The sequence below is a fragment of the Lepisma saccharinum genome, unplaced genomic scaffold, assembly GCF_977018435.1.
Source record: "Lepisma saccharinum unplaced genomic scaffold, izLepSacc3.1 HAP1_SCAFFOLD_222, whole genome shotgun sequence".
NCBI lineage: Eukaryota > Metazoa > Arthropoda > Insecta > Zygentoma > Lepismatidae > Lepisma > Lepisma saccharinum.
Genome location: NW_028143003.1, coordinates 296,242 through 440,420, shown reverse-complemented (window position 1 = coordinate 440,420; position 144,179 = coordinate 296,242).

Below are 144,179 nucleotides of genomic sequence, written 5' to 3'. Positions count from 1 at the left end.
TAACCTAACCTAACCTACTCAAACCTAACCTAACCTAACCTAACCTAACCTACTTTAACCTAACCTAACCTAACCTACTCAAACCTAACCTAACCTAACCTAACCTAACCTAACCTAACCTACTCTAACCTAACCTAACCTAACCTACTCAAACCTAACCTAACCTAACCTAACCTACTCTAACCTAACCTAACCTAACCTACTCAAACCTAACCTAACCTAACCTAACCTACTCAAACCTAACCTAACCTAACCTAACCTAACCTAACCTAACCTACTCAAACCTAACCTAACCTAACCTAACCTAACCTACTCTAACCTAACCTACTCTAACCTAACCTAACCTAACCTAACCTAACCTAACCTAACCTACTCTAACCTAACCTAACCTAACCTAACCTAACCTACTTTAACCTAACCTAACCTAACCTACTCAAACCTAACCTAACCTAACCTACTCAAACCTAACCTAACCTAACCTAACCTAACCTACTCTAACCTAACCTAACCTAACCTAACCTAACCCACCCTAACCTAACCTAGCCTAAAGCAAGGAGCTAATTGTACAACAATTTGTACCTAATTGTACAATACTTGTACCTAATTGAGAGAGCCTTCTCGTAACTTACTTCATGCACAATTTATATGATTTTACAACTGTGAAAAGAAAGCATATGTGTTCTGTATGCACACATTCATTCTTATTTTTCGAAGTTGAATGGAAGCACGTGTTTTTTACGCTCTCGTAATACTGACCTTGCCCCAGTGATTTTAAATTGCTTCCATCCGGTTTTTTTTTTCTGTGCTATTTCCGCGTGCACGCAACATTCGCTTTCAATAGTTTAATGAAATACAGAAGGAGTGTTAGTTTAGCAGGCTCCGAGTTTTACAATTTATTAAATTAAACAATAATTTATGTAAGAATATACTTGTACTTACCGAACACAAAATAATAAAAGCACATGTGAATCTTTGCGTGCGTTCATGTTATATGACGACTGAGTAAAAAAATAATGTTGACTCCCCGAAAGATAAAAGTTCCTGGTTCGACATCAGATGCATGCAAATTTTATGTTTTGCTCTCCAAAATCTTGATTTCTATGTTTGTGCTATTTGCCATACAGCAGAGGAGAAGAGGGGAGAGGGGAGGGGAGGGGGTACTATTAGCGCCATCTATTAGCAAACAATAGAAATAAAAAGTAGGGTCAAACTTTTTCAACACCCAAAAATTTTAAACGTCCTCGTTTAGTAATACGATCAGCAGAAGACGTTTGAAAGAGTACTCTTAGTCGAGAAAGCTAATTGCTAGGGCCCATATATTGCTAAAATGTTCTTTGATTTGCATATTTCTCATACCGCCATATGTTGTTCTAGTTGACTTCTTCCAAAAAAATGCTAATTAGCGAGAGTTAATTAAGCAAGGCAAGTAAAAGAAGCAAATAGGACAATATGTGGCGGCGTGGAAATATGTAAAAATTCGACTCGATTCGAATTAAAATTGGAGGATATTTTGCATTTTTTTCCTATAATGTACAAAACATTTACCGTACATAATCTTTTCTATTTACAACAGTATAAAATAAGAGGAGTGTGTGACAATATCCATATTAATTAGGAAGGTATGTTGTATGCTAGGTTAGCTAATTGTGTCTTCACTGTCTAGAGGAAAGATGGAAAAAGAGAGCTCTACAAAAACTAACGCTCTTAACAATATTGAACGCCCCGTGAAAATTATATATAAATAAGGCATAAGCGTATTATCTGCTTTCATGTCAGATTTTCCCGACCTGTGAGCTGTAGTGTTTAGGCGACAAGCGACGTGCTCTAATATGATACCGTTGACAATATTGAACGCCCCGAGAAAATTATATATAAATAAGGCATAAGCGCATTATCTGCTTTCATGTCAGATTTTCCCGACCTGTGAGCTGTAGTGTTTAGGCGACAAGCGACGTGCTCTAATATGATACCGTTGACAATATTGTACGCCCCGAGAAAATTATATATAAATAAGGCATAAGCGCATTATCTGCTTTCATGTCAGATTTTCCCGACCTGTGAGCTGTAGTGTTTAGGCGACAAGCGACGTGCTCTAATATGATACCGTTGACAATATTGAACGCCCCGAGAAAATTCTATATAAAATAACATAGCTGAAAATTATATTCACAGTAGATTTATTTTTTGAGTTTTGTAATTACCCCAAGAAATTCTATATAAAATAACATACCTGAAAATTGTATTTACAGTAGATTGAATTTTTGAGTTTTTGTATTCGCACACAAGAAATTCTATATAAATAACATACCTGAAATTCTATTTACAGTAGATTGAATTTTTGAGTTTTGTAATCACTCCAAGAAATTTTATATAAAATAACATACCTGAAAATTGTGTCGCTATATACTAGACTTTTTGATTTCTGTGATTTTGGAGAAAACAATGGCATCCACCACCAGTTTCAATCGTAAAAATGATAAAACTGAATGTGTTACTTGTGGGAAACTAATCTCAAGGAACAATTTATCGGTACACAGGGCAAGATGTAGCGAAACAGGTTCGAGAATTAATCGTTCGTTACCTTCTAAGCCATGTGCTCGATGCGGAAAAATAATCAGCATTACAAATTTAAGTAAACATCTCAAAATTTGCAAACCATCGACCGAACAAGGAACATCGAAAAGGAAAATCGATAATTCAGAAACGGAAGCTTCCACTTCCAAGCAAATTAAATTATCTAATGAACGCAAACCAATTAGATCTGCATTTAACGACCAACTCCAGGATTTTTCAATTAAGTCAGAACCAGGTCGTGACATCCTTAGTTTCTTGGATGAAACGAAAACATCTGTACTAAATATCTTAAAAGATAAACTTGAAAACAACTCTATAAAAGTATACGTTGTTCTGTTTTCTGAATACAAGAAAGTTGATGGCACAACGAGTATTTTTTATCATCGTACAAAAAACCAGACTCTTTATTTGGCGGACGTCGAAAATTTGGACAACTTCTATTATAAAGTTTCCAACGAGCTGGTTAAGAAACATGACGATTTCGAGGCTAAAGGGTCGGGATGGTCTCTATGTGGAAGTCCTCACACGTTAACTGTTTACGTGAACCGATTCTCGCCTCTTCGAGCTTCCAGCTACGTTCCTCTTCCACCGAACATTCAACACAAGAGGGCTGTGCTAAATATACAGAACAGCGATAACAAGTGTTTTCTCTGGTGTGTGTTGGCTGCACTGCATCCTGTTCATTGCAAAAATAATCCACAGTGGGTTGGACATTACAAACAATACGAGACCGACTTTCAAAGTGTAATGTCTGACATTGAATACCCGGTGACATTGTCGGATATAACAAAGTTCGAAAATCGTACAGGAAAACGCATCGCTATTAATGTGTATTCCTTCACGTCAGATAAATATCTCGTGCACCCTGTCAGGATAAGCGATATCGACGATGACGATGCCTGTGTAATAAATCTCCTTCTAATTTCCAACGAGGATGTTCATCACTATACGCTAATTCGTTCACTATCACGTTTGGTCAGAAGTCAATCAACCAAGCATGCAAACAACATCGAAGTTTGCCCGAGATGCCTAACCACGTTCGACGATCAAAAACAACTCGATTATCGAAAATACACCGGACGTCAAATTACTATCGAGAAACTTGCCGAACATAAAATTTACTGCGGCGACAACAGACCGGCTAGAATGTTGATGCCCGAAACGAACGAAGTCGAAGAATTCAAAATGCACAAGGCATTGTTGGAACATCCCGCAATCATCGTCGCAGATTTCGAGGCGTTCCTCAAACCACTCTCCTACTGCGAACCGGATCCCGAAATTTCCTCCACAACGCCGTACCAGCTTCATCAACCTAATAGTTTCGGCTATGTTGTTGTGCGACGTGATAAAATAAATGAAGCATATATATATCGCGGGCCAAATGTAATCGAACACTTCCTAGAAAAAATGGTGGAGGAGGTTGAGGTAATTGGTAGCGTACTGCTTACATCAAAACCGATGGCACCTTTAACTGAAAATGAACTTCAAAATTACAATTCCACTGAGGTGTGTCCGGTATGTGATCAAAGTTTCACTGATGAGAACAAAAAAATATTCCACCACGATCATTTCAGCGGAAACTACATAGGTGGAATTTGCAACACGTGCAATCTTAAAATCCAGAAACCTAAATTCATCCCCATATTCTTTCACAACGGAAGCGGATATGATTTTCACCACCTGGTGAGACATCTTGGCTACGATCCGAAACGTATAGGTGTCTTGGCCGAGAATGAAGAACGTTACATTAGTCTCAGCAAGCAAGTGTCGATTCCGGGAACGAAAAATACAATCGAGATGCGCTTCCTGGATTCGTATAGATTTCTCTCTGCAAGTCTGGATGCTTTAGCGAACAAACTCACCGACGATCAATTTAAAATAACTAGAGCTAGTTTTCCCAACGTAGACATAGAACTCGTTAGACGTAAAGGGGTTTATCCTTACGAATATGTTAGTGATGGTTCTAAATTTAACGACGACGCTCTTCCACTTCCAAGAGAATTTTACAGCAGACTCAGAGAGAAAGGAATCACGGACGAAGAATACCAACACGCGCAACTCATGTGGGAGAAATTAGAATGTAGGACACTCGGAGACTACCACGACGCATACTTAAAATTAGACGTGACGATACTCGCGGATGTTTTTCAAGCGTTCAGGAAAACGGCAACGAATATTTACAAATTAGATCCAGCGTATTTCTACAGTCTACCGGGATTAGCGTGGTCGGCAATGTTATTCCAGGCAAAGGTCAAGCTGGAACTGATATCGGACGTTGACATGTTGCTATTCATCGAAAGAGGGATACGAGGTGGAATGGTGCAATGCGTACAGAGACATGCAAAAGCTAATAACGTACACATGAAAGAAGATTACGATTCAAATCAAGCATCGAATTACATCTTCTACGCCGACGTTAATAATCTCTACGGACATGCCATGGTTCAGAAACTTCCTTACGGGGGATTCGAATGGTTAGATCCCACTTCGATAGATATTATTCATTTCGACGATAGCGAGTGTGGTTTCTTCGCAGAGGTAGATCTCCAATTCTCCGACCACCTGCACGACACGTTTTCGGATTTGCCTCCGACCCCCGAAATCAAATGTCCACCCGACTCGGTTCAAGACAAGCTTTTGTTAACATTGAACCCTAAACAGAGATACGTTGTCCACTACAAGAATCTCCGGTTTTTGATTGCGAAGGGTGTTCAGATAGTGAATGTTAGACGAATACTAAAGTTTAAACATTCCACGTGGTTAAGACCTTACATAGAAATTAACACACAACATAGAACAGCTGCCACTTCCGATTTAGACAAGGACTTCTTTAAATTAATGAACAATGCGGTGTACGGAAAGACCATGGAGAATGTTAGAAAGCACGTAGACGTGAAATTAATTTCCGATAAGAATAAATGTCGGAAGTGGATAGCCGATCCTAGATTCAAGTCGAGAAAAATTTACAACGAGAATTTAGCACTTTTCAATCTACATATAAAATTGATGAAATTCAGAAAACCAATTTACGTTGGCGCAACGGTTCTCGACTTGTCGAAACTTTACATGTTCGAATTTCATTATGACGTGATGAAACCCTTCTACAATGATAAAATATCACTTTTGTACACGGACACCGACAGCTTCATTTACAGCATACAAACACCTAACCTCTATGAAGACATAAAAAATCCTTCCATGCTTGAGTATTTCGATACTTCTGCGTATCCTCAACCCAACAGATTTGGGATTCCTTCCCTCAACAAAAAAGTCCTAGGTAAGCTGAAAGATGAATGTAACGGTGATATTATTGTCGAGTTCGCGGGTTTGCGTTCGAAGATGTATGCCATAAAAACAGAGAGTAGTGTTACGAAGAAAGCAAAAGGTGTGGGCAAAAATACGGTGGAGAACAAACTCACCTTCCACGATTACATCGATTGCCTCAAGACCAGGTCGTCGGTTCTAAGAGAAGAACAAAGAATCCAGAGCGTCAACCATATCATCACAACAAACGAAGTTAGGAAGGTAGCATTAGATCCGCACGACGATAAAAGATGTATTTTGTCTTGTGGAATCCACACGTTGCCTTGGGGACACTATCGTTTAGAAAATAGTAAAAATTGTAGGCAATGCAATTGAAAAAAAATGAACTTAAATAACTATAACTAAAATAAAAAAAAACTTTGACTGTCTCAAATTATCACATACACAATAAAGAACTAGCAAGGACAATGAATCTCTTTGGTTTTCGAAAGCAAACAATGGAGACTGTACACCGCAAGGCAGATCATGAATTTCTACCTTCCATGTTATCTAAACTCAACGGCCTGTTGATCAATCAATTTTCAAAACGTTGCTCTTCTTGCTGGAACAGTGACGATTTCGGATTCGCGACGATCGACGTGACGAGGAAACCCAACGATGGAAAATACAGAAACAAAATCAACGACTTTCTAAACGTTGCAACGTTGTGAGAATAAATAACCAGCATGCCTATGAATTTGTTCGGTTTCAAAAAACAGATCATTATGGAAACCATACCAGATCATGAAGTCTTACCTTCCGTGTTACCTAAACTCAACGGTCTGTTGATCATTCACCTCAACAGCATTTGGACGAAACTGAATGACGATGTGGGCAAGATGTTTTATGTTTTTAATAACAATTTAGATTTCTACGAAATTCCGATCGACGGGAAACTTCAAATCACCGTGAATCCGGAAAACGCAGGCGAAATCAAAATTTCTACCGGCAAGAACATTTTTCGAATCAAGCACGACAAGATGCTTTCTAACATTACGTACGATGTTTCCGCAGGAGATTACCTGTACGTGGAACTCCTCGGAGATTACGACAAACTCATTCCTCTCTTCGTAGAATTACGAATCGTCTATCCTATTATAAATAACCGTTAACCAAAAATGCCTAACGATATTTTCGGCAACACCAAGCGTGTGGACCACGCAGAAGAGATTCTCATGTTGGACATTCGAGTTAAGAAGTTGAGGACCGATTTGATCGCTTTGCAGGAAACCTTAAACAAAAGTTTAGAGTCGGAAATCGCTACGCTCCAAACGCAATGTCTCGACCCCATTCTGAAAATCGATTCCGAACTGAAAACGCTCATAAAAAATTATGTCGACGTACCTTCTTACGACAACGTTCAAAATATACAGTTGAGCGTGGATTCGCTTCAAAATGATTTGGCCAAATTACAGCAATTTCAATCGAAAAATGAAGATTTGGAAAAATTGAAACTCGAAATCGAAGAACGAACTTCCGCAATAGAAAAAAATTTCTCTGAACTTCAAACCGTCGTGAACGATATTGATGTAGAACGCTTGCATGTCGTTGTTTCCAAATTACAAGAAGAATTCACCAGCACGTTGGAAGAAATTAAATCCAAGTTGCAGACTTTGGAAGATACCATGACGAACCTACCATCGTCGGACGAACTGCAGGTCATCGGTAAAAGCGTCGCGAACATAAAAATTCAATTGGAGGCCTATCGAGATTTCGAACACATTCAAACCACCATCGCTACGCTTCAGGCGTCCTTGGAATTGATCAACGAAGAAATTAAAAATATTCACGCTGAAGCGAGAGCGTTGACGAGCATTCAAGACACGTTGAGCACGGTTCAGCAGAAGATCGAATATTTAGAAAATTTGAACGTCGAAACGAATCTCGCTCATTTTCATCACGTACTCGACAACATACAGGGTGACTTGGAATCGTTACGGACGAGCGTGCCTTCGAGCGAAGATTTGGAAAAATTGAAAACGGCGGTGACGGCACTATCCGATTCGGGCGACATCAAAAGTTCATTGAGCGATCTCGAGAGTAAAGTGGCCAATCTCCCCACCTCCAAAGAATTGCACGCTTTGAAAAGAAACATATCTCGAATGCTGAAACGACTAGAAACAGAAACGGCGAACGTGGAACAGATTCGAGACGAAATTAGTTCGCTGGTGTCGACGCTGCCCACTTCGCAGAGCGTCGCCGACCTTCACACGCAGTTTACAGAGATGCGAAGCATCGTGAACGATCTTACCGAGAAGAGCTCGAAATTGAATCAAGTCGAGAACCTTCAGAGCATCGTCGTCAACATCAGAGATCAAGTTGGAGTGCTGGAATCCACGCAGGAATCGACGCAGGCCTCTTTCGGTGCCAAGTTGCAAGAACTCAACGAAAACTACAAGCAGTTGAACGTGGAAGTGAAAATCAAACCGTCGTTTTCTGCCGTAACGGATACCATAGTCGAGCATTTGCTGCCCATCGAAAATAAACTCGGACAAGTTCACAGTAACCTCGTTAGCGTCGACACTAAATTCGCTAAACTGCATTCTCTGCAAGCCATCGAAATCAACAGCGTACCCAATCAACAAAGAATCTCCACGTTCGTCGAAGGTAACAAACTGTACATGTTGCATCCTTATCATCCGTACTACAAGTTTCTCCTCGATGGCACGATTCAGGTAAACGAATTTTCGTACTGGTCTCACGGCAGAAAAGCTAGCGTCCCCACCATGACGTTGATATTGAATCGTGGTGTCCAGAAAGCAGGAAACATTCCTCTGGCACGTTGGAACGAAACGCGCAACATATATGAAATACACGAAGACGAAGATCTTACCGTTTTCGACGTGAGTGCCGGCGATAAGCTGATCATTCAAAACACGAGCGAGGTGCCACCCTCTTTGAATCCCATCACGCTCGTGCTTCTCTTCAAACGTAATCTCTAAAAAAAAATGTCTAGGCAAGCCATCGTCGAAGAATTACATAAACCTGCACGCCGCAACTACGAACGTTTAGCGGTGGTAACCAAGGGAATCGATGACCTCTGGGAAAGTGACCTCGTGGAGATGAGTAGCGGCAATTTGAAAAACGTACATAAATTGAACAAGGGCAACAAGTACCTCCTCACCGTCATAGACACGTTTTCGAAATTCGCATGGGCTCTACCTTTGAAGGCGAAAACGGGAACGTGCGTCACGGAAGCATTCAAATTAATTTTTCGCAAAAGCGGTGGCAGACGACCACGGTTTCTGCAAACGGACAACGGTAAAGAATTTTACAACGCCGTATTCCAAAAGTTTATTCAAAAACATGGCATTCGACATTATTCGACCTTCAGTCACATCAAAGCCAGCATCGTGGAAAGATTCAATCGAACCTTGAAAACACACATGTGGAAACGATTCACGCTTCGGGGAAATTACAAATGGGTCGACATCCTGCCGGAACTCGTCGACACCTATAATGATACGGTACACAGAACGATAGGCATGAAGCCAGTTGACGTTACCAAGTCTGACGAGCAGCATTTAATTTCTACCGTTTACTGTCCAAAGTACACACCCACGACAAAAAAAGCTAAATACAAAATTGGAGACCGGGTGAGGATCAGCAAATTCAAACGCACCTTCGAGAAGGGGTTCACAAAAAATTGGAGCACGGAACTTTTTACGGTGGTTCGAGTTTTACCTGGAAACCGATACACGTATATAATAAAAGATAGTGGCGGCGAGATTTTGAAAGGAAGATTTTACGAAGAGGAACTCTCTAAAACAAAACACCCCGACACGTACCTCATCGAGAAAGTATTGCGTAGGAAAGGTGACAAACTGTTTGTCAAATGGCTGGGACTTCCGGAAAAGAGTTGGATCGACGCGGACGAAGTGATCTTGTGAGTACGTGGAACGTGGTGAAGCGTCTACCGGATCCGGAAAGTCAAACGAAGAAAAAGAACGGCGAGTTGCTTCCCGACAGCATCCGCTGTCTGATCGTAGGTCCTTCGGGGTGTGGGAAAACGACACTGCTCGTGGACAATTTTCTCCTCGCACCGAATTGGTTAGATTGGAAGAACAGGCACCTGTACGTGTTCTCGAAAAGTTTAGAGCAATCCAAATACCAGCAACTGATGAAACTGTACGATGGTCTGGACATTGCAACGTTTGCCTCGGAAATAAAACCACTCGACGATTGTCGTGAAAATTCAGTTGTTGTGTTCGACGACGCCATCCTGGAAAATCAAAATGAAATTCGCAACTTTTTCACGCAAGGTCGTCACAAAGGAATGGATTGCTTCTACCTAGCTCAAACGTTTTCCAAAATTCCAAAACAGTTAGTACGCGACAACGCTAATTTCATATGTTTGTTTCGTCAAGATCACACCAACCTCAAGCACGCGTACGATGACTACGTAGGCGGAGACATGAACTACAATCAATTTTCGGAACGCTGCTGCTCTACTTGCTGGAACGGTGACGATTTCGGATTCGCGACGATCGACATGACGAGGAAACCCAACGATGGAAAATACAGAAACAAAATCAACGACTTTCTAAACGTTGCAACGTTGTGAGAAACGACGTGTATAAATAACGTCATGACGAAACGAAAAATCGAAGACGAAAATCTCAAGCTTCGCGATTACCTCGCGAAACGCTTCAAAGGTTGGAAATCCGAGAATCGCGGATTCTACGAAGAGAAGAAACGTCAGGATCAACCCGTGATCGATGCCATCAGCGGTCTAGGTAAAGAAATTAAAAGTGTCACGGAACAAAATAAAAATTTGATTAATGAACTCGTACCGCTCGCAGCTAAAAGTTACGCCGTACCCACGCCCATTTCGAGCATTCCTTCGACGCCGTTCGAACTGAAGGATGCACCGGCACGACGTCGAGCTATTGGTAGCACGTCCTCGTCTTCGGATAAAATTGAGTTGGGGCCTTTGGCACGAGACTACCTGAGTACGGGGAAATTCGACAAGGATGAAGTGTTCGGATTGTATCCCAGCATGGAAACCAGCGAGGGTGGTGGTGTGGTGTGGAAGATTGGGAAATCGAAGGTGACCTTCGAAGGCAACGACATTAAAGTCAATTTAGGCGACAAGGATAGTTGGAACAGGTATCCGGGTACGGTGGGACTGTGGGAACTCGTCGCCAAAAAGCAGCCAAAAGATTACACCGACGAAGATTACCAAAGTTACAAGGAAATTCTGATCATGACGGATGCCTTGTACCAGAACAACGACGCCTCGCAGAATAGGGTGAAATCGAGCAGCGGCGAGAAGTACAGGAATCTCATCAAACCGATTTGGAACCAGGTCAAAACAGGCAGCGGCGTCAAACGCTACAACACGTTACCCAAAGAATTTGTTTGGGTGGACGACGTTAGGAAACTCGTGGATCGATTGTTGGTGATAGCCGGCGAAGAGAATGCAGGTAACCGTAATTTCTACAACGAGAAGGTTGGCATCGTGGACATGATCAGCACGAAACTTTCCAACTTCATCGTGAACGACGACAAGGGCATAGGTTACCTGATCAAAATCATCAACACGCTGCCTCCGAAATTCTGGAACGTGGCCGAAGGAAAAGGACTCGTGAACGACATCATCAACAAGTTACCTTTCGAGATGCATCTACCTGGCTACCAGTACTGCGGACCGGGTACCAAACTCGAGAAAAGATTGGAGAGAGGAGACAAGGGTGTGAATCCGTTGGACGCGGCATGCAAAGATCACGACATCGCCTACAACACCACGCAGACGGATCTGGACGCACGTCACGAAGCAGACAGAAAGTTAGAGCACGCAGCTTTCGAAAGGTTCGTGAGCAGAGACGCATCGCTGGGTGAACGGGTCGCCGCACTAGGTACAACCATCGCCATGAACACAAAACAAAAATTGGGGTGGGGTATATAAATAACATCCAGTAAAAAAAAAACTTGATATATAAATAACACACATCGTGAAAAAAAAATAATCTTCGGTATATATAAATAACACACATTGTGAAAAACAATTAAATTTCTCTCTAACACTTTGAAATTTTTCTTGATATGACGACCGAAAAAATAAGTGATCTCCAAGCATTAAAACAAATGCTAAATTTGTCAGTCGAGTATGTAAAAATTCAGGAATTGGAAGTCGACAAACCTTACACGATAACTTCCGGTTCAATTGTTTCTACCCAGTATGGTCCCAAGGTACGCCTGTTGCTCAACGCACAATACAGTCTATTTTTACCAGATCGATACGCTAACATGTTATCCGACGAGAAGCTATCTATTTTAATCGAGAACAAAACTCGAATCGTGTACAAGGGGACAAAGGAACTTCTTGGCAAGAAAACGAAGCACGTAATAGAATTTGTGTAACGACAGCGAGGCCTTGAAAATATATAAATAACATACCGTAAAAAACTACACAAGAAAAAATCTCAGAATATATATATAAATAACATACCGTGAAAATAACACATAGAGCATCAACATGAAGCCCAAGGGTGTTGTGTACCAGATACCATACTCCAATCTAAAAAATCTAGGTGCTCTCGATGGGTTACTCACCAAGAAACAACGCGAGAAGAAACGTTCTTGCTTGAGCAAAGGACATGGAATGAAATTGCTGCTCAGCACACCTCAATTGAAAAGATTGCAGCGTTCGCGGAAACAGCAAAAGGTCGGAGGTTTCATATTCAGCATCCCGGCCATCCTGGCAGCATTGGGGGCCGTTGGAAGTTTAGCCGGCGGAAGTGCCGCCATCGCAAAAACCGTCATCGACTCGAAGAAGAACAAGGCGGAATTGGAAGAACAGAAACGTCACAATCTGGCCATGGAGAAGAAGGGGAAGGGCGTGATGAAAAAGTTTAAAAAAAAGAAACAGAAGCACTCACCAACCGAGACATTGAATCTCTGATCGAACCGTTACAAATCAAACACTTCAGAGGAGTTTTCATGTCCGACTCGTTACCTTCAACCGTGAAAAAAAAAGAATGCGGAGTAGTCAACTTGGACGGTCAAGAAAATCCAGGCACGCATTGGATATGTTACCACAAAAATGATGATAAAGCATTCGTTTTCGATTCTTTCGGAGGTGTTCCACCTGCAAATTTAGTCTATTATCTGAAAACGAACAAAACCTCCATATACTACAACGACGAACGCATTCAAGATTTCGGAGACGTGAACTGCGGTCATCTCTGCCTCTCCGTGCTCGCGTTTCTCTCTAAAATAAATAACCCTACGATCGAGGATTTCCAGAAAGCATTGTGGAACCTCAAACAGCATCACTAGAATGGGCGTGTTCCATCTCACGAGCGAATCTTCAATCTTGAAACTCACGCTGCACGACGACATCGTCTATCCTAAATCCGTGGCTCTGCGTGCATTCTACAGCATGTACCTCATACCTAACGTCACCCAGCACAACAACAAAATTAGCGTCGGAAGCGAACACATCGTCGTCACGCCAGGCCAATACAATCTTTCCACTTTGCAAGCTCAATTACCCAAAGGCACATACCTTTCTCAAAATTCGGTCACGCACAGAGTGGAAATCCTATCCGCGACGGAGACCGTGGACCTGGGCACCATAGGAGAACTTTTAGGTTTCGAGAACAACACCAAACTCGAAGCTGGCATCAAGCACGTAGCAACCAACATTCCTAAATTCTTGGCCATAGAGACTCTGAACGTACACTGCAACGTGGCCGAAGGTATGATCACGAAATCTTCGGACGGATTGTTAGGAAGTCACAAGCAGACGGGAATCATAGCCACTTTCAAACCAAGTTCCGAGTTCATGGAACCGATCATCTACACGCCCTCTTCGCCGATCTATTTTCCAGTATGTCGCAACCGCATAGACGACATAGAGTTGGTGGTGACGAACGAGAAAGGAGACGTGGTGGATTTCGCAGGTGCCACTACGACGGCCATCGTGGAGATCAACGTATAATAAATAACCATACATGTAAAATGGAGCAAATCGAAAGTTACGAATTGCAATCTTTCCCTCCCAACCGTCGCACGTTCGCCAATCTGAACGAGGCGAACAGGGAGATCGAATACGACGTGGACGTAGGCGACGGGTTCATTCATCCTCACAGAGCAGACCTCTACCTTCAATTCGACGTGGTGAAGAAGGAAAGCGGAGACGCGTTTCCCGCAGCAGCAAACTTGATACTCGTGGACAACTTCGTGCCTCACCTGTTCTCGCAGGTGGAGGTGAGGAAACACAACACCGTCATCGACAGAATAGATTATCCAGGCATCACGTCGACGGCGGTGGGAACTTTGAAATTATCCAAAACGGACGCAGCGTACTACCAGGCCGGGGGATTCGAAGCCGGAACCAAAATATCGACGAGAAGTCACACGGTGCTCTTTCCCATGCGTCTGCTGCCTGGTTTCTTCTCGGACTACAAGGAGATCATGTGGAAGGGAGGACTGAGGGTCACGTTTCGAAGAGCGCCCAACGACAACGACGCACTGATGCGATACGCTACTTTGGGTCCGGACGGCACCACGCCGATAGCCAACACTTTACCCGAAGCAGCAAAATGCATCATCCGGAGCATGGAATTGAGAATGCCGGTGGTGGAATACGAAACAAACTACGCCCTCAAGTACAAAGCGGAGATCTTAAAAAGTCCGCAGGTGTTGATTCACTTTCACGGTTACCAGTGCGTGCAGAAAATGGCGTCGGGAAGTCACATGGAATTCGACGTGACGACGCAGTTCAACAACATACAGTTCGACATGCCAGATTTCGTCGTAGTGCTTTTTCAGACCGGGAGGGACAAGAATCAGGAAAAAGATTCCAGCAAGTTCGACGACTGCAAGATCAAGAACGTTTATCTGAAGAACGGACGCAACGAAGTGTTCCCGCGCGAGAATTACAACCTCGACGTGACCAAAAACGATTACCTCAAACTTTACGAAGCGTTCTCGGCTTACAAACGCGTGACCGAGGGAAGCGTGGACATGTACTACACGCCCAGCGAGTTCAAAGCACGGAGACCCATGACCGTCATCAACACATCTAAGAGAAAGAAGGTTGTGGTCAACGATCGAACCAACATCAAGGTCGTCTGCGAGTTCCACGACGCCTTACCCGAGGATACCCTATGCAGTGTCATCCTGATTGCAGAGAAGTCCTTCGCCTACGACGTGAAGAACGAGAGGGTCACGGAGCAGTTTTAAATTCATAAAAAATTGCCACATACTAAAAATCAACATCCAACACATTTTAGGTTATATAAAATTTGTGAAAACCTTATAATACTGAAATATTAAAACAAACGGAGTCCCCCTTGTAGGTTAGTTCGGTGCGTAAATAAAAAAAATGATAGGTTAAGTTATATCACTTAGGATCGTAAGAAAATTAAAAAAAATCGTAAAAAAAAAAATAGGTTAAGTTATATCACGTAACATCGTGATATACCTACCAAGTACGAGTGGGGGAAAAATGAGTATAGTGAAAATTTGTACTAAAACATCGCTAAACGCTATAACATCGACAAAAAATTGTCAAAATATGTCAAAAACTTATATTCGATTAATAAAAAAAAAATACCTACAAAATATGATCCTCAAATAATAACGTTCAAACAGTACCTAAATAAAAAAAATGATAGGTTAAGTTATATCACTTAGGATCGTAAAAAAATTAAATAATCGTAAAAAAAGGATAGGTTAAGTTGTATCACGTAACATCATGATATACCTACCAAGTACGAGTGGGGGAAAAATGAGTATAGTGAAAATTTGTACTAAAACATCGCTAAACGCTAAAACATCGACAAAAAATTGTCAAAATATGTCAAAAAGTGATATTCAATTGGTAAAAAAAGACCATACCTACTAAGTACTATTTTGAAACAACTAACTTACACTACTCGTCTCCTGCATAGACTTGTACCAATCATCAGTATACTGTCTTCTTCCCTGCCTTGCCTCGTACAGTTCGTCCGACCTATCGTTTAATTTCTGCCCTGCAGCCGAAAGCAGAATGTTGAGATCACCGCACCTCAGGCCACTGATCTCCCGAAGATGGTCCTTGAGAACCATTTCACAAGGGATGCGAAATTCCGGCATTGTTCTTGCTATGATTACAAGTTTATTAACATCTCCGTTAACTACCTTTTTGAATATTTTAGATAGTAGTTCGTGCGGCAAATCAGTTATGCAAGGCATGTTGTTTTTTTTTACTGTATGTTATTTATATACCCCACCCCAATTTTTGTTTCGTGTTCATGGCAATGGTGGTACCCAGTGCGGCGACCCGTTCACCCAGCGATGCGTCTCTGCTCACGAATCTTTCGAAAGCTGCGTGCTCTAACTTTCTGTCTGCTTCGTGACGTGCATCCAGATCGGTCTGCGTGGTGTTGTAGGCGATGTCGTGATCTTTGCATGCGGCGTCCAATGGATTCACACCCTTGTCTCCTCTCTCCAATCTTTTCTCGAGTTTGGTACCCGGTCCGCAGTACTGGTAGCCAGGTAGATGCATCTCGAAAGGTAACTTGTTGATGATGTCGTTCACAAGCCCCTTTCCTTCGGCCACGTTCCAAAATTTCGGAGGCAGCGTGTTGATGATTTTGATCAGGTAACCTATGCCCTTGTCGTCGTTCACGATGAAGTTGGAAAGTTTCGTGCTGATCATGTCCACGATGCCAACCTTCTCGTTGTAGAAATTACGGTTGCCTGCATTCTCTTCGCCGGCTATCACCAACAATCGGTCCACGAGTTTCCTAACGTCGTCCACCCAAACGAATTCTTTGGGTAACGTGTTGTAGCGTTTGACGCCGCTGCCTGTTTTCACCTGGTTCCAAATCGGTTTGATGAGATTCCTGTACTTCTCGCCGCTGCTCGATTTCACCCTATTCTGCGAGGCGTCGTTGTTCTGGTACAAGGCATCCGTCATGATCAGAATTTCCTTGTAACTCTGGTAATCTTCGTCGGTGTAATCTTTCGGCTGCTTTTTGGCGACGAGTTCCCACAGTCCCACCGTACCCGGATACCTGTTCCAACTATCCTTGTCGCCTAAATTGACTTTAATGTCGTTGCCTTCGAAGGTCACCTTCGATTTCCCAATCTTCCACACCACACCGCCGCCTTCGCTGGTTTCCATGCTGGGATACAATCCGAACACTTCATCCTTGTCGAATTTCCCCGTGCTCAGGTAGTCTCGTGCCAAAGGTCCCAACTCGATTTTATCCGAAGACGAGGACGTGCTACCTATAGCTCGACGTCGTGCCGGTGCATCCTTCAGTTCGAACGGCGTCGAAGGAATGCTTGAAATAGGCGTGGGTACAGCGTAACTTTTAGCTGCGAGCGGTACGAGTTCATTAATCAAATTTTTATTTTGTTCCGTGACACTTTTAATTTCTTTACCTAGACCGCTGATGGCATCGATCACAGGTTGATCCTGACGTTTCTTCTCTTCGTAGAATCCGCGATTTTCGGATTTCCAACCTTTGAAGCGTTTCGCAAGGTAATCGCGAAGCTTGAGATTTTCGTCTTCGATTTTTCGTTTCGTCATGACGTTATTTATATACGTCGTTTCTCACAACGTTGCAACGTTTAGAAAGTCGTTGATTTTGTTTCTGTATTTTCCGTCGTTGGGTTTCCTCGTCATGTCGATCGTAGCGAATCCGAAATCGTCACCGTTCCAGCAAGTAGAGCAGCAGCCTTCCGAAAATTGATTGTAGTTCATGTCTCCGCCTACGTAGTCATCGTACGCATGCTTGAGGTTGGTGTGATCTTGACGAAACAAACATATGAAATTAGCGTTGTCGCGTACTAACTGTTTTGGAATTTTGGAAAACGTTTGAGCTAGGTAGAAGCAATCCATTCCTTTGTGACGACCTTGCGTGAAAAAGTTGCGAATTTCATTTTGATTTTCCAGGATGGCGTCGTCGAACACAACGACTGAATTTTCACGACAATCGTCGAGTGGTTTTATTTCCGAAGCAAACGTTGCAATGTCCAGGCCATCGTACAGTTTCATCAGTTGCTGGTATTTGGATTGCTCCAAACTTTTCGAGAACACGTACAGGTGCCTGTTCTTCCAATCTAACCAATTCGGTGCGAGGAGAAAATTGTCCACGAGCAGTGTCGTTTTTCCACACCCCGAAGGTCCTACGATCAGACAGCGATGCTGTCGGGAAGCAATTCACCGTTTTTTTTCTTTGTTCCACTTTCCGAATCAGGTAGACGCTTTACCACGTTCCACGTACTCATAGAATCACTTCGTTTGAATCGATCCAACTTGTTTCCGGAAGTCCCAGCCATTTCACCAAAAGTTTGTTGCCTCTCTTGCGCAAAACTTTTTCGATAAGGTACGTGTCGGGGTATTTAGTTTTAGAGAGTTCCTCCTCGTAGAAGCGCCCCAATAAAATTTCACCGCCACTGTCTTTTATTATATACGTGTGACGGTTCCCGGGTAGAACTCGAACCACGGTAAAAAGTTCAGTGCTCCAGTTTCGTGTGAAACCCCTGTCAAACGTTCGCTTCAATTTACTAACCCTCACCTGTTCTCCAATTTTGTATTTAGCTTTTTTTGTCGTGGGCGTGTACTTTGGACAGTAAACGCTAGAAATTAAACGTTGCTCGTCAGACTTGGTAACGTCAGCTGGCTTCATGCCTATCGTTGCATGCCGTGTGTGATTATAGTCGTTAACAAGTTCCGGAAGAATAGTGACCCACTTGTAGCTTCCCTGAAGCGTGAAGCGTGACCACATGCGCGATTTCAGAGTGCGATTGAATCTTTCCACGATGCTGGCCTTGACGTCACTGAAGGTCGAGTAATGTCGAATGCCATGTTTTTGAATAAACTTTTGGAATACGGCGTTGTAAAATTCCTTCCCTTTGTCCGTGTGCAGAAACCGTGGTCGTCTGCCGCCGCTTTCGCGAAAAATTAATTTGAATGCTTCCGTGACGCACGTTCCTGTTTTCGCCTTCAAAGGCAGAGCCCATGCGAATTTTGAAAACGTGTCTATGACGGTGAGGAGGTACTTGTTGCCCTTGTTCAATTTATGTACGTTTTTTAACTTGCCGCTACTCATTTCGACGAGGTCGCTTTCCCAGAGGTCGTCGATGCCCTTGGTTACCACAGCCAAACGTTTGTAGTTGCGGCGTGCAGGTTTATGTAATTCTTGGACGATGGCTTGCCTAGACATTTTTTATTATTTTTAGAGATTACGTTTCAAAAGAAGCACAAGCGTGATGGGATTCAAAGAGGGCGGCACTTCGCTCGTGTTTTGAATGATCAGCTTATCGCCGGCACTCACGTCGAAAACAGTAAGATCTTCGTCTTCGTGTATTTCATATATGTTGCGCGTTTCGTTCCAACGTGCCAGAGGAATGTTTCCTGCTTTCTGGACACCACGATTCGATATCAAAGTCATGGTGGGAACGCTAGCTTTTCTGCCGTGAGACCAGTACGAAAATTCGTTTATCTGAATCGTGCCATCGAGGAGAAACTTGTAGTACGGATGATAAGGATGTAGCATGTACAGTTTGTTACCTTCGACGAAGGTGGAGATTCTCTGTTGATTGGGAATGCTGTTGATTTCGATAGCTTGCAGAGAATGCAGTTTAGCGAATTTAGTATCGATGCTAACGAGGTTGCTGCGAAGCTGACCCAGTGTGTTTTGTACGGGCACCAAATGCTCGACTATGGTATCCGTTACGGTAGAAAATGACGGTTTGATTTTCACTTCCACGTTCAACTGCTTGTAGCTTTCGTTGAGTTCTTGCAACTTGGCACCAAAAGAGGCCAGCGTTGATTCCTGCGTTGATTCCAGCACTCCAACTTGATCTCTGATGTTGACGACAATGTTCTGAAGGTTCTCGATTTGATTCAATTTCGAGCTCTTCTCGGTAAGATCGTTCACGATGATTCGCATCTCTGTAAACTGCGTGTGAAGGTCGGCGACGCTCTGCGAAGTGGGCAGCGTCGACACCAGCGAAGCAAGTTCGTCTCGAATCTGTTCCACGTTCGCCGTTTCCGTTTCCAATCGTTTCAGCATACGTGATATGTTCCTTTTCAAAGCGTGTAATTCTTTGGAGGTGGGGAGATTGGCCACTTTACTCTCGAGATCGCTCAATGAACTTTTGATGTCACTCGAATCGGATAGTGCCGTCACCGCCGTTTTCAATTTTTCCAAATCTTCACTTGAAGGCACGCTCGTTCGTAACGATTCCAAGTCACCCTGTATGTTGTCCAGTACGTGATGAAAATGAGCGAGATTCGTTTAGACGTTCAAATTTTCTAAATATTCGATCTTCTGCTGAACCGTGCTCAACGTGTCTTGAATGCTCGTCAACATACTTGCTTCAGCGTGAATATTTTTAATTTCTTCGTTGATCAATTCCAAGGACGCCTGAAGCGTAGCGATGGTGGTTTGAATGTGTTCGAAATCTTGATAAGCCTCCAGTTGAATTTTTATGTTCGCGACGCTTTTACCGATGACCTGCAGTTCGTCCGACGATGGTAGGTTCGTCATTGTATCTTCCAAAGTCTGCAACTTGGATTTGATTTCTTCCAACGTGCCAGTGAATTCTTCTTGTAATTTAGAAACAACGACCTGCAAGCGTTCTATATCAATATCATTCACGACGGTTTGAAGTTCAGAGAAATTCTTTTCTATTGCGGAAGTTCGCTCTTCGATTTCGAGTTTCAATTTTTCCAAATCTTCATTTTTCGATTGAAATTGCTGTAATTTGGCCAAATCATTTTGAAGCGAATCCATGCTCAACTGTATATTTTGAATGTTGTCGTAAGAAGGTACGTCAACATAATTTTTTATCAGTGTTTTCAGTTCGGAATCGATTTTCAGAATGGGATCGAGACATTGCGTTTGGAGCGTAGCGATCTCAGACTCTAAACTTTTGTTTAAGGTCTCCTGCAAAGCGATCAAATCGGTCCTCAACTTCTTAACTCGAACGTCCAGCATGAGAATCTCTTCTGCATGGTCTACACGCTTAGTGTTGCCGAAAATGTCGTTAGGCATTTTGGTTAACGGTTATTTATAATAGGATAGACGATTCGTAATTCTACGAAGAGAGGAATAAGTTTGTCGTAATCTCCTAGGAGTTCCACGTAAAGATAATCTCCTGCAGACACATCGTACGACATGTTAGAAAGTACCTTGTCGTGCTTCATTCGAAAAATGTTCTTGCCGGTAGAAATTTTGATTTCGCCTGTGTTCTCCGGATTCACGGTGATTTGAAGTTTCCCGTCGATCGGAATTTCATAGAAATGTAAATTGTTATTAAAAACATAAAACATCTTGCCCACATCGTTATTTATTTCCGTCCAAATGCTGTTGAGATGAACAATTAGTAGACCATTGAGTTTAGATAACACGGAAGGTAAGAGGTTATTGGAATTTGGTGATGCAGTGTCCATGTTGCTTTGTTTGCGAAAACCAAAGAGATTCATTGTCCTTGTTAGTTATTTAACACATTGTGCTTTTTTGCTATTCTTCAAAACATACGGAGGAAGAGAATGAAAGAGGGGGCCCTCGGGCGATGAAAAGTTGCAACCTGTTATTATGTTGTTAAGCCCGCTCAAACCGAGGCTCATTAAATTCAACTCTTATTTTTCATCGCCCGAGGGCTCCCTCTTTCATTCTTTTTCTCCGTCTGTTTTTGAAGAAGAATGGCAAAAACACAGCGAACTTCATGACTATGGGGTTACGGTTAACACACGCCACATTTATCGCTTTTATTGTAGTGCCCCCACTCTCGCGTGTGGATTTGACAATCGAGAACACGTAACTTGTTGTCCGTTGCATCCAATGCGACCTTGGTTACGCGCGTCGTGTACAAATCATGCAATTTACTTGCAATGCGATAATCGGTGCTAAGTTGCCTTTTACCATGAAAAAGGCATTCTTTGTAGTCTTGCATGCTAAATTTGCTGGTACTTATTTTTCCCACCCCCTTCGCCTTCTTGATCTCTTTTTCTTCTGTAATCTTTACACAGTACATTTTGGCACGAAGCCCCGCAAATTCCCTGCTGTAATTACCAGCCGCTTCATCTTTGAACTTTCCAATCGTCATTTTGTTTTCTGTCGAATGCAAGTGATGGCCTGATGGTAAGTTGCTAAAATCAAACAGATGCTTCATCTTAGTCAGATCATGTTCGAGGCTTGGTGTTTGGATTAGAAAAATGAAGCTATCCGTATCAATGTAACATATTTGGATGTTATCTCCATAAAAGGGTTGAAACTGATCGTAGTACGATTGGTACATGTGCAATTTTGATAGTTCAAGGACAGTGGCACCTATGGCAATCGGCTTGTTGAGCATCACTTGCTTCTTGTTCCTCTCAACAAATACTAGATTCTCGTCGAAAATAGTGAAGTTTTTGAAGTAGGGTGACGCGACGATCTTCTCAAATTTCTTTTCGTCCGTGACCAACGTTGCGTCGATGTAATTACGCACGTTCTCCATCGTCTTGCCGTAGATGGCGTTATTGAACAGTTTGTACAGATCCTTGTCTGCAGGCGATGTCGATTGCGCTCTGCGGCGCGTGTTCTCGGCTATGTACGGTTCGAGCCACTTGCTCTGTCGGAACTTCAATCCTCTATGAACTTTCTTCAACTGCAAGCCGTGACTTATGTAAAATTGGAGGAGTCGGTAGTGCAGAACGTAATTCCGCTTGTTCTCCATGCTTAGTATGAGTTTTGCCTCCGATCCTCCAGGTGGCTTCTCCTTGGTGGGGGCCAGGGCCAATCCGTGATGTTTCTCGTGAAGCGTTTCGGGATAATCGAGATCCACTTCCAAGAAACAGCCCCATTCATTATCTTCGCTCCAGTTGAGAAAATCTTCGCAGGAGAGTTCCTCTTCGGTCATCCACGCGTAGTCGCTGATGGGAAGACACTGGGACATGGAGTGGCCGTACAGGTTGTTGACATCCCAGTAGACAATATAGGTGTTGGGCTTCGATGCATCGTAACCAGGCGTATGAGGATTGTTTGCTTGAGCATGGCGTCGGGGACATTGGACGATGCCACCCCGTATCGCACTCTCCATGAAAGCATACTGTTCCTTCTCTGCGATGAGGCCCAGTTCCACGTTGGTGTATTTCATCATCGATTCCCAAGTCAATCCCGGCGTGGTGAAGAAATACGCAGGATCCAACTTGTATATCGCGATGCATCTCTTACGAAACGATTCGAAAATATCCATCAGAAGTGTCACGTCCAATTTCAGATAAAGATCGTGATAATCGCGAAAAGTTTGGCAATTGAATGCCGTCCACACACTACGAGCGTGTTCGTAGTCCTCTTCGGAACAGACGTCCTCCGTGAGAGAAGAATAAAATACCTCCCGGGGTGGAAGTTCCGTCTCGTCAAATTTGTCGAAATTGTTGACGTACTCGTAGGGGTAGACACCCTTGCGACGCAACAGATTCAAATTCTCATCTCTCCCCGAAAAACATTTTTGCTTGGTGGCCACAAGATCTTCATCGCCAAGTTGAGATGCAAGGCTTGCGAGGCTGGAGGACAGGAAATTGTAAGAGTCCAGGATTCGCACTTCCACACTTCCTCCTTCTTGGAGAGGGATCCACACTCTCACCACAATATATTTCTCGCTCGTTCTCGGGATGATGCTGATTCGAGAAGTTATGTTGTGGAGCTCTTTGACGAAGAGATGTGTGTCGTACTTCTCCGTGTAGTGCAGAAACACGGCAACAAAATGCGACTCCTTAATTTTAAGATTGCACGAATTACAGATGGTGCTTAGAAATAATCCATTCTGGTGGTTATGGTGGACGACCTTGTAATTTTCGGCGGTGAAAGCCTGGTTACACTCCTCGCATCTTGTCGCCGCGTCATGTCTCTGTTGTTGTTCTGTTGTGAGAGCAGGTGGAGAAATGTAAGAGCCTTTCAGGCTGGGTGCAAGTTCTCTCGCGCATTCCGCTATCTTCTCAACAAAATATTTTGCCGCATCGGGTCCGCAATACAAGATGACATCATTCAATTTTTCTCCGTAGATGGAGAAACTGCAAGGCTCGTGGTGAAAAATTTGGGTCGTACTTGAGGTAGAGGGATCAGGGTCGCAAGACGCCATGGGAACTTGGAAGCTTTCAAAGTCGGCATAAAGGACGACGGGATGGTGGAGAAGAGCCTGGTGTTTCTGAAATTTCATCTTGGTTCCGGGTTCCGGCATGACATCTTCGGGTTCTGCATTCACGGAGCCAAAACACTTGTGCTGTTCTCTCATCTTCTTACCTCCGCGAAAAATTCTCAAACACCGATCGCAAATTTCGATCTTATCGTGATGCTTGCTGATCTGTCTTCCTACTAATCCTGAGAAATTCCGTATCAAAGTGTAACGACCATCTACAAGCAAGAGTCGAATTACATTATTCTGGCTTCTCGCAGGTCTTAACACACGAATGTTGTCGCAATCGTCAACCCCAAACACAGAAATATCGATATCTTTTCCTTTTTCCTCTCTATAGTTTTTTTCAAATTGATTGATCTTATTTAGGGGCACAGGATAGGAAATTCCTCTCATCATATTCTCGTATCTTCCCTCGTATCCTCTGTAATTGGACAGGCGTTGGGGGTCATTATTATTAGCCGGGTGTAATGCGGCGATGACAGACCATAGGAAACTCTTCTGATCATTACTTTGTATGTTCAACACTGCATTTTGCTTTTTTTGTTTTTTTGTTTTTTTTTTAGTGCTGCGTAATGGTTTGAAATTGCAGACTCGAAGTTCTAACATGTGGTTGTGACCGCAAAGACTCCATCCACTTCCTCTACCTTCAAACTCTTCTTGTTTTTGTGTCAAGTGCTCAAATAGCCGTGTCACTATCTCGTCAAGATCCTCGTTATTGTCATCGTGTAAGCTTTCACACCCTACGTAAAAGCTGAAAGTGCTTGACTCGGACGAGACAACTTTCTCATACAGCAGGGTCAAGACGAGATGAATTTTAATTGCAACATTGACGAGGCAATCACGTAATTTATCGACTACCAGAGATTTCACATTGTTGAGGAAGATGCTCGAGTCACACTTTTCATCGCTTCCAGATTTATATGTTATGATGCGTGCACTTTTATTCAAAGCACCGCCTTCATGCTCATCAATGCGAGGTTTTTTTGCCGGGGGGGCGTCATCATGTTCCGGTAGACGACATTTTTTCAAATGCCTAGCAATATTAGGTTTAGAAATCAACTTTCGACAGTTGCGACATGCCACTTTCCCGCAAAGACCGGAGGGACCTGGTTGCGGTTCCATTTTTTTCTCTCTGTTATTTATATATATACAGAGAAATTTTTTGGGGGGGGTTGTGGTGGTGGTAGTGGAAAGCGCACTGAAACAGAAGAAAAAAAATTGAAAAAATACTCGATATTTTTTCCTTCCACATATATATTAGACGCGAACAGTATGTATGTATGTATGTGTGTGTGCACTGTTGTAGGAGGTTAAAAATATGGGACATGTAAGTGTGTGTCAATTTTTTATGACTCCTCTGAATATGTGTGTGTCAGACGCAAAAACAAAAAATATTAATATATCATGAAAATAAAAACTTACCTTTCAACAGAGATGGAGAGAGACTTCAAAATAAAAACTTGTAGCTCACTAAAACTTCCACGATGATATATATGTATACTGCCAGATAAACAATTAAGAATACTGAACTGCCACGATTGACGTTCACCTTTCAAGAGAGATAGAGAGACTTCAAAATAAAACTTGTAGCTCACTAAAACTTCCACGATGATATATATGTATACTGCCAGACAAACAAATTAAAAAATACTGAACTGCCACGATTGACGTTCACTATGATAATGACGTACAAAAAAACTGGTACGTTATATAGGAACTCCTCTCCTTTTTTCTCCTTCTCTCCTTCCTACTCCACGCGACTCTTTTTGGTGAAAACACAATAAGCAAATAAAACCCTTGTTGACTGATTTATTCATGCTATATTTTTTCAACAAAAACTTTTGTGATATGCACAATATCCTGTGGGGGACAAATAACAATAAACAGGACGTTGATAGTTCCACCCATGTATGTATTGTCGATCATTTCCCCTCGGCCTCTATTCCACGCCCCGTCAGGGTGTGGTGCGTGAAACAAACGATTCCCAGTATAAAACTCAAAAAGCGGAAGATGCTGCTGTGTTTGCTTCCGCCACATCCCCCTCTGATTCTATTGTTATCGGGGATGTGATGGATTCTTCATTCAGAACCGTGGGAAAGCTGAAAAAAATAGAATCTCTTCGGGCGAAAGAGGATGCAAGGTGAATGGGTTCGGGGAGGGGTTGCTGTGGATAGTTTGGTTCGTGATGAAAATGTTACATTGAGCGACGAAACACAATTTCTCCACAGGGACAGGAAAAATTCTACCGGGCGTCGCTATCCACGCAAACATTAGAAATTGCCTGAATGCCTTGGGGGGGCTTGGCATAGGATTATCGATTTTCGTTTTTAGAGAATAATCTATGTAAGATTCTAGCATCGAGAATAAACAACATTGATTAAATTTTTGACAACATTCGCAGTACAAATCTAAACTCGTGATGATTTCGCCGTTACCATGTATCCCTGGCGAGGTTATAGGGGCCAGGCATCCTAAAAACAACAATTATTATTTTGTTTGTTTGTTTGTGTTACAATACGGAAATAATAAGAGGCATACGCGTGCGTGTATGTGTGCGTGTGTGTGTGTGTGTGTGTGTGTGTGTGTGTGTGTATGTGTGTGTGTGTGTGTGTATGGTACATCGTTCCCTCCCCGAGAGAAGAGGTTTACGAAGATCACGATATATATAAACATTTGGCCCCGTTGATTCCAGCACTCCAACTTCATCTCTAATGTTGACGACAATATTCTAAAGGTAAAAAGAGAATGAGAGATTGAGAGATTGAGAGATTGAGAGATTGAGAGAATAAGAGGATAAGAGAAGAGGTTTACGTAGGTCACAATATATAAACATTTGGTCCCAAACTTGGAAAATTACGATAAAGTGCACTCATCTTTCAAAAAATAAGAGAATGAGAGAATGAGAGGAGAGGTTTACGTAGGTCACGATATATAAACATTTGGTCCCAGACTTGGAAAATTACGATAAGGTGCACTCATCTTTCAAAAAATAAGAAAATAAGAGAATAAAAAAATGAGAGAATAAAAAAAAGATGAGAGGATGAGAGGAGAATAAAAAGAGAATGAGAGAACAATGAGAAAGATGAGAAAGATGAGAAGGATGAGAGAATGAGAGCTCATCTTTCACTCATCACTGCCTTTTTGCGCCCGTGAAACATCGTCAGCGCACTAAATGAGGCGCGGAACGGGGAGAGAAAGTGAGTTTTTCAACTTTTTGTGGTCGTTTGGTCAAGAAATCAAAGTTGCGGTCAGAAGTACATTTATTATCTACTGGATTGAGCCTTAAATTGACGGCAACTATACAATTATTGTGTATTGCTATTGTCTTAGACAGACTATTGCGGAAATTCTGGTGTGGAGACTGAGAATTAATTTTTTGGATGACAATATCAACAGTAAGTCTAAAATTGGCATGGAAACTTTGGTGAAATCTCAGATTGTCAAGAGATTTCTGTAGTGGAGAGAGAGTTCGAAAATTAAATTTTGGAGACTGCATTTAGCGATATGATATCAACACGTTTTCGAACCCGAACGTGCCAAAGGGGAAGCTGGAAAAGACTAAATATCTCTGGATCTTAAGAAAGTATTAACATTCCATTAAATTAATATTCTTGAAACCCTGCAAAGGAATGGATTTAAAGATTTTCTTGCTCGCTTCGATCGCAATGATATGTTACTAGGATGCGTGTTTGGCGCTTGAATGAGGTGAATGCGAAGTTTATATACTATAGCTGCATTACAAGACAATGTATTCTCGATTATGATGAACGATTTTAGGGATGGTCTTGAGTGATGGGCACCCCTGTTTAGGAAGGAGGGTCAGATCAAGTATAGTGTTCAGTAAAGCTAAGAAAGAAGTTACTTTCAGTAGACATGCTGGCGTAATTAAATACGTTGTGGGGATTACGATGTGGTTTAAGGGCACAAATTATATGATTTGGAGGGGATGCGCCATTGGCCTTGGGGGGCACCCCTCTGTTTAGTTCATTTCAATAAGGGTTGAATTTTACTTGGTCTACTGTATTATATTACGACGGGTATGGGAGGGGAGGGGGCAAGTGCAGGTCACCTGTTCCCCTGTCTGATTTAGCACCGCACGCCACTGTCTGACAGTGAAGTTGCGAGTGTGAAACTTCGATAGCTGCACGAGGCATCCATGTTGCTTCGCAACTTCCAGTTAGGCTGGTAACTGCAAGAAGAAGTACCAGTAAAGATAATCGCCACCAGAGTTCCAGTTACGAGCTAACTGTACATTGAAAAACAGAAATTTTCACTAACTTCCAGTTACGTGCTAACATGAACCTTAACTGAACATTGAAAAACCGGCCCACCAGAATGCCTGATAACCAAGAGCATTTCTTAGCAAAGCTGTATATACACTACGTTGTTTTAATTGACAAAAAAATATATCGATCTTCTAACCTATTACAGACATGTTTGCTTTCTAGACAATGCTGCGGGCTCCTCTCCCCCCCTCCCATTTACTTCTCTATCCTTTTCGTAATGAAAGCTATTGGGTTAAAACGTCTGTCCATCCCTCTGATATAATCAATGCGTATATACGACATGGTATTTTCGATACATACCGTATATATTTTTCACTAAGGGCCCTATAACGTAGAGACCCTATAACGTCTTTGTCACATTGCCACGTTTTGGCACCATGTGATGTTCATTTATGCATGTTTCGTCTAAATAGTACACGACTCTTCGGCAGTCATCAATATGCAAGAAATCGGCGCGCCCTACAATAATATCTGGGATTTCCATCAAAACCTTCCTATTGGATTCAGTTCTTAATAAGGAAAATAAAGATCACGTAAACATTTCCATAATATGACCCCAAATCGAAAATTGATTTTTTCTTGCAACTTCTTTGATAGGGGTAGGTACAGTATTATCCATCAACGTAAGAATCTCTTACAAGCGTTCTAATAGTCCGTTTGCCGGCCTCCGCGGCAGAGTGGTTAGCACAGTCCGCTTCGACGTCAGATGTCCCGGGTTCGAATCCCGGCCTGGCTATGGGTGTTCTTTGTGATTGCCCCTTCACCAGTTTCGTCATATCATCAGTCATCATCATCTTTGCGATTAGCCAAAAGTTGCAGAAAAGCGATGTAAAATCAATCAATGAATTAACAACCCTTTCATCCAAATTGGATTCATTGATTTGTTGATTTTACGTCGCTTTTCTGCTACTTTTGGCTAATCGCGAAGAAGATGATGATGATATTGATGAATAGACACTTGCAAAAAACTACCATCTACAGGCCGGAATTCAAACCCGGGGCTTCTGGCGTCGTGGTGCGCTGTGCTAACCACTCCGCCACGAAGATCGGCGAGTGTAATTGGAAACGAGGTTTGTGCTTCTCCCACATTTCTTTCCTGGCTTCACAACAAAGAAACCTCTTTCGCCGAATTCTGCAAATCTACATCTAAACTGAGTGGCCAGATTGTTTGCATCTGTAGGTGGCAACATTGGAGTTCTGCTTCACCGGCCTGCCTTTTTCTTGACAAAACCCATATGGCCTCCTCCGATTTCCACTTTCCCTAGAGCTCAGTTTGTCTGCTTGAGTCACCTTATCAGGTTTGCCCCGTCTTCCGAACAGATTCTAGAGGCATAAGAGGTGGTGTTTCATTTCAACCCCATATCCACGATCACCCACAGTTAGGTAGAAAAACTATACATAATAACCATAACTAAAAATCAATAACAAGTCAATCAAACAACCCCCCCCCATTATTGTGTGAAGATATAGAGAATTCGTAGCTAAACTACAAAATGTTGTCCCCCCCAAATATTCCCATGACGCAGGCGCGTCATGAACCCCCCCATCCTGTGGGCACCCCTGGGAGGACCCCCAGGTTCACTTGCTCTTCCCAAAGGATGACTAAGTATTATAAGAAGCATTGATAGCATTATATTAAAATAACATAAAATGATCGAGCAGTTCCTTTCCAGATAGTTAAAATGATAAATCAAAGTTTGACGCAAATGCATAAATGGGGAATAGGTTTGTGAGATACCTAAGTAAATTTAATCCGGGACTTGTTGCTTGCAAAGCAATACGTTAACTGATGGACACAAAGCAAGAGAATTCTAGATTGGATATATCCGATGTTATGTCTCTTTCTTTCTGTAATCATTGTTCACACAAATACAACAGAACTTCATCTATTTCACACCTCAATTGATTAATTGAGTTTTAAATCCACTTTTATGTACAGTAATTTAATTGGGACTGTACCTACGGTTTTATGTGAGATACGAACGACTATGTGCCTCCACCGGGTATCGAACCCAAATCCTTCGATTAAAATGCGACGATGAGGGGGGGGGGGGATTTGCTTTGGTGTCGGTGCCGGTATAATGGACACGGTTCTGTTTCAAATGAGACAGTGCACCGAAAAATGTGAGAGAGGCCTCCCCGATGGCGCAGTGTCGTCGCCTCGTAATTAAGGGATCCCGGGTTCGATACCCGTTGGAGGCACATAGTGGTTCGGATCCCACTTTAAGCTGTAGGTCCAGTCCCGATTAGCCTTTCTGTGCCTAAAAGAAAGAAACACTGCCGACGCATGTGATAAAATAGAAAGCAAGACTTATGAAAAGTATATTCAAACAGTTCCTTTCAAATCTTCCTCCACGGACGTTCATTATTCTGGACCAATAGCTGCAAGAATGAACAGCTTCCCACCAAGACATGCATTCTTGTATTGAACAGCACCCGTTGACCACTAACTTTTGTTGCGGCGTGTGCTAAAGCAGACGCTCGATGGAGCTTTCTTCTACCTGCACACCATGCGGCAACACTGTCGCCATAAGCCCCATACTGAACTCTTAAGTTGAAGCATCAGTGGCGTACGTCCGCGGGAGGAGGTTACCCTTGAGCTTATTATGGAATATAAGGGTGGCACAGTATACTGCGCAATCAATATTTTCTTCTCAAAAATATTAGGGGAAGAGGGACAAATATGAAATAGGGGTACAAATATGGAATACCTTTATATCTCGCCTGGTAAGTGCTGCACTCTAGCAAGAACTACGTGAAAAGCTGGGCAGTGTCCCTCACCGCCACAGAAAGCAGTTAGTTTGCATCTCGAGGTTGAACAGGGCGCGTTAGAACGATTGTTGTGGTTCCCGCCCGAAGTGAAAAGTTTGGAGGTATTGTTGCCCACGAGACGAGACGAGACGAGACTTTGGTCTGTCTCGTCCCGTCTCGTGAAAATGCTGTCTCGTCTCGTGTCTCGTCTCGAAAATATTCGTTTGTCCCGTCTCGAAGGGTTCTGTCCCGTCTCGTCTCGTCCTGTCTCGTTTTGTCTCGTCTCGTCTCGTAAAAGTGATCCGGGATATCATGCCAACAAAAGTCAAAAGTAGCAGAAACACAATATTTTTCCGGAAAGTGGGATAAAGCTCCAAATATTTTATTCATTGCGTGGTGAGAATAAATAAGGTTCGTTAATCATGAGGACATTAATATTAAAAATGAAGTTTTTTGGTTCTGATTGCTAGATATCTTATGAAATCTACCTTGTGTTTTTTCTCGCTTCCACACAACTGTCTACCCTTTTGAAGTGTTTTCCGCTGGACTTTCTTTCTATCTGAATGTCGAACTTCCGTGCACTATGAAAATTTACCATTTTTCTTTAAATTATAAGCTTGGCGCTGGGAGGAACAAAAAATATTTTAAATGTGTAGTACGAACACAAGAGACTACTCAAAATTGCAATAAGTTACTTAGTATATTACAAATAGAAAGCATTTATTGTTCTTAATATTGTTAAACATCTCCCTCTATGACATAAAGTGTTTTTTTGTGATATTGTGCTGTTTCTTATTTTCAGCTTATGACGCACATACTTGTTTGTTTTTCCTTTAGCCTCTAGGAACGATACCACCACCGCTTGATAAAATTTATCCTTCGGCAGGCACACATCTAGAAATATATGTCGGGGAGGGTGTCCGAGCCAAGTGTTTCAGAAAAAATAATAATAACATTAACGACAACAATCAAGAAAATGTTTAAATTAAAAAAATTGATATAATTCATAGGTCTATTCACTTGAATATGTAAATTAATTAATTCTATTATTATTATTATTACATGAAATGTTACAAAGACGGTACAAGAATAGTAATATACCAGCACGAATATTAGCTAATATCTAGCTTACGTGTAGTTAAGATCGCCAAAATTTGCATAAAAACAGCTGTCCTGGCTAGAAAATTAATGTCAAAAAAGGTGATGAATTGAATATTTGCTGAATAACAAAAAAGGATGTTAAATCCAGTTGACGAAAGAAAAAGTTCCTAATTAATATTTCTGTACATAAATCTTCATTGATACTGTCATGCAAAGCCGTATGGTCGCAATAGAATCCTTGTTCGGCAGAAATAAGTAACCCTCGATTATGCTAAACAAATATATTTTTTGTTAAACTAGAGCAAGACCCCAGGCGGATGCAAGAAGCCGTTCCTGCAAAAGTGTCTGTTTCACGAAGCGAAGAAACTTGACAAGACCACCACGTATGGAAGGCAAACCTGCATTTATTTTATATCGCACATTTTCAGACCCGTGTCTCCTGAAGTTATAAAAATCCAAACTTCAATTACCTTTTTAGACATGCTATAGTTGAAAAAATATGTGTAGATGCACCAAAAGTGCATCATTATCAGATTATGCATATAATGTGTTATTAGAATCAACCCATTTGTGTAAATTGGGTGCCTCCCCGATGGCGTAATAATAACGTCGAGGTCTTGTAATTAAGGGTCCTCGCGTTCGATGGAGGCACAAAGTGGACCGGATCGCACTTTAACCTGAAGGTCGGTTCGCGATTTAGCCTATTTGTGAATCAAGTGGACTTAAAAAATATACAATATCAACGTAAAGAATTTTAGAATCCACTAATTCACCCGCAGGTAAGTCAAATTTCACATATCCCTCTTTATCCTCGTTCATAGACTTCCTGCAATACTCTTGTGCATGTGTGTTGCATCCCACCAGGTGCGAGAAATGTGAAGAGTTATTCTTTCCCTGTACTGCGTTATTTCTTTTCATAAGAGTAAGGCTAAATTCTCATTTTATCTAAACTTTTAAAAAACGTGCAAAATACTTCTCTATCTTTAAACAACCACCCTTTCTCATGTATGTGTAAAACAATCCCACTCTGTCTCAGAAAACCTCTTCCTGCGATCAAATGACGGAAACAAGTCTCACGTCTCAACAATTATAAATTTATGCTTAAATTTCCTATCATTTATACAAAAAGTAGCACATATCACGTCCTTTGGTGCAACACTGTCAACAGCTAATGTTACTTTACTCGTCCTAATAAATTTACTTCCAACCAGTGACGGCGCCAGGGAAATGTGACGGGGGAGGGGCGGAAGGGGGCAACAAAATATTGTTGGGGGCAGTCACATTAAAACGCCCAAAAACACTACATGTATAACATATATATACATATATAATAATAGTTATAATAATAATAATTATTATTATATTCATGTATGATGTTTTGTGTTTGTCCCTTGTTTAGAGTTGACGTTTACTGCCTAAATTTACTTCTTGATTACGAGTTTATCTCCATATGATTCTATTTAATAAAGGCATTAATTCTTTTTTATTCGTAAGTTGCGTTGTCTGTAGTGGCCTATTTCAGTATTGGAAGACATTCATAATTTTATAATTCATCGTCTTTCATGAGATGAAACTACTGATATAAATATTCAAGTTATAAGATAATAATATAAATGACGAAAAAATGTGCTTCGAAGAGTTTAAGTTTCTTGCAAAATGAACGTGACGTTGGAAGAAATTAATCTTCTTAAGTATTAGAAACAATGAAAGTCACTTAGTGAAGTGCAAATCTTCTGTAGGAGAATTCTGCTCTATTATGTGCTTTGGAGAACACATTGCCCACCTTTGGTACGTACAGGACTTGATATTTCTTCTCAATGCCAAGGATAGCCAAATGAGGCAGTTTGCATCCAGCATCCTGTTTCGAGCAAGCCTTTTCAAAGATTTTAAGGACGAAACGGTTCTTTCACATTCACAATCTGCATTGGAAACTGGAATTGTTACAGAGAATACAACTAGAGTGTGAACCTTGTGAAATGCCAATTAATATTTTCCTAGGATTTCAAAGAAATCCATTAAGTGGAGTACTTCAGTGCCATCTTTGTAACGCAGAAGAATTTTGGGCAAAATTTGTGTTTCGCATTTCAGGGAAATGTTATCACAGGATAAAAATTCTGAAAAAGAAATATTCTGACCCTGGCATTACTTACTCTTGCTCTACCACTCCAACGTATGTCTGTGATACACAATTACAGGCACCTATGGAGTTCGTGAGAAGAAGTTATTCGATTTTGATATGTACGAGAAAGAGCGAACCTGCCCGCGATGTGTTTTGAATCGAATTTTAAGTGTAATTTGCATTTTAAGGTTCAAGTTCAATATATTTCCGAATAATTTCCCCTCATTTTGAAATTTACTTCAAGAGTATCGAAGAAATTCCCTTTGTTAAGGTTCATCATCTCGAAATTCAAGTCCCTGAATAGTAAGAAACCGCGATGAATCCACAACAACTGACATGTAGTGTCGTTTTTTTCTCCGATCACCTTCGGTCCCGGGTTCGATACCCAGTGGAGGCACTTTAAACTGTAGGTCCAGTCCCGATTAGCCATACTGTGCATAAAGTGGACTTACGTAGTAAAACACCAAATCAACCAACCAACCAAATCTTGAATCAACTTTGAATGTATTTTACTAATTAACGTTGTCACTAACGACCCACGATTAGAATAATTTGCCCGTACTACAGATGATGTTTTGTGGTCCTCAAAATATCCGTGATGTTTGACTTGGGACGCCCGTCCCCTGCCCCCCCCCCCCCCCCTTTGGCGTTGTCACTGCTTCCAATCCTCTAATAACTTCACTGCTGATAGCCTCAGCTTCGAAATGGAAGCTTGCCTGTCGGCGAATAATACAAAGAACTTGTTTATCTTACAAGGGGTTCACTGTCCTTCTTTCATTCAAAGTCTGCCGTTTTCCATTTCTCTCAGCTTTTCCTAGCAGCTGAAAAGAATCCTAATTGTCCCTCGTATTATTGTTCCTGCAAAACTTCCTGTCGGCAAGCAAAGCAATTTACAGAACTTTTATTGCCCCTCCCTTGCATCAACGTTCATTCCTAGGTCTGGATTTATGGCACTTACCCGCTACTGCAGGTCAACCTCGCCCCTGAAGCAACGGTGTCCATTGTTCAAAGCGAAACCTCTGTCAGTGGTGAGCGGCGAAAAATAGTCTCGGAATACACTCTGGCCGTAACCAGGCAGGGGAGGGGGTGCGCTGAGCCTCCGCACCCCCCTTCCCCCTGGCATTGCTGTCAGCTTCCCTCTGAAGTTTGGTAAAAACTACTTCGTGAAATTTGTTTGGTAACTAGTGAAAATGTAGACAGTAGATACTACATGTATTTTGCTCAAAAACTTGGTTAAATTCACAGAATAAAAAGAACAGATACAACATTCGTTCATCTGATATACAGAAAGACTAATCGTGAAGTTTAAAGTGGGACCCAAATCACCATGTGCCTTCACCGGGTATCATACCTGGGACCCCTTGATTACAAGGCGACGACGCTATCACTGTACCATCGGGGAGTCCCCTCATTGAACAAAGTTTCCTCCTACGACAATTATACAGAACTTAGTTATCTTCCTTCACTTGAAATCTATTCTACCACCTGTGGAATGCCTGAGGGAAAGAACAAGAATTTTCTCAACATAGACATTTCCGAAATTTCCATAACATTCTAATAATTTTGCAACCCGTGCAAATAATCATGTGTTAAAATCTTGTCATGGTTCCCTGTAAACACTAAAATCACCAAATTAGTTATTTCCATATTTCCCGTATTTTCTCCTCCTCTTTGGCTCTCAGCTGCTCGGAGTGGGATAATACAAGATTATTTGTCCCTAATTATCTCCTCCTCTTAGTCTTGCTAATATCTTGGACTCCCTAATAACTTTCCCGACAATTGCTCATCAATTTGTACTGCCATGTTTCCTACAATACTCGAAGGTACGTAGAATTCTGTGTACGGTGTCAAGTGGATACCGTGACAGAGAAACGAAAATCGGAAGCGGGGGGTAAAGAAAGGATGTGTTCTGTCACCCCTGCTCTTCACTCTCTATATAAATGATATAGTGGCATATATAGAGGGTGAACAAGCCGACACCCCCAAGGTGGAGACGACAAGGGAACCTTCGCTCCTGTTTGCAGATGATGTGGTTCTGATCTCAGAGACAAATGCCGGCTTACAAAGGGCTGTGGACGGGTTGGAAAAATACAGTTGAGAATCCAAACTGCAAGTAAATCTCAGAGAAACAAAAATAATGGTGTTCAAAAACGGATATGTATGTGGAAAAGACGAAAGGTGGACTTTCAGAGGGCAAGAATTAGAAAGAGTAAAAAGAATAAAATACTTGGGATTAGTTCTCACTATGGCATGGACATGGACAAGACATATGCAAACGGTACAAGGAAAGACTGGGGCAATAACAAATGAAACAATGCGGACAGTATGGACATTGGAGAAATACGATATACATTTTGTGGAAAAACTGTATCGTACATTATTAATAGGGTCAATAGGGTACGGGAGGGAGATATGGGGAGCAAAGGGGGGCGATGCACTAAACAGAATCCAATGGACATTTTACAAGAGGGCTTTGCATATCAGCATGGGCACTGCAAACTGCGGCGTACTACGGGAACTTGGATGGTAAGGAAGAAAACGTGGGGTATGTTGAGAAGGGTTAAATACTGGGCGACATTAATATCGAGAAGGGAGAACTCGGTAAAAGGGCAAGCGCTGATGCAACAGGTACAAGGGGAGGAAATGGGAACATGGGCGAAAGAGATCAGAGGAAAACTATACGAAATTGGACTCTGATGGATCTGGGAGGGGGAACACGTCGACCAGGGGACATTGCAATTAGTGAAACAAAGATTAGAGGATATAGATAGGCAGGAAATAATAGCGGAATGTGAAACTAAGAGATCGCTCGAACTCCAAAGAAGGGGACCGCGGGAATGGGGACAAGTAGCGTACGTCAAGAAGGTGAGCATGGTGGCAAGAAAGGGGTTGGCATTGATGAGGCTAGGGGGATGGAGACACAATACAGTAAAAAACGAGGAAGGGAGATATAAATGCGTATTACGCAATGGTGATGATGGGCCAGAACATTTATTCTTATGTCAGGACACGCGCGTTCTGCAGGAGGAGAAAGCTACACAACATAAGCTTGGAAAGAGTGTTCGAATCAATTGTTGTGCAAAGGAGCATGGAAGTATTGGAAAAAGTGGAGGTGTACTTACAAACATTTAGGGGGAAAAGAAGTGCTGTAGGGGTGCAAGGGGTAGTCCTTCCACGTAGTACACCCAAATGTCAACCTCACTTCCACATAGTGCACCCTGGACTAAAGACTAACGAGGCTCTGGCGACTGGCCCCATGGCCAGTATAATTTTGTTTGTATTGTCCTGTTCTCTTGTCCTTATGTGTGCTGAGTGTTCTTTGCAGCCTCGGCTTTTAACAAAAGTCAGCACATTTTAATATTTTATGATTTTAATTAAGCAACGTTAGAGTTGTTATGTGTAAAGATAAGGGGCTGGACCCCGTATAGTGTGACGGGTGCAAAATAGCCTTAGTGCTGACGCACCCAAAATTTTAAAATCAAAATCAAAGAAATGCTGTAAAGAGACTGGATAAGGAAGAGGAACAAGTGCTAATTTACCAGAACTGCTATGTTAACATCTATACGGAATGTAACGGATAGTGTAGTCTGTAGGGAATCATAGTTATGTAATAAGAATAGATGTAGTGCGCACAGCCGGTGGCTCGCACACGAGATGATCAATAAATTCTTATACAATGTTTTTCCTACTTCCTAATAACATTCACTTCTGTACACCCTTTGATGTAAAAATTAAATAATAATAATAATAATAAACCCTATCCGTCGGTCCGTTTATCTTTCCAACCTATAGAGCTGAGACTATGTTTACAAGATAAATCTCGGACTCAGATACTCCACGATGTTTTTGGCCCCTCCTTCCATTTTCTCTACCTGTCCTTTTACTTGCCCTTTTAGTATCTGGAGAGCCATCGTAACATAAAATTATTAATCTGGAATAAATTGAAAAAAAAATGGGCAGTAACGCTGTGTTTCGAAAGAATATTGAAAATAAGTTTAGGTATTCAATGCATTCATTAATCTCTCTAGAATAGTCTTCTTTTGACTTAATACAACGTTTCTAATTGAAATACTTTATTCCAAGGAAACAAGTATTTGCAACTGATTAAATATTTTGCTTTTATTTTTTCGAGACATTGGAGATGAGACGAGACTTTTCAAAAGCCGTCCCGTCTCGTCTCGTCCCGTCTTTAATTTCAAAAGGTTTGTCCCGTGTCCCGTCCCGTGAGCAACACTATTTGGAGGTAAGTACCTTTTTGCCTTGTGCTTCTTATTAGTACACAGAATGAAAATACATGGTATACAGTTTTGTAGCATATCAATCAGGCTTTGTTCTGGTATTTTGCGTATATTGTTGAGGTGAGTTTGAATACACTTTTGGCCCTCGATACTCGAAGGTAACAGTGGCTCAAATATGGAATAGTAGTATTCCATATTTATACCCCATTTTGTACAAATATTATTAAAGTGGACTTGCATCTGGATCCAAACCCGAAGATGGAGCAGGACCTTCTGCTGGAAGTGAAGTGGCCACCTCACCTGTTCCTGCAATTAAGAAGAGGCAAGGGAGTAGGGGAGGAAAGCAGGGACCTCTCATATCCTGACTTCATCACCATATAAGACTTCCATCGAAATGTCCACTGCTGTTAAGAAACAGCCTGTTAAAAACAATTGGAAAGAAGGGAAATCGCCATTACCAAAAGACTGCGAATCATCAGACTCGGACAGCGAAGGGATATTCAGCGTGCGAGATGACTCTTCTGATCTCAGTATGTCAGATGCCAGAACACCAAGTAGTGATGATGCTGAATGTCTCTTCTGTTCTGGACTATTTTCTGATGAAAAGCGTGGAGAAGAATGGGTTAAGTGCGAAATGTGTGATATCTGGGCTCATACTGAATGTGCAGGATATGATAATGGACTTTACATTTGCAATTTTTGTATGTAGGTAAATATAGTGCCCTCGTAATCATAGTGATACAGACATGTACAGTTCAGAAACTTTCTCATATTTGTGACTTTACAGTGTTCATGTATTTCATGTTTTCACTACAATTGTGTTTATAGTGTTTATATGTTCATTTTCTGCACAATGTTGCCAGTATTTCATATTTGTACCCCATTTTCTTTTGGAGCAATCATGTCAACTTTTAGGAAAATGTTATTTGCAAATACTTACTATAATGTTACGTAGTCTAAACCTTATATTCTATTAAAGAACTAATTATGGAAGAAGAGGGTAGTTTCTCACATACATTCTTCAAAAAATGTGCCATTGAATGGTCAAAAACAAAATGGTATTCCATATTTGTCCACTTTCCTCTATAAAATTCAACATTTACTTGTATGTATTTTTCCAAAATATGCATGAAAAGTTTACACCTTAGATGAAGAAAAAGCGTATCGTGGGATCTTCTGAAAGTATTGACACTCCATGACAGTAATATTCATGCAAACCTGCAGAGAATTGGGTGTAAAAAATTTCTTCATCGCTTCGCTCGCAATATTGCAGTACAAAAATGCGTGTATGGCGATTTAATGAGATGATTGTGAAGAATTATACCATAGCTACTTTTCGAATCACACAATATTCTCAGTATATGTAGGTTCATAATATCATTTCTTAAACTATAATGCTGTGTTGGACTACACTTAATTTATAGCAGCTGCTTTAATTTTGATGAAGTAGTTCTATTATCAAAACTTTTGTAGCCTATTATTGATTCCCTGTATGCTGTAACAGTTGTATTATTATTATTATTGGTACGTTTATCTTGGTACTCCCCCTCCCTGCCCCAGACAAAAATTCGTGGTTGCACTTCTGGTATTATATTTTTCCGCAAAATTTTGTCTGACAAATATAATTTGAGTAATTAATTCGGCATAAACGGGGGGGGATGTTCTACATTTTGGGGGTGGGAGTGCGTCATGGGGGGGGGAATGGGCACCCCTGACCCTTAGTAATTAAGTTGCAGTGTAAATGAGAAAAAACACCACTATATCGTCTTGTTGCATAGATAATCTACCTAGGGGTAACCTCCATTCGCCCTCGAGTAAATTGATGAAAAAATTAATATATATATATATATATATATATATATATATATTGATTATATTTGGTGAATTACCTGGGAAAGGGATGAACAAGAACCAAACGGTGATTGGAAATTTTTGTTTAATATTCTAAAATATATTTGTCCTCTTGAAGATCTTCAAATCAAGAACATTTTTTTTCGTATTCGGTACAATAGAAAATTATAAGAATGGAGCAGTACAAAAAGAGCTGGTATCAGAGTTCTGGCGCTGTCAATAGTCTAATTTCTGATAACTTGACGAGCTTTAAATGGTTAAAAAATGGACGATAATGGTGTAGTTTGTAATATTATTTTGTGCTCTCAGCTGGTGCATTGTTCCTCCTATTTGACGGCTGGTCTCTTCATTTCTTCATCATAGTCTCTAAGTAGTTTCTCTGCTTTGGAATAAATTTCATTAAAGTTCTCATCTCAGAACTCTCTCTTAGATTCTTTTTAAAAAATATCTTGACGTTCACAATATTGAACAGTCCACCTTTTGATGTGCCCAAAATAATGTTGCACTACATAAAGCAATTTGGTTTGTTTCAAACTTCCCACAGGTTACACACTATAGAGACTGCTTGCTGAAATGTTTTTTTGAACTGGTAAATTGTAAAGCCTCTAAAGAGCAACAAAGTAGACCTTCAGCCCGTCGCCAAGGCACACAACACGCCGACTCGGTGCCCTCAAAAGACCAAGACCGGGCGTCAAGTCCGCATTTCAGAGTTCGGGTAAAGGTCTGCTTTAGAAAAATAATAATAAAAAAATAATTTATGGTTACTTATCTAAGAACTCTAAAGTAAGGTAACCATCCTTACGCTTAAGCTTCCATCGTGATCGCACCCGCATCCCACTGACCAGTGAGGATACGCATGCGAGTATTACAATAATCAACACTGACATCTTATGGATCGATAAAGTCTCCGCCTCACTGACCAAGGACGGCGGGACACCTCATCAAACCAAAAGGATGCCAGTTCATTTGTACATATGAACCAAATTTACTCTTAAGGAAATACCCATTAATGATTACAGAGTTTATTTACTTCTCAAATTTCCAATAATCATTCCAAAAATTAACATGAGAGAAGATTCTCTGTTTAAACCTTAATCAACGTATTCACAATTCCCAACATAGTTAAATTGAAAGAAAAATATACAAACTTCTGATAAAAAAAACTACGACAATACCAAAATAAAATTTGGATCATAACGACTTCTATAACATAGTCAAAACTTTCTATTGAGTAAACATAAAACCCAGAGAGCACTCTCTTATATAACATGTCCAAATCCCATCATAGATCTAACACAGCTGGTGATAATATATTCAGTAATGGTCGACAATATTATTTGTAATCAAGACAAAAGAAAAATTTGCATAACATCTATCCGTAAATTCCTATTCGTGCTTCTGTCATATTTTCACAACTACATTATGTTCTATAGAACTCGTGAGGTAAACTACCATCTTCAGGGTCAACCTTCAAAAACATCCATAACAAAATATAAGGGGAGCCTTTCTCTACCCAATATCAAAGCCATATCTCGGCCACAAATTACAAATGTCCACGTGGAATTCCTTAACATAATAGGGGAATCTATGTCTATACCCTTTTCAACACCGTTGGTTACTCACATTACAAAAGCAAAACAATAGACTTTTACGTAAATGATTTTTAGAAAAACTTATATTCGACCGGTCACCTATTATAGCTGTTTTAAAATTACATCTAATATAAACCTAAATAAGAGAAACCATAAACCTTCCTCAACTTTCCGGATACTCAGACTTTAAAACGGACAAGTAAACTATATAAGCTATGATATTTAAAAGGCACCCTCTGACCAGAGGTATGCTCTCGGATTAAAGTAATTTAAGAAATAAATTTTAATTTAAATGAACCTCCTGACCACGAGAATTCCGAATGATTTAGAATAAAAATTAACTTGACGAGAAGGATGTATATCTTTGATAAGCCTAATTTATATATCTTGAATTTACATTGGAGTCACACTGACCAGTGCTAACTCCAACAGAATTTACGATTTATGAACGATACCAAATTTTAAATTATTAAGATTAAATATTTATATATGAATCAAATTATTTACATGCTCGCTAAATCCCCTTTAAGGATCATGCTGACCAGCACAAATCCTGAAAGGTGGCTTACGGAAAACCTCGGACATTGTGGAAGGGAGAGCTGACCAGCCACTCCCCACACAAAGCCCGTATTCTCCCAGCCCTGGATCTCGACAAGCGATTTAATCACCTAAAGATTCCGGAATATACTGATCAACTGATTATTTTGCCAGCGAAACTGCTGGTATTAGTCGCGGGATTACGCAATTCTTTTCCCTGAACAAAAGATTTAGACATATGGAAAGTTATTTTTAGCCTCAACAATTACTCCTTCCAAAAGGGCATATCAAGAAACATAATGCAGCAAAATTTACTGACAAAACCGCGCAGCGCCGACCGAAAAAGAACCCAAAAGAATGCGAGCTTCAACTTCCTTTGCGTTCTTTTTCGCTTGGCAGAAACTGCGTTACAATTTTAACAAGGATCGAAATATGCATACAAAAAGATTAGAACTCCTTAAGAACTTATACAAGGGCTGTCTAAAATTAAATTGAAAGTCACGAAAATTTACCAACATTTCTTAATCGTAACAAGTTTCTACATTTCCACAAGTCACGCTATTTAGTATTGATACTTTCCTGCATGGCCGTATTTAGAGGGGGGGTTTCTAGGGTTCAAACCCCCCCGAAACATCTGACATGTTGGATTAATGGAAGTTCAGAAACCAAAATCTGTAACTCTCTTCAAATTTTTTTTTCGAAGCATCACAAAAATACAAGGAGACAATGTTGAAACGATCGATCTAGAATTTTCATACATTTGGAATTCTGAATGTTGAGTGAAACAGGATTTATTCTCAGAATCGCAGCCCACCCGCGACCCCTCCATTATCACTTCTGCTGTCTTCTTTCCAGTTTACTTCCTGAGTCACAAGGAATATAGACTGAAAATTCTCTTATGATTGTCCCAAAATTCCCTTTCCAACTTTTAAATTCCCTGTCCGATAAAGTCGAAAATCCCCCTTTGATAGGAGTTCAAACCTAGAATCTCCAGTTTCTTAGAGCATTACGTTCGCGATTGAGGTTACAATTCATGCACCAGGCTGTTTTTAAAAAGAATAACTGGTTCCACATTTTTCAAAATCCAAAAAATTAAGTCTTAAGGTCAAACAACAAAAACTTTATGACTAAATTTTCCATCTAAATTTTAGAGCTTTTTCTTGAAGGTATCTTAAAATTTAATAACAAAGTATGATAATTGTGCATTTCAGTACACACTGTACGAAACGGGAAAAGAACCAACAAAAAAACAACCTTGTGCTGGATATTCACTCATCTGCTGGATTGCGTAAGCCCCCTTAAGGATATAATAAATAATAATTATTATTTTGGAATAAAATTGTTTTATTATTATGAAATTTTGATTATTATTGTATAATTATTGTTATTATTTCTATTATTCAAATTTCTGGCGACACCCTGGGAACAATTATGAATGAACCCCCCCCCCCCCCCGAAATTTTTTCCTGCCTACGGCCATGCTTTCCTGTTCATCTTGTGTCAAACAACTTGAAAATGTTACGGTGATCCCGTGGTTTTCTTGCACTGCGTTCTAAAAAAACAAAAAATCCCTTTAAGAAGACTCAAGGGGACAAAATTATAACTGATTTGTCGGTTCCAATGCAGTTCCTCATCGCAGAAATTCCGAAACTATCAGGAAATTGCAGACATTTGGTCTGCAGTTCCATCTGGTGTGTGGAATTACGTAATTTCCTTTCCATCCGTATCCCGTCCTACGTCTCTAATTTAGGAGACTAAAAAATGTCCGAAGAAATTTTTATGAACAAACTGATAAAGAAGGTAATGTGGTAATTTTACTGAACCAAAAGGGTAGGGTTTGGACCCTCGAGCCCCCCTCTTAAATACGCCCATGTTTGTAGGGTATGGATGATTTTAGCGTGGCTCTTCTGCCACTTTTGACTAATCGCAATGATGAGAATGAGTGATGATGAAATTGATGAAGGGACTCTCACAAATAACATCCATGTCCAAACCGGGACTCAAACCTGGGAACTTCGCTGACAAGTTACGAAAGTCGACAACTTAACACGCTCGCCCACCAAACGAACATGCATCTACAAACAAGTAAACAAGAATAACAGTTTGCATATAAATCTACATTTATAATATTTGGCAAAACTCTTCTATGGTACTCAGTAGCGTACGTAGGATTTCATGAAAGGGGGGAGCAATTTCTAAAACTTTCGCCAAATTCACATTTCCAGTGTTTTATTATACTTTATTTAATTAATAATACTTATAATTAATTAATTAAATTAATACCAATATTAATACTAATGCTGCTCATGTCACTATTAATACCACTACTTTTATTAAGTAGTAGAAATCTGCATGAAGCAATAGAACGAAATTACTTTCTAGTCATTCGATATTTTGCTTTAGGAGCAAGCAAATATATTAAAGTATATTGAAATAATCAAATTTGGAATTCATGCAAGGAGCCGCGGTGGTCTAGTCGTTAGGGCGTCTGACAACCACGCGAGAGATCCGGGTTCGATTCCCGGGATGGGTTATCTAAGTTTGGAAATTTTCCAGCGCAGTGATGTAATCTAAGTAATCATCGTAGACGACATGGTGCTCGGCGTTCTCCGTGCAAGGCACGCGCATCGTTCTAGAAGCAGCAATCAGAATCAGCAGGTGGACATAGAGAGCGTGAAGTGTTCCACTGTCCAGAAATAAGTGCTTTAAGTATTTATTTACTTTCAACCAATTCACTTTGTATTAATTGAACTGCAAAATGAACTTGTCGCGACATACCAAAAAAAAAATATTAAAAAATGACAAGATTTGTTTGACTTTTGTTTCCACTTTTCACACGTGGAGAAATCTTCTTTAGAGACAGATGCACTTTCCTATGCAGTAATAAGACAAAAAAATATTTCTAGCTTCCCTTTTGTCAGTGTAAAAAATAATGTCAGTTTTCACTCTGGCTGTCATTTGTTTTTCTTCCGGTAGTACCTTTTTCCCTTGTAAGTGAAAATTTGATAACTTTGATTACATCGGATGGTCTTAAGTTTTTTATAGGCCCAGACTATTGACATGTTTGAAGAAAAAAATACTTTCTCTTTCAAAGACCACTTGGATTTCTTTCTCGCCTGTTGTTTGCATTGTCTACGGTAGACTATGTAAACTATAAGTCAATGTATTCTTCGTGTAGATTACGCGTAGACAACGGACGTAGACGTAAACTTATAGTCTACGGCACATCACTGCTTGTGCCTCCAAAGCTCACCCACGATGATGCTGAGGCGCGATGTATAATACATCTTGCTAAATTCCACTGACTGTGAGTCTATTCTTGCGTTCAAAAGTAAGTTTAAAAACATTCTAACGCATTAACCACTTCTAGGCTATTCACAAAGCACTTCATCAACATTATTTAGTGATATGGATCAGCGGCGTATACTCTGGGTTATCGGAGATGACCCAGCTTTTTTTATTTTTTTAAAAAAAAGTGTTTTTATTAATTTCTTCGCAATATTCTTCCGAACCAATATTTGATTCACATATTTCTTTGCTTCCAGCACGCGAATGTTTTCAACCGTTTGCCGCGGAATGTCCGTGAGGCTTTCAGCCAATTTCTCCAGCTGGTGGAATCTGGTGACGTCAGGGAGAGCGGGAGGGAGGGGAAGGAAACACTGCTTCTCAGGCGCGGTGATTCCGTGGCAAGTGTAACCTCCTTCTAGAGAGAGTCCATCGGTCGCACTCTCCACCTCAGAGCCTTTACCGTTCCCTCGGCTGGCACCCTCTTCATTGCAATGCCATTCTTCCCCGATGGCCTTTGTATCGTAGGAGCTGTGTTGTTTACGACAGCGAAATTTCCCAGGAAACAGAGAATACAGAGTTCGAATACCGGCCTGGGAATGGGTGTTCGTTGTAAATGTCCCTTCATCAATTTCATATCACTTGTCGTGATTAGCCAAAAGTGGCAGAAAAGTGACGTCAAATAACAATTTAATCCATCGATTAATGAAGTAATTAAACTATTTATATGCTTACTTTTTTCATTTCTGTATTTTAAAATGCGTGATTACCTTCTCTTTGTAGACTTCAAAACCAGTGAGAGTACTTACTTCTTTCACAGAAATGAATAATTTTCAAAAGGGAAAGCTATCAGAAATAAACACAGTCAAAAAAGTTTTGCATCACCCGAGAAGTGACGAAAATAGCTTCCGCAACATGCCGAAACAGACAAGAAACGATGAAGCAGAGCTCATTGTGCGAAGTAACGTGGTCGACGTGCAATACCGATCACCACAGACGACTACCGGAGTCGGCAAGCGCATGCGTGTGTTCGAGCGTAGCACCACGGTAGTCGGCGAAGGTTAGGTAGGTGTTCCTTGTGTCCAGTTAGCGAAGGCGAGCGAGTGCAGCTGTGTGCAAGGCATGCCTAGGCGTACGATAGTGTAGTTTGATCCAGCCAGGATCATCACGCTACTGCAGACTGGCATGTCACAACGGGCTGTAGCTAGGGCTGTTGGAGTGGCGCAAAGCGATGTCTGTAGGACCTGGAGGCGGTATACAGACACAGGAACAGTAGCAGATCGTCAACGGACAGGTCGTCCACGGGTCACAATACCAGCACATGACCGCTATGTACGACTCTCAGCTTGGCGACAGAATACCATGGCGGCAAGGAACATCACTCATGAGGTGCAGTCTGGCGTTCGGAAAAGTTCGGAACCATTCGTAAACCTCCACGGATGACGTCAGACACAGGACATGTCAAAGACGAGCACAAGCAACGGCATAGGAATTCATATATACTTCTTCCGTGTTTTTGGAAATAAATTTGTCTTAAAAATCGATTGAATGTTCCAGCGTGTGTGTGTAAGTAAATGTATATGTATAGAGCAGACTATATCTAGTAAACTGTGTCGCCGAAGGTTAACTATCAATATAATTAACATGTAATGAAAAGCGGGAAAGCCGGCTCGGGGGTGGAGCAGAGGTCTATTCAGAATTTTCTCTTTTAGGGGTGTAAGTTCGTGTTTATGGGGTGAAAAGGTATACTTAGAGCCAAAATAACCACAAAGTTGTCCTTTTTTAAAAACTGTGTGGAGTGTTAGGGCGAAGTTAGTGAATAAATCACTGGGGCCGAGATATTACAATATCAAAATACCAAAATGTAAATACAAATGAAAGAAAATATACTACCATGCCCAAATTAAAATTAATTGATAAATGTGACTTACCATGTCCAGGAAAGAAGCATTAACAAAACGCCAGGAAATACACAAAAAGCACACACACTGCACTGCGCACATGTAGCAAACATAAATAATCCAAACACTATTGTTATTTCACTTCACACTCTGTTCACGCTTCATTTCAGAGTCTGGATAGATGGCTTTTTATATCCCGTGAAGCGTCAACACACACAAAATATTGAGTACTTGTTTCTCATTTGTTCTCAAAGTCAAATATACATTAATGTAAATTAGATCACAAGTTCCCGCTCCAAAGTTAGTCATGCCTGACTACAGGTTGGCATTAATTAGATAACAACCATTTTTTACCTTTCTTGAGCAGACTTCGATTGTGTTTAATTTTCGAATTTAAATGCCTGATACGAATGTATGTCCGAGTTTTGACAAATAAATCTATAATTTCCTTCTTTATCATAGCAAACCTGAAAAGTAATAATTTCCTCATTGCTTTCATTACTCCACATTCCCTGCTTAAATCACCAGGAGGATTGTATAAACAAAATGCATTTTCCATTTGTTCAATGATTTGGAAAAATTCTTCAGTAGGTTTATACAGTCCACCACGCGACACTATGTCAACCAATTTTTTCTCGTTTTGACGAACGGGAGGAAGACTGTCCGTACGAGAACCCAAATCTTTATCTAAATGCCGACACTTTTGCGCAATGAAACCTGCGATATAATATAAACCTTCCTTGGAACAGTCGTGGGCTTCGTTGTCACTGCACTCTGTTGCAAACTGGAGTTCGCTGCCATCGGTGTTATTCTTCGTCTTTGATTCGCCTTCCTCTTTGTCAAGTAAAAGGTCAGACACCATAGTACTAAAAACACTATTGTATGTCCTACTGTGTAATTCATCATTCTCGCACTGATCCCTGGTTGGCATTTTTAGGGGAAGTTGTCCTATATTCACTCCTAACAACAGCAGCCTAAGGTCGGTTTTTAAATTCTGTAGGGAGAGGGTGATCATAGAAACCTCCCATGCCACGAAGACGCGAGAAAAGATTTTCAATTACATCCTGATTCAACCTTGCAGTCAGTAAAAAATTCATATTGTGTTTCCGTTTCATATCCTGATAGAGCCCAAATAATGCGTTGATAGATTGTATCATTCCTTGCTGAAAAGGCAACAATTTTCCACGTCCTTTCACGCGAACACTTTCGATGACCTGCTTCATTTCATTTAACACCTTGGTTTGATGTCCAAGATGCACTCCAAAAGCACTTTTTAAGTTAACATCAAAATTCTCTTTAACATATGAATTCATTATGTCAAACCAGTTGATAATTAATGCGAAAAATTCTGCACTTTCAACTTCATTTGGGAATAAATAACATATAGCACTGCTTGTCCTTCTAGAAAATAACTGAGCGGCATAGAATACTCTTTGTCTCTCGCGACCTGATACGCAAATGTGTGCATCCGTTATCGATAAAGGCAAATGAAGTTCACTTTCATTTTTATCTAACACTGACTGTATGACTTTTTTTGTTACGACATTCTGCGATGGCAAGACTAAACCTTTATCAATAAAATGGTTTCTTAGCAATTTAAGCATGTGTGGAGTATCTGCAAATACCCAAATATTCCGTCCCTTATCATTCGGATTCACAAACGAAGGATGACTCGAAGCGACACCTAATTCTCGCCAAACCCTTATATTTCCACCTCCCAAGTCGGAAACACACGCAACAACTTCATAGCCCGCACTTTGCACTGCTGATATTACTAATATAAGATCTCCTTAGTCATTTGTGTGTCGAAGTTGTAGTATACAGTTTGTTTCCATGGGGCGTACAACCCGCGAACCAGAATGACCTGTAAAAAAAAAAAAAACTTTCTAAAATCTTGTCATTAAAATGTTGAGTTTCGAGCAATAATTACGGTATTAATACTTGATAATAATCTCATTATGAACTACTAATAAATTTAGTACTTCATCCTGATAACACAGTCTATCGAGATGTGTCTTTCCAAATTTTAATATGTATTTTTCATTCTTAATTATGCTATGTAACACTTTTTTAAGGACTTTAAAGTAGTTTACTTCTATTAGAAAAACTTCAGTCAAAAAATTAACGCTGAGTTTTGGTGAACACACCCTAGCAATTTTATTCATATTTTACCTTATATCTTTTCACATTTCCAACACAGTAAGAATACACACGCGCGCACACGCTAACGCAAGATAGAAAAAGATGAAGGTTGCAGCGGAAAAACTCCGCAGTCAATGATGAATGATTTGGATTGATTTGGTGTTTTATATCCACTTTATGCACAGTAAGGCTAATCGGGACTGGACCTACAGTTTAAAGTGGGATCCTAACCATTATGTGCCTCCACCGGGAATCAAACCAGGGACCACTTGATTGAAAGGTGACGACTCCAGAACTGCGCCATCGGAAAGGCTCTCAATGATGAATGAATGAAAATGATTACTTGCTCATTCGTTATGCTAGAATTTGACTTCTGTTACGTTCTAACATTATATAAATAACTTGTTAATTCTACTTGTAAGTAAAGTAATAAATTATTTACCTGTGCATTCTTGAACGGTCCCATGACAGTGTCACTCTCAGCATCGTACGCAACTTTGGAGTATATATTCATTTCGTCGAAGCATAATACGCAGCACTTTTGGTGTGGTTGAAGTGATTCTCCATAACTCTTCATAACATCAATAACACTTTTCAGAAGGCCTGGTCTACACTTGAAACTTTTTGTCCAGTGACGCAAAGTGGAAATGCTTGGAAGAGGGATTTTCATATTTTTCCTCATGTAGGTGTAAGCTTTTTTTGACACATGCCTAAGTGCTAATGCACTTACAATATCACTTCTCGACCACAGTTTCGGTCTGCTTTTGTGGTTAAGAAGACATTCGATTTGGTTGGAGGAAAACACTGGTCGAAGAATTTCCCTTACTTTCTTAGACACATTGAAAGCAGATTGCTTTGATTTGTGAAGTTTTACTAACTGTTGCCTCAAACTTTTATTGCTAATTTGTAAATTCTTCACTTTATGTAATAAACGATTGCATTATTTCTTTACTTTGTTTACTTTCTTAGCACTTTCATCATGTAGTGTCTGCAGTTTCTTTATTTGTTCTTCAGCACATTTTAATTTCTTTGTCAGCGTTTCGAACTCACTATCTTGTTGCAGATTGGATATATTTCCAGTACTCAAAGTCTCTGAATTATGTGCCATGGAAATTCTTTTGCGAGGAGACAACTCTTCAAGTTTTTCCAATGCTCGCTTTCTAATCTGACGTTTATTGGCACGTCCACTTCGATCAATTATGTCATTTGGCTGTTGCACACTACTACAATTCACCACACAACCAGGCAAATTTAAACTTGGTACAGCGTTTTTATTAAGTTGCGGTCTACAGGCAATGCTCAGCAGTTCTGCTTTTAAGTTCCGTTCGTAATCAGCATCCAGAAAATGCGATGAGCACACTGTCGCTGTTTTGGCGTTAACAGGATCTAACCTCTTACACTTTGAAACCCATATCTTGCACGTAATCGGATCCTTTGGGAACGAAAAGTAGCTTACACCTACAGTATTTCTTGCGTTGTTCGGGCACAAAGCAACAGCACAATTGCACGGCATCTTCCTTAAATGTTATTGTTGTTGCAAAAAAAAAATTCTCCACTATCACACAAGCTACACAAAAAGGAAAAACAAGGCACTTTCACACTCTCTCGCACAAATGCAGATCCTATAACAAGCGGAAAGGTCAGTGACAGAGTCACCCCTGTCCTGTGAGTGACGTCAGGGTTGGGACCGCCCACGATCCTCTTTTTTCAGCTTCGGGAGGGAAGACTGCGCTACTTTCTCAACTATATATATACTTACTTTGCTCTGGCGTGCATGTGTCAAACCAAACTGTCCGTAACAGACTCCGAGAAAGTGGTTTACGTTCCAGAAGACCTCTCCGGCGCCAGTACCTATTGCCACGACATCGGCGCGACCGTGTACATTGGGCCCTTGCACATCGAAATCAGGGACCCGGTCATTGGGCTCATGTGCTCTTCACGATAAAAAAGTATCTACAAGGATAATTTAGGTTTGACATTCCTATGTTATTATATATTAACTTATGAGCATTAGGATTTATTTTCTTATTTACGATAGGGGGATTAACAGGAGGGATGAATGTAGGCTCAGTCTAAGGCCAGATTCACGAAGAGGACGGGTGTGGCGAGGCCCTGGACTTCAGGAGCGGCTTCGTGGTGTCCAGGGGGTTCATCCATACCAAGGAGGAGGAATCAGGGTGTGGGCAGGGATCATGCTCGGACGTAGAACGCCCCTAACGCCCCTAACGCCACACAAACAGCTGTTCGTTATGTCAGGGACATTCTCCAGACGACTGTGGAACAATTTCATCAGGAAATTGGTGACGAATTTGTCTTGGTGGATGACAATACCTGTCCACACCGCGCACAGATGGTACACGATTACCTGCAGGCGGCAAATATCCGTCGCATGCTCTGGCCAGCGCAAAGTCCCGACACGAATTGCATGGAACATGCATGGGCAATGCTAAAAAATGCCATTGCAAACCGTCCTGTGGCTCCCACCAATCTTCGTGAAGTTCTTCTTGCGGCACAGGACGAATGGGATCGCTTACCGCAAGATCACCTTGATCGTCTCATCCTCAGTATGCCACAGCGTGTTCAAGACCTTCTTGCAGCCAAGGGAGGACACACCAGGTGGTAGACAATGTTTCTGGTGGATCCGCTATGACGAACAGTCTTCTTGTGACAGTTCTATGTTTTTTTTCGCCTCCATCATGAATTGTGCCATATTCGTTTTAAACACATTTCAGAGAAAACTGTACGTTTTTTGTTCCCTTTTCATTCAACATGTCTTGTTCTTCATATTTTCTTTTGTATTCCCACTGTTATTGTCAATAAACCTTGTGCTTCATATATCTTTTGTCAATTTTCGTCCTGATGCAAAACTTTTTTGACTGTGTTTAAATTATATATATATATATATATATATTAGTTAATTTAAGTTGATTTAATTGATTAATTAATTTGATTAAATTTAAAATTTTGGGAGCGTCAGCACTTAGGCTATTTTGCTCCCGCCAGCCCCTTATCATTACACATAACAACTCTAACTTCGCTCACTAAAAATCTTAAAATGTTCTGACTTCTGTTAAAAGCTGAGGCTGTAAACGGGCACTCAGCACACACAAGGACAAAAAACAAAACAACACATACAAAATTATACTGGCCATAGTGCCAGTCGCCAGAGCCTGGTTATTTAGTCCAGGGTGCACTACGTGGAAGTGAGGTTGACTTTTGGGCGCCTACGTGGAAGGTACCCCTTACACCCCGTAATTTAAGTTGCTTTTTACCCCTCTTTACATTAATAATAATCATGAAGATAAAAGATGTATGAATGTAAAATATATAAACAAAAAACGCAATGTTTCCATCTTATAGAACCGCGCGCATCGAAGGGAATATAAAGCTGGGAAAGGGGATTCATAGGGAATTTAATTCTAACTCAAGGAGGAAGAAACTACAATAGAATATTGGCGCAGGGAATTGAATGCGTGTTGTTACTATTAGCGATTCGAAAATGTAATATTTGTTTAGCTGTTAGCGGTTTAGTATTCGTGCTAGTGCTGTGTTTACTGAAGTTAAAAGCAATGGATATAATATAATATTAGTGTGTCAAAATATTTGCAACAGGATATTTTCCGGAGAAATTGGAAATAGTTAATGCAGGTAGGGAATGCACGAGTTATTGGGTACTGGGGTGACTTGAATTTTACACTTCAATTAATATTGAGGGTTTCTTTTTATTTCACCACCGCATTCCTTTCATATTCATTGTTACAGGTTTTTCTTATAGGTTTATTATATTTTCTTGTTTTATTATTTGAAATTCTAAATGTAGATTAACTGCAATCGCAACACTTATTCGACAGTGGTCGCAACAATAAGGTAAGATTTTTCACACATATATTCATAAATCCTGTATGGATATTGAGGTAAATTTGCAGGGAGACTTCAGGAGTGGGTGGATGAATCAAGTGTCGGAGATTACCCACTAGTTAAAACCAGCATACGCCACTGAATTATGAATGTAGATTCAGTACTACTACAGAGTTCACAAGGGGATACGAAATCAATACCGGGAAGAACGTTCACAATAACGCCGACACAATGCGACAAGGCAAGGAATTTTCACAATTCTGGCGAGAGTCACTGCGTGACATTTTATTTGGGGGGAGGGGTGCAAAATTGAATTTTTCGGGGGCGGTAGCTTACATGGTTTAGACATATCTAAAGTTCTCAAACGACACTGTAAAGATTTGTGAGAAACCTCCAATACCGCTCTCAAAATCTACCATGCACATGTACAATAAATTACATCTGGATTGTCTCGCTGTTCTTTCCAACAAAATATTTCACAATAGTTAGGCTTATTGTCGTCCGAATTCTGAAATTCAAACGTGCTGTAGTAAACAATAGGATGGCGGACTGGTGAGTGTGTATTCTTGTCGGCATAGCCTTTGGCTTGATTAGCCGCTTACAATGGACCAAGAACTTTCTTTACTTGACGATCATTATTCATAGGAAAGAAAAATACATGTTCGTTGAACATTGTTGCATCAGCAGAAGATACAAAACACACCTTTCTCTTTTTTAATTCATAGTTGCCCTCATATTTTATTTTCAAAGAATTCGTGATTATTTTCAAGGCATTCACTCTTAAATATACGGAATGCTGTGCTTCTCTCCATGCTGCATGGGAATAATAATCCAAATTATTATTATTATTATTATTATTATTGTCGCAGATCTTTGACTGTGATAAACTGACCATATAATTTTTTTGCCACATAATATTCCATTATCTTTTCAAAGCTCAAGAGGGGGTTTAACTCGGTATCCTTCCCTTGCGTACGCCACTGATGTTCCTATTTCTATGCGCCACAGATCATATCCCCTGTATGCGCTTCCACGTAAATACGATATCACAGGAACGCAAGTTCTTCGAGCTTCGACGATGAAGTTACAGAATTTTCAGACCGCGAGGGTTGACAAAAGCCCATTCATTCTCTTTGCAAAAATGGGTTTCTCAACGTATGTCAAGTGGAAATCGCCACATATTAATAAATTATGAAATTATATCTCAGACGTTTGCACATCGTTAGCACATGAAAGCACACTATTTATTTTAATAAGCACATAAATATTAATCAAGATATTAGTGAGTTTATTGTTTCGATTCTGGCTTGATATCAAGATAAAATCTCCACAAATCAAAAAAATATTTTTCAGCAACCAAATTGTACTATCTTTTAGGCATTCGTTAGCACACGAAAGCACACTATTTATTTTAATAAGTACACAAATATTAATGAAGATATTAGTTAGTTTATTGTGGCGATTCTGGCTTGATATCAAATAAAATCGCCACAAATCAAAAAAATATTTTTCAGCAATCAAATTGTACTATCTTTTAGGCATTCGTTAGCACACGAAAGCACACTATTTATTTTAATTAAAACGCAAATATTAACTAAGATATTAATGAACTCTGGTATGATATCAAGATAAAATCGTTAAAATAAAAAATTAAAAATTTTTAGCAACAAAATTGTACTTTCTATTAGACCTTCTTTAGGACACTATTTATTTCAATTGAAACGCAAATATTATCCAAGATATTAATGAACTACCATAATCCTGGCGACTCTGGCTTGATATCAAGATAAAATCGCCACAAATAAAAAAAATTTAAAAAATTTGAGAAGCTAAATTGTATTATCTTTTAGACATTTATCAGTACGCGAAAGCACACTACTTATTTTAATTAAAACGCAAATATTAATAATAATAATAATAATATATCTTTATTGAGCGGGCGAGGTTTAGCGTACGCTGTTCTCCCACCTAACCCTTGTCAGAATACAGTCTACAGTTACAAACGGTATATATATCCAATAAGAAAAAAGAAAACAAAACAAAAATAATAATAATAATAATAATAATAATAATAATAGTAAATAAGTAAGAAAGATGAAAGAAAAACGCACTTAAAATTTGAAATTAAATAAGAACTGTAAAGATACAATTAATGAGTATATGTATACACACAAAACTAAATTCTAAATACAATTTTAAGTATATATATAGGCACACACACACACATGTACACGTAAATGCATATTTGTTAATGTTTGATGGTGCAAGAACAGAAATATTTGACATGAAGTAATATCAAATTCTTACATTGACATTAATACATTGTGGGATGTATTTTTATTCGTGTGTGCTTCTAGATTCAAACTGTTTACATAGTAGATAGTCATTTGCTGTGGATTTAAGAGCATGCAGTGTTGATTGGTTAGTTATTGTTATGGGCAATTTATTCCAGGTTGAAACTGCATTTACCGAGAATGATGATTTGAAGGAGGCGGTACCGTAATGACATGTAAAAAGTTTGTTATGCCCTCGCGTGAAGTGTGAGTGTATTTGAGTGCCTAGTTTAAGTTTTCTAAATAGGGAACTTGCCTGCGGAGCAGAATTGATGACTTCTTGTCAAGCATAGAGGACCAGTCGTCCTGGAGCGAAGGAAGGTTGGGGGAGAGACGAATCCATTGACCATAGTTTGATGTCGTGCGTCAACGATTTCTTTAAAAACAACCCCAAACTCCGTGCTGTGGTTTTTCTGCGTGATGTAGACTTTCTCTTGGTTTGGAGGGACGCATTCAATGGCGTGCCCAGGATTTTCGAAAGGGGTTGCATCTTATTTTTTTAGTAGTTCTGCATTATATTTTGACATCCACCAACACCAAGCCCCCTTCCCCATTGAGCACGCGTCTGGAGCTGGACGCATCTCCTTCGGTCGTGGCAGGTGGTCACCCACCCAGAATCGTGAGGAAATTGAACGAACGAGTAGCGTAACCTGCTCATGAAAACGTACGATGATGACTGGGGTTGGTCGTGCTGACCACACGTCACCCCAAAGTGTAAGGGTGGCCCTTCTACGTAGTACACCGAATTGCCAACCTCACTTTCAAGTAATATATCCTGGACTGCATTTTGCTGACTAACGAGACCGTGGCGTCTAAACCTACAGCCAGTATAAATCCTTGTAGGGCTGTGCGTGTCTTGCCCTGTGTTTTGTCCTTATGTGTGCTGAGAGCTCCTCTACGTAAGAATATTTTAGTCCACTGACATTACAGTATTGTTATGTTAGTTATATTTTATATATGGTAAGGGGCTGGGCTCCGTATACTGTGATAGGTGCAAAATAACCTACAAAAAAATAAGTGCTGACGCACCCAAAATTACGATTTCAATTTCAAGTCACGCCTCACCCCGTAACTGGTTGGATGATATCCAACTGCTGATAGGAGTGAGGCCAGCAGTCGGTTGGTAGGTACGGCACGGGTCAGGCTCGTACCCAGGATTTTCTGGAGGAAGGGGGCAGACCCATAGGTGGAATTTAAAAATGTTATCTAGAGAAAGAAGGACATTATGTACATTAATGGTGTAAATATATTAATCACTATGTATGTACATAACAATATTTTCTAACCTATCAGAGAGCGAAAACATGTAGCCTAGTATGATAGGGATAGAGTATAGGAATCCTGTGCATCGTGAATATCTCTTTAAAAAAATGTGATTTTCTTTTAATGCAAACATGTCAAATAGCCTACGATAACCAACATATGTATGTGCGGTGATAGATGAGGGTTCACTCTAGGGATAGCCAAAATAAAACCGAAATCCGGATTCGGAAAATATACTATCCGGATTTCGGATAAAATTCGGATTTCTGTAATCTGTAATTTTAAGGCAGTATATTGTTTGAAATATTCCAACCATTTCAAAGGTAGATTACAAGTATTGTCAACTCACCCCGAACATATAGTCAACTCACTCGACATACAGGTTGAATTGACAATTGACTCTTTTCAAAATAATAAAATAACATAAAATAAAGAAAGCAATAATTTTACAAGTTTTAGGAGCATGGTGAATTAAAAATTTATAGTGGTCGAGGAAACTACAAGTATTGCTCATAGGATTTCACCAATAGTAGGTATATCGTAATTTTTAAAAGCTGCAAAAATTTAAACATAAAAACATGGTCAACTACGTTTTGATGTTGCTCTTAAAGTAGGGTTACCGTAATATTTTGACCCAAGAACGAGACATTCCAAGGCGGTCACTTTACCCCCTCCTGAAAAATCGGTTAGGACTAATTATAAAATTATTGTAATTAACGTATTATTATTATTATTGTTTATTATAGTAGCCGCGGTAGCTCCGTCGGTGGTCGGCCTCCGTGGCGGAGTGGTTAGCATAGCGCGCTAAGAAACCAGGGGTCCCAGGTTCGAATCTCGGCTAGGACTTGGTTGTTTGTGTTGTCCGTAAAATGAGAAAACCGAGAATATAGAGAAAAACTGACATTTACGAATGTTGAGAAAAAGTGTGTGAATGACGGGGAGACCACCGAATACGGGTATTCCTTTATTATATATTTGATTTGAATTTAAAATTTTGGGAGCGTCAGCACTTAGGCTATTTTGCTCCCGTCACATTATACGGGGGCAGCCCCTTATCATTACAAAGAACAACTCTAACGTTGCATAAATAAAAATCTTAAAATGCTCTGACTTCTGTTAAAAGTTGAGGCTGTAAACGGGGACTCAGCACACACAAGGACAATAAACAGGACAACACACACAAAATTATACTGGTCATAAAGCCAGTCGCCAGAGCCTCGTTAGTCTTCAGTCCAGGGTGTACTAACGTGGAAGTAAGGTTGACATTTGGGTGTACTACGTGGAAGGAGCACCCCTTACACCCCCCTTTATTATATATAAAAAAGTCGGTATGATGTCTGACTATAATGCGAGAGGCCTTGGTTCGATCCCCGGCGGGGGAGAACCGGGACTCTTTCCACCTGTTCATGTGGCTCCGGCGCTCACCCAGCGTTGTAGAGTGGAAACCTGGAGGGAACTCGGGGGGGGGGGGGAAGGCGACCAGAGGCATGGTGCTGATCACATCACTCCAAGCTTCAGCCAAGATCAAGAAAGTGTGGAGCCCTAACTCCACACCCCTATACGCCTTCATGGCACAGGGGAGCAATTTACCTTTTTTATTATTTATTATAGTATGGATCACATAAATGATACACCATGAACAATATCTATTGAAAATACGATCTCTCGTTGTCAAGAGCTATTAATTTCTAGAATCTCGGTTTGACTACATAGTGTTTCTGGGCTCTTGTGATCAACCTTTGATGTTAGTCCTACGCTGAAGTTGACGAGTGCCAGAAGTATTTTGCAGAAGAACGAATCTTCTTGAGAACAACTTTATTCTTCACTAACCGTTAATAAAGCTCCCCGAAAAAGTTGCATCACATACCAATATCTAACACAAAACGTGGGATTTATCTTTTGAATTTCTGTCAAGACACAGAAATTCATTCTTTTTAAGAATGTCACTCGAATTTAGACTTGGTTTTCGAGCTAACTCCTTGACTTCTATAAAACGGGATAAATAGTGTTTTTTTGTGTAATATCGACGGGACGACTGGGACACGCCTATGAAACGGGACTTTTCCGGTCAAGAACAGTCCCTAGAAATGATTTCATTTCGAGCAAAATGAAACAAAAATTATGTGAATCACGTTATTAATTTCATTTTCATTTCTTGTGCGGCGGGGGCGAGTGCAGTCAAGAAATGATTGTTCCGCCGGTGAAAGAGGTCGCCGCCACCAGTTTGTAGTTCAGTTATGAGTTATCGTCATTTGTTTCTTCTTGTGGCTTCTTGTCAGGGACGGCGACAGGGGTGTGCACGGGTGGGCCCACCCGATTGCCCACCCAATCAAATTCAATAAATGCATATACTTGGGATATATGAATGATTCAATAAATGAGTGTATTCTGGTGTTCATAACATGTATATTTTACTTGTGAATAGTATCTATGCTGAAACGTTCACATATTATCAAAAGTCAATTTTGTTATTAGAAAGTGAAAGTAATTACTACAGCTATTGAAACAAAAACTGTGATCAAATGAATACTTCCATGATTAAAAGCCGCTAGTAGGCTTAGGAGGCTCAAAATTATGCAGGGCATGATCAAGATGAGATCAGAATTTAGGGTGAACTTGAGGACTGCAGCTCTGGGCCTCCTCATACGTATATAAATCCCGGCCTGGGTATGGTTAATAAATCTCCAAATAAACAAATAAAAACATCATCTTAGCGTTACTTCCTCCAGCAACACAATGAATTATTTCGACTTTTTAATTAATATTAGATGGACAGGCCATGTGACGTGAATGGCAGAGGAAAGAATAGTTTACAGGATTCTTGTTGGGAAACCTGATGGTAAGGGACCAGTAGGAAAGCCATGAGGGATAACGTTGAGATGGACCCAAAAGAAATCGGTAAGGATGGGAAGGATTAGATTGATCTTGCCCCGGATAGGGACAGATGGAAGGCTTGTGTTGCTGCAAGGTTTATGAATGCTGTTATTCCACTCGCAAAGAACGCCAAGGATTACTCGAGCATATGCACCGAGCCCGGAACGCTGGTCACCGTGCGTACATTAGTTATCGCCATCTTGTGGTCGACAACATAAGATATTCCCTGCGCGATCTGCAAGCTGACCCTGGCAACCCTTCCGATGCCCAAAGTGTTGGTCCCCGCCTGGAGCAAAGTGAAAGCGGAGGTCAAGAACCCTCACCCCTCGTTCGTCCAGGAAATCTAGGAATGCAGGATGGAAGGGGGAGCAAGTGGGCAAGAGGTAGCGGTCTCCGAGCTCTTTGAGGACGTCAAGGTCAGTGTTGCCAACTTGGCTCTTTTGGGGCCAGAACTGGCCCTTTTGAGTACGTACTCAGCCCCAAAATTCAGCAAAAGCCCCAAGGGGCTTTTTAGCCCTACAGAGAGAAATCTTGCTACAAATCTAGCCCTTTCAGTAATGAAATGTTTTTTTGGTATTTTCAGTAAAGTAAACTCATATTTTCAGCTTAATAAGAACCATTGCAACACGCAAGGAAGAATTCACATAACCGACCCTCCTCTGCACCTGCAAGCTCGTCCTGCGACCCCTCCTGGGGAGCAGGTAGCAAGTGCACATTCTCACATCCCCTTGTTTTGGCATGCTGTGCAGCCCGAGGCGAATTACGGATAGCGTCGATTCCAGGAAATGCCAATCTTTGTTCAGTTGCATTGCATCTGGTCGTTGAAAGTTCACAGAAATGCGGTGCGGAATCGACGAATCGTTCGTAACAGTGAGGCTCGACCAGAGACTAGTTCGTGCGTGCTTCGGTTTCAGAAATTTTGCACCAAAAAACACCCAAGAATTAAGAACCAGATTTTTTTTCAGTACGCAGCCGCACCTTTGTAAATCTAGCCCCTTGGATGTGAATTTTAGCTCCATTTTGGGTGCGATTTAGCCCGTTTTTCTCTCGTACTGTTGGCAACACTGGTCAAGGTAGCCACGCCCAGCGCAACTTGTCAGGTAAGAAGTTTATTTCACCTGTTCGTGTCCCTGCTTTTGTGGAGACGTCAATCAATCTTGCTAGAACTGACCCTTCCAAAACTCTGTGCGATAATGAAAAAAACATAATTAGCATGAACATAATTTATCAGAATCTGAGAGGAGTTCGATCAAAAACCAAACAGTTCTTTTTAAGTGTATTGAGTAACAATTACGACGTGGTCTTGTGCACGGAAACGTGGCTAAATTCTTCAGTTTCAGATTCCGAACTACTCGACGATAGATATAGCGTGTTCAGGTCAGATCGCAACACGTTAGAAACTGGCAAAACACTAGGTGGCGGTGTCCTCATCGCCATAAAGAGAAAATTTAATCCTGTAATGGTCGATGCTCTTTTACACGAACAAAGCATTGGCAGTTTAATTACAAAGTTTAAAACAGAATCTGGTCGCGATTGTTACATGTGTGTAGTGTATATTCAACCTGCATCTCCCGTGGACGTATACGAGAACTTCTTTAGTCATATAACTGCACATTATCCTCTGGGGAGCCCGTTGGTCATTGCAGGTGATTTCAACATCCCTGAAATTAAAAATTCCAACACTGAGTTGCTCACGTTAGGCGCACAATGTCGGGAACTGAAATATTTCCTCGATTTCAACGACCTCAAAAGCAAAAATTTCATCCAGAACGCCAATAGTAGAACTCTCGACCTAGTCTTAACAAATATTGAAAATACTAAAATATTTCGCCAAGAGCCTCTGGTAAGCGAAGATAAACACCATCCGGCTCTAGGAATAACTTTAACACAAACCATGCCTAAACAAAGAGCTTTAAATCCAAACATCCAACGATATAATTTCAAGAAAGCAGACTTCATTAATTTGTATCGGAAACTCGAATTAGCTGACTGGGACCAAATAAAAGAATGCGAAGACGTAGATATTGCCGTTGATAAATTTTATGAAATAATCGAAAGCATTTTTAATGAATGTGTTCCACGCTCTCGCTCCTCTGTAAAAAAATCTTACCCATGTTGGTTCACGCGGGAAATTATTAAAAATCTGAAAGCAAAATCACGTCACCACAAAAAATGGAAACAAAGAATGGGAAATGTAACGCATCACGAAATTAAGTATAAAACCTTAAGAACGAAATTAAAATGGGAGATCAGTAAAGCTTACCAAAACTATATTGAAACTTCCGAAATCAATCTTGCTCACGATACTAACCAGTTCTGGTCCTTCATTAAAAATCAAAGAAAAAATCCACCCGTGCAGCCAACTAAGTATAATGATAAAACCATTGACGATAATGAAAGTATCCAAGATCTCTTTGCAAAGTATTTTGAATCCGTATATTCCAAAGAACCATCTATCTACAAAGATCCGCATCCTAATGTAAACATGAACTCACTTCCTAGTATCTTAAATATCTCTGAAATATCACTAAATGAAATTGAGGAAGCCATTAAAAAACTGAAACCTAAAAAATCCGCCGGCCCTGATTCAATCCCCCCTTATGTAATTAAAGGATGTTCGGAAATTCTTAAGTACCCTCTTCACACCCTTTTCAACTTGGCTGTCAGAACTTCGAGATTTCCAGCAATATGGAAAACAACAGAAATCTGTCCGATTCCCAAAGCCGCTGATAAGGCTGACATATGTAACTACAGGCCTATTGCAAAATTGTCAGTACCAGCAAAACTCTTCGAGCAGATAATATACAAACATATATATTTTCATATTAAACCCATTCTTTCCCCCAAACAGCACGGATTTGTCCAAAAACGCTCAACCGTAACCAATCTTGTCGAACTGACAAGCTACATTGCACCCAGTATAGCTAATAAAGGGCAAGTTGACGTTTTATATACAGACTTTTCAAAGGCATTTGATACAGTTCACCACGATATATTAATACAGAAATTTGCCAACAATAGCCTTTCTCCTCCACTTATTACCCTTCTTTCTTCCTATCTGCAGAACCGCCGACAATATGTCGTGTATCAAGGCTGCAGATCAACCGAATTCGTGGCCAGTTCGGGAGTTCCACAGGGGTCGAACCTTGGTCCCTTGCTATATTTAATTTTTATAAACGATTTGCCAGAACTACTCACAAAATGTGAGACATTAATCTTTGCTGATGATGTTAAAATATACAAAAATATCGAAAACGCTGATGACTGTACAATATTACATGAAGAGCTGAATAACTTGCTTCAGTGGTGTGAAATTAATAAAGTCAGCCTAAACCTAAAGAAATGTAAACTTGTATCATTCACCCACAACAGACACCCTATTCAACATTCATACACTATTTCTAATGTGTTAGTACAAAGTGAGAATATAGTTACCGACCTAGGGGTCACTTTTGACCAAAAGTTAACATTCCAATCACATATTGCCCGCATTTTAAGCGAAGCTCACAGAAATTTGGGATTTATAATGAGAATGGGTCATCAATTTAGAAAAAAGGAAACATTTCTCTTGCTATATTATACGCTCGTCAGATCTAAACTCGAATATGCTTCTCTTGTTTGGAACCCGCAATTCAAGAAAGATATCGAAAAATTAGAAAAGCTTCAAAATAAATTTCTCAGATATCTACTATTTAAACTTGATGGTACATATCCAAAACTCACTCCTAGCAACATATTACGCGAAATCTTTAATATTCCGTCACTCGACGAAAGGAGGCAAACAAGTCAAATAACTTTTCTCTCCAAGCTTATCAATGGTAAAATAGATTCTTTTAATCTGTTGTCGAATTTAAATTTTTATGTGCCAAACTGTATGTTAAGGCCCAGAACTGATCTCTTTCAAATCCCCCTTGGAAGAACCAAAATGACCGAAGCTGAACCCATGAGGAGAATGTGCAAGTTATTTAATTCAGTTTCTAAGAATAATCCAAGCGTAGACCTATTTAAATGTAATTGTAACATAAGATCTAATCGCTGAATTTCTGTATGTTTTGTTTTGTTTTGTTCATTGAATTTTGGTTTTCATTCAGCTTGTAAGGTTATATCCAACAGTTTAGTTTCATTTATTATTGTATTGTCTCTGTGTTCCCTTTGCTTCTATAATCTAATAATTAATTTCTTCTCACAATTGTTTTTAAATGTAAAATGTATATTGCTTCATTCATATTTCTTGTTAATTTTCTTAGTTATGTTCTTGTTTATGTAATGGTGTCATCCCATATTGAACACTGTAATTGGGCATGCGCCTGTTGTGTTTCAATTAAAATAAATAAATAAAATAAATAAATAAATAAAAATAAAATAGAAAGTATAATAAAAAAAAGTAATGTAAAGTGCTCCCCTATGCTTTGCACTACGCCATGAAGGCGTATAGGGGGTGTGGAGGTAGGGCCACATACTTTCTTGATCTCGACCGAAGCTGGGGGTGATGTGATCAGAGTATAATATAGTTTTAATTAGCTCTGCATTGAAAGTCCAGAAGTGTCCCCTTTTTATTTCATTACAATTTTTATATACCTGTCATCTTCAAATATCAATATGGTATGCAAAATATCAACTTTATATTCGTTCTACTAATAAGTAGGAATCACAATAATCACTACAATACCTAAGTAAATAAATTTTAATGAACCAATTATGTATGGAAAAAGCTACATAATTATTCAATTGCTAATGAGTGGCTTATCCTATTTAGAAATCTTCATTCCACACACAAATGTTGCCATGAATCAGCCAAAAATGTCAACAGAATCTGTATATGCAGCTGAAGTAAAGAAAAAAAGTTATGTCACGAAGTATCCAGAAGACGATTTTGTTATATTTGTTTTTAAGCCCACTTTTATGCTCAGATAGGCTAATCGGGACTAAGTCTACAGTTTAACGTGTAGTCCGAACCAGTGTGCATTGTGCTTCCAACAGAGGAGAGGGGAGTCGAACACAGGACCTCTTCATTTTTAATGAGACAGCATTATGCAATTGGAAAATAAATATACAGAAAGAACTCGCACCAAACCTGTCATTTTATCACCACACAAGATGCGTCCATTTCAAGAAGGTGATTGACTGAGACAAATATTTGAGACTTTCGGAGACTTACACTAATGAAACGCTGTGTAATTGAAACTACCACATTAACTTTCTAAGAGCTATGAACTAATGAAACTCCATTTTTGGAAGAGTAAGTTCTGGTTGATTTGTTTTATTTTAAGTAATTTTTCTACTAATTTTGATAATGACGGCGGTAAGGTTCAATGGTGATTGAAAGTATTTGTATTTGTATTTGTATTTATTTACATTTTCCTTGTGCGAGCTGTACGCTGTACGCACTACATTAATTTTACATTACACACACTTTCTCTTCCCTCAAAGTCGTGTATTAATATTATACCTTCTTTACGTTAGTATACAAATAGCTCTTAGCCGTTGATCAGATACAAAAGAAAAAATTAAACATAATTAGTATATTTTAACAATCGAAATATTGCACATGCAAATAAAGTTGTGTGTCCGGTTCATTCGGCCTCCTGAATTTGAATTTCTTTGTTGAATAATGTGAAAAACAAAACAGAACAGAACAAAACAAAACACATATACATTGCACACTGCTAGACCCACAGTACACGTATTACACGCTCGGTTCACTTTGTGCGGTTTCTTCGTTCTTATCGCTGACCGCTAACGCCTTTCCTCGTCGCTCCCTCACTTCCCACAAATATCTCCCCACTCGTTGCACTATCTCACTTATGATTCCTCTTCTGTCTTCTACCACTTCCATTATTTCCCTCTCTGTTACGTTCTCAACCCACTTGTCTCGTAAATCACGCGTAGAGGGGCAGGCAGAGAGCAGATGCTCGCCCGTCTCTCCCTCCCCGCACAAAGAGCATATAGTTTCCCCTGCTTCATTCTTAATTTTTACTTGTTTCCAACCCCCCAGTCTGAACCATGCTATCCCTCCCCTTTCTTTTTTGCCTACCAAGTTTATGTATCTTGCTTTCCCCCAATCCCTTGATTTCAAATGATCTCTTAGTGAAGTCTTCGTCTGACAGTCGGCTAGTATTTCTTGCCTGTCTATGTCCATAAGTCTCCCTCTAATTTGATTTTCAACTGATGTATCTACCCTCCCTCCTGCTTCCCAAACCCACCCCATCCCAATAGAGTTCAACATGTTTTTTATATCCCTCGCCCAGTTCCGTGTATTTTCTTCTCTTACTTGCATTATCAGACATCGACCCTTAAGTGTCGTGTTACCCTCCCTTGCTAGCTGAAGCCAATACTTTAAAGTTCTCATCCTAGCTTGTACTGTCTCTTTGCTTAGACCTAATTCTTTAAGTACCCCACAATTGGCAGTACTTCTACTTACACACAACACTTTTTTGTAGTATTCTGTTTGAATGCTTGCGACTGTGCTCCCTCCTCTTGCCCCCCACAGTTCAACCCCATAGTTCAAAGTTCCTGTTATTATTGACTTGTATAAACCCTGAATCACTGAGAACGGCATTTGCGGTACTTTACTTATGGTACGTATTACTTGGTCTATTGCGAGCTTTGCTTTGCTTTTTCGTGTCTGTATATGTTGCGTCCAACTTCCAGTCATAGATAATGTTACTCCTAAGTACGTGAAACGCTTGACAGGCTCAATTACTTCCCCCCCGTAATTCCATTTTTCTTGTTTGCTGAAAGTATACCCATTTTTGAAAGCCATGATTTTAGTTTTTTTAATGTTAACTGTCATTTTGTATTTTTGGCACCCCTCGTATATGCTATTTAGTCCCCTTTGTAGCCCCTCTATTGTCTACGACATGATGACTATATCGTCCGCATACAAGAGTACAGGTATCTCTTGCTCCCCTATAGATGGGGTTGCGCCCTGCTCCCATGATACTTCGTTCGCCACCCAATCAATGAAGAGAGAGAATAAAATTGGCGACAGGATACATCCTTGTTTTAACCCGGAATGCGAGGGTTGTAATGATGATACTCTGTGGCCATCGCATCTCACACAAAATTGTACGTTTTCATAAATAGCTTGTAGCGCCCTTATCATGCGCGCCGACATTCCTTTTTCTTGCAGTTTCCCCCACAAAATACCCCTGTGAACTTTGTCAAACGCCTTCTCGTAATCAATGAAGCACGCGTACAACTTTTTTCGTTTCTCTTTAATTCGCTCAAGTACTAATGTGTGCAATATGAATATATTATCTAGGGTACTATGCCCTTTCCTGAATCCTGCTTGTAAAGGGGAAATTTTATCAAATATTTCTGACCACTTTTGTATTCTACGGTTTAAAATATGCGTATATATTTTGCTCCATATTGGAAGCAAAGAGATACCCCTAAAATTGCCCGCTTCGCTCCTATCCCCCTTGCCTTTGTATATAGGGCAAATTATTGATGTGGCCCAGTCCTTCGGGAAATGTCCCTCTTTGAAAATCTTATCTAGTAGTCTACGGATATTTTCTAACATATTAATGTCTTCCCCAATTGCTTTAAAGAAGTCCGTTCCGATATTATCCAATCCAGCCGCTTTCCCTTTTTTCAATTTCCCAATCGCCATTCTTAGCTCATCCACTCGTATATCCTCATCAAGTATCGGTATGTAGTCCCCTAGGAAGTAACGTTCCCGTGCAATTTCTGTTCGAGATGTCTCCCCCTCCCCTCCAAGTAAAGAGCGACAGTGAGATTCCCAAATATGTGGCTCAATATGCACCCAGTTGTTTTTCTGACCCCTCAATGTACGTAGAACTCCCCATAATGCCGAAATATTCCTCTCCGAGATTGCCTTTCTAATTTCTTCGAATTTTTCAACTTGCCATTTTTCTTTTTCTTGCTCTAAAATGTTGTTATACGCTCTTCTGACCATGAGGTAGTTATTTCTGCTCTCTTCGCTATTTGTGTTTCTGTAGAGTTTCAAAGTAACGAAGTGGCGAAAACAAACACATGCTGACACTCAAAATACAAACCCTCATATATTATTACTTTGACAGTGGTTCCAAGCGCCAGGGACTCGTTGCCCTGAAAGAATAAAGTTTCCAGGGTATGCTGCACACGATAGAGGTTGACTTGTCACTTTTTACCCCCGCACTATGGCCTCTTTATGCTATGCCTTCTCTACCAAGAAAAAGTATATTGTCCCTGCCCCTTAAGCCTCGGCTGGATGTTTCTGAAAACTGCTTCTCCTTCTATTGACAAAATCTCCTAACATATGCTTCCAATTTCGGTGATACTCTGCAAGGCTTTTCTAGAAGGATACACGGAGTGATGTAATGAATAAAAAATCAATTTGGGATTCTAGTTTGGCGTATAAAAAATTGGAAATTCAGCATTAATTGGATCTGAAAGCAGCTTTAAATTGGGCATTTGAAGAGTTTTAAACCCTCTTACTATTTAAGTTCAATATTGTGCATCTTAGTGTCGTGAATTTATATAGATAATTCCAAGCGTTTGCACAATATCTTCAACAGAAATTACATAATTTTATTAAAAAAAAGACAAGTATTTAGTTCCCACGGCTTCTGCAAGTTCGAGGATTTTCCGCTTATGACGCTGCTGTCGCTTCTGGGCAAGCAACCCTCTGAATGTGTATTTTCCCATCTGCAGCACCGGTCATGTGCCGCTCGGAGCGGAGGAGGGGGAGGGGTGGGGAGGGTTTCACACCGCAATTTGTACACTTATCTCTATTTCACATGTGGTTTATGTTTTGTCCGCGCAAAGACCTTGGAAACTCAGGGAAGTGCATTCATTCCTTCAGTGGGTGGCTACTTTCAAAATACAAGACGGACAGTCTTGCAAGTCGAGGAAGTGAATCGCCATCACTTAGTTTACACAAATTACGTCGGTTCGTACAAGTCTGATCCGAAACAAGATAGCCAGTTACTTCGTTGACTTACTCTGTGATGCTCTCCGATTTTTTTTACATATCTAGGTTATATGCATCATAATGGGAATTGAAGAAAATGTAGGATGGAAGAGGGTGGTTCAGAGATTCCCATTTTCGCATTTTGACTTTTGTTTTTACCTAATACAATAATTATACTTATACTAAATCTTTTGCGCCGCTGTGAGACCCAAGAACTGACTTATTTTAATTTATTGAGGCTTAAAGTAAATAATAAAATAAAAATTTAAATTAACGTTCATCATCATATTATTATTATTATTATTATTATTATTATGAAACGTAAAGCGCAAAATTTAATAGGACGACAATGATCTATGTGAGTTTGGTGTGAAGTAACAAAATTTTAATAAATTTATTTCCAAACCATGAATTTCATCTGAAATTAATGATCTCCCCGATCGCATAGTGGTAACGTCATCACCTTGTAATCAAGGGTTCCGGGTTAGGGTCCCACTTTAAACTATAGGTCCAATCCCAATTAGCCTATCTGTGCATAACATAGGACTTAATACAAAAATTAATGTAAGATTATGTAAAAATTGACAATTTTGACTGACGTGTCGGCGTTAAATGAACCTAGAAATTAAAAGACAAATTATACAAAAATAACAGAAAATTTACGAAGGGGAAAATTTATGTTACTGGTTGGAAGATGTAGAGGCTGGGGAAAATGAGACAGGAGACACTTACCTGGAACCCCCTTTAAATTGAACAGTGACATTAACTAAGGAAGCATTCATTCATTAACTGACATTCGAGCCTATAGGACTTATGACTTTGCGGTGCATCACAGTCAGAAATCTGGTGAAATCTTAATGTTTAGTTTCAAGTGGGATCCAAACCACTCCTTCGGGAGCGGCGTGCCTTCACCGGCTATTGATCCCGGGGCCCTCTGATTACAAGGTGTTACCATTAAGCCATCCGGTAGGCCCTCCTTAGTAATGCATAATATTTGAATACAATTGAATTGTCTTCCTTTTCCAGCAGTTTAGCGAGTAAAATTTTAAAATTTCGCTTACACTCGAAACTAGGGCGACTTTTTTTCGCCTCATTTGAGCTGGAATGAGACTTGGGAGAGTGTAGAACTTGTAATACAGAAAACTAACTTTTATTTATAAGTCTTATTTCTCTCTGTGTGTAAAACCATAGTATGTTTTTCACGATTAGGTCTTGTTCCATTTTCCCTCCTGCGTTCTTTGCTCTCGCTCCCTGGGTCTTCAGATATCGAGCTTCCTTCATTTCTTGTCCTTCTCTTTCTCTCTCTCCCTCCACTTGCTCGTTCTCTATTTCGCTTTCTACCTTTTGCTTCTGTTTCTCATTCTCTCTTTCTATAGATTTCTCTGTATGCCTCTCTTTTTGTTTCTCTTCCTTCATTTATCTCTTTATCGTTCTGTATTGTTTCTTTTCTTTGTTCCTTTTCTCACTCCACCGTGAGAAATGTTTATCTTCATTTCTCTCAATCGACCCCTCCCTCTGTTATTATAGTCTGTTTTGGTTGGTTTTCCTCTTCCTTTTCCTCTCTTTCAGTCTGTTTTGCCTCTTTATTCCCACTGGAGGCACATGGCACCGTGGTTCGGATCCCACTTTAAACTGTAGGTCCACTCCCGATTAGCCTTTCTGTGTAAAATGTGGACTTAAAACCACAAATCAATCAATCAATCTTTATTTTGACTTTCACTCTCTATCCTTTGGTTTTTAAGCATCAGGCTCCAGCCTCCTTTAGCCTCCCCCCGCCCCTACGGGTGTCGTCCTCCACTGGTACCTATTTATTTGAGAATTGGTGAACCCCAGAGCCGCTTTATGAAGAGAGAAGGCCGCAAAAATTCGACCTCACAAAACACGCCCAGGAATCTAATCTTAGTTTCCAGCAGGCCAGTGAGACGCCCAGCCGACTGTACAAAGGGAAAACTTCCCTGTTATTGTCCTTCAATACCTTTTTTTTTTGGCAAATCAACTTTAATCTCTATTTTCTCATTCCAAAAAGAATAGTTTTGGAGAATTAGAGATTATAAAAAGGAATTCACCTTGGCTTTTCCGTCACTTTTGAGCCGAGGACTATTTAGGGGAGGGAGATCCAGAGGGCACTGGAATACGCAGAGGTGGTGCTAAAGGAGCTACAGCCCCCCCCGAATTTTTTAGAAAATAAAAAATTCAAGTGAAGGTAGTAATAAAGTCGAAAAAACTCAAAATGACCCCCAATAACCATTTTTGTGTTTGAATTACTTTTAAAACGAAGGTTTAAAATGGTAATTTGAGCTCATACCAAATGAAAATAAAACACCAACACTGAAATTGATTTACGGCAATGTATTCTATGATTCAACCAAATATTTAATCTCACTCTGTTCAGTAAAGGTTAGATTCATGACACGGAACCCGCATTCACATTCAGTTGTAGATATTGGTACAATTTCAATTGAATTCACATAATCCTTGAGTGAGGTGAAAATGTGTCTTGGCTAACATGATTCCATAAAACACACGTTCTTAATCGTCTAAATGCCATGTGTGTGCATTTAATAGGACCATATACAAAAATAAACCTGTCTTCAAAGCGGCCATTCATACTGTGCAATTAAGATTGAAATGCAGATTGGAGGGACTGAACCCCCCCCCACAAAATGAAATAAGGTTGCCACAGGTTAGTATAGTGGAACCACAAGCAAAGCAACCTACGCAGACCCGCGACTCCTGTGCACCGTACCCCCGCGAGTAGGGGAGGGGGAGAGTGGACCGTGCTTCCTTATGGCTCGAGGTGGAGGGAAGAAGGGAAAGCTGCGCGGGGACTTTTCCTCCCAAGGTTTTTTTCCTTGTGGTCGATCTATAGACCTCAACATCATTATTCATAATTTTAATGCTGCCATTCTTTTTTCGATAGACCAGTGATCATACTTTCTTAAATACTTTTTCATGAAACAAGAACCTTTTTATTAATAGACCATCAGTGCTCGAATTTGCAAAACTGTATTATCTTCAAGTTGTTCCACACAAGGATCCTTCCTTCTAATTTGCAGCGAGGAATTTTCCCTTCGAACACTGCAGATCAAAAAATCGTAACACATTGGAAAATAAGAACTAGTTCGACAGAAATGTCCACAAAATGCCAAATTGTAAGAAAAATGAACTTACAAAATTACACAAAATAATGGTCACATTTAACTCATACGTTGTATACCCTGCGTGGCAGAGGATGGGATAATGGTATTTACAACAAAGGGATAATTTACTATGGGTCCCACCTTTAACTGAGGTTTTCGATTTCTTTGAAGTAAAACGTAACAAGTGTGGACAATATGGGAAATTCATTTCAGCTCTTATTTCAATATGAAAAGAATTGGGACCCCCCTTGAAAATATTAGGTGGGCAGTTACATTTTAAATATCACGTGTAAAACTAAAAGGTTACGAATTAACAATTTTGATGTTTATTGTAAAATAAGGATCGACTGGTTGAGCAACTGAATATTTCTACTGGATTCCTAACTGTAGACAATTGACACGCTACACTACGTTTACGACAAACTGCGTAGATACAAAGGTATGAGATGAGGTATATTTTCCTATCGATGGACATCTGCGAGCAAGTAAGTTCATTCTGCATTTCGGAGGGGGACCCATATGACAAGTTACTGGGGCCCCTCTGGCTGAGATAATACGTCACTGCTTGTTATCGCAGACGTCATATATGATGTTACTGGGAACCAGATTTCTGTTTCGTAAATCGATTTTTTTTATAAGCGACACTATATGTGGAATTTCTGCGATTATATAAAAAATTCAAGAGCGCATTGTGGGGCTCCTACACCTCGCCCCGCCACACATTGCGCTGATTGCGCGGGTGGCTGCTACGCCACTGGAGCCACTACGCCTCCACCGAGTATTGAATCCGGGGTCCCTTGATTACAAGGCGACGACGTCACCACTACGCCATCGGAGAGGCCCTGATATCACAAAGTGTGTAGCTTCTTGTACGACAACAGTAACAACAGAATCCTGATTCCAAAGCGGAGAATTTATATTTTAGGTATTTTACTACATATCTATGTTAGTTGGCCATTTTACTGTAACGAAATGTATGTACCGACGGAAACAAAAAGAAACATGCAGCTTCACAGTGCATAGGCTGGTGATCTCAAAGGACGATGTGTAAGCTTTTTTTCAACTAAGGAAAGGAAAACAGTTATTCTTCAGGGTTTCGGCACATCTGTTAATGGCCAGTGGGAAGGACCATTCCATTCTCCCCCTCTCCCTGCCAGATCGTAAAAACGATGGTAAGAATATGGGAGATTTGTGGCTGGGAAAAAGGAGAATTTCTTGAAAGCGACGTCAGCGCCTCCCTCGTGTTCCCTTTTTACTGTTGTTAGAACGGAACTAACGACACCCTCGAAATTTGGATTTCTTTCAACATCCAGCCGAGTCTTAAATTTGGCACCCAATCGCCGCTACTACAAACATTCAGATAGATTTGTCAGTTGTACAAACCTTATATGCTAAGAAAAGTAACCCCAAGGAGTAAGAAAACTCTTTCAGTCAAAAACTCATACGATGAAAGTACCATGCTCAGGAACATGCATTTAAATTACGAGAAACTTCACGATTGTCTTCCATCGCACTTTCTATCACTGTCGCCGAATACATAAAATCAAGTATGTGCCTTGTATTTGCAACACAAGCTTAAACCTAATTCACATTTATTTCACTGTATTGACATGCATGAAAGAATGTGATTAGAATGTGTAAACACTTCCTTGAAATTGTAATGATCCTGAGAGATCTTTCTCATTAGTAACACTAATGTTTATTTACTCGGTGTATATGTAACCATTGTTATTAGGTTCAAAGTTATTTTATTTACTTGTTCAATGTTACATGTGTTAATACCTGCTTTGATAATTGTGTTTATCAGTAGTGATTATTATTATTCTGTTAATCAGGCCCTGCGTGGTCGCAAAGAATATGTAATATTTCTTATAATTGTATATTAACGTTTAGCACACGTTTAATATTATAATATGTATTTATCGTTTGTGCCTTGAGCACGTAGTTCAATCGTCTGCCGTAGAGATGGCCTTGCCTGCTCTAGCACGGTTCCACGTAGTTCGCGTGAACGGCGCTAGAGGCGCTACCTGAACCGAGGCTATATAACCAGCCGCGGAGCAGATTTTCTTCAGTTGGCTTTCAGGTCGGCTCACGATAAGATCTCTCTTACCAACTGACCCGGAAGAAAGGAGCACTCCGCTCTTGCGAGAGGCCAAGCTTCTTAAAGAAGGAAGGAAGGAAGGTGCACTCCGCTCTTGCGAGAGGCCAAGCACCCGAGAAAAGCCGCACTCCGCCTTCCAGCGAGAGAGGTTGAATTCTGCCTTTGGCAAGAGAACCCACTCCACTTTCGAGTGAGAGAGAAAAACTCCACTTTAGAGTGAGAGGACCCGCTCCGCTTGTTGCGAGAGGTTTCCTCCCCCAATCAACCTGCGGTACCCCGCCAGGGTAGTGTGGCGTGGGGTTTCTAGGCAACCGCCCAGAAGGAAAAAATGACAGGTCAGTGAAATACTACGGTTATCGTGAGGGTGACCCTAATTGATGCCCCTTTGTTCCCCGAAAGCCAACAGTTCCCTGTAAAAGCCTGCAGCTATAGAAGTCGGCGCTAGCAAAGGACTGCACTTCCTGACGTTTGTTGGAGCTAAGGATACGACCCCAGAGGACAGCGCAGCAGTGTATCTGTTCCCAGTTTACGGCAGTTTGCAGAAGCCATTCTCCCCCCATTGTGTGGCAATATATTGGCGAAGTGAGTATAATATCCTACACGGGCGTGTGCTAAACTTACAACGTTTATAGTTGCATAAAGTGTATCCAGCTACATTCATTAAACTTTCTCTAACGTTGGACAGTGTACTTATTCCCGATCCCTGAGTGAAATAGAGTCTCATACCACCGCTGGAGAAAAGGTTAGCATAATGGGTAAAACTTTGCAGAGCGTATGGTGCTACTAATTGGTCGTGGCCAAGTTAGTAGACTTGCATCCAGCTGACGTGCTCGTGTAGGTGTAGTAGGCACTTTTCTCGAGCAGGACGTTGCAAAATAATTCTGTCCATCAGAGACAAAGCGAAAGAAAATGGAACAAGATGAGAGAATATATTAGAAAAGAATAAAGAGGAAAACAAGAAAAGGAAAGGAAAATGAAGTAAGAGGAAAATCGGGAATGTAAGAGAGAGGAGATACATACGTCTTACATACACATATATGCTATATATGATCTTACATTTATACTGCCCACCCTAATCTATCAATATGGAGCTTCTACCCACCCGGTCGAAAATTTCTGGCGCCGTCCCTGGTCCTTGTGTCTCACCGTATTCTTACCCTGCTGGAAGAGAACCAGCGAAAAAGAAAGCCCTTGCCATTGGTAACGGTTGGAATTAGTACCACAACACTTTTTCCTCGTCTTCTTCTAATACGTAGCGTAAAAGGTAGGCATGCGCATGTGCTAGTGCAACGTCATAACAATGACGTCAGACTTGAACTTAAATGTGGATCTTGAATCTTCAGGGCCAAACAACACGATTCTGGAGCTCTTGTTTTAAATGGGGGCGTAGCAACATCATTACTAAAAATTTGAACGAAGAAAGAAGTCATTTATTGTGAAAGACTGCCCTCAAAAATAGGCACAATAAAATTGGACATAATTAATTTAAAACTAAATATTGCATCACATTCGGTACATTTTAAAATTGTATCAGAATTCTTAGGTGACAGATTAATCAACACGCTTGAGCAACAAAGTGTTGTGGCAGCAATACATTCAAACCTCTCCTGCAACGAAGTGTTGTGGCAGCAATACATATCCGTTTCATGGCCGTAGGCAGGAAAAATTTTCGGGGGGGGGGGTTCATTCATAATTGTTCGCAGGGCGTCGCCAGAAATTTGAATAATAGAAATAATAATAATAATAAATGTACAATTATAATTAAAATTTCATAATAATAATAAAACAATTTTATTCCATAATAATAATACTACTAATAATTATTATATTATTGTTATATCCTTGAGGGGACTTACTCAATCCAGCAGATGAGTGAATATCCAGCATAAGTTTCTTTTTGTTTTTTTTACGTTTCATACAGTGTGTACTGAAATGCAGAATTATTTTACTTCGTAATTAAACTTTAGATAACTTTAAAAAGTTAGATGGAAATTTTAGTCATAAAGTTTTTGTTGTTTGACTTTAAAATTAAATTTTTGGAATTTTGAAAAGTATGGAACCAGTTATTCTCTTTAGAAGCTTAGCCTGGTGCATGGATTGTAACCTCAATCGCGAACGTAATGCTCTAAGAATCTGGAGGTACTAGGTTTGAACTCCTTTCAAGGGGGATTTATTTTCAAGTTTATCGGACGGGGAATTTATAAGCTGCAAAGGGAATTTTGGGACAATCATAAGGGAATCTTCAGTCTATATTCCTTGTGAAGCAGGAACAACACTGGATAGATGACACCCGAAGTGACAAAGGAAGGGTCGCGGGTTGGCTACGATTCTGAGAATAAATCCTGTTTCACTCAACTCTCAGAATTCCAAATGTATGAATATTCTAGCTCGATCGTTTCAACATTGTCTCCTTGTATTTTTGTGATGCTTCGAAAAGAAATTTGAAAATTTGTTACAGATTTTGGTTTCTGAACATCCATTAATCCAACATGTCAGAAGTTTCGGGGGGGGGTTGAACCCTAGAAACCCCCCCTCTAAATACGGCCATGATCCGTTTCGTATCTTTCCCACTAAATGCTTGCCACTTGTGGAGAAATATTTCATTTTAAACTTTATTTCTACATATTTTCAAGGAGTTCTGCCATTATTTTGTGAAATAATGGTTAATTTTTAAGGAGCGTCTCCCTTCAACTCAGAGCGTTGTGGCAGCAATGCATACTCGTTTCTTATCTTTTCCACAACATACATGCCATATGTTTTGAAATATCTGGTTTAAATTTCGTATCTACACTTTTCAATGATTTCCGTCATTTCTTTTATATTTTTTTGTCGGATAAAATTTAATTTTTAAAACGTCTTCCTTCAAACCGCTCCTACAATGAAGTGTTGTGGCAGCAATGCCCTATCCATTTCGTATCTTTCAAAACTAAATGCATGCCACATGAAGTAAATATTTTATTTAAACATAATTTCTGCTTTTAAATGGATTTTCTCAAGGAATTATGCCATAAACTTGTGGAATAACGAATATTTACAAAGAGCGGCTTTCTTCAGACCACTTCAGCAACAAACTGTTGTGGCAGCAATACATTCAAACCTCTCCTGCAACAAAGTGTTGTGGCAGCAATACATATCCGTTTCGTATCTTTCCCACTAAAAGCACGTCGCATGTAGAGACGTATTTCATTTAAACTTTATTCCTACATATTTTCAAGGAGTTTTGCCATTATTTTGTGTAGTAATGGTTAATTTTTAAAAATCGTCACCCTTCAACCTGTAGTGTTGTGGCTGCAATACATATTCGTTTCGTTTTTTTCCCACTAAATGCATGTTACATGTGGAGAAATATTTTATTTAAACCTTATTTCTACTTTTAAAAGGATTTTCTCAAGGAATTTTGCCATTAGTTTGTGGAATAACGAATATTTACAAAGAGCGGCTTCCTTCAGACCACTTCAGCAACAAACTGTTGTGTCAGCAATTCATTCAAACCATTCTTGCAACAAAGTGTTGTGGCAGCAATTTATGGCCATTCATTCAAATCACTTCTGCAACAATGTGTTCTGGCAGCAATACATATTTGCTGCTTATATTTCGCACTGCATGGTTGTCGTATGGGAAAATAATACATAATTTCAGTTCATAACCCTTTCCTACCATTCCTGTTGCTGGTATGGCACAATTAAATAGATTTCTCATTAAAATGTCATTTCCATCTTTACAAGAAATTCCGTCATTTTTTTATTGAGTAATGAATATTTTTAAAGATCGTCGAAACCTTGGCCAAGATTCGAAGCAAGAATCTGTTACAACCGCCATATGAGCCAATCTGACTCGTTAAAGTAAAGGCTGTGCACATATTGTCATGAAATGTTTTACTTATCACTGAAGCCCGGATTTCTATGTAATTACATATTTTTTCCTTTATATGTACAAGCGTGGAATTAAAATATATTGACGAATTACGTCAGTAGAGATGTCACAGTGAAGTTTTATATTACATATTTTTACATATTTTACTAAATGTTACATATTCCTAAGATATGAAATATTTTTTACATAAAACAGTCCTTAAGAGGAAAATCCAATGAACTTTTGGCTTACTAGTTAAAAAAGTATCTTCTCACTTCCCCTCCCCATTTCCAGGTCTAAAAAAATATAGTAACTTAAAAGTGCGATTTGCCTTCGTTGTACGTACATAGCAGTTCGTTGATTCGCCGCATCGTAACAATTACATCAAGATTCGACAGTGTTTCAGTTTCCAGTTTGTAACATGGAGCGGCAAGCAACACACAGCGAACGAAGAGAACCAACAATGGAAGGCGGCAAGTACAACGCTGAGAGGCACTTACTTTTCATCCGTACATTGTTGTGATCGTTTTGATTTTTGCAGCCGGCGGCGACAAATCTTGAATGAAGTATTGTTAACTCAACCGTAGAATTTCGTATATATATTTCGTCGCCTTTTCATTTTAACCATTGGAGTTTTAAGAAGAGCTTACCTCAGTATTTAAACAGTGTTTTAGCTGTAGAAAGCTGGAATGGCTCCGCCTACCGCCTCGTTATCTCAAAAGTTGCGATCTTGGATAGCAGTCGATGATGCATTTACTACGGATGGTAAAGTTATTTTTTGTCGAGTGTGCGATAAAAAAGTTGGGTGCACTATGAAGTCTCAATTAGATCAACATGTTCGCACTTCACTTCATGTCAAAAACAAACAACTACGGAGTGAAAAGAAGCAAGTTTTACTAACCCAGATGCAAGAGGATTCTTCATTCAGTGTGTTTTACAAGGAAATGTGCGAAGCAATGATTGCAGCAAACATCCCTTGGTTTAAAATTCAAGCACCGAAGTTCCGGGATTTTCTGGAAATATATTGTGGCCGTAAACTTCCTGACGAGTCAACCCTTCGAAAGCGATATCTTCCACATTCCTACAAAGAAACTTTAGAATCAATTAGGGCAGAAGTAGGCAGTTCCTATGTGTGGATTTCCATCGACGAAACAACTGATGCTTTGGGACGGTATGTAAGTAATTTCATTGTTGGAACGCTAATTGCTGATTCTCCATCTACACCACATCTCATTGCATGCAAAGTTCTAGAGCGTACTAATCATTCCACCATAGCACGATTTGTGAATGACAGTCTTAAATTGTTGTATCCGGATGGCGTACAAGAAGAGAGAGTTCTTCTCATGTTCACAGACAGTGCGTCATACATGTTAAAAGCTGCTACGGCACTTAAAGTGTTTTATCCTAACTTGATCCACTTTACTTGCTTGGCACATGCTCTCCAACGCATTGCTGAGGAGGTGAGAGGCAATTTCCCGGAAGTCAATTAACTTATTTCTTCCACGAAAAAGGTGTTTCTGAAGGCACTACAACGTGTGCAAGTTTACAAGGAACAATTGCCAAGTGTACCACTTCCTCCGGAACCTATTCTTACTAGATGGGGCACTTGGATCCGGGCAAGTAAGTTTTACAACGAACATTTTGAAGAAGTGAAATCTGTGCTTGACTCATTTTCGGCGGACTCAGCTGTATCGGTACGCACTGCTCAAAATCTCTTCAAGGACACCAAACTTGCTTGCGATATGGCATACATAAACAGCAATTTTGGTTGGATTGATACAAGCATGAAAAAACTTGAAACTGTTGGGCTTCCTCTCCTGGAAGCCATGGATATATATGAGGATGCAAGAAAGAAACTGTCTGCTATTGGAGGAGATGTGGGAGAGAAAAACTCGAAGAAAATTTGACGCAGTGGCTGAAAGAAACCCAGGTTACGTCAGCTTATTTACAGTGAGCCGCATTCTCAATGGTGAAACAGTTAACCCTCCCAATGATATTTCTCCCGACCACATTCACCTCCTGAAGTACGCTCCGGTTACTTCTTGTGACGCGGAGAGAAGTTTCTCTGCGTACAAGAACATATTATCTGATCGGCGACAAACATTTACTTCTGAACATTTGGAAATGTACCTGGTAACATATTGTAAGTTAAATAATTAAATACAGTGCCTGCCCCAAGATCAAAGGTAACCTGAATTTTTGTAAGTGCTTTTGAGTGAAAAATTTGGGCAACGAAAATTTACTACTGAACATTTTGAATGGTACCTGGTGACATTGTATATTAAATATTAAATATATTCAAATTGTGGTTAATATTTTTGCTCTATAAGAACATAAAAAATACTTAATGTAAGCATTGTAATATTGTAACTTCAATTTTTGTAAGTCTTTTTGAAATAAATATATCCCTTTGTGAGGAAAAAATGTAACAAAAATAGGAAGTAACGTTTGGAATAAATATTTATAGTACATATTTCATTATGAATTTACATACTTTTTACATATTTCAGACATTTTTATTACATATTTATGTACATATTTTAGAGGTTGATATTACATAAAAATCCGGGCTTTACTATCACTGCCAGGAGCGAGCAAGACCCAACAATATGATTTTCATTTCGTGCAAATTCGTATGTAATGTGTGTGAACCAATATTAAATTTTTGGACATTTTAAATTAATTTAATTGGTGTACAATTACTGTCGGACTAAAAATTATAGATACTCCAGTTTGGACTCCATTTAAAAATGATCCAGTAGACCTACATACAATACAGCAATCATTTGCAAAAGAAACAACAACAAAAAAAAACTGTTAGCATAGAATAACGCAGAATCGAATAAGCTAAATTTTGCTGCAACATAAATGTCTACTGGTTAATTTCTAATTGGAGTCCAAACTCTAGTATCTATAATTTTTATTCTGTCAGTAGGTGTCTGCCTCCCTATTTCACTTCTAGAGGATTGAGATTCGTCTTAACGCAATCCCTGGGTGAGAACTCATCCTTCCAACCCTCTAGCTGGTGGAAGTAGCAGTGTGTTACTAATTCGTGGCTTCAATTCTCTGGAGTTACGTTTGTGGTGCCATGTTGCAAACGTTTGGTGACAAGATGATCAGTCGACAACCCAATCTATTAGGGCACCAAGGCAGCCAAACACAAACATAGATCTGCTTGAGGATATAGCACATGTAATGTAAATTACTTTAAACTATACAGTGAAACCCCCTCTCACCAAGGTTCTTGGAAATTATATTCTTATATGTGAGAAAATTTAATGATGTTGTTTATAATTCAAATTTTGTAAAAATAAGTGCACATCATTCTTTTCCCTTTTGCATAAATTATAATCTACTGTGCTGTCATTCATTCTTAATAATGTGTAGTGAACTTGTGAATGAAACAGTATGTAATTGTGAAGTTAGTTTAAACTATGTGCATTTGTCATTATTTAAAAAATATTAATTAAGTTTAATTAAGTTCTTACATGTAGGACTTGAGTGTACCTCGTATCAAGCTGCTCCTGTGACTAAGTATTCATTAGACATTGCCCTAAGACATTTATTCGATACAGCAGTTGGTGACTAATTTAAAATTTATTTCATATGTTTCATAGCTACAATCAAACTATTATTATTTTTTGTTATGCATAATTAATAATACATAAAGTTAAAAAAGTTAGGACATTTTGCAACTCTTTAAAAGATATGTCAGTTTCAGTGGCGTGCCCAAGGGGGGGGTTGGTGGGGGTTATAACCCCCACTTTGGCCCAGTATTCCTAAAAAAGAACGTCAAAGTTAGGAAAATATGACAAAATGAGGGCTAACTTCCAAGAAAAAGTATACATAACCCCTCCCTTTTGAAAATCCTGGGCACGCCACTGGTCAGTTTCATGTCATACACATGAAAAATTGCTCCAATTCATTCTGGAATAGTGGTGAATTTTGTAATGTGTAGCCCTTGTATGTAACAATGTATTCAGTTGAATATTCCAAAAACAGGTACATTGCAACACACTGTAATCAATTATTTCTTATCCAGAAAATGTATCCTTGGGCTCTGATAGCCAGCCACCTGTAGATGAAATAGTAATATTAACACCAGGACCCATTGGCGGCTGGCAGCTAGAATGATGGGTAGTGACAACGTGATTAAGAAATCGAAAAATTTTCACTAGCATATGTCATAGAAATCTAATGAAAGAGTTAATTTTAATGGAACTTTGTTTACTAAAATTGCAGACAAAAATTCAGAGTTCCTAGGATTGTTTATTTTACTTCGCATTTGTACTACTTTTGGCTAATCGCGAAGGTAAGGATGAGTGAACACTAACAAAGAACACCGATGCCCAGGCCGAGATTCGAACCTGCAATCCCTGGCGTCGAAGCATGATGTACGGAGGTCGGCCAGAGTTTCTAAGCAATAAATGCGACTATTAAAATTTCGACGCCTGTCACCTTTACCATTTTTTTGATATTTTTAAATAGAATTGATGTTTTAATCTGGCGTGGGACAGCCAAGTTGTTTAACTTTTAATTTAATATCGTATAGTTCCTTGGAAAACGGTGTATGTAATAATACTCTGATCTGATTCATCTTTACTAACTACCCTTCCTTTCACACACCATCGGACACTTTCACTTCACTAAAAAGAAAAACACTGGACAATTAGAGACACCGAGTTGATCGGTATTCTCGCCTTGTTTTGTTTATAATTTGCAACCCCAGCACGGCAGACGGTACATCAACGATCGGTGTTACTAACAACTGAAATATGATTATCTGCTAAATGAACTGTAGATCTACAATTTTTAGAATTCAATGCAAGAAATTGAATTATATCTCCAAGTGAAATTCTTATACTGATAGATTTTCCGTGTGATTTTTTTACGAATATTAAAGTAAATAAAAACCTGGTGATGCGAATTCCCTTTGATATTTAGGCAATTCTTTTGTACTTACAGTAAATGTCTTCAATGTTGTCAACGTCAGTTGAAACACATGAGTGTCTGTGTGCGTGAGAGCAAGGGATATATCTTTTCTTAAGGAAGAAATCGATAACAAAAAAGTCTGGATGGCTCTTTAGACGCATCTATCTAAATGGTTATATAAATTTGGGGAAGATATTACATTCGTTCTTGCCAAGTATGCAGGAAAGTATCTTTCTCGCGAATTACTTCTCCAACGAGTATTACAAATCGGTCAGGATTAGTCACTTCTCTGTGAAGTTTGCAACTATGTCAACACAATGCGAAAGCTCTCGCGTCGTGACACGACGCGAGCTGACACTTATGGCTGCCACTGGGCTACCATCCCACCTCCTCGCTCGTTGACTACGGAGACTTTTTCATGCCTCCGCGCATGCCTCTGCGTGCAGGCCAGACTATGCCAGAGAGAACAGCTGGGGATACGGCGAAGGAATTGAGGCGGCCGTAAGCTGGAACGCTTTCGAGATTCGAATCTCCTCGTTCGTAAATGTATTAATTTAACTATATTTTGGCAAAGCAAGTGCTATTTCTTTTTCTGAGGGTAGAGCCATGGCACGGCGGCTTCCCCTTAGAGCCGCCGCTGCCAGGACTATTTTATATGGAACACAAAAGGTCTCTCTTAACTCATGAATATATTTCCTTAGGGATTCCAGGTCTACACTCATACATGCCATTCTCCTCTGAAGAATAATCAAATGCATCCCATTATTCAAGAAACATTAACATTTATTACAATTCAAAAAAATTCCTACAACCAATCATAAAGCATGATAAAAAAATTATCTTCCAAAGACTTCTTTGTAGAGTTGTAGCCCAACTAGATGTACCTGGAGTATGGTGTGGTGCAAATGCAATTCTTTCTGAATCCAATACTGAAATAAAAAGTTAAGAAACATTAAAATCCAAACCTCAAAAATACATTGCACGTAGCTTTTCAAGAAAAGATCAACTTATGGCACGTACAAACAGATATTTGAAGGTTGTATACAGTATATTATCTATTACATGAATCAGTGTGTACAAATAATTTTGTTAACCTTGGATTCAGAATTTGAGTTACTTGGCTTTAGAGTGAAATATACAGCAGATTGAAATTAAAAATCCAGAAGTTATGCTGTAATCAAAAATGCAAGAAAAGCTGAGGTTGGATATGCAATAAAATCAAAGTAATACTTTTGGTAATATATACATATGTATAATAATAATAACAATAAAAAAAAACATATGGGGTATAAGGGGTACCTTCCATATAGGTGCCCAAAAGTCAACCTCATTTCCACGCAGTACACCCTGGATGACATTTTGCAGATGAACGAGGCTCTGGCGACTTTGTGTGTGTTGTCCTGTTTTTTGCCCTTATGTGGGCTGAGTGCCCCTTTACAGACTCAGCTTTCAAGCGGTCAGAAAATTTTCAAGATTTTAGTTACAACATGGCATTACAGTTATGGTAAGGGGCTGGACCTCGTATTGTGTTACGGGAGCAAAATAGCCTTAGTGCTGACGCACCCAATAATTTTAAATTTTTTAAAAAAATCATATCTGGTAGAGCGGGTGTGTTTAGACCTCGAGGGCCACTCTAACAACAGACCCTTATCTGGGTTTGCCATTATTATCTATATTGCAGGGAGTAAGAAAGCATTAATTTATGCACCCATAGAATATCTCGTGAAAACTCAATTTTCTTCTTTTACAAATGTCCCATTTTTAGTTGTTTGGCATTAAATTTTCTTAACCCCCTTCCAATTGGAAATTGAGTTCAAACCCCTGAAGATAAGAATAACGTTGTTGCAAGTTTCATACAAAATGTTTCTTTTTACTCCATTTTATGCACAAATAGCCCTGCTCAAAATTCTGTTACTTTTTCCAGCAGGTCGATGGGGGTTTGAAACATCTGTGTTTAGATTTTTCAAGTACATATAAAGACAAATCGTTTATCAGGGGGAATGTCAATTTATATTTACAGCAATATGTTAAAGAAATGGTAGATGAGTTATCCATCACAGTTTTCATTTGGTCTGTAAAAAACACAATGTGAAATTTAAATGAAAATGTGAGAATATGTGCTTCACTTCAACAAAATTCCATTCTTTAAAGCAACATATGATGTGGAATATAAAAAATGAAGGTAAAAGTTCAGTATATCAGAGACACATTTCTTCAATTTTACAGAAGAAACTACTGACGGAAATGAGTTTCTACAAGGTTTCCAACATTCGTTAAGGTGCTTCCTTTCATTGTGGAATATATTTGACCGGGAAATCATGTATTTTTCAAGAGAAATATCTCACCGACGCACAATTGCGATTGCTTTCACTGTCCACTGTCAGTGTTTCCAAACCGCCTTTTTTCACTATGCTTGCCTAACCAAACCAAACCTAACCGTATCGGAAATGGTTCTTGGGGCTATCCGTCAGCTACGTGTGCATAATGTACAATTTGCACACGTGACAAACACCACCGTACATATTTTTTTGTGAAGAAAGTTGGAAACACTGCATTCCCACAAAACGAGTCAAAATGTGCCCGCCATATTGTTCTCACGGAAGCTAAGAAAAGAATAAAAAAAAATCACTGTAAATGTGAAAAATTTTGGTTGTTTTCGTGTAAAAAGCATAATGGCACTTTGAACTATGTTCCTAACTAACTAACTAACTCTCTAGCCTTCTTAAACCCGAAGCTTCATGGCTGCAGCAACACAGGCCTTCCATCTGTCCCTATCTTGCGCAAGATCTATATACTCTTTTCCATCCCTACCGATTTCCTTTAGGTCCATCTCAACGTTGTCCCTCCATCTTCGTCTTGGCCTTCGTACAGGTCGTTTACCATCAGGTTTCCCAACAAGAATCCTGTAAACTCCTCTTTCCTCTCCCATTCGTGCCACATGACCTGCCCACCTAAGTCTTCTTGATTTAATTATTCTAATAATATCTGGACATGAATACAAATTATGTAGTTCTAAATTATGTAACCTTCTCCACACACCTGTCTCCTCATCCCTTTTGGGGTGTAAGGGGTGATTTTCCACGTAGTACACCCAACTGTCAACCTCACTTCCACGTTAGTACACCCTGCACTGCGTTATGCAGACGAACGAGGCTCTGGCGACTAGCACTCTGGCCAGTATAATTTTGTGTGTGTTGTCCTGTTTTTTTGTCCTTGTGTGTGCTGAGTGCCCCTTTATAGCCTCAGCTTTTAACGAAAGTCAGAACATTTTAAGCTTTTAAGATTTTACTTATGCAACGTTAGAGTTGTTCTTTGTAAAGATAAGGGGCTGGACCCCATATAATGTGACGGGTGCAAAATAGCCTAAGTGCTGACGCACCCAAAATTTTCATATCAAATCAAAATCAAATCCTCATCCCTTTTAGGTCCAAAGATTTTCCTAAGGATTTTTTTTTCAAATACTCTCAATTTATGTTCCTCTTTCAATGTAAGGGACCAAGTTCCACATCCATATAATACTACAGGCAAAATTACTGTTTTGTATATTTTAACTTTTAGTTTCTTAGATACTAAACGAGAAGACAAAAGTTTATGAAGAGAGAAGTAACATGCATTTCCTGAATAAAGCCTACTTTTTATTTGCTCTTTAATATAATTTTCATTTGTTAATATTATGTAGCGCGACGTCTACTTATTTAACGTGCCTGACGTCATTCTGGTTCTACGCTACAATGGTAATGTCAGACCCACAAAAACAATTAAACAAATAAACAAAAGGCAATCATTAATAACCTATTTACCTTTTCTCCCAGGGTAAGTGCCATCAGTCGGAGCCCAAGAGATTACATAGGGAAGAACAAATCACACCACAGGGTTAGTTCTATATATACTGTAATTTCTATAAAAGAGCACATGCATAAACATTACATCATTGCCCATTTCACTCATACATTCACACACGCATTCGTATCTCGGCAATCCAAAAGATATGAGTAATTAGTACAATAATAGTTCGGCGGCATGTTTAAAGCTAGCTACATATTTAAACTGTTCTTAATTTGACATTCACATTTGCATTTACGGAAAAACCATGTTCCGGTAGGAGCTTAACCTGCACGACAAAAACACTACTCCTTTTATGTTGTTGTAATTGAATGTTAATCTTTATATTGTTACTTTTTGCGGTTAACCAGGATCACTGTTATATTATTATATTGACAATTTATAGCGTCGTACAATCTGAATGTTAGATACTTTGGATAATTGAATAAATGAAAGCTGTACGGTTTTATATGTTAAAAATATAGTTGATGCAATTTAATCACCGTAATAAGCAATGTCTGTTCGAGATTTTTTATGTAATTAAGCGAGCTCCTTGGATGTCACGACGGGGCTAACGAAGCTTATCCATTTTCACGTCCATTCCGGCTTACCTTTGTCGGCTCTGACTGAAGTCCTCGTGGTGGAGTCGTGGATGTTTATCGGCGTGGTCAATAGATGGCTTCCGGGCGATAAGATTGGATCTCCGCATCTTCAAGGATTGGCAACTGCGTCGGACGCCCCCCCAGCAGGGCCTTTCTCTGTCTCTACTCCATCTTCATAGTAAACAGACACGTTCGAAATAAACACAACACGGAACGGTGCGACACACAAAGCGGATACTTTACGCGGGTGGTTCGCGAAAGATTGTGCACGATAACACGCCGAAGAAAATCTGAGTAAAACTGTGTCTTCCGCTTCTCTGCTCGTCTATTTATTTGCTATTCAAAAGGTTCGTTACTGTACCCTCTCTTGCCAAGCGTTGATAAATTGTCCTCAAATCGTAGCCTCTTGTCCTGCTATCTTCGCCCGTATATTTGGAGTTCTTTGACCCTTCTCCAAAAGCACCTCGAAGAGAGGTTACCCTAAGACCGGGCCTATTGTAACCTGCACGTTCGTTCCGAAGACAGTGCCAGGGAGTCTGTAGCTATTGTTATCCAGTCTAGCTGTTTAACCTTTAATATCGGGCTTAATTTATCTCCTATCAAATTCTGCTTTGGCGATTTCGTCGATGATAATCTGCTGCTGGGCTGTCTTTAATTTCAGTTGAATCTGACCATTGGTAATAAAGTTGTATTTTTATATTTCTTTACCCGAGGCTCGGCCTCTTCTCTCGGGAAACAGGCTAGTCCTTCGCTCTCCGCCGTCCAACTCCCGGTGAACAGCCACAATCCAATGCATATTATTGCTTATTACGATGATTAATTGATTTACCTGATAATTAGCAAGATTTTATCGTTATAACATTCCCCTCTCCTTACACATGAATTTTTTCTGAGCTTAAGATTATATGCGAAGGAGAAATTCATCAAAACACAATTAATAATTAACGTTAAATCTTACCTAATTATTACACATAGGCGCTCGAATAGGGACTCGAACCCTGGAATATAGTTGTCTTTCTCTACAGACTAAATTGCACTTTTCAATTAATTTTACATCATTACCTTTAATATTAACCAAACATAAAATTGCAGGATTACTCAACATTCATTTGCAGTTCTTGACTCTGTAACATTGTTCATTTAACAAACACCTTGCTAACACTTATGAGAATTATCCTATTATGTATGCATATACATATGTAAACTTACTACATTCACACTCTAAGTTATGATGAAAATTCACTCTTTGAGATATAGTTCAGAATTATTGAGTTATTACATAAAATATTTCTTATCATCAATTCAAACCTTTTAAAATACATGTTTCTTTACTAAATAATATCTATTCCGGGTAATAAAAATATAAATAATACGTTATTAATGTTGGCATTAACATAACATGATATATGCTCAGATATTGATATGTATATAGATATATATATATATATATATAAGTTCTCAGTTTTTTGAATATTAATAATAATAATAATAATATCATAATTGTGTTAAATTATTTACACTAGTATGTGGAATAATTTACAAGTTTAAAGGCTCTTTCGATGTTCAGTACTCTAGGTTTTTTCTAGTTGTTGAAGCCACATCTTTCTCTTTTCTTGAGAACAGTTCCATTTTTTGAGGTTATCTATGTGCTGAGGTGTAGTTTCTTTGCCATTTTTGCAGTTTGTGAGTTTTAAGATGTTATTTCCTAATCTTCCACAACAAATATACGATCCTTCGTATAGGTTAAAGAATTTACTTATCTTTTTATCAACTTGTGAGCTCAGATAGTGGCATTTTATAAATACAAGATCATTTTCCTTGATTTCTTCCCCAATTTTACTACTTTTCTGGTTCCTCTTCTGTTTTAGTTCTCGGACTCTCGTTTCGGCAGCTATCAGTTTTTCTTTCCACGGTGTTTCTTGTCTTTCTTCTTTGATCCCTAAGTGCTGCAGAAGTGTACTATTGTTGTCTTGACCAAGAAAAAGTTCTGCGGGTGAGCTCCCCAGTGATGTGCATACAGTGTAATTTAGTAGCAATACTATGGAAGTTACGTGTTCGCTCCAGGTGGAATGGTTCTCTCCACAGAACACTCGCATTAACCTATTTATCTCTGAATGGGCTCTCTTTACGGGATTCGAAGATGGATGATAGGGTGCAGTTAGCATAATATTAACGTTATACTTCTCCAGTGTTTCTTTCCATTCCTTACTAACAAACTGTGGGCCTCTGTCGCTCAAGATACAAGTTGGTTTTCCAAGATGAACAAAATAAAATTTTGTTAGATATTTGAGTAAGAGTTTGGTGTTAGTTGATCTGATTGGATAAGCCACTAGATATCTGGTTGCCAAGTCCATGATTGTAAATAGATATCTCTCTCTTCCTTTTGACATTGGTAACGGGCCAACTAAGTCCACCGCCACAATATCTCGTGCCTTTGTCGCCCTTAGAGATGTAATAATATGATTTCTGCCTTGCTTTTGTGGCTTGGTTTCGGCGCATCGTTCACAGTTCCTAAGCCATTTTTTCAGATCCTTTCTCATCGAGCTCCAGTAGTACAAAGGTGACAGAAGTTTCCAGGTCTTCTCAAATCCAAAGTGCCCTGAATCTTCGTGACACTCACGCAACATCTGGGCTGTGAGGTGGTTTGGTATGCAGATCTTTATCTGCCCGTTGTCATGGAAATCGCTGCGTACTAGAATGCCGTTCTCGAGGCGAAAAAACTCACGCACTCTTCTCTCTCGCCGATCTCCGTCGTCAGTGTTGCCATCTAGTACCTGAAAATCCCTTGAAGGGCTGGATCTTTCCTTTGCTCTTCCGCTAGTTTCTCGGCGGTGTACCTCTGGAGGTATGGCTGGCCAATGATTACATGGTTAAAGTGTGCTGTAGTCACACCTTCACCTTCACAGTAGCGTGACAGTGAATCCGGAACCATGTTGTCCTTCCCTTTTACAATGCTGGATCTTAAAATTATAGCCTTGAAGCTAGAGACTCCACCTCGTTAGCCTACTATTCCAATTTTTTGCTTGATTTAGAAACTGCAGATTTTTATGGTCTGTTACCACAATAAATTCCCTTCCTGCCAGATAAATGTGGAATTTCTGGATAGACCAAATGATGGCCAAGCATTCTAGTTCGTTTATGCTGTACCGTTTCTCAGCTCCTCTCAAGGCTCGACTTGCATATTGAATTATCCTCTTTTCGCCATCCTTTATTTGATATAGGCAACTGCCTAGCGCTAACATACTCGCATCACATTGCACGTAGAAGGTGTCGTTAAAATCTGGGTGATATAATTGCAGTTCCTTGCAGACAGCTTCTTTTAGAGCATCCATACTCTGCTGTTGTGCCTCAGTCCATTTCCACTTCCGGTTCTGCTTCAAAAGTTCATACAGCGGTGCTGCCATCTGTGCGAACTGGTCAATGAACTTCTTATGCCATTGAAAGACTCCTAATAGTTTCTGAACTCCTTTAATTGAGGTCGGTTTTTTAAGCTGCTTGATCGTCTCGAAACGTTTGGGATGCTGTTGAATTCCATTTTCATTTACTATGTGGCCAAGGTATTCAATTTGTGTTTTGAAAAACTCTGATTTATCCAGTTGAATTGTCATTCCGGCGTCATGAAGTTTACTGAGAACAGTATCCAGGTGAATTAGATGTGTTTCTATATCCTCTGAAAAAATGATCAAATCATCCACGTACGCTAGGCAAAATCCACTAACTTCGGCTCCTAGCACTGCGTTCATTGCATTGGTGAAACCTTGAACGCCATTTGACAATCCGAAAGGCATGGTTTGGAATTCATACAATTGATTTTCAAATAGAAAGGCAGTATAAGGCTTGCTGTGCTCGGATAGGTTCAGCTGCCAAAACCCACTATTAGCGTCCAACTTTGAAAAAATCTTTTTGCCATGAAAAATTTGTAATATTTCGTTAAGATTCAGTGTTTTTACACGTTGTAGTTGGCAACGCTGATTCAATCGGCGAAAGTCGATACACAAACGTAATCCTTTACCTCCCGGTTTTTTAACAACCAGTAGAGGATTGAGATGACAAGAATTCGACGGTCTAATGATGTCCCAATCTAACATCTGTCTCAGCTGCTTTCTGATCTCGCCCCTGTAGGAGTAGGCCACCGGATATACACGTGACACGACTGGTTCGTCACCTTCAACTTTGATCTCATGAGTGTATAGTCTGCATCTGCCTGGTTTTTCTGAAAAGATCTCTGCATGCTCTCGTAGGATGTTTCTGAACTTCTCTCGGGCTTCCATGTTTATTTCGTTGAGATTAGACACTAATACTTCAATTTTTTCTTCAGGGCTTAAGGTAGCGCAATTTTCTGTAACATTAAAGCACTTTCCTTCCTCTGGGAAGTACATTCTATTATTTATAAATTCAGCTTCCTGCTGACTGACGTCGTCACATAAACGTAACGTACCTCTACGTAGGTTCAAATCTGCGCTATATTGTATAAGGAACTCCATGCCTAAAATAGCATCCACATTCAATTCTCGAACGACGTAAAAATCTATTAGAGTCTCCATGTTTCCTATTTTGCCACCTACTACCACGTGCCCTAGTGGTCGCTGTCTAACCTTGCCTGAGAAATCTACTAGCCTAATGTCCTTACTGCTACTAAGCTGCGGTTTCGTTATATCCTTAGAGATTTTCTTCCAGATCTGTTCCCCACATAAGTTCAATTCCGACCCAGTGTCCACGATGGCATTAATGGAGTGTTCTCCTATTTTTAACTGTATTTGAGGCGTTTGAGATGGCCATAATTTCCTGCTCGAATTCTCTGCAGCATCGCTTTCATCATCATCTTCTGATAAATTATTTATGAACCAACAACTTCTTACTTCTATGTCTGTCATTTTGTGTCGTCGATTCACAGGTGAGGATTGTGGCTCTAGAACCTTTTGCATCTCAGATTCTCCGCCGACACGAGCCGAGCTGTCGTCGGAAGGTGTTAGTTTTCCGCTCTTGCGCCGTGGCTGTTATCCCGACGAGTACCTGACTGGTAATCTGGCGCGTTGGGATTGAGTTGATGGTTGAGGCCATTGTTCGTCAGTCTCTTGCTTCTCATTGTTGTAGGCGGTTCTTACTAAATGAATAGCTTGTGTTCTGCCTTCTTCCATACGATTGTCTTCCTCCCCGCGTGAAAATCGTATGTCGCCACGCCCTCGGTAACCTGCGTTTGTGTTCTGTCTGCCTCCACGGTAGTTTCCTCGATTCGAGCGTTTGGTATCCCTGTCTCGCTGTCTTGGAGGACTGTACTGCGATTGTTCTTGTCGATTGAATTGTTGTCGCCGTCCATTGTATGTATTGCGTGTAGTCGCCATTTGCACTCGTGGAAAATTTTCTCCTCTCTTCCTATCAAAATTATTATTCCCTCTTTTGCTTGATTGATCTTCCCATCGATGTTTTTCGTTCTCCTTCAGCAAATCCATGTCTTCAAGGATAAGCGACATTCGGTCAAAATTTTCTAACACATCTCTTGTAAGCTGTCTCTGTACGTAGCTCGGGTACATAGCTCGGGTACATAGCTCTGATGGCCGTGAGGATTTCTATCACTTCGGTTCCGGGCTTAAGCGAACGGAATTCATTCACCCTCTACCAGAAAAACTGTTTGTATGTGAGCTTTCCGTTGACGTCGTACCGCTTGTTTCTTAACTGGGTAACCTTCCTCTCTACCAATGATCTGCACTGAAATTGTTCAATGAAAGCTTTTTCGAAGGTGCTAAAGGTCTTGAACGCTGGTACCTGGTGGTCTAACCAAATGCGTGCGGAACCGCGAAGAAGTTTCTGGATGAGCTTCAGGTGATCCTCTTCGTGAATCCCATATAAAATGCAATCTCTTTTGAATTCTTGAAGAAACGTGGATGGCAAAGTTTCTGTCTTCTCTTGGTCGAAAATCATAAAGTTGTCCAGTGAAAACTTCAAGAAGATGGCACGCCTGCCTATTTCCGATGTGGCTACACTGGTCTGTACCACGGAGTGGACTCGCGAGCAGCTGCTATCCTGCTCCATGACGTCATCGCCTGTGGACTGACTCCCCGATCGAGATGGTTCCTGCGCTAATGTCGCCAGGGGCGTTGTTTCTCGCTGGTCTTCCTCGTTCCTTGTTCGTGGTGACGTAATAACGATTGAAGAAGTCTCTCTCTGCATCGTTTCTTTGATTCGTGTGACGTCTTGGCGTAAGTCTTGCGTCATGTTTTTTATCTTCCTCCATTGCTGTTCTTCTGAGGTCATCTTGTTTCGATTTGTCCAAATCTTTCTTCCACCATTCTGGAATCCGCTGCAAGTCGACGATCAACCATTCGGAATTCCTCCTCCATTCTCCTTTCCACGTCATTCTTCTTTTCTTCTATCTTCTCTCCCAGGTGTGCCAGGTGTTCATGGATCTGCCTGACTTCAGTTTCCACTGTTTTTTCCAGGTTCTCAATGTCTTTCGAGTTATCACGATGTCTTTCAACACACTCTTCTTGGGCTTTTTCTATTTTCTCATCATTCTTTTTTAATGCTTGTAGAAACTGATCCATCATCTCTCGGTGTTGTTGTTCTTTCTCTCTTCTTCGCAATTCTTTTTGCCTTTCCTTCTCTTTCTTCCAATTTTCTCTTCTTCTCCTTCTCTTCTTCTTCCAATTTTTTCTTCCTCTCCTTCTCTTCTTCTTCCAATTTTCTCTTCTTCTCCTTCTCTTCTTCTTCCAATTTTCTCTTCTTCTCCTCTTCTTCTTCCAATTTTTTCTTCCTCTCCTTCTCTTCTTCTTTCAATTTTCTCTTCTTCTCCTTCTCTTCTTCTTCCAATTTTCTCTTCTTCTCCTTCTCTTCTTCTTCCATTTTTTTCTTCTTCTCCTTCTCTTCTTCTTCCAATTTTCTCTTCTTCTCCTTCTCTTCTTCTTCCAATTTTCTCTTCTTTTCTTTCTCCTCTTTTCGACGTTCTTTCCCTTCTTCATGTTGCTTCATCATCGTAGTGAAGAGCGCCATTATCGCTTGAACATCCATGGTGCCTTGGGTTGGTAACACTGCCGTTGGTTGCTCACTTTCAGGGATAACGGTATTCTCCGGAGCACGGTTGCTTTCTCCTCCCTGGTCGCCTTCCAGTAACGTCACTTCCTTTCCTTCCTTTGGATTGTCCATTTCTTCAATCTTCTTCCTTTGTCGAGTTATTCTCTCCATCACCCTTCTCCTCGGTCGTTATTCTCTCTCTCTTCTTCCTTGGATTCGATGCGTTCTCGCAGCGAGATATAAATTCCTCTTTTCTTTTTCATAAATAGACCCTACGGGGTTTTGAGTCTCGCCCCTTACCATCCTTGATCGATGCTTTATCCTTATCGCCGCATAAAAAATCCAAAATCTCTCGCTATGTAAATTACTTTAACCATTATTACTTCACGCCCACTATATATATTGCACAAAAAATTAAATACTCAATTCACATGCTAACTATGCGTAAATACACTTAAATACTCTAAACTAGAAAATTACTGATTATAGCAACACAAAGAACTAAACGCTTCATACTCTAGGCGTCCTGCGTGGTATTTTTTAACTGCAATAAGTGATTAATATTTGATTTTCTACCTCTATCAATCTCTTGGTTCCTGTCGAAGGCATGTAGGCACATAGCTCTATAACTGAATAATTATGGCACACTAAACTCATTTTTGCGACTATTAATAACTTCCTTCCAACTATCGACACTTATCTAAACTTCGGGCCTACTCGGGCCTAATTATCGCATATTCGGGCCTACTCGGACCTACACGTCGAATGTTCGGGATTACACATCGAACCTACATGTCGCATGTTCGGGATTACACATCGAACCTACATGTCGCTTGTTCGGGATTACTCATCGAACCTACATGTCACATGTTCGGGCTTACTCGTCGAACCTACATGTCGCATGTTCGGGCGCCATCTTTTATGTAGCGCGACGTCTACTTATTTAACGTGCCTGACGTCATTCTGGTTCTACGCTACAATGGTAATGTCAGACCCACAAAAACAATTAAACAAATAAACAAAAGGCAATCATTAATAACCTATTTACCTTTTCTCCCAGGGTAAGTGCCATCAGTCGGAGCCCAAGAGATTACATAGGGAAGAACAAATCACACCACAGGGTTAGTTCTATATATACTGTAATTTCTATAAAAGAGCACATGCATAAACATTACATCATTGCCCATTTCACTCATACATTCACACACGCATTCGTATCTCGGCAATCCAAAAGATATGAGTAATTAGTACAATAATAGTTCGGCGGCATGTTTAAAGTTAGCTACATTAATTAAACTGTTCTTAATTTGACATTCACATTTGCATTTATGGAAAAACCATGTTCCGGTAGGAGCTTAACCTGCACGACAAAAACACTACTCCTTTTATGTTGTTGTAATTGAATGTTAATCTTTATATTGTTACTTTTTGCGGTTAACCAGGATCACTGTTATATTATTATATTGACAATTTATAGCGTCGTACAATCTGAATGTTAGATACTTTGGATAATTGAATAAATGAAAGCTGTACGGTTTTATATGTTAAAAATATAGTTGATGCAATTTAATCACCGTAATAAGCAATGTCTGTTCGAGATTTTTTATGTAATTAAGCGAGCTCCTTGGATGTCACGACGGGGCTAACGAAGCTTATCCATTTTCACGTCCATTCCGGCTTACCTTTGTCGGCTCTGACTGAAGTCCTCGTGGTGGAGTCGTGGATGTTTATCGGCGTGGTCAATAGATGGTTTCCGGGCGATAAGATTGGATCTCCGCATCTTCAAGGATTGGCAACTGCGTCGGACGCCCCCCCAGCAGGGCCTTTCTCTGTCTCTACTCCATCTTCATAGTAAACAGACACGTTCGAAATAAACACAACACGGAACGGTGCGACACACAAAGCGGATACTTTACGCGGGTGGTTCGCGAAAGATTGTGCATGATAACACGCCGAAGAAAATCTGAGTAAAACTGTGTCTTCCGCTTCTCTGCTCGTCTACATATTTGCTATTCAAAAGGTTCGTTACTGTACCCTCTCTTGCCAAGCGTTGATAAATTGTCCTCAAATCGTAGCCTCTTGTCCTGCTATCTTCGCCCGTATATTTGGAGTTCTTTGACCCTTCTCCAAAAGCACCTCGAAGAGAGGTTACCCTAAGACCGGGCCTATTGTAACCTGCACGTTCGTTCCGAAGACAGTGCCAGGGAGTCTGTAGCTATTGTTATCCAGTCTAGCTGTTTAACCTTTAATATCGGGCTTAATTTATCTCCTATCAAATTCTGCTTTGGCGATTTCGTCGATGATAATCTGCTGCTGGGCTGTCTTTAATTTCAGTTGAATCTGACCATTGGTAATAAAGTTGTATTTTTATATTTCTTTACCCGAGGCTCGGCCTCTTCTCTCGGGAAACAGGCTAGTCCTTCGCTCTCCGCCGTCCAACTCCCGGTGAACAGCCACAATCCAATGCATATTATTGCTTATTACGATGATTAATTGATTTACCTGATAATTAGCAAGATTTTATCGTTATAATATTACTCCTAAGTATGTGAATTTAGAAACTGGTTCAAACGAGTTGTTATCAATAATTAGATTTTGATTATTACCTAACACTTGGTTTCGTCCTGTAAGCATATATTTAGTTTTCTCTTTGTTAACTTCCAAACCTATCTCTTTAGCAGTTTTGAAAAATATTTTAGCATTATTCTTAATTGTATTCACATCATCCCCCAATAAGTCTACATCATCTGCATATTCTAACAACTGAGTCACACCATTTAATTTTAGTCCTTCTTTAGTTTCTTTTACCTTCCTTGCAGCATATTCTAAGGCAAAATTAAAGAGCAATGGAGATAATGCATCTCCTTGTTTTAACCCATCATGAATTGTAAATTTGTCGGACATATTATTACCCACAGGAATTTTACTTTCTGTTTCACTGGTGCATATTTTTATCATACTAACAAGCTTCTTAGGTATTCCAAACTCTACTAATATATTATATAATTTATCTCTTTTGACCGAATCATATGCTTTTTTGAAATCAATGAATAGCTGATGGACATTTTGATTATATTCCCACTTTTTTTCAAGTGTCTGTCTGATGTGAAAAATTTGATGTGTAGTTGATCTGTTACGTTTAAATCCACATTGATAATCACCTATAATTTCATTAGCATATGGGGTTAGTCTTGTTAGAAGAATGTTAGACAATATTTTGTATGTTGAGAGTAGAGATTTTCCACGGTAATTACTGCAGTTCATTTTATCACCTTTTTTAAACACAGGAACAATTATGGATTCTTTCCACTGTTGAGGGATTTCTTCTTTATTCCATATTAAACAAATTAATTTATGAATTTGACATATTAATGAATTTCCACCATATTTAATTAACTCAGCTGGTATTAAATCAATGCCAGGTGCTTTGTTATTCTTTAGCCTTTTAATAGCATCTTTAACTTCAGTCAAGTTAGGTTCTGCAGTGTGTACTTCATTTACTTCTGATTTATCTCCTACATGAACATTTAAAAGGTCATTAAAGTAGTTCTTCCATCTATTTAGAATATCGCTTGGGTCAGCTAGAAAATCACCGTTTTTATCTTTTATCAAGTTTACTTTAGGTTGCCACCCCTTTCTAAATTCATTTATACCTTTATATAAATCTCTGATATTTTTATTTTTGCTGTTTGTTTCAATTTCGTTAATTTTGCTTTTCAAGTAATCTCTTTATTTACTTCTAAACGTGCGGTTAACTTCTCGCTTTATTCTATTATAAATATGTAATATTATAACTATGTTCCGCAATACACAATAGGTAAGTACGAACCATGCGAAACACAAAATATCCAATTTTAATGTGTCTCCGATATACCAAACTTTTACCAAAATGAAAATAGCAATTATCATATTTGGCTACTATTATTTATGCTCTTGGCTGTACATTAGGTCTACTGTAGGTGTTTGGTAGGAAACCACTCAGTTTCAGTAGATTTCCAAGAAAACAATAGAGTACAGTTGATAGCAGTTCTAAATAGAAATTTTCAGCTAATCCTCTAGTTTAGTAGAATCTGAACCACTATGTACCTCCACTGGTTATTGAACACAGCAAAGTAGAATCTGAAGCATTCGAATCACTAGCGAAAATTAAAGGTTCACGGATTACAAATGTCAATAATTATTAGAATACACTTTTGAATGATTTTGTGCTAAAAAATTGTTCATGCCTTGAACTTGGCCCAACTTCTAATTGATAAATAAAATATTTTCATTTTACACGCTACATTTGTACATATGAATTTGATTTCTGACTGAATGCACATACTATGGAAACATAAAATATAGGCCTACTTGCGACTTCTTTCAAAATGATTTTCATGTCCCATGTTATGTATGGATTTCTCAGCAGACAGTCATTCATTGTCTGTTGCCAAGAAGATGGACTAGTACTGCCACCACCTGGCAAAATAAAAAAAAAATGCATTACCTATGAGCAGCTAGCGACAGCAACTTGAAGTATGCTAAAAGCATAAACCCTGACGTACCTAACTTACTAACACTTGCATCTGAGAGGACAAATAAATCAAACTTAACCAGTCTAATATTTTCAGTTGCATATGCAAGTAGGTTTGATGCTTTTAGCATGTAACACCAAGCTGCTCAGGTATTATCTGTGTATAAAACAACCACTTGCGTCACATTTGCTTACCCCTCCAATTAACAGAAATTTCATCCAATGATAATGTCAAGAAATGATTAGAAGTTGCACACATCAGAATATACCATGCATTCCTGTAGATAAAAAAAAAGAAATATTGACATTTTAACCCATTTGATTAGAAATCACACAATAATGAAAGAACCATATGGAATTACAGATTTAAAATAAAAATGCTCTGTTCACATATTATTTACCTATTTATTGATTGATTGATTACATTGCTCTCCTGACACTTTTGGCTAACCATGAAGATTGGGATGAGAAATGAGATGTTTAAATTGACGAAAGGACACTCACAATAACATCCATGTCCTGGCAAGGATTCGAACTCTTAACTCCTGGCATCATAGCATACTTTGCTAACCTCTTTACACTTTGGTGCAACAAATTAATTTTAAAGAAGTCATGTTCTAATGCAATTTCCTCTCATGTATTAACTATTTTGAAAGTTACGTTGTTTTATAATAATTTCTACCACACATTTTTAACCATTAAAAAATAAGTAGTGTTACATAAGTAAACATGAATAGGTTGAGGGGTTGCCAATAAAGGAAATATAGTTCTTCTTGTTTATAATAATGATATGCTGATATCCCTAATATTTTACGAGCATCGAAAGATGTTTTGTGCTGGCTGATACAGGATTTGAACTGAGAAGTTTTATGTACAACACACTTTCCAAGCACAAATCCCATACCATGCCTTGCATACATTAATGCTCCTGAGCCTGGATCCTAGGGAAGCCAGAATGAACTTGGAACCTGAGAAAAATAAAAAAAATATACCTTGCACATGGTAATGATCACAATCATAACAAACTAAATGTTAGTTTTTCTTGTTTTTCTTGTATGTACACATTGCTTGCATTATAGAATTATTTTCCTGTAGTTTACGGTTAATACAAGCATAAGAAAACAGTTTTTCTTTGTGACGTTTCAGGAGAACACACGCTCCTTTCATCAGACATTTATTTTCATTTTGACTAAAGATACAGTTATAACAATGGTTAGTAATTTTTTTAAACAAAAATAATCTGTTATATAATGGATGTTGTCAATGTTACATTGTTGTAATATAGCAACTTAACTGTGAAAAAAGCAGTCTGTTTTATTTTTATTTCAGATTTATTTTAAATTATGAATCCCAAATATCATCAGGTAATTCAAATTCATCATTGTTTTCACAAAGTCTCTTGATGTTTTCTGTTACATTAAATTTTAAAGATGGTGGCTTATTGTTACATTAAATTTTAAAAATGGTGGCTTATTGTTACATTAAATTTTAAAGATGGTGGCTTATTGTTACATTAAATTTCAATAGAGAAAGCACTGAATTTCTTAGACGATGAGGAGGAAAATGGAAAATTACAAAGTCTCACACATGATGCTCTTGATGAACGGTTAAGTTTTGAATACAACAGAAGAAATAACAGAGGTCCAAAATACACAGAACGGGAGAAAGAGCATATAAGATTGGGGAAAAAAGTTCATGGTTTCAAGATCTCGTTGAAAGAAAAATACATTTTCTTAATAAAATCGGACAAGGAAAATAAACCTGTCCTTATCCGAATTAAGGACTATAAAGAAACAATGGAAGAATGTTTCAAAGTAAACAATTTTACAGAAACCTCTCGAAACCCTATAACTAAAATAATAAATGAGGTAAAGAAAGTAATTGAAAGCAGTATCACGATACCAAGAGAATTGAAGAAAAAGCTCATTGTCAAAAATTCAACCCTGCCGATTGCCTTTGGACTACCAAAAACTCACAAACCGGGAACTCCAATCATTGCAACTTTCACACATCCTGCATACAAACTATCCAAATATTTAGTTGAAAGACTTGCTATAAGTAAACAACAAATACCATTCAGTGTTAAAAATGCATATGAAGTGAAACAGAAACTAAAAAATATTGCTTGGAATAATGAGTATCGTATTGCAAGTTTTGATGTTGAAAATTTATATCCTAGTGTCCCAATAGAAGGTGCCACAGATGCATTACACAGATCAGTAGCGAAGCGTAGTCTTACGAAGGAGGCAAGCAATGTTTCAGTACAACAAAACATGTAGTACAACGACATGCCGAGGGGAAAGATTCAAGGTTTATAGCCTCATTTACCCAGTCGCTGGATTTGTCAAAATATCGTAATAAAGTGACTGTACTAAAAATAAACCATATGATCCGCAAACGTCACATTTACTTTTTAAAAAAATCCAGGTAACGTTATTCATATGATATTAAACGTTTTGCATATGCGAACTTTCCGCATACGACTAAAGGGAGACGGAATTTCTTACTTACTTATTAGTACCTTTATTTGTTCATTATTATTTAATATGGTCAAACGGTGACCAAACCGATTTACATAAAAAAAAAATGGAAATCATTTGTTTATTTTACGCTGCATGATGTAATTTAGTATTTTTGGGCACCCTAAAAACCGCATTGGAGTAACTTAAACACTAAATAAAAAGTTAAACACAAACAATAAAAAATTCATTTCAAAGCAAAGAAACACATGCATAGACGATGTACTCACCACAATAAATTTCAAACTCTTGGTGTTGGTCGACCCCCTTCCACGATTTTCATTTTAACACTTATCTCTCTCGAGCTAAACGAAGCAATTTTCAATTGCTCAATAATACACCCGCACTTCACATCAACCGTTCCTAAATACGCGTTCATTCCGATAAATTCACAGCACAAAACACGAAGCAACAAACACTCACACTATCCCACGCGCTTTCCACAACTGCAAATGCAAGCATCCACACAAGATCACTTTGAAAATCTCTGAAACAACAGAAAGTGATACCAACCTATTTCCTTAATTTTATCCGTCACAAAGGAAAGATATATCAGTTTGGAGATAAAAATTACGCGGAGGAATCAGAATCATTTCAGCAGAACGAGTATGTACATTAATATTTAAGTAATAAAGTGTCATTCAATGGCGTGCCCGGGGCGAAGGGGGGGGGTGGATGGTAGACATAACCCCCTTTTGGCCCAGTATATCTAAGAAAAAACGTCAAAGGAAGGAAAAGATGACAAAATGGGGACCGTAAAAATACCCTGGGAACACCACTTGCGTCATAATAATAGAACTTAAAACATATTCGGGCCTCCCCGATGGCGCAGTGGTAGTGTCGTCGCCTTGTAATCAAGGGGTTCCGGTTTCGATACCCGGTTGAGGCACAAGTGTTTCAGATCCCATTTTAAACTGTAGGTCCAGTCCCTTACTTAGCCATGTACAAATATCAGTAGATAGTTCTTTCTCAGATAGCTTTTTTTTCACCACAAGTTTTATTCAAAATCAGTCAATTTATTGATTGTAAAATTTGTGAAAGAGCTCACTTGAATTACTGCGTAAATAATTTGGCAGTTGCAAACACTGGTAGCGGTCAACACTTCTGGCGTAATTTGAGCTGGACCGACCAGGAAGCAGGGTGCAGGACCAAGGTCCGTCCAATCTTCCCTCCCTCCCTGAGAAAACTCTTCACGGGGGTGCAGAAATTCCACTGCCCCAACTCCCAATGTCAACTTTTTTTACGTTTTACATTTCGCGAAATCTAAAATAATTTGTAATATAATATGATATATATGGAATTTAGAACAGTGATAATAACTTCTTTTAGTTATTTTATGACTAACAATTATAATTATATTTGCGATCTTGTTTACGTGTTCATGAAGACAAATATTCGTTACTAGTTTTTGCTGGCAACGTACCCATAGATGAATCCTTCTGCTTTCGGTTGAACTCGGCTATTTTCGGGAATCACGCAAGCTCGGAAAGCACAGCTTTTTGTAGAAGCTTTGTGGACGGGTTCCACCAGAATTTCACGCTTCGCCATGTGACTCCTTCGGAGGCCTTATTTTCCCGCAGAACGGCTGCAAGCATTGAGGCTGGTGCTTGCTACAGAGCTGCTGGGGGAGTTTGCGGCCGCATTTTTTCGCGAAATCGAGTGCGATGGAAACTAAATACGGTTAGAACATTAAGTACATTAAATGATATTCGAATTATGCAAGCAGTGCTTGCATTGCTTGTACTATATCTTCGCCTCTGCTTGACAAGTTTAAAAACAAGACGCTGCAAATAGCTGTTGCGCAGCTCACACCACATTTCCCCACTCCATTCTCCGCAGCGACGTTGGTTCGCAGTGTTGCAAGAGGGAGGGAATGTTCTGAGGATTTTCAACGAAATTTGTATTCGCTTTTTCCTGGGCTGTTTTCTACCTGTGGGAATACAAAACTTCAGCTCACCTTTCGCCAACGACTCTTTTTTTCCTTCTATTAAAACTTGAACTCCCCGATGGCGGAGTTTGTCGACCTCCGTGGCGAAGTGGTTAGCAGAGCGTGCTACCGCGCCAGGGGTTCTGGGTTCGAGTCCCGGGTAAGGCATGGGTATTTGTGTTCGTCCAGTTGATAAAAAACAAAGAAAAATGTAAGAATTGAGAAGTGTAAAAGTGAGAAAAAGAGTGAATGGTGGGGGATACCTCCGTGTAGGGGGTATTTCCTTAAAAAAATTTAAAAAGAGTGGTAGCGTCGTCGCCTTGAAATCATGGAATCCCGGGTTCGATACCCGGTGGAGGCACATAGTTCTTCGGATCCCACTTTAAACTGTACGTCCAGTCTCGATTAGCCTTACTGTGCATAAAGTGGACTTAAAACAACAAATCAGTCCAATCCAATTCTTTTAAAACTTGAGAAACCATCCATTTAGATACTACCTTGTGGACTCGACAACATTATACTTAAGTTTATGTAACTCCTTCTGATTTCGAAATATCTTGCAACATTGTAAACAATTTCTCTGGCCTGTCCTCTAAGGGGCTTTCCAGAGCAGATTCTGGATTTCGTTGGACCCGGCATGATTTGATTTTTGCATTTCAAAAATATGCAGCCAAGAGTAAAGAGCAAAACCATTTCAGTGCTTTAAAATATAACAAAGGCAAGCATGTTATCAGATTGCCTTCTCGTAGTGATTGTTGTACGATAAACAAAATAGTCCCACCCCCACTCGTCTTTTTAAAAAAAAACAGGCCACTGCTCGATGTCGCATTCAGAAAATGAAATCATTCGCCCAGTAGTTTCTCTTCGTTATAAACATTAACGCGCGTGCGTAATACTACAGTGTACGATGAACCGCTGATAAACTGATATGAGCCGGCACCGATAATCTACACAGTAAAAACAGTTTGTCATATTTGTTTCAGCTTAATTTTGCTGATGGCCGCGTGCACCAACGCCGATTATTTCGAAGTTCAGATGAACGAGATCAATTTTAATCCACTCTAAATGAACTTGGTTTAAAGATTTGCATTGCACCAACGAAAAACGGCGTTCAGGAGATTCCGTTCAACTGATCCGAGATTAATTTGTAAGGCTATACCTGATTGGTTGGCTAAAACAAATGACAATCATGAACCCCATAGAGTAATGTGATGTGTTAAAGTATCAACATGTAGGAGAAGAAAATAATTCGGGCTGCAAACTTCTCTGAATTTGAGAGATGTACTAATGAACCTTGTCAATATGTACAAGGATGTAGTGGAGTGTAAAAAAAAATATAATAATATTAAAAAAGAACTGACGGCACAATACAAAAGGAGAAGGAGAAAGCATGGAACCTTCTTCTAGGGGACTTTTATGCCTTACGAAATGAATGAGAGAACAGCGTACGTTGATTCTTGCCCGCTCAAATAAAGATATATATTATTATTATTATTTCTATTATTACTGTACTATGGTAAGTATTTGATTTTTCATTTATTTATATATTTATATTGTTGTGTCGTGTAAATAGCCAGTAACATGTATTTTCGTAAATTTATACAAACATATTTCCAACACCATGTAGCAATATCGTAAACATTGCTGTGTTCTAAATTACCTTGCATGTAATATATGACATTTATATATGTTTTGTGTTCTGAGATAGAAAGTAAAGTATTTATAAACATTACGACTTTGCACCATAGAACTACAAATTATTATTATTATTTTGGTAGTTTTCAGTTTACATACTTCTCGAATTATCAGCATTGTCCATCCAACATCTCTAGCGTTTGCACGCCCTCGATATCACTTTCCGCTGTTTTTACATTAAAAAACAACTGCCTGCAGTCGAAGCGTCAGTACCGTGAACCAGGATCACACACCAAAACGGTCGCGAATGGCCGATCAGAAGATAAACTCGTTTTGATGTTCCTAGATCGCGATCAAGTGTTGAACCGTCTTCGTGCAATGGAATTTTCCAGTGATCCTTTCCCGATCCGAGTTTAAAATTTGATCTTCGTTCGTGCACACGGCCATGAGTTGGCACCACTCGTAATCTCAAGGCCAGACCAGTACGTAGAAGAGTGGTGGGGAGGATGACGTAATAGGAAGTGCTCCGCAGCGATCTGCGCATATCGGGACAACTTGTCAGGGATTGTCTTTTTTTATAAGAGTAAAGGTTGCTTCCAGAACAATGAAAGTGAAAAATACTTCAATAAAAATAGTAACATTATGCACCTACTCACAACACTGCACAGGCAATAACACAACTCTTCAATTGTTGTGTAATTGTGCAAAACAAATTTCCAAACACAGTCCAGGTTGATCTTCAGAGTCGATATGTTGTTTTTGTCGCAAACTCTGCATCTTGTTCTGTGTGTTCTGTCAAGCTTAGATGGAAGATGTTCCATAAGCCTCGGCATTGTTGTAGCTAAGGCTCTTTCTGATAATACCACCATCACTAGAATCGTTTCCAGTATCACCGACACCATCATCATCTTCACCATCTGAGTCATTCGTGATATCAGTGCATCATAAGTTTTATGCCAAGAGTCTTCCAAATCATAACCAGGGGGAGGTTTCGGGGGGATTGAAGCCCCTCCCCCCTGAAATCCTAAAATATCAAATTTAAATAGTGTATTGTGATAGTTAATTTTACTTCATTAGCAGAATGTTGAAGAATAAATTGTAATATACTGAGAAATTCTTATGTTCAATGCTCCTATACCTCTAGTTCTTCGCCTGTAGATGGCAGCTACTGATAAGGGATAGGCCCCCCTGCCCCAAAACAAAATCCTGGCTAGAGGAAAGGAATCAACACATTTTTCACTGGAGATGTTGAATGATGCCTGGGCAATGTTAGGTAACTTTGCTTTTTCCAATGTCCTCTTGTTTACACTGTTAGTACATTTTCCCTTTGCCTTCGGCGGCCCTGAAACCATAGGCGCCGACTCCATGGGGCTTGGGGGGCTCGAGCCCCCCCCAATGTTAACGATGTGGGGGCAGAGCCCCCCAATAATTTTGCTTAAGAGGATCTAATGTATTATTTTGCTTCTCTTGTAAAGTTTACTCTGAATTGTGCCACATGATCTTAACTTTAAATACACATTTGAAATGTTCTAGACTCAACTTTGGGGGGCTGAGACCGCCAAACCATCAACTTTGGGGGGGGCTATGACCGCAGACAGCAAAACACATGACTTATTACTATATACTAAGAATATAATTATCATATATTAATCAGAGACATAATAAATTTAGCCAACGACTTCTACAAGACTGCTGGGTAATCCCCTAAAAGAATGCAAATATTTAGGAATATTTTTGATGTGAATGAGAAGGCTGGCCATACTGGACTGCGACCACTTTGCCCTCGTCGGTGGACGTTGAGAGCAACAGATGAGTATGCAACAGATCTTAAGGAACTATGAAAACCTTCTCAATTTTTTTGAGAAATTTTCTGAAGAAGATTCTACTGACGCAGCATCAAAATGTGCTGGATATCTGGAGACAATGCTTCACTTCAACACATTTTTCTTTCTCTCCCTCTACTGCCATGTGATGTATCCAATCAGGCACGTATCCAGGAATTCCTTTCGGGGGGGGCTCAACACCATTTTTCTAAGGGGTATAGTAAGAACCTCACAATTGTATGTTCAAGACCGGTGGTGGCAATTGGTTTCCAAAACGGGGGGGGGGGGGGGGGGGGTGCGGAGGGCGTTGCAAGGAAAGTTTACTTTCTCTTGGTAGAACAAGGCTTAACATTAAGAGGCCATAATGTTGAGGCAAGAAAATAAAAAATGGGGAGCAACTATCCCTTAAATCGTCGCCACTGTAAGGCTGTCATTTTAATCAGAACGTGAAATCGGACCATTTTTTACGACTCGACTCCTCTGTTTCCATGCATTAACATTGTGTGCCGGAACCATCTCAGTATGTGTGTTGGTCCATTTCTTCTCATCTGGCATAAAAACATCTATGGTGTCTTTGAGTCTTTTTACGAAGCTGTTACACATATGCACGGGATGGACAATCCACTCGACAACGCGAGATTCAAACTGTGGTTTGCGAACTGGACGCAGACAGTTCTCGAGTATTTCTCTCTGATTCGAACCTGAACACCACTAACGTGTCTTGTCCTCCCATGTTTGCACCTCTTATAAAAGCCAAAACCCACCAAATTATTCAGATTCAGGCCTTAGCACTCACAAGTGTTCAAAAATGCCTGTCACAGCTTCCGCTGTCTTGTCATATATCGGCACGAAATAAAGGAAGTCTACTCGAATACAGGTGGATCACGAAACAATTAATGCACAGTGAAAACCCTTCCGTTCCCAACACATCTAATGTTTCGTTTTCCAGTATGATCAAATGCTTACTCATTTATCTCCAGTGACGTGCCCAAGGGAGGGTTGGTGAAGTTATAACCCCATTTGACCCAGTATTCCTTTTTTTTTTTTTAAAAAAAAAAAGGAACGTCAAAGACAGGGAAAAAAATGGCAAAATCAGGACTGACCACCAAAAATAGTATGCGTAACCCCTCTCCCTTCCGAAAATCCTGGGCACGCCACTCTTTATCTCGGACATATTTTTTTTTAAAATCAACTCACCAGAAGTTTTTATCATTCCGTATTGGAGATTGAAGTAAGATGCGTTCTTCCTGCAGGTTTGGATATGATCCTTTGGGGTGCTGTCGTCTGCCTGCCTTCACGCCTAACCTTAACAAGGCCCTAATTTTCCATCCTTGTGACTTGGATTTTCAAGACTTAGGAAGGTTTCAGACTGAAGGGACACGCAATACATGTCGATTGGAATGGGCCAATCAACAGCAACGTTTCACACCGTAGCGACACAAAAGGCCGCACAAACCTAATTTCGACTTGTGAAATCCTCAGGCGACACGGTGTGAAATCTCCCTTATTAGGCCACTGTCATTGTCACCTCGAAGTAGTAGCTCTTGTTGACCACAGAAAAAAATTCTCCTCAACAGGTGGGAATGCCCCTCAGTTTTCTTCTCTCTCCTATATTTTCTGTGCTTGTTCACTATACAGGCAACACCTTACTGTTTGATATACTACACAGGACATGTACTATGTAGACATTTTAACGAAAAATCGGTTGAAGTGAAGGATGGCTAGGTGGCTCAGTTGGTAGAGCCCTGATTTGGATCCTGGTAGAGCCTGCAATTTCCGCCTAAAATGTCTACATATGCAACATCTTCTTGGTTTCTCTTCTGGACATTCATAAAATTTTCGGCTGTCTCTTTATGGTAGTTAAGTGTTTGAATGTATTTCGAACCCAGTAGGCTTAAACAAAAGTTTTTTTTTTACCATGAAATTCTCGGACTGCATATACGAAATTTAGTTCTGGCAAAACTAAATCATCACTCAAAACTTTGATTTTCAGTTGATCTATGCAGCTTATTTCTGTTTTAATAAACCACTCCAATATCCGGTACTGCTGAAATATTCACTTCAGAGAGAGAGAGGCCTTGATCTGTTCGGCCCTCGAACCGAGCTAGCACTACTCTGAGGCCCCGGAAGTTCTGCTGTCGTCAATGTCTTCATTTTCGAATCGCTATATCTTATAAAGCAACCAGAGGACGCTGACTGATATGATCACCAATCGACTGTATGAATTGTCTTACCTCTGAAATCTCATTAACCGATTCTTTGTACAGATCAACCGAAAAATTGAATCCGCGCATTTATATCCTCGTTATATTCTAGAACGTTCCACAGATAAAACGATTCGTTAATATTGCCAGTAGTTGACTCCTTCTCTCATTCAAGAACGTCTCTCTCCCGCCTTCCAGAGATTAGAAATTACAACGAATCGCCCTAAGTGTGGCGCTACCTTTGTTGTGCAGCTTTCAAATGCTGACAAGTCTCTACATAGTGCTCAAGTGAGCTGCGACAACACCGAAAGTGTAATAAAAGTTTACGTGCAATATTATCAACAACAGGGCTATAGAACATTCTCCGTCTTGCCTCGATAATTTTCTATCTCCTTAAATCATCGTCACATTATTCAAAAAGCCAAAAACCTAATTTTATCTAGTATAAAATAGAATTTTTTTTTTTGTGGGGGGCTCGAGCAACCTGAACCCCACCTAGGATACGTGCTATTAACAATAACAGGGTTATAGAACATTCTCCGTCTTGTCTCAATAATTATTTCTCCCAAATTATCATCACATTATTCAAGAAGCCAAAATCCTAATTTTATCTAGTGTAAACAGAAAAAAATCCTGAGGGGGATCTCGAGCCTCCTGATTCCCACCTTGGATACGTGCTATTGACAATAATAAGGTTATAGAAATCTCTCCGTCTTGTCTCGATAATTATTTCTCTCAGATTTATAAATTTATTATCTGTACATTATTCAAGACGGCAAAAATCTAATTTTATCTAGTGTAAATTGAAAAATTTCCTGAGAGGGGGCTCGAGCAACCTCAGCTCCACCTTGGATACGTGCTATTAACAATAACAGGGGTATAAACATGCTCCGTCTTGCCTCGATAATTATTTCTCTCCTTACATTATTTTCACATTATTCAAGAAGCCAAAAACCCTAATTTTATCTAACGTAAACTGAAAAATTTCCTGGGGATAGGGTCGAGCCCCCTGTGCCCCTTCTTGGATACGTGATATTATCAATAACAGGGTTACGGAACATTCTCCGTCTTGCCTCGATAATCATTTATTTCCTTAAATTATTGTCACATTATTTTATTTCACACCACAAGAAACCAAAAACCTCATTTTATCTAGTGTAAACCTAAAACTTTCGGGGGGGCTCGAGCCCCCTAAGCCCCCCCTCTGGATACGTGCCTGTATCCAATAGAAGAGGTAATATGTAAGATTCAGTTTCCACATATTGATGCTACAGAAGTGGGATGAAAACTAAAATACTTGACTGACATCTTTCAAGAAAAGCGAATGGGTTTTGAGCAGTTCTGGCAGAGGTCAAAATGCACAGAGGTCAAACCCAGCCTCGTTGATGAGCCAGAATTGCCCCGGCAACGTCACGTCCCTAAGAGACTTGAAAAACCTAATGCTACCAAACCTCACAAGTTCTACACTCCAAAATAGTATTATAAATCAATATACACTGACGTGTGTAACACAGCAAAATCATGTGTTAAACAAGGACATGAATCTACAGAACTACAAAAAGTAACAGCCGTAGAGAAAGAATGCATCTCAGCTGTGAACAGTTGCACAACAAACTTTCAGCAAACGCGAGAATTCTTTCGCCAAGATTTGGATGCCGATAGGCTCTCCTTACACATGTCCATGCTTGGTGATATCGCCAAACAGAAGAAAGTGGTTCTAACTACCATGCGTGACATAAGGAAGTTTCTTTTGGAAGACAGCACCCTCCAGGAGTTTCTGCCTGAAGTTGCCAAAATCATGATGGTCCTCCGGACTGTGCCAGTGACGACAGCCACAGCCAAAAGGTCATTCAGTGCTGAAGACATATTTGAGGTCTACAATGAGGCAGAAGAGACTAAGCAGCTTAGCGTATTCCACATATATCAAACTGTGCTTGATAATTTGGACCTGAGACCGCTCGTTAATGAGTTCATAAAAAAATAACGCAGTGCGTAGAGCAACTTTTGCTTTATTTTTAAATCATGTTCATATGTTTTTGTTGTGTATGTCACTTTATATCTTAGTGTACATGCTATTTGTTTTTTTATTATTGCAAAATTAAATTTAAAAAGTTAAATATTGTAGCAAAAACAACAAAAGTAAATCTATTTTCCTGCTATTTGTGTTAGCATTTATGTAAATAATTAAATAAAACTGTTAAATATTGTAAATATTCGTTATTTTATGGATACGTCAACACTAAGGTTATTTGCAACCCATCACATGTCTGTTGCGGACATTAAAACACACCCATGTCCTCACCGGGACTCGAACCCGAGACCTCTGGATCAAAGCGAGTTGAGTCGACCACCCAACACATTTTTTTTTTTACTAAAAGGAAATACACCCTACACGGAAATATCCCCCACCATTCACTTTTTTTCTCACTTTTACACTTCTCAATTCTTACATTTTTCTTTGTTTCTTATCAACTGGACGAACACAAATACCCATGCCTTACCCGGGACTCGAACCCAGAACCCCTGGCGTTGTAGCGCGCTCTGCTAACCACTTCGCCACGGAGGTCGACACCACTTCGCCACGGAGGTCGACAACACATTCGGCTACCGAGGCCAGCATAAAACTGTTAGGTTGACCTCTTAATGTAAATACACACTTTTCAATAAAAATGTTAATTGTTATCTAAAAAAACAAATGAGCAGACACAAAAGACATAAAGCGACTTTGAAACATTTTCTAAACGTTTTTCATGTTACATTTCATTTGCATGAGGAATATAAGAGCTGCTTAAAAACTGCTATACGAAGACGTAATTTTTAATTTTAAAAAAGGGAGGGAGTGAGTCATTCATTTATTTCAGTGATCAGAGCCCCCCCAATAATTTTGACAAGTCGGCGCTCCTGCCTGAAACATATGGTTTCATAGAAACAACACAAAACGCGTAACCACGAAACCAGTCGTGTAAATCAATGCAGTAGTATGTCCCTCAGAGGCAGGAACGAATGCAACCTCCCAAGCCAATAACCGACTCACAACTGGCGAATGCTAACTAACAATGTCAGTGACACAAACCGTGTGACGTCGGCTTGTCTCGGTAAAAGCCGATGACACACGGTGTGTCACCGGCACTGTAGGTGTTGATGAGCAATTTTACCTGACACCATTTTTTAGAAATTAACATATCCAAATAGGTAGTGATTGCAGCTACAGCCTCTTCAAACATTGCCATTGGCTGATAGCTTTTTGGGGTACTAAATAATCAGTGGTGGTTAGGTTAGGCCAATGGGTTAGGCAAGTTGGGTTTGGTCAATGATTATATATATATATATATATATATATACAGGGTGTTTCTAAAGGTCGTTTACAACGCTTGGGAGGTGATTCCTCACACGAAAACAAGCAAAAAGTCTAAGTTCCATTTTTACGACTGAGGCTTCGTTTCCGAGATAGGAGCCTCGCAAAAGGTGACAAAGTGAACGTCACACCTAACTGGGACGAATACTATCACAGATAGAGAGGCGGTTCCAAGGGAATCATAAAGGAATCGTATGTGCTCAGTCCGGAAGTCACTATGAAAAGTTCACTGCACGCATGCGCAATGGAGTCCTCAAAGGAATTGGGGATTTCCAGCAACAACAATGCATGGAAAAGGTATGTAACGCAGCAAGAAGGACCGTGACAATGAGAAATGCGTTCAAGACAACACATCCCGACCTCAAACATCAAAACATGACCACCGAACACAAAATCCGAAAAGTTGAGCACGGTTGCATACCCCAGTTACACGCGAGGAATGAACGAATCATGTCATGTGGCATACGAGAGACAGGAGGAGGGAAAGAAAAACACAATATCAGATGATTGCGACAACGTGTATTTTTACACGCGACAACTACGTAATATCCCCCCCCCCCACACACACACAACAAACAACAAATGCTACAATATCTTACGCACAGACAGTCCGTGTCACTGTACACCAACTGAAGATGTCACTTTCATCACACAAAGGGGGTGGGGAGCAATACCAAAAGTGTTCGCACGCGATCATTGTGACGTAAAAGAGACCAGTTTTGGAAGCGCTGCACAGGCAAGTCTGGCTCTCGTAGTCTACGTTTGACCTTCATGACTGCTGTTCCCGCGAGAGGAGCTCGAAGGGTTGGTTCTCTCCGGCAGTCGTCCCAATCGTGTTGCAGGTGCTGGGATATGATCAGCAGTTCGCTCTAGGTTGTCATACGCATTGAAGAGTACTAGTATGTTGCATTGAAAGAAGTTGACGTGGTGGAGTGGGCAAGTCAAGTATCGCAACAATTGGTCTGTGGTGTTCGTACGGTGATACGGCCAATTTGTGCAGTGTGCCAGTGTTAAACAAAAACAATACATTGCAGTTCCAGCTCCCTATTACACAGATGGCTGCGTATACGACCCAGCAGCAAGCAGACATGCATCTCATGTATGGGGAGGCACGTGGTAATAGCCGTGAGGCAAGGCGTCTTTATGGAGAACGCTTTCCACATAGACGTTTACCGTCTCACACCTTCTTTCAGGTAGTGGACAGTCGACTGCGTGAAACAGGGTCAGTGTTACCACCGCGACAAGAAGTTGGAAGACCCCGAAGTGTACGCACACATCAGTTTGCAGAAGATGTGTTAACAGCGGTCGCAGAACATCCTGGCACCAGTACGCGAGTGCTCGCTCGGGCACGAAACACGTCTCATGTGAATGTTTGGCGAGTGTTGTCAGATGAAGGAATGCACCCTTTTAAACTGCAGAAAGTACAAGAACTGTTACCTCGTGACTTTCGCCCTCGTATGGAGTTTTGCCAATGGTTGTTGCATCAGCTGGACACAAACCCTCACTTTGGGGCAAACGTATTGTGGACAGATGAAGCCATTTTCACCCGGATGGATGTCTTCAATAGTAGAAACAGTCATGTATGGGACTTTGACAACCCACATGCACTTTTTGTGGCCCATCACCAGCACAGGTTTTCAGTGAATGTGTGGTGCGGGATAGTACATGATCATTTAATTGGACCATACATTCTCCCTGTTCGCCTGAATGGTCGCACGTATCATGCATTTCTTAGTGAGGTTCTGCCTGAACTGTTGGAGACCGTACCTTTGGCACTGCGGCAAGAAATGTGGTACCAACACGATGGTGCACCAGCTCATTTCGATCGTAATGTACGACATTTCCTGCATGACGTGTTTCGCAATAGGTTCATTGGTAGGGATGAGCCTGTGCCTTGGCCACCGAGGTCGCCAGATCTCAACCCTCTCGATTTTTTCTTCTGGGGAGAAATGAAAACCCTCGTATACGACACACCTGTCACATCAGCTGAGGACCTCGTTGCTCGCATCAACGTCGCCGCCGCGACGGTAGCAGATACACCTGGCTTGTTTGCTCGTACTCGACAATCCTTGATTCGTCGCTGTCATCTCTGCGTAGAAGTAAACGGCAGACATTTTGAAAACCGTCTGTGATTATTGCCCTCGGCAAATACCAGTGAGAACACTTTTGGTATTGCTCCCCACCCCCTTTGTGTGGTGAAAGTGACATCTTCAGTTGGTGTACAGTGACACGGACTGTCTGTGCGTAAGATATTGTAGCATTTGTTGTTTGTTGTGTGTGTGTGTGGGGGGGGATATTACGCAGATGTCGCGTGTAAAAATACACGTTGTCGCAATCATCTGATATTGTGTTTTTCTTTCCCTCCTCCTGTCTCTCGTATGCCACATGACATGATTCGTTCATTCCTCGCGTGTAACTGGGGTATGCAACCGTGCTCAACTTTTCGGATTTTGTGTTCGGTGGTCATGTTTTGATGTTTGAGGTCGGGATGTGTTGTCTTGAACGCATTTCTCATTGTCACGGTCCTTCTTGCTGCGTTACATACCTTTTCCATGCATTGTTGTTGCTGGAAATCCCCAATTCCTTTGAGGACTCCATTGCGCATGCGTGCAGTGAACTTTTCATAGTGACTTCCGGACTGAGCACATACGATTCCTTTATGATTCCCTTGGAACCGCCTCTCTATCTGTGATAGTATTCGTCCCAGTTAAGTGTGACGTTCACTTTGTCACCTTTTGCGAGGCTCCTATCTCGGAAACGAAGCCTCAGTCGTAAAAATGGAACTTAGACTTTTTGCTTGTTTTCGTGTGAGGTATCACCTCCCAAGCGTTGTAAACGACCTTTAGAAACACCCTGTATATATATATATATATATATATATATATATATATATATATATATATATGGCCAGTGGCGTACCCAAGAGGGGTTACCGGGTTTAAACCCCCCTTGAGCTTTTAAAATATTATTGAAATTGCTGTAGAAAAAAATGGCTAATTTATCATAGTCAAAGATCTGCGATGGTAACAATAATAGTCTACTACTCCCCCTAATAATAATTTGAATTATTATTCCCATGCACCATGGAGAAAACACAACATTCCAAACACAATCTAAGCGGCCGCAAAGTTCAATTTTGCAATTCTTTTTTGCAATAAGTTGCGCAGTGACTCTCGAGTGAATTGTGAAAATTCCTTGATTCGTCGCAGTGTGCCGACCTTATTGCTTCCCGCTACTACAGCGCCTTGAATAACGTAGTGTGGAAAACGACCCAAGAAACTGGTTCCCCGAGACGATGACAAGTAGATGGCAGTGCGATCGACACAGCGGCTAATTTTGTTATGAAAGTAATGCGGCTTAGTTAGTTTTTGGAATATATTGTGTAGATTTGTTTCTCTAGAAAGGCGGTAAGTGAATTGATGGAAACAGTTATATTTGTGGAGTGATTTGCAGTCACGAAATGGCATTAATTTACACAGAAAAGTAACATAAATACGTTTTATGTGCAACGCAACACGAGCATCAACATATCACTTGTGAGGCTGGACGTCAAACGTTGGATTGTGTACACAAGTTTATTTTTGTATACTAATAAAATTGAAATAGTGTCATGAAGGAGAAAAAATGTTTCGTGGCGTACATATTATGAAGTCATTTTCCCGAAATGCAGATATTCGAAAGAATTTAATTTCATATTCCATGGAGTTCAAATAGCCGATTAGGCTGTACCTTGTCATCTCTATCAACAAATTGCTTTACATTCGTGTCGATTGGTAAGTAGAACTTTGGTGTTAAGGACTGTGCATTTTTACTCGTGACTTGGCTGTAAAATGTCTACCTTGTACTTGATGAAAATAAACCGCAAATTAATTAAATTAATTAATAATAAAATTAATTAATTAATTAATTAAAATAAAGGAGTATTGTCTGTGTGAATTTCCATAAAAATAATATTTGTGACAATGACAATATTAATGAACCTTTCAGGATAATGCATACACAATACTAATTCTCGCAGCAATTGTCATGTTACATGTTACAATCCATACCTACGTTTTCTTCCGTATTGTTAATAAAAAACTCAAGGACAGGTCATGATCGACGGTTCATAATATTCTTTAATATTTTCGCGACTACTGTACCAAATATCATAACAATTTTCTGATGCAAAGAAATGTTACAAGGAAAAGAATCAGACGTTGCAGCAAAAACCCCATTTACTTCCATTATAAGCAGTCGAACACCAAGCCCCGGTGTCAACACCAGCGCCTCTAGCGGATCATTTTCGAGTGGAACCAGCGAGAGAGAGCAAAACCATGCCGTTTTCCACACTACGTTATTCTAGGCGCTGTACCGCTACTGATTTCACACCCCCTTGTGAACTCTCAAGTGATACTGAATCTACATCCACATCATTAAATAATGTTGAAGAAGTGTTTTGTGAATCACCTAGAAGTGATAAATGTGTTGGAATATCTATAAACTTACTTTTGAACGAAAACATAGACTCAGTGGAATTTAGCAACATGTATTCTCGCGCTTCATCATCGTCCTGGGTGAGTTCCATAGGTAAAGGTAATGTAAATTTCCCCGTGCATATAGCACCGTGCTATGAAGGCACACGTAGTGGTGTGGTGGGCCCACACATTCTCGATCTCGGAAATTTTGAAGGTGATGTGATCAGCACCATGATCCGGCAGCCTTTATACCCCAGCATTGCTCTCAGGTACCCATTGATATGAGGCTGGGTGCGGAGACAAGGCTGGAAAAATTCCAACCAATTCCGGGAATCGAACCTGGATCTCCCACGAGGTTGTCAGACTAGAACACCGCAGCTCTGTGAATGAGTATCAAATTTTGATTATTTGAATAAATTTAATATATTTGCTTGTTTTTATGGATTTTCTTCACACTTAAAATGTCTCACCTATCATATACAAATTGGTTTGGTTTGGTTTGATTTGGTGTTTTAAGTCCACTTTATGCGCAGTAAGGCTAATCGGGACTGGACCTACAGTTTAAAGTGGGATCCGAACTACTTGTGCCCTCCACCGGGTTTCGAACCCGGGAGCCCTTGATTACAAGGCAATGACGCTACCACTGCGCCATGGGGGAGGCAACTATCATATACAAATAACCGTTGACTAGATAATTATTTCGTAACAAAGAAACAAAAGAAATGTAATTTTGTCCTATTGCTTTCATAAATATATTTATGTAGATCTCTACTACTTAATAATAGTAGTGATATAAGCAATAAAAGTAGCTGGATTAGTAGTAATATTAGTAGTAATTAAAGTAAGTAATTAATTGTAAGTATTATTAATTAATTCATTATGATTATTATTAAATAATTAAATATAATAGAACAATTGTAATGTGAATTTGTAGAAAGTTTTCGAAATAACCCCCACTTGATGAAATCCTGCGTACGCTACTGTATATGGCCATATATACATCATTGGGTTTGGTTCTCTTAGAAGAAGAAGTCGACGAAAATGGTTGTAGCAGCAACACAGACCCACCAGGGCACCCCTTCACTAGCCCTGTCAAGTTCCCCCCCCCCCAACACATGGCACAAACGATTGAAATAGCTATGTCATAAGATTCTCCTTCGTTCGTGCCGGATTGTGCCGCTTTTACTTTCGTGTGAACTAATCATTACGGTTCTCGAGTAATCGTAAATTAAATTAGAGGGGGGCCAACTTGGCGTAGCCCCACCACAGTTCTGTACCGCCACAAAAATATTGACACTGGAATATTTTACGTTTGTGCCGTTTTGTGCCACATTTTTCGTTTATACCGTAATAGTTTTCGAGAAAATCAAACGTAAATTTGGGGGGGGGGGGCTGTCCCCCCACTTAATGCTGGATGACAAAAACATATAAAATAGATAGTATTTCTGTCGTCTGCCTCTGTACCTCCGGCCCGTTCCCGTGTAGTTCTGTCGTCTGCCATCGCACTCTGGATGCTCTAGATGGATGGTTCTGGTGAAGAGTTTGTTTTAACTTTTTTGCAAGTGATATCAGCAATGGCGTGAGCTCGGGGGTGAAAGAGAGGGCAGTTGCCTCCCTAATACTCTTACTTAGAAATTTTGTGTCAAGGAATCTTATCACCGTTGTCAAATAATACGTATTGTGCTGATAATTATTTTCAAGCCGTCGAAACTTCCAAGCAACTACGGAAAGGCGCATTATTTCCTATGTAATTGTACTATCCAACTTCGTTCTCTAATTTTATTAACACTCCCACATACTTTATTCGTTACTTGTGTTACCTCTAAGTGTTCGCAGAATAAATTGCCCACACATTGGAAATCAATAGTGGCGATTGGATACCGAAACTGGGGAGGGCAGGCGCCTGTAGTCAGAATTTTGTTTCGGGGTGGATCATCCCTTATCAGCAGCCACCATCTAAAAGCGAAAACGTGGGGATAGAAGCCCTAAAGATGGATTTCCCAGTACATTTTAGAACTAATTGCACAATATGTTTATTCCTGCTAAGAAAGTAAAATTAATTACCACTACACACTATTTAGATATTTGTAGGAGGAATTCTGGGGGGTTCAGCCCCCGAGCAGTCCTCCTGACTACGTACCTGGTGAGGGAGTCAAGAATTGTTTAATTTTTCTTCGTAGACAAGGTTAATTAAGAGGCCATAGTGTTGGTATAAAAACGCGCGCGCGCGCGTTTGTCTGTGTGTGTGTGCTCGTGTATAAGTTAAATTCGTATTCTTATATGTAATTCTTTCAATTTTTTATTTCTTTGTAATTTATATATTCTTTTCTCTCTCTTTTTAAAAATATTTCAATGTAGACTACTAACTTCCATGTTCATATTGTGTAAATATGGTCAGGCTCCACAGCGTTAACTTCGCCAGGTAAAACAAGACGAAATAAATAAAACAATGATGCCCCCTAATGACCGTCACTGATGACAAAAAAAACAAAGTACGTGTAGTTGTTTTGAATGTTGTACGAAACCATTTTTACATGTAAATTAGTCTCTGAATCACAAAGAGGGGATATGAAGGAGGGGGCAAAGAACATTGGTACAGTCAACGGCAAAGATAATTCTACATTGTGTGTTGTTTTAAGGAATGAAACTATGTTGGTTAGAAGCAGGCATTGTTCTCTGCTCATCAGTGGCGACTCGTGGCTTTTTTGGAGTGTAGGAAGAAGTTATGGTAAACTGAGGAAGGTTTCAAAAATGCGTTCAATTACAGTCGCACAAATCGCTCTTACTATCCATTGCATTTAGAATGTTACCTGCAGGCCCACGCACAAGGTAGGGAAAAAGGCCCTTGCCCCCTTGAACCATGATTTTTTTTCAATGTGAACCTATGAAATCCAACGAAAATAGTATTGACGATATTTCAGATTTTACAAGATTTTTCAAGCATTTCGATTTTGTCCCCTCTCGCTGTCGTGTGGATTTAGGATAATAAAAAGTGCTGCTTAAACTATGAAATTATGATAAATGCTTCTAAATTTTGCTAGGATTTATTATTAATTACTTTTTTCGGATAAATGCAGTTGTAAGATCAATTATGCATATGCTTTTCGAGTTTTGAACTTGCGTTACTTATTATTCACTACACAAAATTGTGTAAAATGGCTCAATAAACGAAATGGGTTCAGTATAGAACGTGAAACAGTTTGAGAAATTGGTTTGTTTACTCCCAACCATCTATCGATTTACTGCCGTAAAATCTACTCAGGAACAAAATCGACAGGATAAAGAAAATATAGAGGATGGATCGTCGCATGGTTGTAAAGAAAGCGTGTCGCTGTGTATGCATACTCCCTTTCATTTGAAACAAGTCCGCTGGTGAAGTATAAATAAGATTTGGACGTAATTTTATTTCTATTTCCTGAAAACGTATTCCTTTGAATTCGATTTCCCTCTCCCAGGGAATCGCGTTTGCTGATTATGCTACATTTGAACATTATGCCTAAAGCAGGATGCTAGGGGTCAACGAAGATCAAACTGTGCTACGATAATACCATTTTGTTGGGGGTTGGCACCACTGATTGTGGGAACCCCTCGATGGTTCCTCGCTGGATCTTTAAAAACCGCAACCTTACCCCCTGCCCCTTTTCCACTCCTCGCCCATCTGTCTGTAGGCATAGACAAACTACTAGGAGAGACTTGTTAACTCAATGGGCGCCTCCAGGACCACTCAGCAACCCAACATTGTTGAGTAGCAAGAACCCTGGAGGCGCTTGCTACCTGGTTGTTGAGAAGGAGCGACCGCGGCTTCACTCAACATAAAATTCTCTCGCTACCTGCGGTCAACTGTCGTCTGCAAGTCTGTTGTCTTCTGTTAGTTGCAACATGGCGCGGCGGAACTAAAAGATGCGTGGAGTAAAATGTACTTGTAAGTTCGATTATGTAGCCCAAGCGCACCTTTAGGTCGCGCATCCAATAGCCTTAAATAGTAATAACTTTTTCGCCACTATATTCTCGGAGAATGAGTGATCTGTCAACGGATAATTATGCACTGGCTTCAACTGAAGTATATTTAAAAATACCAACAAAATAACGCAGTTAAAAAAGTAATGAACCCAAATACTGTTCACAACATTAAGTGTTTTTTTTTGGCTAAATCGGATGAGCATGTGGTGGAGACCATTTTTTATCTCGCTACGTAAGTTTCGGGTTCGAGGTCCGGTATAGGCATGGATGTTATTTGATTGATTTGATTTATTTTACTGTGCATTTTTGCCACTTTTGGCTAATCGCGAAGATTAGGATGAGTGATGATATGGTGAAGGAACAGTCACAACGAACAGCATGCCCAGGCCGGGATTCGAACCCGGGACCCGGCGTCGTATCATAGAATAGTTAACTATTCTATGGTCGTATCGCGATGTTTAACCACTCCGGGATATTATTTGTGAATGTCCCTTCTTCATGTCCCTTCTTTTGCAAGAAAAATTGGCATCAAGTATCGAGGCCATTTCCTGGGTGAAATACATACTTTTCAAGGGAGCGTGATATCAAGAAATGCACCGTGTGATATTTGAAAATCCATTGGAAGGAGGATGGTATTACAATAACTTAAACGATGATCATGCAGAGTTAATCATAAAGACAACTAAAAAATGTGGCATATTAATGTATAAACGTCAATTCGTACGTTTTTATTTATATTGCTTTAATTCACATTCTTTTCGCAGCTACGAAAGCACAATCAGCAATTGATAATTTAAACTATATCAAACATTATTGCGTGAAAACAACGTGAGAACACCGTTATACAATCTTGCACACATTTTGCAACTTATTCTCACTCTTCAACATTTCTGTTCGTAAGCCAACATCCGCGGCTACAACGCCAGGGTCACGGGTTTGAAATCCCAGCCTGCGTGTTCTTTGTGAGTGTCCTTTCATCAATTTCATCATATAATCAATCATCCTCATCTTCACGATTAGCCAAAAGTAGCAGAAAAGCGACGATAAAAAACAAAATTCAAATGAAACTATTGTTCTTAAATCGTATTTATTATTGTCCTATTAACAATGGTTGATTTATTGATTTGTTTTATTTTACTTCATTTTCGTGCCACTTTTGACAAATTTGCGAAAATGGGAATGAATGATGATATGAAATTGATGAAAGGACACTCACAAGCATTCATTCCCAGGCCGGGAACCACACCACCACGGGTGCCGACCTATTAACAATGGCATGAAACTATTGAGGAATAATGATCACATTTCAAAGCACATTCTCGAAACTAATCTTTCTTTCACTTATAGTGTAGCGTATGCGTATGTTATAAGTGTTTTAACAAAGGTTTACAACCAATAAGGTCACACACACACAAAAAGCGTTTCGGGTAAAATACCCGGTGTAGGCACATGGTGGTTCGGATTCCACTTTAAACTGTAGGCCCAGTCCAAATTAGCCTACTGTGCATAAAGTTAACTTAAATCACCAAACAAACAAACACACAAGAAGTAGAGCGTTGTGTCAAACTTGCACTCCTATACGAAAATAATCTTTAATTTAAACACATATATCCTTAAATAAAACTGGCCACAACCTTTCTACACTCAATGTCACTCCTCCATGGTTATTACGTATTATTTTGGAGAAATAAAATTGTAACCACAGAGAATTGTTGTAACCAAAGCTCTCAAATTAGGAATATAACATTTCCCCCAATTGTATCTCTATAGACAGTAGACACAGATCTAGATCTACTCATGTTTTACTTCGAGATTAAGAAAAACTAAATATGCTGACCAAGGCAGTAATTTATTTTATTAAAAACATAAACTAACGTAACGTTTCAACCTTCTAGCAAGGTCTTCTTCAGACTCTGTATCAAGTACAAAAGTAACCAGATACAACAAAAGGGCAATATATATACACAAACATTACTCCCTCCAGACTATTTAGAAAGTTGTTTGGAACTTTCTAGCAGATGACTTTCACTTCCCAACTTTACTTTCACCTAAAAGGCTAAACACAATTACTTCCATAGAATGTGGTTGGACTTTTTAATCTCACGCTCTTTTCCCTTCATTTTTCTTCCTTCTCCTCTCCTCTTTTTCTCTTGTCCTTTCCACTCTTTCCAACATCTTCTTCCATTCTTTGTTTAACTTCAGTCCCCCATTCCAGTTCATAGTGTCTTCTTCACCTTTCTTCTCTATTTCCTTGGCTTCCTTCCATTTTCTAACTAGCATTCTCTTCTCCCTTCCTATCTGCTTAGCCTCATCCCACTCTATGTCATGTCCTGTTTCTCTCGTGTGTTTAAATATTGCATTTCTCTCTCTCTTAAGTCGTACATCATCCCTATGTTGTTTCAACCTGTCTTTCAGCCTTTTTTTCGTTTCTCCTATGTACACACTCTGACATTCTTTACATTTTACTTCGTAGATAATTCCTTCCTCTTCTTCTTCTCTGTTTTCCTTTTTCTTGTTAGCATTCCTCGCTATTCCTAATATATGCTAATGCTAGGAATGCTAACAAGAAAAAGGAAAACAGAGAAGAAGAAGAGGAAGGAATTATCTACGAAGTAAAATGTAAAGAATGTCAGAGTGTGTACATAGGAGAAACGAAAAAAAGGCTGAAAGACAGGTTGAAACAACATAGGGATGATGTACGACTTAAGAGAGAGAGAAATGCAATATTTAAACACACGAGAGAAACAGGACATGACATAGAGTGGGATGAGGCTAAGCAGATAGGAAGGGAGAAGAGAATGCTAGTTAGAAAATGGAAGGAAGCCAAGGAAATAGAGAAGAAAGGTGAAGAAGACACTATGAACTGGAATGGGGGACTGAAGTTAAACAAAGAATGGAAGAAGATGTTGGAAAGAGTGGAAAGGACAAGAGAAAAAGAGGAGAGGAGAAGGAAGAAAAATGAAGGGAAAAGAGCGTGAGATTAAAAAGTCCAACCACATTCTATGGAAGTAATTGTGTTTAGCCTTTTAGGTGAAAGTAAAGTTGGGAAGTGAAAGTCATCTGCTAGAAAGTTCCAAACAACTTTCTAAATAGTCTGGAGGGAGTAATGTTTGTGTATATATATTGCCCTTTTGTTGTATCTGGTTACTTTTGTACTTGATACAGAGTCTGAAGAAGACCTTGCTAGAAGGTTGAAACGTTACGTTAGTTTATGTTTTTAATAAAATAAATTACTGCCTTGGTCAGCATATTTAGTTTTTCATAATCATGGAAACAAGGCTTAATGGTGTTATAATTCGAGATTAACCACATACTTTAATTTGAAATAGCATCCATATATATGTCATCACATCGATTCATAATCCATTAATAGTGACACCGTATTCAACAGCCCAACACGCCCTGCCATTTTCGCTGCAGACGCCACAAGGCAACGCAATGCGATTTTCAATTGTTTTCGGCTGGAACGTCGCTACTTCTCAACTTTGCATCCAGGACAGGCCATAAAACTGTGTGACGTAGCAGGTCAACATTTGCTACCATGTTGAGCGATCCTGGAGGCGCCCAATGTTAAAATCTGTGGCCTTAATACGTCACGGGCGAAACTAGCGACACCTATTGGCAGTGCATCCAACTACGTTGCCGATTTGCTTCTCTGTGGGCACGCTAGATGGCAGGCTGTGTAGAGGAGAGGGAGGGGAGGGGGTTGTACCAACAAATATATTTCAAATATTTTTCTGTTTCTCCTTTTTACCTTTTAAATATCCTACTGTTAATATCATCTTCTCTTCAGTGAAAGCATGAGCGAAATAACTAATCTTGCAGCTATAGGTTACAATAACAGTGCATTAAACTGCATCCACCCACTGCCGTTGCTAACGAGTCCAAAACAAAGCATCCTCCATACATCACGCTGCACCTTCGACCCTTGTCTATCCACGTCTATTGTCCCAACTGGCGGTGACGGCCGTTTCAAATTCAAAGCTGAGCTCGCGGGGGCTGGCGAACGTTGAATGAGTGTTGCTAACTCTACCCGCAGAAAATGAGCTAAGCACTGGATGACAGAAAAAAATGTTTTGTGGAAATAAATATCAATGTGAAGCGCTGTGTAATATAAGCTTCATATTGCAAGCAGCAAATACCAAGGATTAGATATAATTCATAATTAATACTAATTAATAAATAATTAGTTCTAAGATGTCTACAGTATTCTTTGGGAACTCAGGGCCAGATTTCGAGTTTCTTATTCAAGGAAAGAAGTTCAACACTGTATTACATAATGCACATGATGAATAGGACCATGTCGCATCCCGGATGGCGTAATGGTAACTTCGTTGCCATGTAATCAAGGTGTGTCGGGTTCGATATCACACTGGTGGAGACTGGAGAGTGTGTTCGAAATGGAAGTTTTTAGATGAGGGAATGCTAGCTCGAGCCGTCAGTTCAGTTGTTGAATGCTCCTATATTTTCAAATAATAAATTATAAAATAGGACAGATTGGGATGCTTTGCGTAGATATTTCTACCTTGGAGATACCCCGCACATCGTTGTCCATTTCAAGCATTTAATGGTGTGATCCCATTTTAACCTGCTGGACCAGTCCCAACTAGCCTATCTGTGCATAAAACAAACTTAAAATTCAAGACTTCTTCTGGAGATATTCCTGCGAGAACTTTCAAGTAGATGTCCTAAAAACGTTCAATGTAACTAGGATCAGCAAATGTATATTGTGTTTGGTTTCACTGTTAGTTGGCGATGGAGTGACATCTAGCGTAGAACTATGAAATACTTCGCGACTGAGAAGCGCATAACTTGGGTGCACTGCCAATAGATGTCGCTAACATCGCTGACGTCACGAAGACCACAGCTCGTGGCATTAGAGTTTCACCCCCCTGGTCTGTAGGGTGACCATCGATGTTTCTCAGCGAGCGGCAGCCAAGCCTGTGCGTCCATCGTCTTTCGTCTGCGGCTGGAAGGAACGGCACCAGTCAGTCAACTCTTGACAGTAGCGAACCTAGTCAATTGTACGTACATTGCGCTCATACTCGTAAAAAGCAGGCGCGTCGCCTGATAATGTTCGCATGAGCACAAGAACACTCATGTATATGTCTTAAACTACGTACATATTAAATGCACACACATACGTATATTTATTCGAAAAAATACTGTGTTTGGTGTACGAGTGTATACACACAATTTACTCTGACACGACTTATCTGACGTCTGATAACTTTTCTAGATAGTTGGTAACACTGACTCCCACGGTGTTCCATGGAGGGCGTTGAACACAATTGCTGTGCGTGTTGCATGGAGCTGACAGCTAAGGGACTGTTTGACACTATACCCAGAAAATGTTCACTTCGCTGTGCGAACACTGATGCAAGCGACAATATTTCTTACATTCGGCACCAGATTTCAGCATATACAATGCATGTCTAGGGGGACTCAAAAATGTCTGTGCTACATAGTTGAAAACTTTAGCGAGAATTCGCTAAACCTAGGGGATTTTAAGGGGGAGAAGGACAATTTCCCCTAGGTCCTTATTGTAATACTTCTAATATAGAGTGAATTTTAGGGGGAAATCGTTGAAAATATTATTGTGAACACTCGTATGCGAACCGCGTGCGACGCCACTGGTAAAAAGTAGAGAACTGGAAGCAAGTATAAATGAACTGTAGGAAGTTCCCCACTTCCTACATGGAGGAATCTCCCCTGCTGCTTATTGACGCCATTATTTCAATTCATTATCATCACATTGTGTAATACAGACCGAATGAAAATGGAGGTGGACAATTCGTCTACTGTTTTTTTCGCCGTTGGGTGTACAGTGGGATCCATGAGTATTACCGTGCAAATTGTCCATCACCATGTTCATCCACTTTATTTGACCAAATAAGAGCTTCAAGAATTAAAAGAAGGCTCAAAACAAGCTGTTGACAACTTTTCCACCAGCATACATAAAAATCCATCGCTTAAAAACACATAGGATTGTAAGAGAAAAATTAATGAAAACAGTCATGGAAAATTTGCACGGTAATACTCATGGATCCCACTGTACCACGGAAATTGGAATTATTTTGATATACTCGTAGATTTTTGATTAGTCCGGACACACTCTATACACATCAATAGAATAAAACAGTGATATGAAATGAGGTTTTTCTTTCAACATGTAGGATGAACATTCATGTAGGATTCCCCCCACACCTAATTGGGGGGGTCTGCACACGCCTATGCAACAAAGAAAGGCGCAAATTGCAGGTAAGTGAAAATGGAATACAGTGAAATCATGATAAATCTGCAAGTGCATTACGTTCATTTCTTAATACTTGTTTTAGCAATAGCCCAGATTTGCCCATCCCCCCCAAAGGCCATTGGCACATCCCATCCAAAATCATGTCATGCCAGGCCCGTAGCTAGAAGGGGGGCAGGGGGGCAACTGCCACCCCTGAGAGCCTGCTTTGCCCCCCCTGTGAAAAATACAGAACATATTCCTACTGGAATTCTTACTAATCTTTCCAATTATATCCTCTATTAGGCTACTCTAGCAACATAACAAAGACACTTATTGATTTTGTGATTTATTAACGTGTGTAGGATTACGAATAATGTCGTACTAGGATTAGGTGGAGAAAATCCCTTCTAGATTCAGACTTTGGGAAATGATTTCGTAATTTTCAGTACCTAGAACAGTTGTGACATTTTGAGAAGTCTTGTATGTAAGGTACCTAATGTGTTTGGATGTTCTTCTTGGATGTGTTGTTATGAAGTTTGAACTGCTTTATCTTTTGTTTCCGAAGTCTACCTATTGGTAATAGTGATTCATGTGGGAGAGAGAGGGAATGGATGTTCGATTTTTGTTACTTAGCGTTGCCTTTCTGCCACTTCGAGCTAAACGTGACAATGAGTGATTACGTGAAATTGATGAAGAGACACTCACGAACAGTGCTGCAACCACAGCGGGGGACAGGGGCATTATCACCCCCCCCCCCATTTTAGTCGGAAGTCTAATCTAGGGGGAGCAAACATTGAAGTAAAGAATCATGACTAGCAGAGTCTAAGAATAGCAGTACAAATGGATATTCAAGATGGAATTAGTTTTCAAGTTTTTCTTGCATTTTTCTTCCAGACGGCCAAGGGCAGTTGCAGGGGGCACAGAAGGGCAATTGCCCCCTCGATTTCAAATTTTATACAAATAAAAGTACATTTCGTAAAATTTTCTTGCTTGCTTCGCTCGCAAGTGCACATTTTCCTATTCTTATAGTCCACAGCCCTGGGAGCCAAAACGATCTAAATAAAAAAAATAAGTTAAAGAGAATGCCATGGCACCCCGTGAAATTATTTGCGCCCTATTAAATCAATATTGTTTCAGTTTGCATATATTTGGATCTAAGATTTTCCTGCTCGCATCGATCCCAAGATGATTTTTCTCTGTAACGCATTCTAAATTACCCGAGACAGAAGTAAGTAAGTAAGTAAGTAAGTAAAAAAAAAAAAAGTAAAGTGCTCCCACACTTTCTTGATCCGGTCGTGAGTGGGGGTGATGTGATTAGCATCACGGCTCTGACCGCCTTTAGCCCCCAGGGTTTCCCTTAGGTACCCATGTCATTCAATGCTGGGTGGGCGCCGGGGCCGTTTCCAACTTTCCAGAGAGAGAAGTAAGGCCATATATATACTTCAGATTGTTGCTGCTTAAATGCATGAACAATTATTTTGAGGAAAAGGAGCGTGCACATTTGAGAGAAAATTTGGCATATGAATTGATCACGTAATGTATTTTCATAATATATATATACAGGGTTAGTCAAAAGTATCGGGACAGGCCAGTAATAATGAGATGCGTGGACGGAGGAAAATCACATGTTGCAAGTGGGTATTGGTGCGGAAACTGCATTGAATGTGGGTGTGGCCATCATGGCAGTCATCTTGGATTCCGCCATATTGGATATCACACAATATTTTCAAATAGAAAGGGATATGTATGACACATCAATTTAGGCTACAATCGTCCCACAAACGACAATCCGAACTCATTTTGGACCTATCGTGGAAGAGATAGGGTGTGCTACGTTTGACTGCAAAAAATGAGATTTGTCTGAAAGAATTGTTCACTGTATTCTTGTGGGTAACTGTACACTGCAAATTACAGAGAGCATGAACAAGAAAACATGACATTGACTTACAGAATGCCTCAAAGCAAGTTCTCACTCTGACAATGACAAATGACAATTTTCCACATAAAAAGATGAATTGAGAAAAAACTGATCATTGTATGGAACTTATTTCAGCGTTTTCTGATAGCTAACAAATAAGTGGTTCGTTGGAAAAAAAAGTTTTTCCCAAATAACAATCCCATGTAAGTAACGGGTGGGTCTAAACCTACTAGTGATGATAAAAAAATGCACTCTTAGTTTACTTGGCAACGTATTAATAACAAAAATGGTATGACACGAAGCGTACAAATTACTTAAATTCCTTCCTTGTGACATCTGCTATCCAACAAGGTACAAATGTTGCTAACATACACATTTGTGTACAAGAAATAATACTTCATTCATCTTCATGTGAATGGAATCAATGAACAATACAATTAAAGAACATTACACGTCTTGCTCAAACTTGGCACCTCCGTTAGGAATGCAGGCACGCGGGTTTTAACGGACATTTGTTCTCTTAACTCGTGATGTGATGGTGTCCTTGATGTGTTGACCAGCTGTTAAGATCCTCTCCCTGAGTTCTTCTTGCGAGTTTACCAGTGGCTTGTCATGTGGCTCCAAATGTAAAAGTCGCAAGGCGTCAAATCCATCGGGGGATCGAGCTGGACAGTCATCATGCTGATAAATCATGTCACGTCTTGTAGCTAGAGGCACATCCTCCAACAACATTGCCATCCCGTTCCTCAAAAAATGTTCATAAGTGATGCCATTTAAGATTTGGGGCAGGAAAAATGGCTCGATCAAATGATTGTTGATTACGCCCATCCATACTTCTGCCTGGGCGTGCGACAGTGGCTGGATGAAAATTACCCAAAGAAATGGATTGGCCGAGGCGGCCCGATTTAATTAATTCGATTTTTCTTGCATAACACAACACAATGGTGGTGTTGGATTCTCGTTAGATTCCTTTGTGCGTAAAAATCTTGCATACTGGAAACTAGAGGGAAACATTATGAAGCATGATTTATAAAGGACTTCCTTAATCAGTTCTGCAGAGAAGCACAAAGCTGTTGGTACATATTAATCGTCCATTAACATTATCGACCTCTAAATATAAAGTCGATACAGTCGCTGTTTATGTTAAACTTTATCTTTGTATTCTTTGGTATTCCGAAGAGTCATTTTTTTGTTCATTGGAGTTTAAAGATATCATCTCTTTCCTGTTACATATCACTTTTGGAGGAGGGGGACAAGTGCCCCTCTGTACCCTGCTATATCTGCCAATGCAACACAATATATTAAAAATTTGCCCCCTCTAGGATTGAATTTGCCCCCTCTAGGATTGAATTTGCCCCCTCTAGTAAGAATTCCTGGCTACGGGCCTGTGTCATGCGCCCCCCAAATCATATCATGCGTCCCCCCAAATCATATCATGCGTCCCCAAATCATATCATGCGTCCCCAAATCATAGCATACCTCCCCGAAATCATATCATTCGCGAACTCAAACCATATCGTAATCCCCACAAAGTATTTAATTACAACAACGTGTCTACCGAAAGTTACTTTTCTTAGCTTTACTGAACACCATATTTGATCTGCCCCTCCTCCCTAAACAGGGGTGCCCCACCCATTACTTAAGACCGCCCCTAAAATCGTTCATCATAATCCCCCCAAAATAGTTTCGATGTATATGTATTGATGTTTATTTGAATGAAATACCATGTGAAACTGTCCATATTATTTAAATTGTTCGATTTTCGAAAAAACTTAAAGCTAGCACATTGATTGGTTAAATGTAGTAAATTAAATTATATATATATATATGCATATGAAATGTTTTTGTGAATGGGATTATAAAACTCATGATATGAGTATTTAACACAAATTGTTACACAACTTAAGATAAAGATAGAATAATTCAACCTTGGCAAACCAAATAACATGCTCCAGCCATATGACCGATTCAATTATTGTTTCACGAGACATTACAAAACCCTAGTTACAAATTCTTAAGCTCAGGGCGATTATACAGGGTGTTGCAAAATACCTGTTACAACGCTTGGGAGGTGGTTCGACAAGTAAAAACGAGGAAAAAATGTCATGTGAAAAAATGTCGAAATCGGCACCGTTTGCGAGTGACAGGCGTGCGAAAATCGCCTCACACCATGCGTAAAGTACAATAACTCAAGAAGGAAGAAAGATATCAATGTCGGAATAAAAGAATACAAACAAAATCGTGCCTGACGAATACAATGGTGCAGCAATTGAGGCCCAGTGTAAATTGCGCAAGGTGACTCTCAAAGAAAGTGGGGAATCCCGATGGAAAATATAGGAAATTTACTACTATTTTCTACATAATGTTGAGATCGGAATGTAGGCAGTAAAAAATGACGACGTATGTCCACATGTCCCACTACTGCTGGGACACCGTCCCACACTCAGGAAATAGGAAATTCACTCGAAAATGACGCTATGCCGTCAAATTACGCTCAGATTGATTTCAGCTAATTGGTACAGAAAGCTCCACTAGAGGCGCTGTGAGTCTAGGTCACCTGTTACGTATTAGTGTTGGTGGATACTACGTAGAGACTGTAGTCGACCGTTGTTTTTCCTGTCTTGTTCTGCGTCTCGCAGCGTGGAGTTTAGTCTGGCGTGTGTGTATGGTTGAATTGCACTAAGGAATACTGTACGTAGAGTACGTATTCCCGTGTTCTTTCTCGGTTTGCAACAACTGCGTGGACACCTGTGTGACATTACGTGGGTGCTAATCACGGTAGTTGTGATCCGTCACTCGGAGGGAAAGTGCCCCTGTTTCTGGGCAGTTCTCGAACAAGACAATGGTGGAGTACTCTACCCACGAGCTTGCTGATATGCATCTCGTTTATGGAGAGGCAAACCGAAACAGCCGTGAAGCACGTCGTTTGTATCACGAACGTTTTCCCAATAGGCGATTACCAGCACATGCACTCTTTCAAAGACTTGATGCTCGACTGCGTGAAACTGGATCTCTACTACCCCGTAGGTGGGATTGTGGAAGACCCCGCACTGTGCGCACTGTGCAATTTGAAGAGGACGTGTTGGACGCGATACGAGACCGTCCTGACACCAGCACACGTGTCATTGCTCGTACTCAACAAACCCACCATAGCAATGTGTTCCGCGTTCTTCGAGAGGAGGGATTGCACCCATACAAATTGCATAAGGTGCACCACATACTGCCCACGGACTTTCCCCTACGCATGGATTTCTGCCAATGGTACGTGCAACAAACTCTTTCCATTCCAGAGTTCCCAACAATAGTTTTGTGGACCGATGAGGCAATGTTCACCAGGGACGGCATGTTCAATAGCCACAACAGCCACGTCTGGGATATGGACAATCCGCATGCAATCATTGTGCGCCATCATCAACATAGGTTCGCAGTGAATGTGTGGTGTGGCGTAGTAGGTGACCACTTGATAGGCCCGTACATTTTGCCATCTACTTTGTGTGGTGGGAATTATCGGGTGTTTCTACATGACGTATTACCTGAACTTTTGGAAAACGTGCCACTGGCAGGTAGACAACGTATCTGGTTTCAACACGACGGCGCCCCCGCACATTTCGACCGGGGAGCCAGAGCCTTACTCAACGATATTTTCGGCGATCGTTGGATTGGCAGGGGTGGACCTTTACCGTGGCCACCTCGTTCCCCCGACCTCACACCACTGGATTTCTTTGTGTGGGGAGAAATGAAAAGGCTCGTGTATGAAACCCCTGTGGAAAGTGCTGAGGATCTCGTTGCTCGTGTTAGTGCCGCTGCTGGGACAATTGGTGACATGCCAGAGGTATTTGCACGTACCAGACAATCAGTGCTTCGCCGATGCCATCTTTGTCTTGAGTCAATGGCGGACATTTTCAACAACGTCTCTGAGTATACCGGTGTTTGTGTGAGCCCCTATCAGCACCACATAGTGTCCTTTAGTGAAAGGTACGAGTGAAGATGCTGGATATCGCTGTACTTCATACCGTCGATCTGCATGTGCGGAGGTTGTGCGCTTCTCAGTGGAATCCCTTCCAGATGTGCTGTGCCTGGAAATGTTACATGCCATTGTGTGCGTTTTCTCGCCATTCTCCGTCTTCATTCCTTCGAGGATTACCCACTTTCTTTGGGGAGCTCTCTTGTAGTATATGTACAGCCTAACGACATGTGGCCATTGTTTAACTTTTGTTTTTCGTACTGCAAAGTAGTGTGTCAACATTAAGGGATTGAAAACTTTTTTTTATGATTTTCCAGTATTTTTTTCCATTTGGGATGGTGTCCCAGCAGTAGTGAGACATGCGACAAATTGGTTTCTTTTCTTCGAACCGCAATGTGAACCGTGTACAACAGGAGATTTGCAGTTATTTTCCTATTTCCCGGGTGTGGGACGGTGTCCCAGCAGTAGTGGGACATGTGGACATACGTCGCCATTTTTTACTGGCTACATTCCGATCTCAACATTATGTAGAAGATAGTAGTAAATTTCTTGTATTTTCCATCAGGGGATTCCCCACTTTCTTTGAGAGTCCCCTTGCGCAATTTACACTGGGCCTCAATTGATGCACCATTGTATTCACCAGGTACGATTTTGTTTGTATTATTTTATTCCGACATTGATATATTTCTTCCTTCTTGAGTTATTGTACTTTACACATGGTGTGAGGCGATTTTCGCACGCCTGTCACTCGAAAACGGTGCCGATTTCGACATTTTTTCACATGACATTTTTTCCTTGTTTTTACTTGTAGAATCACCTCCCAAGCGTTGTAACAGGTATTTTGCAACACCCTGTATAATAGGATTACTCTTTCGAACAACTCACACCCTCCATTTTCTTGGGGTAAATATAATTCGTAACAGGTTCCCCTGATTAGAGAAAAGTAGCAAGTCAAAAGCAATAACCTCCTTTTTCGACTGTTACTCTCTCAAGCATTCAAAGAATGCTAGGTCAGTATTAAATCAATCCGCCTGGTTGATTGCAATTAAGTTGCTGATCAACTAGTATTAGGGAGCAATAACCACGTGGTGGAAGAAAGGATAAATTAGAGTGTAACGGGTGACGTGGGGTCCTTTGCTTTGGATCGAGGAACGAGAAACATCGAGGAAGTTGAGCGAGCCTGCATAGCGCAATTCTAAGAGTCTTCTCCGAGGAACTCTTCATCATCGAATAGACAGGTAACATCATTCTCTAACCATGTTGATCTAAACTAGAAGATATAAACCCAAATTCTTACTGTTGTGCCATTTCATGTGTGTAAAAGTAAACTCTCCCCATTACCATCAAGTTATCTGCCAAGGGCGAGTGCTCCCCAGTGAGGATGAATGAATGAAAAAGCTACACCACCCAAGCATAATGGTTGAGATTCTTGGTAAGATCCCAAGAACCTAGCAGTTCGTTACGAATTATTTTAGTAACTCATAACAATAATTACGTGGATTTTTTTTCAGTGCAAATTCAACTTGATAAAGAAAAATTTTCCTGTAACAAGAAGTTAGAAATGCGGATTCGATATATTTCTGTTCCAAACAAAGCACCTGGTTTATACGAAGCAGTATACTAACACTAACTAACTAACTAACTAACTCTCTAGCCTTCTTAAACCCGAAGGTTCATGGCTGCAGCAACACAGGCCTTCCATCTGTTCCTATCTTGAGCAAGTTCTATATACTCTTTTCCATCGCTACCGATTTCCTTTAGGTCCATCTCAACGTTGTCCCTCCATCTTCGTCAAGCATTATATTTTAAGAAGTGATGTTATCGATCATATGGTTCATGTCTTGTAATGCAGCTCTAGTATAAAACTTCACATTCACGATTCACCCCAGTAAAGCCCAAACACACACTTTTAGAACAGATTAATGCGAGAGAAGCGAGCAAGATTTTTACATCCATTTCTTTGCAGGCTTTCAAGAATGTTTATATAATGGGGTGTCAATACTTTCTTAGGTTCTTACTTGGCGCATTCAGGGTCGAAAACGTGTGGATACCATATCGCTAAATACAGTCTGCAAAATGTAATGTTCGAAATCTCTCTCCACTACAGAAATGTCTTGACAATCTAAGATTTAACACTTTATCAAGAGCTTCCTATCTTCCCCTTCACATTTTATACTCCATCCTACCACCAACTTATTGTTGGTTTTGAAGAGTGGATATTGCCTCCACCAAAAAAAAAAATAATTCTCAGTCGCCAACAGCAGAATTTCCGCAACATTCTATGACAACAGTAATTCGCAAGAATTGAGCAACCCCTCAATTTAATGCTCAATCCCCCTCTAACTAAAATACAAGCTATTCTAAAACCTAGTGTTGGATACTGTCCCCCGCCCCCCACAACGTTTAATTCAGAATCCCCCTCCAAAACCCACGTATCAATTAAGGTCTAATACGTAAGTGTTTGATATTTCTCCCCCCTTCTTCGATAATACCATTAAATATTTTTTCTTCATCTAATGGATAAAATATGGTGCATTTAAGGCGTAAAGTTTTTATATATATTTTGGAAAAATATATAAATATTGAATTTTATATTATTTGAAGGGAGAAAATCCCCAAAAATCTCGATGGCGCAGTCTGTGCCAAAATCCCCCCCTTGTAGCCACCCCTGCAATAGCCTATCAGAGACACAAGGGGTGCTTTCGCACTCATTGATTTTCTTCCGCACCCCCTCTTCAGCCCTCCTTTTTACAACACCTATGTTCATGGGAAAACACTGATTCTTAAAATGATAGAATGTATTTCAAAGGTTCAAAAAGCGTTTTTTTATAGCCAATGATAATTTTATTTTGTATTTTACTGCATAGTTCAAAAAGACTGCAACGTGTGTCTGAATATTCAATTTCTGTGATCACTTTCTTGGAGTGTAAGACAATACAGATGTCATCACGGACGTCCAAAGGGGGGGGGGGTAAGGGGGTGCTACGGTCCTCCCTGGACAATGATTGTTTATTTAAAATTATATATTTCACACACATAATTTCATTTCGCAGTAATTTATATATAAGGGCGTTGCAGTTTGCTCTGCCACTTCCCTCCTTGTGGAAAAAGCATCCTCCGGTCGTCCATGTATGCCATTGGCCTTCCTTGAACACGCTGTTCCTTTCAAATTTCCAAACATGTCGTTGTTGTGCTAAAATCAAGGTAAAATGAAGCAAGTCTATAGTATTCTTCATTTTCATTGGTATATTATCGTAGATGTAAACTAAAAGTTTATTTAGAGGCGAAAACATGCTTCCTATACCAAAAATCGAAAACGATCTTCCGGAAATATTTCGAAAACAATCACCGAAATCGAACTTATCATATTTATTTTTCCATTTCATAAGCTACGACAACCAAAGTGGCGTGTGCTCATTCCACGTGTAAATGTATCTTCCACTAATGTATTCTTCTTCCATGTTTTATTAAATGAATAACAATATTTTTAGGTAGTGTCTGCTGCCACGTTCTTTTTCTCCTGGAACCTCAAAAAAGATGTGCGTGGCAGTAGACTCGGTCTTTGTTTTATCGCGATTTCATCATGCTATGCATGCAATTACGTCTGTAACACATACTGTGAAGTTGTAGCGATTACTTTCACAAAAATGTTTTAAGATTAGGTCACTCAGTATTCTTCTAATAAAAAACCTAAATGCTCTCGTTGTTAGGTTAGGTTCTGTTAGCATTAAAATAATATCGCTAAATGCTTTCTAAAGAAAAAGGTTTTAAATTACCTGTACATTAATTCCCACTTATCATAAACTTGCATTTCTCTAGTCTTAATCTGTTCTTAAGATTTGTAACATTCTCTTAGCAGACGTATTACGTGGCAGGAGCAAATTTGACGCTTATTCTTACTGCTGACACGTGCGTGGCAGCAGACTCGGCCATATTTTTATCCTACCATAGGCATGCAGCCAAAAAGACGACGAACGAATGCTGCGCCACCAAGCGTTATTTCCCTGAAGATAGTTTTCTGGCTTCCTATTGGTCGAAACTCTAAGATATGGCATAGCTGTTTGTAAAAAAAATTCTCGCGACCGGGAACATATATTTAAACCTTGTTGCGGTTGGAAATTGCAGTACCATCGTCTGTCAATAGATGGCACGGCGGTCTACTTTTGCTGTTCGCAGTAAATGGGAGGGGGATTCTTTCCGCGATTTCCAGATTTCATCAGCGTGTATCAGACTGGCGCAACAAAAATGACGTCACATTCGGTGAAATTCGGAAAGCTTCATACTGAAACAAATTAGTTAGATTCGGAATGTGCATGCATATCCGCGTTCATCAGGAAAAATTCACCATTAGTGACTAAATCACAGAAGATATTTCATGCATATTATATATTTTAACTTAACGACATCTTATTTTGCATGTGCAGTACGAATTTAAGTGGTATATCCAATCTTGCAATGGATGCATTCCTGCGTGTTGCAGCAGAAAATGGACGCACGTTTTGATGCATCGGCATACTTTATTTCACTTTGCGTGGAAGTGAAGGAGTAGTAGTATTTAATATGCCGACAGTTCATGCGTGCATCCAGTTTTTTCGCCCTCCGTGCAACAAAATCGGCGTGACATTCCGTACTATTGCCTACAGAACGCATATCACAAATCAGAAGAAGCTTCAGTGCAGACGACACCACTTTGATTCACCAGCCGCACCACCTCCTGAAGCTGGTGTAAATTGATGACGTCATGATTTAAGCTGGTAAAAGCTTTGGTGCACCCGGTGAAATACGGAAAGCCGAAGTGTGCATCAGCGGCGCGCAAGCCCGTCCACCGGTGAAATCTGGAAAGCTCAGTTTTACCGACTAAAGTTCCCCCCACCCACAGAAAGGTCGCGAGATGTTGAGAAACCAATTTTCTGAGAACGAAGGGAAATATATTTTCGTTTTCTGATTTCATGCAGTTTGTAAATTTACGGAGTGCGGACTCTGCCAGCCAGCTACCTACACTTGCTTTGGATCTATCGAACGGCATTAGACTATTAAAGTGATAGAGCAGCCAATCTGACTGGTGTATTCTAAACGCCATTAGGATTTGCTGCACCATATAAATTTCAATAGTAATCCAATAAAAATTGTAATAAAAAATGAATTTCAACAACAGCTGCCAAAGGGAAGGGAGGATTTCGAAACACTATGAAATTCTATCTATAACTGGTGCAGTAGAAATGAAAAGGAGGCGACTGAACAACGAATCACAGAAAGACCACTGCCGGAGGCTTTACTTTGAAATCATTGATAATATCAGAAACCAGATAACAATTAGATTCTCATCATTTGAAAAATTGCAATATTTTGATTTACTAAATCGCACAAAATGGGGCTACTTCAATAAAAGAGAGAACTTTTCTTACCATCTCGTACATAAATTGCAGGAAATTTATGGCAGTCTGTTTAATTTAACCAAACTACAGAATGAACTTTATGTTTGGTATGCTTCCACTGAAGGATCAGAGAAAACACCAATTGAGATTGTAAATTATCTACTGGACACGAATCTAGTGGGTGGGTTTACGGAAATATATAAATTAGCAGTGTTGATCTCAACAATTCCTTCCACAACGTCATCTGTCGAGGGATCGTTCTCATCACTGAAGAGGATCCACACATTCTGCCGCTCTACTCAAACTCAGAACCGGATGACGAATTTATGTTTTATCTCCATCGAGAAAGAATTACTTTCTAAGCTGCGAGAAGGGGATAAATCCAAATTTTATGACGCGGTGATCAGCGCGTTTCTCTCTGAAGAAAGAAGAATAGAGCTGGAATTCAAGAACCTGTAAGCAATGAACAGTTGATTTTTCAAAATTTAATTTTTTGGAAGGATAAATGAAGAGCAAAATGAAAAACCGGGAATGTTAATGTGAATTTTAGCAATTTTTCAATGCTTAGCATTTAGGAATTAGGTAGTTTGTGTACTCTTCGGTTTTTTAACGTTATTTATCTCCATCTCGAATATTTGCAGCGATAAGGATATGAAGGTTTATGTTGCTGGAGTCATAAATCTTCGGGTTTAAGAATGCTGGCGAGTTAGTTAGTTTAGGATAGATATAACGATGAAACCAACGAGAGAACATCGCTAACACTCATGCAATTGTCGGTAGTACTCCGATGAGGAACTAACCAACAGAAAAACAGAAAGGAAACATAACGCTTCTTTATATTTTAATTTCGTCCTACTTACAAAAAAATATTTGTCACATCTGTTAGACTTATTCCGAAATGTAGTGATACGATTTACAGAAGTTAATAATTGTACACATTGAGCTGTATATGCCAACAACAATCAAGGAACAGCCACTGAATACGTCCACCTACTAGGCAGGCGGAAGATTTCGTAGCAAGTTTGGTGACTCATGATTTGTCAATTACTTAGCATCGAATAATCAGTGGCCTCTTGATTTTAGAACGCATCGTAATGAAGCAATTGCGATCTAACCGAACTAGAAAATGTATACTTGAATATTGTACTTCTCCCAATGGAAGTTTTAAAATGGAAAATGGAAATTTTACTTTTTCAGTTTTCGGTCGAAATGCGTCTACGGTACTACAAAAATTTAGGGAGCTAGAGGGGGCTGAGGCCTGGTTTGGGGGGCTTCAGCGTACCTAGCCCTCCTGTTGCGCCGTCCCTGGGGGGCAACTTCTTTTAGTAGCTTCAAACCCTCCAATTTTGATTAGTAATTACTACTGGAAAACCGAAATGGTACAAACTAAAATTTTAAGGGCACAAACCGGCACAAACGAAATACAATCTATTTCGTATGTTTCTTGTCATCTAGCTTTAAGTGGGGGCATCCCCCCTAAAGAATTTGATTTTGATTTTCTCGAAAAATATTACGGTACAAACGAAAGAAATGTGGCACAAACGTCAAATATTCCAGTCTCATTATTTTTGGGACTGTACAAAACTGTGCATGGGCTGCGTCAAGTTACCCCCTCCCCCAATTCAATTTACGATTACTTGAAAACCGTAATAGTACAAACGAAAGTAAAAGCGGCACAATCCGGCACAAACGAAGTAGAATTTTATGACATAACTTATTTCAATCCTTTGTACCATGTGTGTGAGGAGAGGGGCAACTTGACAGGCCTGTGCTCTGCCCTGTGGGCTAGGGGGGTCTTCCTCTCTTCACAACAGTTTTGCTACCGTGTGTTCGGACGTCTGACGAGCAATGCCTACGAGGTTAGGATAGGTACCATTAGCATAAACAGGCACGTATCCAGAGGGGGGGCTTAGGGGGCTCGAGCCCCCCCCGAAAGTTTTAGGTTTACACTAGATAAAATTAGTTTTTTTTGTTTCTTGTGGTGTGAAATAAAATAATGTGACAATAATTTAAGGAAAGAAATAATTATCGAGGCAAGACGGAGAATGTTCCGTAACCCTGTTATTGATAATAGCACGTATCCAAGATGGGGCACAGGGGGCTCGAAATTTTTCACTTTACGTTAGATAAAATTAGGTTTTTGGCTTCTTAAATAATGTGAAAATAATGTAAGGAGAGAGATAATTATCGAGGCAAGACGGAGCATGTTTTATACCCCTGTTATTATTAATAGCACGTAGCCAAGGTGGGGATGAGGTGGCTCGAGCCCCCCCCCCTCAGGAAATTTTTAAATTTACACTAGATAAAATTAGATTTTTGGCGTCTTGAATAATGTGAAGACAATAAATTTATAAATCTGAGAGAAATAATTATCGAGACAAGACGGAGAGTGTTCTATAACCCTATTATTGTCAATAGCACGTATCCAAGGTGGGAATCGGGAGGCTTCAGGATTTTTTTCTGTTTACACTAGATAAAATTAGGATTTTGGCTTCTTGAATAATGTCATGATAATTTGGGAGAAATAATTATCGAGACAAGATGGAGAATGTTCTATAACCCTGTTATTGTTAATAGCAGTGGTTTCCAACTTCAAAAGGTCCGAGGGCCAAAATTATATCCAGCAGTTGATAGACGGGCCGCATTTTTTTTGGGGGGGGGGCTTACAAATTACAAAAATTGTAAGTACTGAACTGAAAATGTAGTACTTTTGCATGACCTAAATTTCTAAAATGAGGCAATAAAACAATGGAATTACAAATCAAAATTGTATAATTACAATTTATTTCACAAAAACCCAATACTTATTGATGAACTGAAAGAAATTAAAGACACACCATACACATAATACTTCATAGTAGGGACACTAATTTATGGTAAATAAAAACTGAGGAGAGCGGTAAATAAAATGTTAGATCAGCGGTATATACCAGCGATGGAAAAAAAAGAATTGGCACACACTTTTTCATCATGAGAGGAAACAACATACAAAAGAGCTATAAATTGATAAACTATTTCTTCATTTTTATATACTTTACACATACACAAGTACTTAGCTGTTCAACCAAAAAGAAAACATCAAGAAAAAATCACTTCATTTCTAAAATGCATATTCGGGGGAAGAAAGGAATGCAGCTTGACATGGAGCGAAGTTTTCGAACTGAGATTATGTGCATAGGCAATCCCAATTTACAGCGTCTTCCTGATGTGATGGAAGTTAAAAAACGTTCTTCAGCTGCAAGTGGTAGGAAACTTTAGACAAACGTTTCGTTACAAATCGACAGTTTGCGCGCACAACCTCGATTGCCGGTTTTTGTGTGTTTTCTACTTAATTTGATGATATTTCACGGGTTATTCCGCGAAAAAGCGTTCATTTCGTGGAAAAGCACACATTTCGCATTACTTCGCGAATAAAACTCATGCATATTTCATCATTGGGGGTGTAGTTACGTGCAGAATGTTCAAAATTGCATATTTTTTTTCACATTTCGCGATTTCGCGCATCGCGAAAATTCAATGTCCCTACTTCATAGTAAGTGTTCAATGTAAGAATTGAGCCCGATCTGCATGTTTTATTAAAGTTGTATTTGAATTTCTGTATTTGAAAGTCTCAGAAGGTGAAGGAGTGAAGAATCTGCCAGTCTGCTTCTGTAGCGGTTCTTGATAAACTTCATTGAAGAAAAAAACACTTTCACACGTGTATGTGCTGCCGAACATTGATGTCATTCTTTGCCCAAAACTACGAAGGTTTGGAAAGCGTTCCTTTATAAGGTATTTGAAAAAATTTGGCCCCTTTTCTTGCCTAGTTTGAAGGAACACATCGCCTTGCAAATCACGCAATTTAGGTTCGAGAGAAGCTATTTTCATTTTCAATCTTACGTTTTTTGGAGATATTGCTCATTTCGATATTTGCACAAACTTTAACAGTCACAGTACAATCCGAGTTGGAACACTGGAAATCTCTTCGTACTTCGTGCGTAGTGAAACAGATCTCTATAGCGCCGCAGTTTGTTTCTAAACACAAAGAGTGAAGCCTTCACGGAAGCGGGCGAGTTCATCCCACATAGCGAAGGGGTGGAATGCATGGTGTGAAGAGAAAGTTACGTCACTTTAGATTCTTCTGATGATCATTATTGACTGCAAAATCAATTCTACCTGTGATATGGTCTTTCTTCACAGAGCTTCCGTTCCTTCAGTAAAAATATAACGTATTTTAATAAAAATAAATAAAATTAACGTATTTTGCAAACTGGCTTCGCGGGCCGCAGAAAAAGGCAACGGGGGCCGCATGCGGCCCGCGGGCCGCCAGTTGGAAACCCCTGGTTAATAGCACGTATTCCAATCGACATGTATCGCGTGTCCCTTCGGTCTGAAACCTTCCTAAGTCTTGAAAATCCAAGTCACAAGGATGGAAAATTAGGGCCTTGTTAAGGTTAGGTGTGAAGGCAGGCAGACGACAGCACCCTAAAGGATCATATTCAAACCTGCAGGAAGAATGCATCTTACTTCAATCTCCAATACGATGATAAAAACTTCTGGTGAGTTTTTTTAAAAAATGTGTCCGAGATAAAGAGAGGCGTGCCCAGGATTTTCGGAAGGGAGAGGGGTTACGCATACTATTTTTGGTGGTCAGTCCTGATTTTGCAATTTTTTCCCTGTCTTTGACGTTCCTCTTTTTTTTCTAAAAAAAAAGGAATACTGGGTCAAATGGGGTTATTACCTCACCAACCCTCCCTTGGGCACGTCACTGGAGATAAATGAGTAAGCATTTCATCATACTGGGAGACGAAACATTAGATGTGTTGGGAACGGAAGGGTTTTCATTATGCATTAATTGTTTCGTGATCCACCTGTATTCGAGAAGACTTCCTTTGTTTCGTGCCGATATATGACAAGACAGCGGAAGCTGTGACAGGCATTTTTGAACACTTGTGAGTGCTAAGGCCTGAATCGGAACAATTTGGTGGGTTTCGGCTTTTATAAGAGCTGCAAACATGGGAGGACAAGACACATTAGTGGTGTTCAGGCTCGAATCAGAGAGAAATATTCGAGAGCTGTCTGCGTCCAGTTCGCAACCCACAATTTGAATCTCGCGTTGTCGAGTAGATTGTCCATCCCGTGCATGTGTAACAGCTTCGTAAAAACACTCAAAGATACCATAGATGTTTTTATACCTGATGAGAAGAAATGGACAAACACACATACTGAGATGGTTCCGGCACACATTATTAATGCATGGAAACAGAGGAGTCGAGTGGTAAAAAATGTTCCGATTTCACGTACTGATTAAAATGATAGCCTTACAGTGGCAACGATTTAAGGAATAGGAATATTTTTCTGCTTCAAAATTATGGCCTCTTAATGTTAAGCCTTGGCTACCAAGAGAAAGTAAACTTTCCTTGAAACGCCCTCCGGACCCCCCCCCCCGTTTTGGAACCAAATTGCCACCTATGGTCTTAAACATACAATTGTGAGGTTCTTACTATACCCCTTAAAAAAATGGTGTTGAGCCCCCCCCGAAAGGAATTCCTGGATACGTGCCTGAGCATAAATACAATGAAAAATTATTATTAAGGTTAAGAGAACTAAACCTAGCTAACTTAACCTGACAACTAAGGCATCTAACTTAAAATTAAAAAGCTTCCTCCCGTGACGTCAGAAAACAAGGTTGCTCAAGTGTTGTGCAATAAGTGAGACCCGTGGGCTACATTCCTCGTGAACTTGGCGCTTTCGAATTGTACTAAAGTGGGTCATCCATTTACAAAGAAAACGAGAGGGAA